This window comes from Carcharodon carcharias, chromosome 15 (assembly GCF_017639515.1).
Source record: "Carcharodon carcharias isolate sCarCar2 chromosome 15, sCarCar2.pri, whole genome shotgun sequence".
NCBI lineage: Eukaryota > Metazoa > Chordata > Chondrichthyes > Lamniformes > Lamnidae > Carcharodon > Carcharodon carcharias.
In genome coordinates, this window is record NC_054481.1 from 11,912,206 (window position 1) to 12,029,471 (window position 117,266).

Consider the following 117,266-nt stretch of genomic DNA (forward strand, 5'->3'; position numbering starts at 1 on the left):
GCTAAACTCCCAAGGTGAGATGAGTGACTGTCCTTGACATCAAAGCCACATTTGACAGAGTGTGGCATCAAGGAGCCCTAGCAAAACTGGAGTCAATGGGCATCGGGGGGGAAACCTCTCCACTGGTTGGAATCACGCTTAGCACAAAAGAAGATGGTTGTGGTTGTTGGAGGTCAGTATTCTCAGCTCCAGGACATCACTGCAGGAGTTCCTCAGGGTAGTGTCCTCAGCCCAACTATCTTCAGCTGCTTCATTAATGACCTTCCTTCATCATGGAAGTGAGGATGTTCACTGATGATTACACAATGTTCAGCACTATTCGCCACGCCTCAGATACTGAATCAGTTCCTGTCCAGATGCAGCAAGACCTGGAGAATATCCAGGCTTGCGCTGACTAGTGGCAAATAACATTTGTGCCACACAAGTGACAGACAATGAATGACCATCTCCAACAAGAGAGAATCTAACCATTGCCCCTTGATGTTCAATGGCATTACCATCACTGACTTTCCCCACCATCAACATCCTGGGGGTTACCATTGACCAGAAACTGAACTAAATGAGCCATATACTGTGGCTACAAGACGTCAGAGGCTAGGAATCCTGTGACGAGTAACTCACCTACTGACTCCCCAAAGTCTGTCCACCGCCTACAAGGCACAAGTCAGGAATGTGATGGAATACTTCTCACTTAGCTGGATGAGGGCAGCTCCCAAAACACTAAAGCTTGACACTATCCAGGACAAAGCCACCTGCTTCATTGGCACCACATCCACAAGTATTCACTCCCTTCACCACCGACACACCTCAAGAGTGTGTACCATCTACAAGATGCACTGCAGGGATTCACCAAGGCTCCTTTAACAGCACCTTCAAAATCCATGACCACTACCATCTAGAAGGACAAGGGCAGCAGATAGATGGGAACACCACCACCTTGAAGCTCCCCCCACACACCCCAACCAAGTGTCTCACCATCCTGACGAGCAAATATATTGCCGTTCCGTCAGTCACTGGGTCAAATCCTGGAACTCCCTTCCTAACAGCACTGCGGGTGTACCTACACATGGACTGCAGTGATTCAAGGCAGCAGCTCACCACCACCTTCTCAAGGGCACCTAGGGATGGGCAATAAATGCTGGCCCAGCCAGTGAAGCCCACATCCTGTGAATGAATAAAAAAAATGATAGAGCTGTTCAAAATCATGAAGGGTCTGGACAGACGAGATGGGGAGAAATTGTTCTCATTGGCTGAAGTGTCAGGGACCAGAGGACACTGATTTAACTGGCAGAAGCAATACGAGCAACATTTATTTATTTATTTATTTTTTTTTTACACAGCAAGTGATTAGGATCTGGAATGCACCGCCCGAGTGTGGTGGAGGCTGATTTAATCAAGATCTTCCACAGAAAATTAGATATATATCTGCTGAGAAAAAGATTGCAGCACTATAGAGAAAGAAGCTGAGTGCGGCATTAGATGAGTTGCTCGTGCAGAGACATGGATACGACAGGACAAACAACCTCTTCCTGCGCTGCAACTATATGATTCAGTTGCTATTCCACTTCCCTTCTCTCGAACTCAGTCAGGCACGCCCTGCCCAAGCCTGTGCAAGTACCTTGCCTTTCCTCAATACTTCCTCCAAGAGCACTGAGTATACCTACACCACATGGACTGCAGTGTTCCAAGAAGGTAGCTGACCACTACCTTCTCATGGGCAATTAGGGATGGGCAATAAAAATGTTGGCCGAGCCAGCGACCTCCCATGTCCTGTGAAAGAATTTTTAAAAAAAGAGACTATGGGTGGAATTCAATTGAGACTAAAGCAGGCACAATGGCACGGGGCCAGAGAATTGTGTGGGGACACCCTTAGATTCCCATCATCAGGAAAATTGTCCCCAATTAAGTTGGGGCAGGAAGCATCCGATGCAGGAATCCAGCCCGCTGGCAGCAGAATACCAATTAGGCTCATTAATGAGCCACTTGACACCAATTATCTAGCCCACAAGAGTTCAGCAGCGGCTCAGGGATCTATCTGGTTTGCCTGCGGCCTTGTGTCCGGTGTGGGGTGGGGCGGGCACCTGCCCCTTGTTGACAAGCTGCCAAAAACTACCTCCGTCCCTCCGTCCAGTGACCCTAAACCTGCCCCCACTCACCCATGTCCAGGGATCCCTCGGAGATCCTCAAGCCAGGGCTGGGAGGATTACTGGCAGCCCTCAACGCTGCTGGGACTGAAGAGCTGCTAGCCTGATTGACCAGCAACTCTCCACGGGGGCAGGATTTCCTAAATTCCATCGAAGGCCTGCATTGGCCAGTTAAGTCACATCAGGTCTCTCCCATGGAAGTGACCTGGGGTTCCCACCAGTCATCCAAACTGTTTTGTTCAATTAGATGCATGATGCAAAAACTAAGATGTTCTTTTTAAATCTTGGCTTGCACACTAAAATAAAATGCAGACACAATTATAAACCAGTTTCCTGAACAATAACAGCATTTATTGACCAAGCTAGACTGAACTTAATACATTAAAAAAAATATTCACTACACTTCAGAATACTCATTTGACAAATTGTATACAATTTTGTACATAACAAAATAACTTTGTTATGGATCCATAAAAATAGTAGCCAATTTCTGCAATATTGATCTTAAAATGAAATACCATAAGCAATATAAAAATGCAATGACAGGATATTGTGTACTTTGGATGCAACTTTAAATTCAGGCTACATGGAGCAAGAAAAAAGGTACAATAAATTCACAAAAATACCACAGTAGTTTGTGTACGCAAGTGTTCTTTTACAGCATTCAGGTTTTATCTGTAGTCATTTACTCAAAACCTTTGCAGAATGTTAGCCAGTGATAATGTCACAAATTAACCGGTGTTTTGGAGGGTGAAACTGTAGTTCTGTATTAAATAACCTTGATACAAATCCTACCCAATAAATGTTAACTAAACAATGACTTGTGAACCTGAATGGCATTACTGTATTTTGCGGGGGGTGTATTTAGCAGTGGAAGCAGCATTTACAGGTAGATTTTTTTTCTTAAAAATGAGTACAGGTTATTTTTGTGAAACTATAGCACTGGATATGCACCATTCTCTATCACAGATACAGGCCACTCTGTGCATTGCAAGGCAATAGTTTAATAACTCAAGCAAACAAACCTTTGATGCAAAGTGGAAGCACAGTAATGGTTTTGTGCAAGAAAATTATTCAGGAATCAATTAAATCATAATTAAATAAATTCTCCTTCTGAAAGTTAAGTTACAACAAATAGAAGGATGTAAAAGGCTGTTAGTGATTGTAAGCCAACATTTTTGATACATCTAGAAATTAGATTCTTTCATTCCTGTATGCATACCTACATACAGGAATGACTTCAAAGTCTTATCAATTCTTACAAAAAAAGTGGTTCTAGTCACAATCTTTAATGCAGAGATGTACTGTAGTCTCATGATCCTCTGCATTTTACAATAAAGTGTTTAGCCTGAATGAAAGAGCTGGTACAGCGCTCCATGGTGAACTGTGCCATAATCCAGTTTCTTCTTTAAAAAATAGAGATACCACAATGATCTTACAGGACAAGCAAACTGAAGAGTTTCTGCTGTTTATATATTTGGTCAGACTGGTTAGCAGTATCCACAAAACCTCAGCAATTGTGGCCTTGAATTAAGCATAGTCCTTCATGTGCACCAGCATCTGCCCAACTATTGCGTACAGCACATTTATCTTGAGGGTTTCCAAGTTCGATAAAGTGACAGAAGTCTGAACCATGGGATGATGACAAGTTCTGAAGAGGCCATTTGTACATTTTACTTAAATATTCTACTTGTGAATAGAACCACAACAAAGCTATCAAATAGATTCCATTCTCACTGTACACGAGGGCAAACTCTTATTTCAGAGCATGCAAGATAGAGAGTCCACGCAAAGGCAGAAGTTATACTTGTTTAATGGCAACTGATATTTCTGTAAATTATTTCACAGGCAAGAATAGCAAACCATAATAATACAGGCACAGCCTCAATGGGCTGCTGACAATCAGGGGTGTGCATGCATTTTAGATTAATTTTTCTGATTTTAGTGACCCTTGTTCCAGTCAGAAATCCACGGGCCAATTCCAATCAAATTTGGCCACTCTTACATATTCATTAAAAGCTGCTTAATGGAATTTGACCCATCTTTAGGTCCAATGGATGGTCATATTAAACATTTGACCATCATGCTTTGGTGTAGCCAAAAGTGATCACATGCCTTATAAAGTGACCAAGATTACATTCCACACCCACTCCATGCAACAATAAGGTGTCGGTAACGTAAAAGCAATTAAAAGTAACTGGAGCCACGTCCAATTTACATTCCCAAGTTGGATCTACATCTGCGTATAATCAGCACAAAGACCCATGAGGAATATGGGCCTAAAACACAATTGACAGGTTTGCATAATTTTTATTTTTAAATAAGTATGTGGGCAAATGAAAAAAATACTTTAGAATCTAGGAAGGTAAATAAATACAAATTTAAAGAAAAACCTATAACTGTTGGTCGAGTACAATCATGCACTGAATACAGAAATTGTATAAATGGTGTAATGTACAGGATGGGGTTGGGAGCAAGTTATGCACAGAAAAAGAAATTAACTCAAATCTCTCCAGCATATACTGGTTTAATACTGCAACAGTCTTAGAGGGTCCCAAAACATTTGGCATCAAGAAGAACTAAGGTCAGTTTGACAGAAAACTCATTAATAACTCTGAGTACTAAAAAAAGGGGCAGCTTTTTTTTTCTTACAAGGCAGCAAAATAAATTTCCTCTTGGGAAAAGTTTTCTAAAGTCACAAAAAGATCATTACAGGTTTATAACTTCCAAAACAAAAAAGTAATAACTGGACTTGTTCAGAAAGTGTGCAGACTTTCTTCCAGTGCGATTTGTGTTTTTATTCCCCCTCCTCCCTTCCTGCCTCAGCAAATACTTTTCCCTCAGCTACAAACCACATGGCAAACATTAAGCAGGACACCAATTCAGTAAAATATTTCATTTTGAACAGAAGAACAATACCTGACATTCTGATATATATATGTATATACATACACAACCCACACTGGCATCACCAAGGTAACCAGAGTATAAAATTCACTGCAATATCACCACAGCACAGGCCTGAAACTGTTTATTTACCCCATTCTTCTCAGCAGTACTCGAGATTGATTCATGGATCTTGTACTTTTGTCACTTACGCCTTGGTGATATAATAGTGTCGATCTGGTGACTGGCCGTACCAGAACCGGGCTTGTATCAGCAGTTAACACATCAGGAGGTACTTAACAAAATCAGTAAAAACAACTGTAAAGGGTTAACACAAACATACACCTTTGTCAACAACCCATCTTTCAATAACTTCTTAACACCATCCTAACAAAATTACAACCGAAAGAAAAGCAGCAGCTGGTCGGCACATGCTTATTTCACAGTCTCAGAGGTGCCATGTGCCAGTGTGTTAATGAGATCTGGCTGGGCCTGGACCATTATCATTCTCAGTTGCCAGAGGAAATCAATATACAATGGCCAGTGTGGTAAATTAGAGCAGTTACTGATAATGGAAACATAAAAACCAAAGTAAATGGCCCCGAATTTAAAAGGAAACAATTAAAACATTGTGGTGGTCACTGGTTGCAGGCCAGGTATATTGCAGACATATCATTTTCAGACTGGTCCAACGCCTTCGCTTTCTTAAACACCTATAGGAAAATAATAAATCAAAATAGTTTGATATTAATGGCAAAATTGAACAGACAAATTGCAAAACACTGGAAGACTATTTGGGAAAGGCACAAAGAGGGGTGGGGAAAATCAGAGGAATCACCCTGCTTTCGCAAATCCACAGTCAGTTCCAAAACTGAATGAATGCCAGATCCGAAAGCAGTAGATCCAACTCATTTTAAAAACGTTTACACTAAAGGGATTAACACAGGAAAATCAAAACTTCAGTTAGTCCCTTTGTTTAGAACATATAGGTTCAGATATTCTCAGTGTAACTAGCACTGGAGTGCAACCTCAAAGGAGCCAGTGCGTTTGGTGAACTGACGGAGTTCAGTGAGATGGGGAGATGCTCCTTTGCTTTTTCCTAACTTTTTTACCCTGTCAAAACTGGTTCTTGCTCTACTACAGAGGAAGCTTGGTGAATATCCGTTAAATGGTCAAGGTCTATTCTATTCCTAAGGTTTAAAATAGTACAGGAATTTGCGGTAAGATTACTAAATATACAAAAGAAAACAATTAAATCAAATAATTAAAGCACATAAGCATGGCAGTACAGTTCATGTGTCTTGGCTGCAGCCTGTGGGAGCTCCTGGATATCAGTGCTATGCAGGGCAAGCACATCTGGAGTAAGTGTTGGTGGCTTGAGGAGCTTCGGCTCAGAGTCATTGATTTGGAGGCTAAGCTGCGGATACTGCGACACATCATGGAGAGCGAGTGTTACCTGGACACTTTGTACCAGGAAGTGGTCACATCCTTTAGGATAGGGCCTTCTGATTTGGAAGGTGGTCAGGGACAGGAGGGTGTGACTGCAGCTGAGGCAAGTAAGGGGACCCAGAGGGCAGGAGTGTCAGTCTCTGCAATTGTCCAACAAATTCTTTCAGCTTAACTCAGCAGGTCTGGCAGCATCGGCGGAGGAGAAAAGAGTTGACGTTTCGAGTCCTCATGACCCTTCGACAGAACTTGAGTTCGAGTCCAAGAAAGAGCTGCCAGACCTGCTGAGTTTTTCCAGGTAATTCTGTTTTTGTTTTAGATTTCCAGCATCCGCAGTTTTTTTTGTTTTTAATTCTTTCAGCTTGTTTGGATGAGCGTGGGGGCTGCAGGGTGGATGAACTGACTGGCCATGACACTGTGGAACAGGAAGGCATTCAAGCGAGGGAAGCACAAAGGAATGTATTGATAGTAGGGGACAGTATAGTAAGGGAGGGTTAACACTGTTCTCTGTAGCAAGGAGCAAGACAGCAGACAACAGTGCTGCCTGCCCAGTGCCAGGGTTCAGGACATTTGCGCAGGGCTGGAGAGGAACTTGCAGTGGGAGGGGCAGGATTCAACGGTTGTGATCCAAGTCAGTACCAACGACACAGGCAGGACGAGGATGGATGTTCTGCATAGTCAGTACGAGGAGCTAGGCACCAAATTAAGCAGCAGAGCCTCAAAGGTAATAATTTCTGGATTATTACCTGAGTCACATGCAAATAAGATTAGAGAAATTAATACATGGCTCAAAGACTGATGTGGGATAAGTGGGTTCCGGTTCATGGCGCACTGGCATCAGTATTGGGGAAAGTGGGATCTGTTGGGTCTGTTGAGTTGGGACGGTCTACACCTGAAACGTGCTGGGGCTGGTGTCCTAGCGAGCCATAAAACTAGGGAAGTTGAGAAGGTTTTAAACTGAATAGTGGGGCCAAGGGATCAAATTTGGGAAGATGTGGTAAACCAAAGAGTAGAGACAAGGGAAGAGAGAAAGGTACTAATACGGGAAATGATAAACAGACCATGACAGGAGGGGGAAGAGTACAAATCTAAGAGTAAATCAGCAGAAAAGGCTAAATGCTACAATAATACTAAAAAGGTCAAAACTAAAGGCTCTGCATCTAAACCCATGTAGCATTCAAAGCAAAACAGATGAAACTGTAGCTCAAGTAGAATAAGTGCAGTCTGATAGCCATAACAGGCACATGGCTATACAGGATGACATAAATTAGGACTGGAATATTGAAGGGTACATAACATTTAGGAAGGACAGGAAGTTAGGAAAAGGTGGAGGAGTGGCTCTGTTAATTAATGATGATATTAGTACATTAGAGAGGGATGACCTAAGTTCAGGTAACCAGGATGTGGAAGCAATTTGGGTTGAGATGAGAAATGAAAAGGCAAGAAGTCACTTGTGGGAGTGGTGTACAGGCCCCCCAGTTGTAACTACATGGTAGAACAGAGCATAAAGGAAGAGATAATGGGAGCCTGTCATAAAGGTATGGTGATAATCATGGGAGATTTTAATCTACATATAGGCAGGAAAAATCAAATGGGTAAGGGTAGCTCAGATGAGGAATTCATATAATGTTTTTGGGATTGTTTCTTAGAACAGGCATGCTCTGCAGTCAGAGAGCAGGTTATACTCGACCTGGTAATATGCACCAAGATAGGATTAATTGATAACCTCCTAGTGAAGGCACCGCTAGGTAGTAGTGATCATAATATGACTGAATTGTACATTCAGCTTGAAGGAGAGGAGAGTGCATCGAAGACTGGTATTTTAAACTTAAACTTAAATAAGGGCATGAAAGGGGAGTTAGCTAAAGTGAACTGCCAAATGAGGTTAAGGGACATGTCAACAGAAGTTGTGGCAGACATTTAAAGGGATATTTCAGAATACACAGAATAGAAACAGTCCAATGAGAAAGAAAAATTCCAAGGGGAGGGTCTACCACCCGTGGCTAACTAAACGTATCAAACAAAGTAACAGTAACAAACTTAAAGACAACATATCTAATTGCACAAAGGGTGGCAGGTCAGAAGACTGGAAAAAGTATGAATAGCAAAGAATGACAGAAAGATAAGGTGGGAAAAATTAGATTACAAGAGAAAGCTAGCTAGTAATATAGAGATGTAAGAGTTTCTATCGATACTTAAATAAGAAGAGTTAAAGTGAGCATTGGTCCTATAGAAAGTGCATCCAGGGAATTAATAACGGAAAGTAGGGAGATGGCAGATGAATTAAACAGGTATTTTGCTTCAGTCTTCACTATAGGAGGATAAGTAACATCCCAGAAATAATGATAAATCAGGAAACGGAAGGGAGGAACGCAAGAAAATTACAATCACCAGTGAAGTGATATTGAGCAAACTGTTGAGGCTTCAGGCTGACAAATCCTCAGGTCCAGGAAGTGGCTAGTGAGATACTTGATGAATTGGTTTTAATTTTCCAAAATTCCCTAGATTTCAAGAAAGTTCCATTAGATTGGAAAATAGCAAATATAACTTATTTATTCAAAAAGTGAAGGAGACAGAAAGCAGGAAACTACAGGCCAGTTAGCCTAACATCTGTCATCAGGAAAATATTAGAATCTATTATTCAAGATGTTAAAGCAGGGAACTTAGAAAAATTCAAGGCAATCAGCAAAGTCAACATTGTTTTGTGAAAGGGAAATCATGTTTAACCATCTTTTTTTAAATAAGGAGACCAATACCGTACACAGCACTCCAGATGTGGTCTCACCAATGCCCTATACAACTGAAGCATAATCCCCCTTCTTTTGTAATCAATTCCACCCACAAATGATATTCTATTAGCTTTCCTAATTAATTGCTGTACCTGCATACTAGCCTTTTGTGATTCATGCACTAGGGGTAGATGCACTGTACTTAGATTTCCAGAAGGCATTTGATGAGATGCCATATCAAAGTTTATTGTGGAAAATAAAAGCTCATGGTGCAGGTGGTAACATTTTGGCATGGATAGAAGATTGGTTAGCTAACGGGAAGCAGAATTGGCATAAATGGGTCTTTTCCTAAATGGCAGGATGTGACAAGTGGTGTCACAGGGATCAGTGCGGGGACCTCAACTTTTCACAATTTATATAAACGGCTTGGAAGAAGGGACTGAAGGTATGGTGGCTAAATTTGCCAACGACACAAAGATAGGTAGGAAAGTAAATTGTGAAGAGGACATAAGAAAGCTACAAAGAGACATAGTTAAGTGAATGGGCAAAGATCTGGCAAATGGAATATAATGTGGGCAAATGTGAGATAGTTCATTTTGACTGGAACAATAAAAAAGCTTGTTATCCAAATGGTGAGAGATCGCAGAGCTCAGATTCAAAGGGATCTGGGTGTCCTAGGGCATGAATCACAAAAGGCTAGTATGCAGGTACAGCAAGTAATTAGGAAAGCTAATAGAATATCATTTGTGGGTGGAATTGATTACAAAAGAAGGGGGCTTATGCTTCAGTTGTACAGGGCACTGGTGAGACCACATCAGGAGTGCTGTGTACAGTATTGGTCTCCTTATTTAAAAAAAGATGTAAACACATTAGCAGTTCAGAGAAGGTTTACTAGACTAATACCAAGAATAGGCGGGTTGTCTTATGAGGAAAGTTTGGACAGGTTAGGCTTGTATCCACTGGAGTTTAGAAGAGTAAGCTGTGACTTGATTGAAACCTTTAAGATCCTGAGGGGTCTTTGACAGGGTGGATGTGGAGAGGATGTTTCCTCTTGTGGCAGAATCTAGAACTCAGGGTCACTATTTATAAATAAGGAGTCGCTCATTTAAGACAGAGACGGGGAAATTTTTTCTCTCAGTGAGTCGTGAGTCTTTGGAACTCTTCCTCAAAAGGCAGTGGAAGTAGAGTCTTTGAATATTTTTAAGGCAAAGTTAGGCAGATTCTTGATCAACAAGGGGTTGAAAGGTTATCAGGGATAGGTAGGAATGTGGAGTTGAGGTTACAATCAGATCAGCCACGATCTTACTGAGTGGTGGGGCAGGCTCAAGAGACTGAGCAGCCTACTCCTGTTCTTAATTCATATGTATGTATTCATGCTCATCCAATCAATTTTTAATCATGTAGGGACGTGACTTCCATTTACTGTAGAGTTCAATAAAGTTCAGCCAGAACCGAGTCATAAAACTTGCCTCAGATCTGTATTACTGATGCTCTGACTTGCTATGATGTTGAACATCAGCATTCTCAGATGCCTGCAGATGGGCATTAGGATAAAACTGATTTTAAAAATACACTTACCCTGGGACAGAAACTACATTAATAAAATTTTAATTAAATAATAAAAGCGCCCCAATTTTAACTGAGTGGGTGGGGTCAAGAGGGAGCAAACTATCTGGACCTTGGTGGCTTGAGACCTGGGAAGATTTAAACTCAGAAGGCTGCTGGCTCCCTGGTCAGTTTCGACAACACCACCCTACCCACCACCCCACCCAACCCAATCTGCCAAAAAGGCTTTTAGGAAGTCATAGGGAACACATTTTGGAAGTGCTCTGCAACTCAAAAAGCCAGAGCAGGGAAAACTTAAACTTTCCCATCTCCTTTTGGGCTCACAAGGAAAGTAAAGTTTAAAAACTTAACTTTTTAATTGTCTGCCCAGTTTGCCCAAGTGCTTAGATTTAAAATCAAGATATTGAAGACAATTAAAAGCTTTGATTTGCTTCTGATTGGTAATTGTCCAGAGTTCAAGTACCATGTGTTCTAGCCTCTTGGACTTAGAAAGCAAAAAGCTGCCAATTATAGAGCAATATCATCAAGCAGTTGATTAAGTTACCATTACTAGATATTTCATATTGCAGTATTCTCACTGTAAAGCTTTGGAAAGGTAACACGAGCATAGTTCCAAACCAGATTATTTTTTAATTATTGATAAAACAAATCTAAAAAACAAGTCTGACTGGCCATTTCAAATATTACAGCATTTTATGATGTAATGCTTGTTGTAGTGGACAATACTGCTGCCTTCACTGCCACTTTCAAATTGATTATTTTTTCACCTCTAATCTTCTATACTCAGGGTGTCTCAACCAACAGAAAATTTAAAAGTAACACTCAAAACTATTGTGGATACAATACAGTAGAGGACCACCAGTTGTGCCAGAATGTGCTACAACACAGGTAGATTTGGACACTCGGCCCTTCCAATTAGTAAATCAGCAATAAATCAAAAGGAAGACTGAAAAAACCTTGGAGAACTTGTATAGTAAGGGCACAATAATCGAACTTGAACTACAAACACAGAATTGACAGGCAACCAACCATGCTTCCAAATCCTGCAACAGTAATCCTTAAATATGATTGATTAAAACAAATTCTGACTACATAAGACAAACAGATGAACTACCAATCTAATGCTTATGGAAAAAAATAAATTTATCATAAAACTGATCGATTATAAATATATGGCTTAAAATTTGAAAGATAAAGCAAAAACAAAGATTAACAAGGATAGAGACAGTAGCAGATGAGAAATGTTGAGCATAAATAGGCTAACGTATTTAGAAACATTGCCACAACTTCCTAGAGCTGTGGTTAGGGATAACAATAAGCAATAGTAAGCCCCACTGCCGACTGACATGATGCACACCATTCCCCCACCAATCAGGACCTCTAGGGAAGGTGTTCTTTCAAGTGCCACTCTGAACAGTTCAACAGATCAGGAGCACAATGTGGGGAAACCACAGGTACCCCATGTCGTCCCACTGATACATGGAGCTAGTCCAACATTTTCTATTTTAAAATTTGATTTGTTAACAAATATTAGGGGCGTAACATGTCCGAAACTTACTTCATTGGCCGCAGCAGCCATTGGAGTTGAATGATTGACAGAATCACCCATAGCAATGGCTAACCTGAGGTCCTTTTGTATGTTTCTCAACAAGAAGTCAGGCTTGAAGTTTCCCTGTAAAATATCTGATAATGAGAGAATCACTAGTGGATACAGTTAATGGATTTGGTCATTTATCATTACATATCTTACAACATAGCTATGGCAAAAAGATAAAAGACGGTATTAGATTAAGAAGAATTACAACTTTAGGTTGAGCAAGATTAAAGTTCTGTGAAAAAAAAATTGCAAGTATATTGGCCAGTTTTTAAAAAAATACTGGATGTGTTATGCAAGCAGCTAACTTTCAGATTTCTCTTCATTCTTAGAGCCAACCAAAAAGCTGGGTCTTGCTTGGCTTGTGGCACAACTATGTAATATTCCAGTACACCACATAATAACATCCAGTTCCATTCCAGTGGCATGAGTAGTAACTTTGTCTAACCAAAATCAGGTACAAAAAGTCATCTTCAAGCCTGTGTTCATGCGATGGTATAAGCAATCCTTTGCAGCTTGCAGAAATTGCATCAACCTGTGCACAAGTTTTCCATGTTTCACATGTAATAGGCTGTTTCAAACTGTTCATAAGATTCTACAAAGTGTAACTTGTTCACAAGATTTGCTGATACAGAAATCTCTCATTCACTTATGGGTGAGTTATGGATGATTTGAACTTTAAATACAACCGAATCGGGCTATTAAACACATAGCTCAACAGAAATCAACTGTGCACTGCACTAACTTTCCCAGCTTTCAAAATACATGCAATTTGAGATTCTCAACCAAACAACAATTTTCACACCTTAATTCAGCTCTACAGCGCCAAAGGATATTTGAAGCAAACTTGAAACAGTTTTGCAAAATGACCCTAAACAATCTAACCACAGAAAGCAATGAATATACCTGTTATCAATAATGCAGGTCCATTGATTCAATTATTGCAGATCCTTTTGAAAAATTATTGCCCAATATCATAACTTCTATAGTTTCTTCATGAAACAGGCCAAGATAAAGATGTTGCTTACAAATGGACTCTCATTTAAACTAAATTCCCAGTTTGCTTCCAATTGCAGTATTTGCACCTGGATTTTTAATTGGAAATTAATTTGTTTCTACTAATCCAGAATTAAGTATATTTCAGACAAATCAGAATTCCCTGGATTAACTAATTGCACCCTAAAAAATTAGAAAAGTTAGTTACTTTGGCACTTCTGGTCCAAAAAAGCACTTGCCAAAGGTCCCTGACTCAGGATGTAAAGCAACACTTCTTGTGATTGGCTGGCTATTTTAGCCAATGTGAATCCTTCAGCAACAGAAGCCATGAAACTCCCCAGGATCATGTTTACAATCAGCATCATCTTCGACGCATTGCCCACCTCACCTGGAAAGGAAACAATAGTTTAAGCTTGTCCATTCATGTGCTTCACCTAGTCTTGAAAGCAGTACCTGCATATCAACTTAATTTCATACAACATGCTGAGATCGTCAGACAGCCCTAGCCATACCCTCACTTCAATATAAGCAGAAAAGGCAGAAAGTACTCAGCAGGCCTGGCAGCATCTGCAAAGAGGGAAACAGAGCTAACGTTTCAAGTTTATGACCCTTCTTCAAAGCTCATCAAGCTGAAAGTTTAATTCTGTTTCTCCCTCCAGATGTTGCCAGACCTGAGTATTTCCAGCATTTTCTACTTTTATTTCAGGTTTCCAGCATCAGTGCTACTTTTCTCTCAATTAGACAAATTAGTTACGCAAATTAAGCACCGGCAGGTTGAGAAGTGTCATTTTGGAAAATAAGTCTCCTTATTAGGGATCTCAAAAAAGGACAAAACCTATTGATTCCGCACATTTTTTAAAAAAAAAAATTTTAAAATTAAATACCAAATGCTGGTATTATTTAGTAGTGCAGGAAAGAAGTTAACAAGCCTAATGTGAGGGGGCTGAGCAAGAGGATTTAGTCCAAGACAGAATGCTTCGTTGATCAGGTTGTTTCATGTGTACAAGTTACCTCCTCTGGGGGGGCTTGGCCTAAATAGCCAAGTGGTTGTGGTACTGGGTTTGTAACCCCAAGAGCAAAAGTTCAAATCTCACAATGGCAAACTATGAAACAACGTAACTTCATCTGAAACAGATGGAAACGGGTTTGTACTCGAAAGAGTTACCTCCTCTGGGATAAGTGTCATGCTCAGTCACTTTTAGCCAGTTCCATTAGTCGGTTTAGTAGCATACACAGTATTAAAAAATTACATTGCAATAAAATCAAAAAGGATTGTTTTGAACAGTTTTAAAGTGGAGTTGCCAACAGACTTCAAATAATGTTCTGTAGCAAAGAACCAAGCTACTGTATTTTATAGTGTGACATTTGATTTGCTGATAAGTTCTCAAATATATTTTCTTGCATAAACTGTTACTTTGGTTCAATATTTAATCGATTTACCAAAGTATGATTTTGCTTTTCCTCCTGAAATAACTTGAGACGTTTGAGCTTTCTAGAATCATAAACAATTCTATCAAGGCAATTCAAAAATAGTTTAGGGGAGAAATAGTTTGAGGATTCTGTAAACACAGACCTACCCAAATAGAAAGACTTCTTCCCCATGGCCTGAAAACAGCTGCTACAATCATCAAATAATGCCTTATCTCCAGCAGCAAGGATCACCAGCATTCCATTTTCCGATAGCTGCCGATTCCCAGAGACTGGTGCTTCGAGAAAGCGCCCCCCTCTGGAAGTGATCACCTATGCAACGGAGTAACAATTATACATCAGTCCTGGCTACTATGGAGTCTGTTAGTTTAAAAAGAGTATCCCAGATCAGATAAGGTCCGCCAACCTCAAGATCTTAAAGCACCAGGCACAGCACTGGAATCAGAGAACTGGGTCACGGCACTAAGTGAAGCACCAGTTGGAACATTAGAGCACTATTTTGAAAATTCGGTCAGGAAAACTTTGAAACCATTGCCGGTGAGGTCTAAGGCAACCGTAGACAAGATTTTTAAACCACACTCAATTCTTCCAGATCCACTTCACTTTGTGCCAAGGCAATCCCTGGTGTAGTAACCCTCCCACACATGCCAATCACAGAAACCTAAAATTAAATATTTTATTAAAAACTGTAGTTATCCAACATATTTGCCCTTTCATCAAGTCACCAGGATCTGCCACGGATATGGACAACAGCAGTGCACCACTACATTTTTCACCTCAAAGGGTGATTGATATTGCATCCCGTCAATCCTATCCTTATGCAATGCCCATACCGTGAACTTTTCAAGAAGGGTGACTGGCAATGATCAGGATTGGCAACTGTATCTAACATTTACCTCCCTAGCACAGGGAGACTGAGGCCTAATGTCCCATTTGTACTCCTGCGCCAACGGAGCTAAGATAATTCAACACATATCAGGATCAAATCTTGAACATTCTCCATTGGAATGGCTCAGGATCATACCTTATGACATATTTACCCATTGAGCTAATGGGGAAGCCAACTTCCTACATTTTCTATACAATGTTTTGTTACAAGAGATTGAACTGACACAAATTTTAAAAAAAACATTCAAACCAGACTAGAAGTAAAGAACAGGAACACAAGGCTTAACTGAGAAAATAGAAAGACAAAGATATTTGGGAGTGGCCATAGAACACTGAAAAAAAAACACTGGTGATATGAGTGAAGTAAGGAGGAGCTGAAAGCTCTAGAAGGATAGACTGGGAACCAAATACAAGGGTAGCAAAGAAATGACTTCAGATGGATTTTCTTCACTTCTCTCCTGAAAGGCAGGTCCTTGGCGATCCCACAACTAAGTGCCATGATTTCTTTTTTTACTCTGGCTAAGGCAAGGAGGCAGGCGCCAAGTCTACCTCAGCCAGAACAGGGGTCAAACTCTGATGTTAGCGTTAATCTGATTCACGTGCTAGCCAAATGAGCTAACTGCAACCCCCCCCCCCCCCCCCCCCCCCCCACCACCTCTCAGATGAATAACTGAAGCAAAATGTTACAGAAGCACAGAACATTGAAACAAAGCTGCAACTGGAATCTACATTTCAGAATTAAGGTAACTATTACCTTTGTACAGGGTTGCCACTTGATTCAAACAGTCCACCACAAAGAAATCTAGACTTGGGACCATTGGTGCAAGTCATTTTCAATGCAGGCAGGTCATGAAGAAGTACAGATTTCTAGAAGCAGTTTTGAATTAAGTACTAATTAATTTTCTTCAAACTTGCGGAATGGTTATATTTTTATTGCTTCCATTCTCTACCTTACAATCTGTGTTGCATGAAATATCCAGAGTATGCAGATACGTACAGTTCACTCTGGCTGAATTGAAAATTGGTACAAGCCCAATCTATATAAAACAAAAGAGTAAATATTATGTTCTGAAATCTACTTATCTTATTACCTGAGAGATTTCTGTGGATGTCTCAGGATCCACTGTAGACATGTCAACATAACATTTGCCTGGTCGAATCCCTTGCAGCACCCCACTGGGACCCAGAACCAGCTGAAAGCACAAATAAAAAGTTTACTGCAAATATTCAGATTGATAGTTTTCTCCCCCTACCCAGGTTAAACGAAAAAAAGTCATGTTGAGATGCTAACATTAGCATTCCTCTTCATAAAATTAGTGTTTTAAACAAGTTAAGGTAGCTAACACCATGGTTCTTAGTTGCTTAGCCAATCAGGTTAGGAAACATTAGATGTACTTACATCTTTAGCTGCCTTTGGGTCAGAAATACAAGAGAGTGTGATATCACACGTAGAAACAACCTCTGCAGGTGTCCGTCCCAAACGTGCCCCCTCCTGGAGGAAAGGGTCGCACTGCCACAAAATGAAGAGGTGTTTGATAAATTTTCACTTCAAAAGCAAATAATTCACATATGCTTATTTCAAAAAAGGGTGCTTTCACAGGAAACTGGTGTCCCAAAGTGCTGTCACAGAGCTACGAAGATTGGATTAATAAATTTCTGATTTCAGCCTTGATGCCGCAGCAATGAGCCAGACTTTTTGAATAGGAACGAAACACCAAGTATTGAAAGAAAAAAATAAATTTGATTTATACGGTATTTCATATATAATTTACAGTTCAAGCCCTGTTGTTACATCTGCAGCAATGACAGGGGTTTCTTGGGTTGTTAGGACATTGTGAACTTCAGTTCCATCTTTTTGTTTTACTCATACACAGGATGTGGGCTTTGCAGGCCGGGCCAGCATTTATTGTCCATCCCTAGTTGCCCTTGAGAAGGTGGTGGTGAGCTGCCTTCTTGAACCACTGCAGTCCATTTGGTGTAGGTACACCCACAGTGCTATTAGGGAGTTCCAGGATGTTGGCCCAGCGACAGCAAAAGAATGGCAATATATTTCCAAGTCAAGATGGTAAGTGACTTGGAGGGGAACTTCCAGATGGTGGTGTTCCCATCTATCTGCTGCCCTTGTCCTCCTAGATGGTAGTGGTCGTGGGTTTAGAAGGCGTTGTGTAAGGAACCTTGGTGAATTGTTGCAGTGCATCTTGTAGAAGGTACACACTGCTGCCACTCTGTGTTGTTGGTGGTGATGGGAGTAAATGTTTGTGCATGTGGTGCTAATCAAGCAGGCAGCTTTGTCTGGACGTTGTCAAGTTTGAGTGTTGTGGGACCTGCACTCATCTAGGCAAGTGAGGGGTATTCCATCACAGTCCTGACTTGTGCCTTGTAGATGGAGGACAGGTTTTGGGGAGTCAGGAGGTGAGTTACTTGTCGCATGATTCCTAGACTCTGACCTGCTCTTGCAGTCACAGCATTTATATGGCCAGTTCAGTTTCTGGTCAATGGTAAATCCCAGGATGTTGATAGTGGAGACTCAGTGATGGTCATGCCATTGAAAGTCAAGGGGCGATGGTTAGATTCTCTTTTGTTGGCGGTCATTGCTTGGCAAGTGTGGCGTAAATGTTACTTGCCGCTTGACAGCGCAAGCCTGGATATTGTCCAGGACTTGCTGCATTTGGACATGGACTGCTTCAGTGCCTGAGGAGTCACGACTGGTTAAAATTGTATAGTGAACATCCCCACTTCTGATCTTATGATGGAAGGAAGGTCACTGATGAAGCAGCTGAAGATGGTTGGGCCTAGGACACTACGCTGAGGAACTCCTGCTGTGATGGCCTGGAGCTGAGATGATTGACCTCCAATAACCACAACCACCTTCCTTTGTGCTAAGTATAAATCCAACCAGCAGAGTTCTCCCCGATTCCCATCGACTCCAGTTTTGCTGGGCTCCTTGATGCCACACTCAGTTAAGTGCGGCCTTGATGTCAAAGACAGTCACTCTCACTTCACCTCGGGAGTTCAGCTCCTTTGTTCATGTTTGAACCAAGGTTGTAATGAGGTCAGGAGCTGAGTGGCCCTGGTAGAACCCAAACTGGGTGCCAGTGAGCAGGTTATTGTTAAGCAAGTGCTGCTTAATAGCACTGTTGATGACCCCTTCAATTACTTTACTGATGGTCAAGAGTAGACTGAAGGGGCAGTAATTGGCCGTGCTGAATTTGTCCTGCTGTGTGTACACAGGACATTCTTGGGCAACTTTTCACATAGATGCCAGTGTTGTAGCTACACTAGAACAGCCTGGCTAGGGCTGTAGCAAATTCTGGAGCACAAGTCTTCAGTACTATTGCCGGAATGTTGTCAGGGCCCATAGCCTTTGCAGTATCCAGTGCCTTCAGCCATTTCTCGAAGTCACGTGGAGTGAATCAAATTGGCTGAAGACTTGCATCTGTGATGCTGGGGACCTCCGGAGGAGGCAGAGATGGCAGAGAGACTCAGCACTTCTGGCTGAAGACTGTAGCAAATGCTTCAGCCCTATCTTTTGCACTGATATGTTGGGCTCCTCCAACATTGAGGATGGGGATTTTTGTGGAGCCTCCTCCTCCAGCGAGTTGTTTAATTGTCCACCATCATTCAGGATTGGATGTAGCAGGGCTGCAGAGCTTAGATCTGATCCATTGGTTGTGGGATCGCTTAGCTGTCTATCACTTGCTGCTTATGCTGTTCGGCATGCAAGTAGTCCTGTGTTATAGCTTCACCAGGTTGACACTTCATTTAGGTACGCCTGGTGCTGCTCCTGGCACACCCTCCTGCACTCTTCATTGAACCAGGGTTGATCCCCTGGCTTGATAGTAATGATAGAGTGGGATATGCCGGATCATGAGGTTACAGATCACGTTTGAGTACAATTTTGCTGCTGCTGATGGCTCACAGCACCTCGCGGATACCCGTCTTGATTTTGCTAGCTATGTTCAAAATCTATCCCGTTTAGCACAGTGGTAGTGCCACACAACTCGATGGAGGGGATCTTCAACATGAAGGCAGGATTTCATCTCCACAACGACTGTGTGGTGGTCACTCCTGCGGATACTGTCTTGGACGGATGCATCTGCTGCAGGCAGGTTGGTGAGGATCAGGTTAAATATGTTTTTCTCTCTTTTGGTACCTGGTTTAGCAGCTATGTCCTTCAGGACTCAGCCAGTTCGATGCTACTGAGCCACACTTGGTGATGGACGTTGAAGTCCCCATCCAATTTTGGCACAAGCCCCAGGTGTTAGTAAGGAGGACTTTGCAGGATCAGCAGGTGTTGATGTTCACATACAGTAAAGAAAAGGACTTGCACACAACACATCAGGACATCTAAACCACTTTACAGCCAGAGATACTTCATGAAGTGAAGACAGACAGACAGTTTTGAATATCTGCAACATCAGGACACTCAAGTCCTTTACAACTAATGAAGTACTTTTGGAGTCTAATCAGTTATACAGTAGGGGAATGTGGCAGTTAACTTACACACAGCAAGGTTCCACAAATGAGATACAGAATCAGGTAATCTGTTTTTTAGTGATATTTGTTGAGAGATAAATATTGACCAGGACATATGGAGGATTCTGTTCTTTTTCAAATAACACATGTTCACTCGACATCCAAAAGACAGCACTTCCAACAGTGCACTGACGCGCAAGTCTGAATTGCAAGTTTGGACTGTTTGTAGTCTCTGGAGTGAGGCATGAACCCATAATATTTGGACTCAAGAAGCAAGAGTGCTAACCATTGAGCCAAAGCTTACATACTAACAGCTGAGCAAGCCCAATAGGCAACAGATCAGAAGTTTGAAGGAGGCATACCTTTTCTCCTGTGCGATTCCACACTGTGACAGTGTGCCCCATTTTCAAGAGATTTGCAACAATTCCACTTCCCATTAAGCCTAGGCCCAAAAAGCCTATCCTGAAAAACAGGAATAAAATAATTGTATTCCTCAAAAATATCTATCCAAATTAGTTAGGTCTTTTATTTAAAATCCAATGCAGATATGGCATTTGTACTGGAAATACAATGGAAACTTATTTCACAAAGCAGTTCAAAGAGCTGGCAACTATTATTAAACAAAGTTGCTCAATGGATATACGTAAATGGTTATAAATCTATGTTTAAAATGGCAGAGAACAGAAACTATCAAGAATTCACCCAAGAGCTTGAAAGAGTCTCACCATCAGAAACACCGACTTCAGCAGCAGTTTCTATTAATGTGGAAACTTCTTTAATTTATCCAATTATGGAATTTTCTTCTGGGTTGATGATCAAAAAGGAATTGCTTGCCTTGATTATTGAGCCCAATACAAGGCATCTAAGCTAGTCATAAACGCACAATGTTTAAGTTACCAAATCATTTCAATCAAATGTTAATTCAGTGGCTTTTTCCAGTTAGTTTACCTGGTATCTGTTAGTTTACACAAATATGTAGATAAGCAGAAAACAGACAAAAAGATTGAAGTTCATTAATTCTCACTGAAAATCTGATGTAAAATAGAACATTTATGAAGATCCCAAATTCTAGATTTTGTTCACCACTTAATAATTTAATATAATTTCTAGTAATACTAAATTATACTGTTTACTGGAGTGTATAAAGAGCTGCAAATTAAAATGAAGAGATTTCTGTACCCAAATCTGCTTACACTTTATATAGGAAACAAGTTAAAAATAGAGTCCTTTAGAAATCCCCTCATTAAAGAGCTCTTTGTTACAGCCAATATATATGTTAAGTGAAAATTTTAAGGTAAATTAAACTGTTAGTGTTAACTAATCATTTGTTTATTATAATCCACACTTCTGGGACCAAACCAGGTTTTCAGCTTAATGGCTTGTAAAACAGCAATTAAAATGAACTTGCAAAGTTACTCATGTAGGAACAGAAATAGACTATACAGTCCTTCAAGCCTGTTCTGCAATTTAATTACATCACAGCTAATCTATACCTCAGTTCCATTTACCTGTTTTTGTTGATATCCCTTGATATTCTTACCTAACAAATAATCCATCACCGAGTCCACCTCAGTCTTGGAAATTTCAATTGATCCAGCATCCACCATCTTGGAGATATTCCAGATTCCCAAAATCCTTTTTTGTGGAAAAAACGCATAATTTCCCTCAAAACGATCTAGCTCCAATTTTTAGATTGTTCTGAATTTCACCGCACCCCACCCCCCCATCCAGCCCCCAAGAGAAAATACTTTTTCTTGGAAATAAATGCCCTTTTTAAAAATAAACACCTCAATTAAATCACCACTGAACAGCCGAAACTCAAGGGAACGTAAACCAAATTTACGCAACCAGACCTCAATTTAACCATTTAATATGGTATCATTCTTTCATTTATCACTCTCATTTTTGCTAAAAATTTCTTGTGTGGAATGTGATCAAAAATGCATTCCGGAGTTCATTTAGCAAACATCCATAGGCTCACCCTTATCTATCATACAAGTGATCAGCTCAAAAAATTTCAACTAGTCAAACATGACATATCTTTCACAAATCCACATCAACTTTCTTTGATGAGCCCATACTCATCCAAGTTTTCATTTATGCCATGTCCTTCACTGTTGCTGGGTCAAAATCCTGGAACTCCCTCCTTAACAGCAAAGTGGGTGTACCTACACCACATGGACTGCTGCAGTTCAAGACAACAGCTCACTACCACCTTCTCAAGGACAATTAGGGATAAGTAATAAATGCTGTCCCAGCCAGCGACACCCACATCCCATGAATGAATATATTTTAAAAAAACGATAGATTTCAGTAACTTCCCCACAACTCATGTTAAATCAACTTGGTTTCTCATTCCTTTCCTTCAATTTTCCAAATCCAAATCCAAGAGCACAGTTCCTGAATCAAGAATGCTTCGGTAAATTATGACGAACGTATCTGTGACTACTTCATCTACTTCTTTCAAATACTTTGGGATGGATACACCAAATCTTAAGAGATTTGTCCATCTTTAGTTCCATTATTTTTCTCCATTAAAACTTCTTTTACATTTATCAAGTCCACTACACCTCTCTCCCCCACCCCCTGGCTTATTTTTAATTTACCTTTTACCACTGATATTTTGTCAAGCAGCATTTCTCAGCAATAACATGTTCATTGACACTCAGTTTGAGTGCTGCCAGGGCTACTTGACTCCATACCTCACAACCTTGGTCCAAACATGGAAAGAAGAGCTGAGTGGTACTGCCGTTAACAGCATGTGACCAAGTGTGGCATCAAGAATCCCTAACAAAATTGAAGTCAATGAGAATTGTGGGGGGTGGTGGGTGAAACTCTCCACTAGCTGCAGTCGTACCTAGCACAAGGAAGGTGTTTGTGGTTTTTAAAGAGGTCAATCACCACAGCCCCAGGACACTGCTGCAGGAGTTCCTCAGTACAGCAAGACCTGGACAACATTGAAGGTTAGGCTGATAAGTGGCAAGTAACAGTCACACCGCGCAAGTACTCTAGGCAATGATCATCTCCCCTTAATGTTCAACAGTATTACCACAGCTGAATCCCCAACATCCCAGGGGTTACCATTGACCAGAAACATACTGGACCAACCATATAAATACTGTGGCTACAAGAGCTGGTGAGAGGCTGGGAATTCTGCAGTGAGTAACTCACTACCTGGATCCTCAAAGTCTGTCCATCATCTACAAGGCACAAGTCAGGAGAATAATAGAATATTCTCCACTTACCTGGATGAGTACAGCTAAAAACACTCCAGCAGCTCAACAATTTCCAAGACAAAGCAGCCTGCTTGATTGGCACCCACTGCGTCTTAAACATTCTTTCCTGCCATCACCAATGCACAGTGGCAGCAGTGTTTACCAACTACAAGATGCACTTCAGCAACTTCCAAACCAATGGCCTCTACCACCTAAAAGGACAAGGAGGACAAATATGCAGGAACACCTCCACCTGCAAGTTACCCTTCAGGTTACACACCACCTAATTTGGAACTGTATAGCCTTTTCTTCATGTCACTGGGTCAAAATCCTGGAAATCTGTAGGAAGGCTGGTCTACTGCACCACATGGACTGCAGAGGTTCACCATTACCTTCTCAAGGGAAAATAGGGATGGGGGATAAATGCTGGCAATGCCAGTGTCACTTACATTCCATGAAAGAATAAACAGAGCCAAATTCAAACTTGTTGGCTGCTAACCCACTGTGCCTCCCAATACTCAAAGTTGTTTGATTAGTCTGTTATCAGGTCAAAAGTACTTCATGATATCATTGTTTTTAAGCATATGTTAAAAACACAAATTATGCAGCACCAGTAACAATTCATTAACTGATACAGCATTTGAAGTATACACCATAGGACCAAAATGACCATGTCAATATGCAAACACATGGTAGATCAGTATCTTTTGGTATTGCTGTTCAACTAAAAAGACAGGATACAGTGTCTTGTGGACACAAATTCCCCGCAATGCCAAGCTTTCAAATGCTGCCTGACCAGAGTTGGTGCTTCTCTAATGCAAAAAGGGAAACTTAACACAGACATCTAATGTACATCCTAACAAATCGTGAGAGGTTCTTTACCTCCTGAAACATGGGAGCAGTTTGCTACCCTCTCCCATTAGTCATAGCAAATATAAAAAGGGGCATCAGAAAGGAGCTACTCATTTGAAACTTTGAATTTTGTTAACTTTTGAGCAATGATTCAATAACATCCACTTGTATCTGCTTAAAGTTTGAACAGTACAAGTGGGCTTACCTCAATTATTGTAAAAATGGAAAGTGATCGAATGCTAAATCGATCTCAGCAAAACCCAACACATTAAAGTGTACTCAGCAACTGTAAGGAATCAAGTCCTGGGGTTTACCCATACTGTTTAACACACACAATAATAAAAACCTGACAGGTAAATCTATAAAACACTCAGAAGCAAGAAGCCTTCTTGCTGTCAAGATTTTAGTTATATGATCATTTTATGCAAAAAATGGTTAATTACCAATGTTTATTATTGATCAATGAAGTTTGACTCAATAGTAATGACTATCTGGGCTCTTATTGGAAAATCAATTGTGGTGAGAAGGCATATTTCCATCTGCATTTATATTGATCAGTGAAGCTCCCTCTAGTTATCTTTGGTGCTATGGGGCAGCTATGTGGCCAGAACACATCTGACAGCCTGTCAAGGTAAGGATTTGCAGATCCCTTAAAAACAAACTTTCAGTAACTATATTTCAGGCATTTGAAATTTCACTCTTATTTGGGAAAGGTTTGAGCACAGGGTTAATGCCCGACCCCAATCATTTCATCAAACAGATTATGACAATTTAGATATTTGTAAATATTTATTTTCAGGCCCTTACCTTTTGTCCGTAGGAGTCACACTGCCATTGGTTGCTGTACTGTCTGCTGCCTGGATGGATGTTGACTCTGCTTCCTGTGGAGATAAAACAAGATCACTTCATTAACACTGAGGTAAGATTTCAACTAAGAACCCTTAAAAGGATCACCCTCACAATTTCCATCTTTTAAGCCGTGGACTTAAGGACATCAGGATTGATTTTGAATTGATAGCTAACATACACACGCACGCACCTTGTACAGTCTGAAGATGACAGATAACTTAAAAAGTATGAGGTACAGGCGGATGCAGTTCCAATGTAGAAAAATAAATAACTGTGGAATAACTCATAACATGGTCAACGTAAGATTTTAAATGAAACACAGGAGAAAGGGACATCTGATAGCATAGGTCATTAAAAGTTGACAGCCAAGTTGATAAGGTCAGAAATATTGCAAATGGAATTCTTGGTTTTGAACCTAGAGTAAGAGAATGCAGTGGATATGTGGAACATGTATAAGATGTTGTTAGTGTACATTGAACCAGTGTGTAGAATTTTGGGCATCACATTACAAGCATACGAATTAGGAGCAGGAATAGGCCATTGGGTCCTTTGAGCCTGCTCCACCATTCATCAAGATGATGGATGATCTGATTGTGGCCTCAACTCCACATTACCGCCTACCCCCTTCCTTGTTAGTCAAGAATCTAAGGTTATCTATCTTGGCCTTAAAAACACTGATCCTGCCTCCAGTGCTCTGAGGAAGACAGTCCCAGAGTCACAGCCCTTAAAATAAAATTCTTCCCATCTCCGTCTTAAATGAGACACCCATTATTTTTCAACTGTGTCCCCTAATTCTAGGCTCCCCCTTAAGGGAGAAACATCCTTTCAGCATCCACCCTGTCAAGTTTTTTCAGGGTCTTATGTTTTAATAAGATCACCTCACATTCTTCTAAGTTCTATTGGATACAGGTCCAGCCTGTCCAACCTTTCCGTTTTCAGAAGGGAAGGACAAAGGAAAAGGGTAGAGCGTGGATTTGCAAGGTGTAACCCCTCTTGTAACATCCTATGCAGAGATTTGAGAAGTTATGGTTATTTTTCACAAGAGCTAAGAAGACTTAAATTTATAAATTAATCTCAAGAATTTAAGGGGAACTCATTTCATTGCAATATTTAAACCAGGCTGATTTTGATAAACACATCAGAAATGTGTAACTCACTGTCACAAACTGTTGAGGTCCGTAACGTTTTCTTAAGAGGATGCAGTTGCTTGAAAAGGAGGACCATGAAAGGGTATGGAAATGAGGAGAACAAGAATAGACTAGGCAGCTTATGTGGAAAAAACACTTGGAAATTGCATGTTTCTGTGCTGTAGCATTTTATGATTCCAATGAGAAGAGTGAGAATTAATTCCAATCTTTTAGGAACGTATATACGAACGATGAGTAGGCCATTTGGTCCTTCATGCCTGCTCTGCCATTCAATAAGATCATGGCTTATCTGACTGTAGCCTCCCACCCACCCCCAATAACCTTTCCACCCCTTTGTTAATCAAGAATCTATCTAGCTCTGCCTTAAAAATATTCAAAGACCCTGCTTCCACCGCCTTTAGAGGAAGAGAGGTCCAAAGACTCAACCCTCAGAAAAAAATTATCTGTGCCTTAAATGAGTGACCCCTTATTTTTAAACAGTGACCCCTAGTTCTAGATTCTCCCACAAGAGGAAACAACCTCTCCACACCCAAGTTGTCAAGAACCTCAGGATCTTAAAGGTTTCGATCAAGTTGCCTCTTGCTCTTCTGAATTCCAGCAGAAAGAAGCCTAATCTGTCCAACCTTTCATCACAAAACAACCCGCCCATTCCCATTATTAGCCTAGTAAAACTTCTCTGAACTGCTTCTAACGCATTTACATCTTTCCTTAAATAAGGAGACCAAATCAGTCCACTGTGCTCCAGATGTAGTCTCACCAGTGCCCTGTACAACTAAAGCATAACCTCCTTTTGTATTCAATTCCCTTCACAATAAACAATAACACTGTTAGCTTTCCTAATTACTTTCTGTACTTGCATACTAGCCTTTTGTGATTCATGCACTAGGACACACAAATTCCTCAATCTCAGAGCTCTGCAGTGTCTCACCACTTAGATATATTACATTTTTATTCTTCCTGCCAAAATGGACAATTTCATATTTATCCACATTACACTCCATTTGCCAGGTCTTTGCCCACTCACTTAACCTACCTATGCCACTTTGTAGCCTCCTTACATCCTCTTCACAACTTACTTTCCTACCTATCTTTGTGCTGTCCGCAAATTTAGCAACCATACATACCTTCAAACCCTTCATCTAAGTCATTTATATAAATTATAACAAGTTGAGGCCCCAGCACTGATCACTGTGGCACACCACTCATCACAGCCCACCAACCAAAGAAAGACCCATTTGTGGCTACCTTCTGTTTCTTGTTAGCTAGCCAATCTTCTCTCCATGCCAATATATTACCCCTTATACCATGATTTTATTTTTATTTTCTGCAATAACATCTGATATGGCATCTTATCAAATGCCTTCTGGAAATCTAAGTACAGTACATCCACCCCTTTATCCATAGCACATGTGACTCCTTCAAAGAACTCCAATAAATTGGTTAAACATGTTTTCTCTTTCACAAAACCACACTGACTCTGCTCGATTGCCTTAAGCCTTTCTAGGTGCCCTGCTGTAACATCTTTAAGAACAGCTTCTAAAATTTTCCCTATGACAGGTTTTAAGTTAACCAGCCTGTAGTGTCCTGCTTTCTATCTTCCTTTTAAAATGAAGAAGTTACATTTGCTTTTTTCCAATCTAATGGAACCTTCACCAAATCTAGGGAATTTTGGAAAATTAAAACCAACACAGCAGCTATTTCACTAGCCACTTCTTTCAAGACCCTAGGACAAGGTCCATCAGGACCAGGAATTTGTCAGCCCGCAGTTCCAACAATTTGCTCCAAAGAACAATTAAAAATGGAAAAGAACTAACATATTACCAACCTCTTCTGCTGTGGTCTTTAGTTTTTGAATGATAGCAGAACATGACTCTGACTGTTAATGAATAAAAAGAAGCCAATTACTTTTTTGTACCATGAAAAATAAGTCAACACAATCTTGTGCTAAGTATTTCATCTTCAACAGGTACTTAAGTGATACAATCTGATAAACATACAGCTTTATCTGGATATTATTTCAGGTCTCCACATGTTAAGTTGATAACTCAGTTGTTCAGGTATCGTAAATATGTATTACTTAAGGTGAACATTTCTATACAAGTGATTTAATCTCTAAAACTAACATGACTATCTCAGAAAATAAACACGTTAGAGGACAACAGGTATTGTAACCATTGGAAGCAATGAAAACATTTTGTGACCATCTCTTTCAATCCATTACCTGCTCCCCCTCTCTCCAAGTTTACCATGTTAAAGATTCTTTGTTGCCCAGTCACTCAAACTTACGCCAAGTACAGAGGACCTGGTAGATTAGATCACAGAGCCCCAAAGTCAATTTAATCTCATTCATGTTAAGAGTGCACAGTCACTAAGGCTCATGTGTCTGATCACAATGAAACGGTGTAACACTGAACATTAGGAATTCAAACTGAAGTCACTAGACACAATATTAAAAAAGAGCTGTGCTAAAACTAAAACACATATAGATGAGGTCACCCACTTCAAAATGGAGAACTGGAGCAAACAACTACAGCTTAAAATAGGGCTTTAAAAAAGCTCCTAATAGGAAATCTTCCTTAATCAAATTGACAAACTTCATTGTACTTTAACACTCATTTACATACATCATCTTAAAATACAACCAGCTTGCATGTTAAGAACTGCTTTGAGTTTTTGAAGCGTAGAGTGCCACAACTTTAATGCAAAAACAAAATACTGTTTTCACAGAATTCCACTAGGCGACTGGCAAGTTTATAGCATATATTTTACAATTAGTAAAGTTAACAAATGAATGTTTAGAGTTATTCTATTACTATGTTGTTTATAAATTAAATGATAAAATCTTTTAACTTAAATAGGCTAATGCCAGTTTCAAATAGTATGAAGAACACAGCACAAATGTGTTAAGTATTCACAAATGAATTTCAACAATTGGAAAAATACACCATGAAATTTACATGACGCAAAGTCTGAAATAAAAAATATTGTATTTTTCAAAGTCACAGACTTTTTCAAATGTTTAATTTTCATCTAGTTATTTTATCCAATAATGACTGTAGTGGCATATTCATGCCATCATCCAACTTGCTCTTTCTGATGGTCTAATTTGACAGCGTGAGAGAGACAGACACACAAAAAGGGCATTTTCAGTTCTTTAAATACAAAAGCACTCGCCTAGTACTTTCCTTACCTTTTATGCAAAATTACTCTTGTAGACTACAAAGTAGCCCATTCTATATTCAAAACCACAGTCCAGATGGGTCTCTGTTCAGTTGAATCTTTGAACATATAGAATGGGGACGGGTGATTAACACATTGATACTTTAACCAACAATGACAGCTCAATGTGCAATGCCCAAATATTGATGTCATCTCCATAAACAGGGCGAGCCGCTGATTTCAGCCACAATGTTATGGGTAGAGCTTTCCCAAAGGGCAAAAACAACACACACTGACCAGATATCTTCTGACAACTCCTGCTCACTTCCCTGCAATACATTTCAGGTTACAGCCTAAGAGCAGGTTGCTCACCTGAATTCTCAACCAAGGTGGTGGTGCAAGGTAACTAGGAATGAAGGGAAATAAATAACTGGAGGAGTTGCAATCTATAAATGTGGAAGTGTTTTGCTTCATGAGACCAGCACACTTCATGCACAACTATTATCACAACTACTGTCAGCAAGTAATTAGAGGATAAAGTCAGAGAGACTGATGGATACATAAAATTTCGATCTACTAATTTTTCATTTGCACACACAAAGAATAAAGATTTATATTTAACATAAGCGTTCAGTAGCATCTGTTTTAGGTGAAAACTTATTTCTTGTTTAGGTTTATATCTTCAAAGAACATTTAGGCCCAGTGTTTGAAACATAGAAACTCGGAGGAGTAGGCCATTCAGCCCTTCAAGCCTGCCCCGCCATTCAATATGATCATGGTTGATCCTCTATCTCAACGCCATATTCCCACTTTCTCTCCATACCCCTTAATGTCCCTAATATCCAAAAATTGATCAATTTCTTTCTTGAATATACTCAGTGACCCGGCCTCCACTGCCTTCTGTGGTAGAGAATACCATGGGTATTCAGTGAAGAAATTTTTCCTCAGCTCAGTCCTAAATGTGGTTAGCGATGAAGCAAGGATGCTGAATTTGAATAAAACCTCACTGAGAGGTTGAGCAATCTTGGTGGTGAGAATTTGAACACTCTCACCCTGCAATGCATGGCAACGTTCTATAACGGGGATTGTGTGTGTGGAGTTAGTTATGTCATTAAGCTGTCCAGGCAGCCAATCGCATTAAAGAATTCTCACAAAGCCAATGAGGAAACTAAAAAGGACCAAAATCAAATCACTTTTTAAAAACAAATATTTTATATAGAGAATAAAACATTGGAACATACACATGGAGTGAAGGCAGAAACTGAAAAACAAATTTATAATTAATTTTAAAATTCTAGTTATTAATCGAAAATGGAGATATTTAACTAATACTCCACAGATATAAAATAATGTTTCCATGAACAGATCTTTTGTTCAGCAAGTTATTACTGAGATTGCCATTAAAAAACCCCAGTACACCCAATTGAGAAAGATGCAACTTTTTATCAGGTTTCTAACAGCAATGCCAGCACAGAGAAGGGAAACCTCTCGACAAATCAACTGATTTCAGTGATTTGTCAAGAAGCCAGTGATTACTGTCTCTGGTTCGGAGTCTACAGCACAGTCTATGACACAGCAGTCAGCAACAGAACACAACTTCTGTATTTATGCATTAATCTGCCCATGCACTAAATCCTGAAGTTGTGGTTAGTCTCAAAGCAGTAAGGACACTGACAGTTCATCATTATTAATATTGCCCCCCCCCCACCCCCCATTCACCAAAAAAACGGGCATTACAATGCATTTTGCATCAAAAGACTGTGTCTTGGCTTTTATTTAATTTTCCTTACTCCCAGTCTGAATTTTTAACCTCAAAGTAGCCACTTAAATCTTAATCTTAACTGACTAGTTACAAAAGCACATATCAAATTAGGAAGTCAAAGCTCACTTCAAATGAGCATATATTTTCAAGCTTAATAGACTGAAAACACTCACCTGGCGAAATAAAGTGCAATATTTTTTCACAGATTTTTCAAACCACTTTTTTTTAAAAAATTAAATAAACTGAGTCTATACTTTATTCAAATAACAGGATATTTAAGTAGAAGTGAGAACACCAGGAATTAATTGACTAATATTTTATGGTCCAGTAGTAGGTCAATCTAGTTGCTTTCTGCCAGTAGCATCAGTTCCCATTATTACCTGACCACAGGTGTGACCCTGGTTGCATAGTTAAGCAGGATGCCCCGTCATAGTGTCTCCAGAGTGGAGGAAAAACATTTGTCGACCATCTTGGCCTGCAGCAATTGCACTCTGTTAGCTGAACACACTGGCAATTAACCAATACTCTCTCACCAATGAGGGAAAATACAGTAGCAACATATTTGGGAAAACAAAGATGCAAATGGAAACAGGAAGTGTAAATAAATAAAATAAAGGAAACCAAAGTTTTCTGCTACCTAGCAGTTTGCTTATTACTGGAATAAACTGCACTACTAGACTGCACACTAAATGCACCATCTTACCTTCTCAGACTGACTGAGCAGAAAGTGATGGAAGTGAGGGTCGTCCTTTACTTGCTGCAATTAGAAAAACCAAATCTGAGCATGGTGAATCATCATACTCCGATTCTATAACTGAAGATTACTATTTGAGACGAGTGGGAGAATTTCCCTCCCTGATGATCTACAGGTTTATGAATTGAAATCAAGTCAATAGAAAACAGCAGCTTTGCAATGATTCAGCGTTTTGGAAAAAAAAGAGGACATTCAACACTTTCTGCACCATTCATCAGTCCCATCTTTTGTGCAGAAAGATACAATCAGATTCAGTTTGCATCCACTACCATAACCAGGGCTCTCAATAATGGTTCCTACCGTTTTCTATGCACAAGACCTTTTTTTTTTAAAAAAAAAGTCTTATAGGTAACTTAATTACTGCAAAGCTGCATAAGCCCACAATTGGAACCACTTACCAAGTGGCAGGAGAATACACAAAAAATTCCTGACGAGATTATTGTACTTCAGAATTTCACTTGCTGCTACAGTTTTTGAATCCGTACAAGCTTCCCCAACTAAAACTGTTACCAACTGATGCACCTGCAGTAAGCAGTTCATCAGAGTGGGGTCTCTGCTTTAACAAATCATTGTCACTAATCTCCCAGTGCTTCAGATTGTGAATGCACCAACTTAGCAAACCTTAACTAGTTCATGTTCTCTAGTCAAAGTCAGTGTCCTCAGTATAAAAATAATTTCAACTGACTTTTCTAATTCTAGCTACATACCACTCACTGACAACAGCAGAGGGCAGTTGCTCTAATCTAGGCTTATGCTAACACTACTAAAATCAATTTGGACCCCTCGTTCTCTCTCTCCCCCCCCACCCTCCATTGTGTGCGGAAGTCAAAATTCAGGATTTTATCACTTTTCCTCAGGAGAAAATAGGGGCAGGTGGGAGTTATATTTAAGGTTTGTGTTTTAAAGTTAAATACATTCAAATGAGTTTAAATAAATGGAAGCACCGAGACAAAGCACGATTAAAACACCAATGAGCTCAGTTTTGAAGTTGCTTCCCAAAGATGTCACACCCACTATGTTAGGGAGGTTCCCCTATCCTGGGTGCTTAGTAGTGGTTAGCTGGCAAAGGTCATACCGTAGGTTGTGAACAGAGGTTAAAAAAGATAAATATGTAGTCAAACTTTTAAAGAGAAAGCTTGAGTGAAAGCTTTCTCTAGGTTCAGATAGTTAAAATGGAGAATACTTAGAAGTTAATTTGTTTATATCAAGAAAGATGATCTGATATAGGGAAGGGAAGCATGTTTGTTATTTTGTATTATTACACAGTCACTTGTACTAATTGAATCAAGTTCAGTCATTAACTGTTGCTATGCAAATTCACTTGCTGGTGAAATAAAACAATGTATTGATCTTTATCTGGTTTTCAAAGAGATTGAAGAAGCACATGCAAAAACGCAAATATCCAGTTCAAATCACAAGACAATTCTATTGTTACATTTCTAGGGTACAGTATAGTCTACACTCTAAACTTAAGATGCTTAGACGTCTTACAGGAGTGACTAGCACTACTGTCCTCCAGAGAATATTAAGACAAGAATTTGAAACACCCTTTGCACGCAAGATCTGAAAATCACAATCATGTACATAAACAAGGAATTGCATATATAAAATAATTTTGGTCAAACACAAATATCCTATCATTCTGTGATACCATACAGCGACAGAGTCATCATTAAAGCTGAATTCTTTTCCCATTGCACTACTTTTCTACACAAGGACACACAAAGCACTATTTTAACTACTCATTCGCATTCATTTTTCAAACACTGACAACAAGCACTTGGCCCACCCACAAGTTAAGAGTTCCTATTAAGTAAATAAACCCTTACAAGTTATTCAATTAATCAATCACTCAATTTAACATTCTAGGCAAGTTCGAATTAGTATAGTACTCTACACTATAATTGTTCATAAATTAGATAAACCAAAATTGTACATAGCTAACATTGTTGGTTTCAGCATCAAACAGAAGATGAAACTGGTTAGGTAGAATGCAACTTGATTTTAAAAAGCCAAGTATGATGAATGAAATACAATATTTTGCCAAGTTGTCTCTTCAGCGAAATTGTAAATTCAACCATTGCTTTCTTGGAAGTTAAAAGTTCTTGAATTCTTGAAGGATGAGTGCACAAACTTCTTTCTATCCCTAGCCTAATTTCCATATGAACCCTGTTTAGTACTTGACTAACTTGTTTAATTCTCCTTCAGTAGAAATAATACAAAATAAATGAAGGTGGCATCATATATGAGCGGAAGTTCATCAAAATATATTTACTGTTGAACATGCTCCTTTTAGAAACACTATCATCATTTGCTATAGCTGGCACTGCAGACAAAATGACTGGTAACCAAATTAAAAGCCAGATGAGATTAGTATTGCAAATATTTTCAACTCCCAACAGGAGAGAGTGTGTTATAATTAGAGATCACAGGGAATTCAGATTTAAAAACCATTTATCACTGTCGCCTTTTGAACCTAACCTGCAAACCTATTCTAATCCTCCATATCAAGCTTCAACAAAAACAGCAGGGAACTGAAGCTCAACATTTCAGCAAGTAAACCATTCAGAGAAAGGCAGATTGGTCACCAGTGGACCACAGCAAACAGATGTTGAACAAGGCACATTTTTCTCTACACATATAGAAATATTTCTTGAAAACCTTTGAAGAGCAGTACAGCAGAGTCTGCCAGCAATACCACTCTTTGGGAGCCATACGTGAGCAATACAAGTTGAATTTTCAAAAGGGAAGCACAAACAATGCATTTTATATCATAAAAGTACAGAATAACTGCACATTTTTCCTGATTGAGAAAATCAAATAACAAATCACAAACGGGTACCAATAGAATTCTATAGTTACCAGCTCGTGTTCCATGCCAAACTTTCAGAAACAAAATCACAGATCGAACTCCAATGTTCCCTAAAGCTACTGTCACAAACCTAGCTATTGTCAACACAATTGCAAGAGGGCAGTCCTCTATTACACTGGCTGTGTCAATAAAAACCTAAAATGGCAATCAGGAGTTAAAGAAATTGTGACTCACCTTCCATTTGTATCCTGCAACTGGACCCGTAACCAACCTCTTCACTGTGGATGGCTCAGGGAAAGCATCCTGAAGTGGAAAAAATACAAAAGTCACATCTTATAAAGAAGCTGTATATTACCTCCTGTGCATTTGACTGAGCAGATGGTTTAATTTCTCCATTTGAAGCCCTAACCACTGTATCACAGTGACACAGCCATGGGAGTTATATGAATCCTAGCCATTTCCCTGCAGGGAGGAGAAAAATGCATTGTTCTTGGGCTATGTTTGGACACATACTAACAGCTTGTATGTGTCAGTTCACAAATGTACTGGAGGCATAGGAAGAAAATTAAGTTTACCCTCAAAAATAAATAAGATACTACTGCATTTGGATCATTCCTACCCTGAACCAACCTTTTCTTCCTTCGGTGGTCGACCCCTTTTCCTTGTACTGTGCTCTGAAATTTCTGCTGAGGAGCAATTTTGTCTTTTACCATCAGATGAAATGTGCCTGTTTTTATCTTCTGACGAGGTAAACGCTGATACCTGAAAAGGAATTAGTCAAAAGTAAAGACCACTGATAGGCTTTTGCCCAATAACCAAGTTGACTGGTGGCAGCTCACCACCACCACCAAGGGCAACTAGAGAGGGGCAATAAACGCTGGCCCAGCCAGCGACGCTCTCATCTCATAGATGATTAAAAAAAACTGTTCCTTTATGTGAAGTAATGTGGCAATTGTTAAATGTTATTTCAAGGAACTCAATTTAAGACCAAATCCATAATACAGTCTATCTTGAAGATATCTTAATAAGCTCAACTCAAATGACTTCAGTGGTGTTCTATCTCACAAATACTGGTTACAACATTTGTAACTCTATTCAAATTCTCAGTACAGTACCTTCATTGATTTCATTCATTGGTCGTTTCTGCTTTATCAACAATATTTGAAATTACAAATCACATTCTTCATAGAAATTTCATAAGAGGTTTCTAGTTACTAGATTTTCTTGAATACAGTAGGCAATTGTGCTGAATGTAGCAGATGTCATCCGTGGCCTTTGATGTGCCCTCAGGAGGCAGCATAGAAGTAGGATTTCATTACGAGCAACGTTCCCCCACAGCTGTGCAGCAACCCTAAACTTCTCATGCAAGCTGCACACAAATTGAGCCCTTTAAGTTACCATGTAAAAACACTTAAAGGAGCCATACGCTTAAACAAATCACTTGCACATTCCAAAAAAAAAGGATATGTTGATTACAAAGCAAGTAAAACGCATTAAATACAGACCGCATGTTTTTTTGCTGCCAATAGTCAATTAAGGACTTTCTAAATGAATGTGTCTAGTACATATAAAAACAAAAAACTGTGGATGCTGGAAATCCAAAACAAAAACAGAATTACCATCGGTGGAACTGCCAGGCCTGCTGAGTTTTTCCAGGTAATTCTGTTTTTGTGTCCAGTACATAGTTGACATTCAGGAAATCACTTCAGTTGATCAACTTTGTGTGATAATGGAAGCAATCTTTGGATTTCCTGCATCTCAGTTTTGAAATTCAAAAAAAGGTACAAGAGGTACATTTCAGGCTTCCAGCTCCTCAGGGTCAATGGAATTAGAGGCTCAAGTTCTAAGATAGTTAGATGAAATCTTATTTAATTCTTAAATGGACATTGGACCAAGCTTAGTATTAAGAGTTAGCTGCAGCTCACTCCTGAATATATATTCAAGTTAATGGAAATTAAATAATCTATTGTCAAGTAAAATTTGCTGTATTGATGATCTGCTCTAATAAAAAGCCATGATTTATAGTTTACAGCTGAAACTGTACTATGAATAAAGCATTTAATCTTTCCCAGCTGAAGATCAGGAGAACTTGATAAATTAGTAAACTAATTATGGTGATGCAATTCTGTTCAATCCCTGGGCAATGCATAAAAGTCACATTCTGGTCCATTATGGGAGCAAGGGCTCACATACAGGCATATTTTGTGGTGCTGGGCACAAGGGAAATGTCTGAAAGATTTCCTAAATTTAAAAAAAAATGGAGTCTCCATCTCATTTCTTTAATATTGATATTAAGAGAAGGGATGAGAATAATTCCAAGCAAACAGAAAAAACTCCACTAAGAAATCAACTGAAAATGATGAAGCACAGCAGTTAAATTATTGATAACTAAAAAATAAAAAGGTAGAAATTAAACAAGGGATTCTCCCCTTCTCCACACACTTTACATTCTTTGTAGAGTTCACAACTGGCGATAGGACCTTACTCCTAGTGGTACGACATCTACAATTTTTAAAAATATATTGAATTCTATTAAAAACAACTTACAATTATATGGTACTTTAAAACATCTCCAGATGCTTCCCAGTATTATAAAACAGAACTTGACACGGACACATAGGGAGGTATTAACAAAAGATGACTAAAAGCTTGGTCAGAGGCACACTTTAAGCAGCATCTTACCGGAGCAAATTGAGGTAGCGAAGCAGAGAGATTCAGGGAGAGAATTCTAGAACTTAGAGCCCAGGCAGTTGAAGGCAAGGCCACCAGCAGAGGAGCAATTAAAATCAATGAGACACATGGGACCAATAATTATTATAGGTTTGAATAAAGAGACAGCTGAAGGGAATATAGTTAATAGATAAAACACTTTGGATATTCAACATTACAGGAAGATTTATCCACCAGATCTGCAAAAAAAGATGCAATCTGACAAAGAAGTCAGCAGACACGCAGGTGAGTTATCAGACAGCAATCTTGCAGCTCATGGTCCCATTGTTGTTATTTTGACAGACAGTGCTGATCACGTACAGCTGTGAAACAGAGCTCCTAATTTCTAATACCCATGAGACAAGAGTGGGAACAGTTTTCTTTCTCATGTACTTTAAAAAAATAATAACGTTGGATTTTAAGAGCAAACAAAGCCTGAGGGAAACAGGAAGGGAAAAGGGAAGCTAGTGAATTGAACTGCAGTGGGAATAGACACCAGAGGCCGAGTCAAAGAGAAAGAGATAGTGATGAGTGCAAGGGGTGACCGGAAGGAACGGGTAAAGCATGACTGAACCGGAGAAGGAAATTATTGAGGGGCATATTTTCCCTGCAGCCTCAGCCCTAAATGTAGCTAATCCATGGCTCTTTTTGTTATATCAAACTAATGGCAAAAGAAATGGAAAAACAGGAAAGAGACAAGAGGTAAGAAAATAATATCCTCTGATCGACCATGTGGAATTAGTAATATGTTAAAATTATGCATCTGGGCATAGTTCCTGTCAAAATTTCACATTATGAATTCTCATATCCTCATTTATAATGGAAACTGCCCATCTAAACTTGTCATTCCATAATTACACACTCCATCTAGTGTGAGCGCAACAGCACTACCATTGGCAGAAGGACGTAATTATTGTGACAAACGTAAATACACAAATATAGACATAGGAATATATAATGGATATAATGAAAAATTGAGATTGAATACTGTAAAGTCTGTGCACTCAGACATCATGATCCTGCCCTCTAACCCCATTCCATCTCAAGACTACACCTGGCGTTTATTTCACATGTAACACCACAAAAACAGACTAGTATGAATTTGAAAAATCTGCATCAGTGCGGACTTCCTATCAACTTCCAAATATAAATACCTGTGCCCACATTTTTTGTGGGAACTGCCGGTCATGTGCAATCACATGTAATATTCAATTGCATTGAATCTGGTCTCTAAAAACCTTCAGGACTGACAGCCTGTCATTAAGACCATATCCAGAGTTCTTCTACTCGTCAATTATTCAAAGGTCAATGTTGGTAAAACATTAAAACATTGATAGGTGATGCAACTGCCATGATTTTTCCAGGTATCAAATTTAATCTTTCACTTCAAATTTTAAAGGGCAAATGGTCAAAGCTCAAACATTCCAACCACATAATCATCCCTCACATTAACAGTCCAACTAATTCACAGAATCACAAAGCGCAGAAGAGGCCCTTCGGCCCATCGAGTCTGCACCGACCATGAGAAACACTTGACCTACCTACCTAATCCCATTTACCAGTATTTGGGCCATAGCCTTGAATGTTATGACGTGCCAAGTGCTCATCCAGGTACTTTTAAAGGATGTGAGGCAACCCGTCTCCACCACCCTCCCAGGCAGTGCATTCCAGACTGTCACCACCCTCTGGATAAAAAAGTTTTTCCTCACATCCCCCCTAAACCTCCTGCCCCTCACCTTGAACTTATGTCCCCTTGTGACTCACCCTTCAACTAAGGAGAACAGCTGCTCCCTATCCACCCTGTCCATGCCCCTCAATCTTGTACACCTCGATCAGGTCGCCCCTCAGTCTTCTCTGCTCCAACGAAAACAACCCAAGTCTATCCAACCTCCCTTCATAACTTAAATATTTCATCCCAGGCAACATCCTGGTGAATCTCCTCTGCACCCCCTCCAGTGCAATCACATCCTTCCTATAACGTGGCGACTAGAACTGCACACAGTACTCCAGCTGTGGCCTTACCAAGGTTCTATACAACTCCAACATGACCTCCCTACTTTTGTAATCTATGCCTCGGTTGATAAAGGCAAGTGTCCCCTATTGCCTTTTTCACCATCCCACTAACATGCCCCTCCACCTTCAGAGATCTATGGACACACACATCAAGGTCCCTTTGTTCCTCAGAACTTCCTAGAGTCATGCCGTTCATTGAATATACTTGCTTGTCAAATTACTCCTTTCAAAGTGTATCACCTCACACTTTTCAGGATTAAATTCCATCTGCCACTTATCTGCCTATTTGACCATCCCGTCTATATCTTCCTGTAGCCCAAGACACTCAACCTCACTGTTAACCACCCGACCAATCTTTGTGTCTTTCCGCAAACTTACTAATCCTACCCCCCACAATCATCTAAGTCATTTATATAAATTACAAACAATAGGGGACCGAGCACAGGTCCCTGTGGTACACCACTGGCTTCCAGTCACTAAAGCATCCTTCTGTCATCACCTTCTGTCTCCTACAACTAAGCCAATTTTGAATCCACCTTATCAAATTACCCTGTATTACATGTGCATTTGCCTTCTTTATAAGTCTCCCATGTGGGACCTTGTCAAAGGCTTTGATGAAATCTATATCGACTACAGCAACTGCACTACCCTCATCTACACACCTGGTTAACTCCTCAAAAAATTCAATCAAATTTGTTAGGCATGACCTCTCCCTCACAAAGCCATGCTGACTATCCCTGATCAAACCTTGCCTCTCCAAGATAGATTCTCTCCTTCAGAATTTTCTCCAATAGTTTCCCTACCACTGATGAGACTCACTGACCTGCAGTTCACTGGCTTATCTCTACAACCCTTCTTAAATAGCAGAACCATATTAGCTATTCTCTGGTCCTCTGGCACCTACCTCGTGGCCAGAGAGGAATTAAAAATTTGGGTCAGAGCCCCTGCGATCTCCTCCCTTGCCTCCCTCAGCAGTCTGGGACACAAATCATCCGGACCTGGAGATTTGTCCACTTTTAACCCTACCAACACCTCCAATACCTTGTCACTCCCTATATCAATTTGCTTAAAAACCTCGCATAATTGAGTACCAGTACAGCATTAAACCCATTTTGACTTCATTACCCATTTAAAAAGTCATCGCTGCTACTGTATGGTATAGCCTGAACACTTTTTAAAAGGCCTTGCTATACTGGCCATAACAGCAACTTACATTTACATAGCACCTTTCATGTAATAAAACACCACACAGTGCTTCACATGAGCATTGTAGAACAGAATTTGATACTGAGCCAGAAAGGAGATATTAGGTCTGATGATCAGAAGCCTGGTCAAAGGGGAAGGTTTTGAGGAGAGAGAGTCTTAAGGAGAAAGGCGAGATAGGGGCACAGGGAAGAAATTCCAGAGCTTGGGGTCTAAACAACTGAAGGTACAGCTGCCAATGGTAGAGTAGCTATGATTGGGAATGCACAGGAGACCAGAGGAATTAGAGGAGCACAGATAACTGGGAAGATTGTGGCATTAGAAGAGATTACAAAAATAGGAAGCAAAAAAAAAATCCATGGAGGGATTTGAAAACAAAGTTTGAATATTAAATCAAACTGTTGCTTGATCCAGAGCCAATGTATGTCAGTGAGCACAGGGGTGGATAGGGGAAACAGGACATCCTGCAAGTTAAGATATGGGAAGCAGAGTTTTGGATGACCTCAAATTTATGGACGGGTAGAATGTTTGAGACCAGCCCGGAGTGCATTGGAATAGTCAAGTCTGGAGGTAATGATGGCATAGGTAAGGATAGCAGCAAATGAGCTGAGATGGGGTGAAGTTGTGGAGGTGGAAATAGGCAGTCTTAAAAGATGGCACAAATATGGGGTCAGAAGCTCACTGCAGGTTCAAATGTGACACCAAGATTGCAAACAGACTATCTTAATGTCAGACTGTTGTAAGGTAGAGGGATGAAGTCAGTAGGTAGGGGATGGAGCTTGGAGCGGGCAATGAAAACAGTAGCTTCAGTTTTACCAATTTAATTGGAGGAAATTCGTAATTCATATCATGAGGAATTCCACAAATGAAAAGTCAATCCCGCAGATCGGGTCTACCTAACATTAATGGATTTAATTTTACTCTATTTATTTGCACATTTTGCTCACACATATTTAAACAGTTATTTCCATTGTGGAATTGTGTTCCTCAAGCTGTTATAGCATTGTTACATTGCAGAATTATTACCAACCCAACAGCCCAAACCATATACTGTAGTATCAATATCAGCCAAGCTACACACTTATACAAAGCAAAGTAACTACCAATACTGGAAATCAGAAAATGCTAAAAATGCACAGATCAAGCAATAGTTGTGCAGAGGGGAACTGACCGTAATATAAATATGGTCAGCAAGAAACAAAAAACAATGGATTGTCCAACAATTCCCCACCCCAACCTTTTCCAATGTTAACTCTATTTCTCTCCACACAGATACCACTTGCCCTGTTGAGTACTTACAGCATTTTGTTTTTATTTAGTAACGCATTCCAGCTGCCCACCTCAAACTTCAATTCCATCACCCACAGAAAGATCCCTGCACAGGTGCTTACACCCTGCTCCATTCAAAGCAAATGAGATGTAATATTTAAAGCACATCAGTACGCTCCACATAGGTTTAAAATATATTCAAGCAGCGCATCGCAGCCCCAGGTTTGACACCATACACTTAATGCGTCATTTCATGACCCTGGAACGCAAGAGAGATTTATATGGAAACCTGTATAAATACACATTAATGAGAAACTCTGACCTACTCTCTCAAGCTAACTCTCAGCAATCATTTTTGATCCGCTAGACGATGGATACAATCCTTACCTTGGATTTAATAAATTCCTCAACTGCATCCACCGCCTGTTGGAACCGCTTCCCTTTGGTAGATTTCATCATTTCCTCCTTGTGAAGGTGATAGGATTTAAGTTGGTCTACTTTGATCCATGCACTGCAACAAAACAATGTAGTCAATCTCTACATTCATCTTGCTTAATTGAACTTCTATGACTTCAAACAGATGATGTGTATAAAGCCTTAAATAGCTATTGCTCACTGATTTGTGCTATTAAAATTCTAACAATATGTACCTGATATTGTGATTCTTGATTACAGTGCCCAGCTATCTACATGGCATTTCCAACAATATTCTGTGCCTCACTAATTTTGCTACTGCTTTAGGAATGTGAGATCAACTATTGAAGGTGGCTGTGTTAAGCACAAGTAGGAAGTTTCAGGAATTGCAACATATGTGATCGGCTACTTTAGAGAATTTGGTTTCCACCAAAAAGGGTCAGAATTAAACATCATCTACTGCACTATTTAGTTACAAAGTTACTCAAATGTCATGATTATATGTAATTACTCTGCACAGTTAAACTGTTTGAATAGTGATATATTACTTTCTCAACCTGTCACCCCTTTACCAGATTTTCTTTACTATAAACACATTTGCTATTAATATTGCAGAGCAATTACAACACTGTGTCTGAATTCTATGGGGTTATTACTGTAAAAGTTAACATTGGACTAACAACATTAATGCAATAGAGTACTTTTCATCACAGCATGCAAATTGCAAACTGGCAAAACCAACCATCAGTCTGTTCCCTGGATCTGTGCACAGTTTTAAGGATTAAAAAGAAAACATGCTCTAACCTCCTTTGTTAAATAAATTTATATTTCTAATATCTGTAAGAAGCAATCACATCCTGAAGATGTGTCATATCAAGTCTCAGTATTAGAAAAGAGCAATTGATACTACTTATACAAGATCAACCATTTTACAGTTCAGTGTCACCAGCCTGGTAGGTACTAAATATTAAGATTTGGCAACACGTCCCAATTGGCATCTAGGACCATGATGGAAGTTGATCTACATCAACAGTGCTTCTTATTGATGGATTCCTTAACTGCAGCTTTTTTGACTTTCAATGGAGACGTGTATTTCCCTATGAGCTGCAAAGGGGAGTAGGGATTTAGCTAGTACTAAACAGAAAGCAAAAGGAAAATTTTAAGTACTTCACCATCCACACAGTGGGACCTGGATGTAGATAGCTTTACCTGACTCATGAATGCTTGATGGCCGTTCTATTACTCAACTACTCTCATTAAGCAAGAATATGTACACATGTAACACTTTCATTACATAAAACGAGACACTTTACAAAGCAGTACAAAGAGCATCAGAATAGCATCCTATAGACAGTAACAAGATATATAAGGAGATCTGTGGCAAAGCAGACAATGTATGTAGATGAAAATAAGCAGTTTCTACGACAGATTGAAAACTCAGCTCAGCATTAAACATGCAAGTTTTGTATGGTCTTCCTCAGGCCAAGCAAAGGCCAAGGATGGGCTCTAAAGTTGAAGGTGTGGAAAGGGAAGCAAGGTGATTGCTTGAGATCTCTAGCTGTGACCTAATCGTCAAGGAGAGAAACATGCTATCCCACATAGCTAGAAAATTAAGAGGCAGGGGAGGACATCATCATTATAAAACACATCAGAGGCTGAAAGGTTTGAGGTAAAGGAGATACTGACATCATTTTAGATGTCAGTTATGAATACAGCCATGATGATCTCAGTGGTGTGACACATGCAAAAACTAGACTGGAAAGATGCAAATATGGAGTTTCAGGATGTTTAAACGTGGAGTCAGAGGGCAACAATACTTTCACAGCCCAGGGAGGTTAGAAATGGGCTTATTGTTAAGATAGATGGGTTTTTTGGGATTAGGTGGTGTTAGCAGTTTTGAAAGGGATAAGGATTGGTATCAAGTAAGGAGGAACTGTTGAGATGTTTAGATTATTAAACGATTTGATAGGCTAGGTAGAGAAATTATTTCTTCTTGTGGGAGGGAGCCCAGAGCAAGAGGGACATAATCTTAAGTTACAACTAGGCTGTTCAGGGTGAGACCAGGAAACACTTCTTCATAGAAAGGGTAGTGGAAATCTGGAATACTCTCCCACAAAAAGCTGTTGAGAATAAGTCAATTGAACAATGCAACTGAAACTGAGTTTTGTTAGGTAAGCATTCTTCAGGCTAATGGAGTAAAGACAGGTGAATGGAGTTGAGGTACAGATCAGTCATGATAAAACTGAATGGCAGAACAGACTTGAGGGGCTGAATGGCCTAATTCTATTGTTATTCGCACCTATGATGGGTGCCAGGGTCTATTAACTCATCAGTAGTTGGATGGGGAGAATGTCAAGAAGCAGAAGAATCTCATAGAAGAGATGAGTGGAGATGGCAACTGAGCAAGTTGGGGAAAGTGACAAGACCAGTGGTGCAAACTTCGCTACACTGTCGCTGGCTTGTTCAGTACAATACAGCAAAGCACAGTTTGAGTATTTAATGAAACAGTTTTTTTTAAAGAATACTGAATTGTGCCTTTCCAAGCTTGTGGTTTAAAAAAATGACTTACTGATCTTCAGTTCCAAAGAATTTTACAAAGAAGCATTTTTTCCCCCGTGGTTTCTTTAGATCTTTGGGTGGATTAACAATCTTAAAACAGAAAATCATTGATAATTAATTGTATATCAGTTATACACACGTAAATGAGAATCACAGTTCCTCAAGAGAAAGATAAGAAACAAATCAGAATATTGATAACCATTGTACTGACTGCCATAACTTCAAATCAGCACAAAAGTAAATGGCCGATGTCCATTGGTGATGTTGCTGACACCAATCTGAAGGTCATTTACCATAAGACATAGGAGCAGAAATTAGGCCAGTCGACCCATCGAGTCTGCTCCTCCATTCAATCATGGCTGATGAGTTTCTCAACCCCATTCTCCCGTCTTCGCCCCGTAACCTTTGATCCCCTTACCAATCAAGAACCTATCTATCTCGGTCTTAAATACACTCAATGACCTGGCCTCCACAGCCTTCTGTGACAATGAATTCCATAGATTCACCACTCTCTGGCTAAAGAAGTTTCTCCTCATCTCTGTTCTAAAAAGTCTTCCCTTTACTCTGAGACTGTGCCCTCGGGTCGTGGTCTCTCCTACTAATGGAAACATCTTCCTCACGTCCACTCTATCCAGGTCTTTCAGTATTCTGTAAGTTTCAATCAAATCCCCCCCCCATTCTTCTAAACTCCATCGAGTATAGACCCAGAGTCCCCAAACGTTCCTCATATGTTAAGCCTTTCATTCCTGGGATCATTCTCGTGAACCTCCTCTGGACCGTCTCCAGGGACAGAACATCCTTCCTGAGGTACAGGGCCCAAAATTGCCCTCAATATTCTAAATGTGGTCTGACCAGAGCCTTATAAAGTCTCAGCAGGACATCCCTGCTTTTATATTCTAGTCCTCTAGAAATAAATGCCAACATTGCATTTGCCTTCCTAACTACCGACTTAACCTGCAAGTTAACCTTAAGAGAATCCTGGACTAGGAATCCCAAGTCCCTTTGCACTCCAGATTTCTGAATTCTTTCCCCATTTAGAAAATAGTCTATGCCTCTATTCTTCCTACCAAAGTGCATGACCTCACATTTCCCCACATTGTATTCCATCTGCCACTTCTTTGCCCATTCTCCTAACCTGTCCAAATCCTTCTGCAGCCTCCCCGCCTCCTCAATATTACCTGTCCCTCCACCTATCTTTGTATCATCTGCAAACTTAGCCAGAATGCCCTCAGTTCCTTCATCTAGATCATTAATGTATAAAGTGAAAAGTTGTGGTCCCAACACTGACCCCCGCGGAACTCCACTAGTCACCGACCGCCATCCTGAGAAGGACCCCCTTATCCCCACTCTCTGCCTCCTGCCAGACAGCCAATCTTCTATCCATACTAGTACCTTGCCTCTAACACCATGGGCTCTTATCTTACTGAGCAGCCTCCTGTGCAGCACCTTGTCAAAGGTCTTCTGGAAGTCCAAGTAGATAACATCCATTGGCTCTCCTTTGTCTAACCTACTCCTCACCTCCTCAAAGAATTCTAACAGATTTGTCAGGCATGACCTCCCCTTGATGAAACCATGCTGACTTTGCCCGATTTTACCATGCACTTCCAAGTATTCTGAAATCTCATCCTTAATAATGGACTCTAAAATCTTATCAACGACTGAGGTCAGGCTAATCGGCCTGTAATTTCCCGTCTTTTGCCTCACTTCCTTAAACAAGGGGGTTACATTAGTGATTTTCCAGTCCTCTGGGACCCTCCCTGATTCCAGTGATTCCTGAAAGATCACCACTAACGCCTCCACTGTCTCTTCAGCTATCTCCTTCAGAACTCTGGGGTGTAATCCATCTGGTCCAGGTGATTTATCCACCTTCAGACCTTTCACTTTTCCTATCACCTTCTCCTTGGTAACGGTCACCATACTCACCTCTGCCCCCCAACTCTCTTGAACTTTGGGGATGTTAATCATGTCTTCCACCGTGAAGACTGACGCAAAGTACCTATTCAGTTCCTCCGCCATTTCTTTGTTCCCCATTATTACTTCTCCAGCGTCATTTTTCAGCGGCCCAATGTCCACTTTTGCCTCTCTCCTACCCTTTATATATCTAAAAAAAAATTTGCAATCTTCTTTTATATTACTGGCTAGTTTACTGTTTAACTGTAATTACATTCTACCAGATATCACGAGCAGTGCTCGCTGCAATAGAGCTGTTTCATATTAAGTAATGTACTACTTTGGAATGACACGTCTTAAGTTGCCAACTTGTTCAAACACAGCTTTATTCCTCTTACATGTAGGACTTCAGTATTTTTACGAATCACCTGATTTGCTATATTCAAGAATTGTGGTACTTTCACATTCTGTAGAACATGCAATTTCTTACATGAATGTAATTAACTCATTAGAATAAGATATCTGATTATATGCAAGGTAATAACATTAGCCACTAACCAGATTTTAAGATTACTGACATATGTTGCATTACCAGCAACTTTGCACATATTAACCAACAAGTAACTGATGTTTAGTCAACTACTCACAAATATTAGCCTGCTTAGCTAGAAGTTGATCCTATCACTTAGTAGATACTTCGTAAAGTTCCCCTTTCCAACATCTGGGGGTTTGTGCCAAAATTGGGAGACCTATCTCTCAGACTAGTCAAGCAATAGCCTGACATAGTCATACTCATGGATTCATATCTTACAGATCATGTCCTAGACATCACCTATACCATCCCTGAGTATGTCCTGTGCCACTGGCAGGACAGACCCAGCAGAGGCGACGGCACAGTGGTACATAGGAGGGAGCTGCCCTGGGAAGTCCTCAATATCAGCTCTGGACCCCATGAAGTCTCATAGCATCAGGTCAAACATGGGCAAGGAAACCTCCTGCTGATTACCACGTGCCACTGCACCCCTCCTCCTCAGCTGATGAATTAGTACTCCTCCATATTGAACTTGGAGGAAGCAATGAGGTTGGCAAGATGCAGAATATACTCTTGGTGGGGGACTCCAATGTTCATCACCAAGAGTGGCTCAGTAGCACCACCACAGACCAAGCATGCCAAAGTCCTAAAGGTCATAGCTGCTAGACTGGGTCTGCGGCAGGTGGTGAGGGAACCAGCAAAAGGAGAAAACATACTTGACCTCATCCTCATCAACCTGCCTGCCACAGGTGCATCTGTCTATGACAGTATAGATGGGATGACCACTGCACAGTCATTGTGGAGATGAAGTCCAGCCTTCACATTGAGGATACCCTCCATGTCGTGTGGCACTACCACTGTGCTGAATGGGATAGATTTCAAACAGAGCTAGCAACTCAAGACTAGGCATTCTTGAGGCGCTGTGGACCATCAGCAGAATTGTACTCAACTACAGCTTGTAACCTAATGGTCCAGCATATCCCCCGCTGTTAATTTGCTGAAGCTACAACACAGGACTACTCACGTGCCAAACAGCAAAAGCAGCAAGTGATAGACAGAGCCAAGCAATTTCACAACAAACAGATCAAATCTAAACTACAGTCCTGCCACATCCAGTTGTGAATGGTGGTGGACAATTAAACAACTTACTGGAGGAAGAGGCTCCCCAAATATCCCGATCCTCAATGATGGAGGAGCCCAGAACGTCTGTGCAAAAGATAAGGCTAAAGCATTCATAACAATCTTCAGCCAGAAGTGCCGAGTGGATGATCCATCTCGGCCTCAGGTCCCCAGCATCACAAATGCCAGTCATCAGCCAATTCAATTCACCTCACATGATATCAAGAAATGACTGAAGGTACTGTATAACGCAAAGGATATGGGCCCTGACAATATTCCAGCAATAGTACGGAAGACTTGTACTCCAGAACTTGCCAAACCCCTAGCCAAGCTCTTAGAGTACAGCAACAATACTGGCATCTACCCAGCAATGTGGAAAATTGCCCAGCTATGTCCTGTACACAAAAAGGACAAATCTAACCTGGCCAATTACCACCCCATCAGTCTACTCTCAATCATCAGTAAAAAGTGATGGAAGGGGGTCATCAACAATGCTAGCAAGCAACACTTGCTTAGCAATAACCTGTTCGCTAATGCTCAGTTTGGGTTCCGCCAGGGCCACTCAGCTCCTGACCTCATTACAGCCTTGGTTCAAACATGGATAAAAGAGCTGAACTCCAGAGGTAGGAGGAGAGTGACTGCCCTTGACATCAAGGCAACATGTGACCGAGTGTGACATCAAGGAGCCCTAGCAAAACTGCAGTCAATGGAAATCGGGGGGTGGGGGGAAGTCTCCGCTGGTTGGAGTCATACCTGGCACAAAGAAGATGGTTGTGGTTGCTGGAGGTCAATCAGCTCAGTTCCAGGACATCACTGCAGGAGCTCCTCGGGGTAGTGTCCTAGGCCCAACCATTTTCAGCCGCTTCATCAATGACCTTCCTTCCATCATAAGGTCAGGAGTGGGGATGTTCGCTGATGATTGCACAATGTTCAGCACCATTTGCGACTCCTCAGATACTGAAGCTGTCCACGTCCAAATGCAGCAAGACCCGGATAACATTCAGGCTTGGGCTGACAAGTGGCAAGTAACATTCGCGTCACACAAATGCCAAGCAATGACCATCTCCAACAAGAGAGAATCTACCACCGCCCCTTGACATTCAATGGCATTACCATCACTGAATTCCCCCCCATCATCAACATCCTGGGGATAACCATTGACAGGAAGCTGAACTGGACCAGCCATATAACTGCAAAAGCAAAATACTGCAGCTGCTGGAAAGCTGAAATGAAAACAGAAAATCTGGAAAAACTCAGCAGGTCTGGCAGTAGAGTCATACTGATTCAAAACATTAACTCTGTTTCTTTCTCTGCTGCCAGACCTGCTGAGTTTTTCCAGCATTTTCTGTTTTTATTAGCCATAAATCCTGTGGCTACAAGGGGTCAGAAATCCTAGGAATCCTACAGTGAGTAACTCACCTCCTGACTCTGCAAAGCCTGTCCACCATCTACAAGACACAAGTCAAGAGTGTGATGGAATACTCTCCAGTTACCTGGATGGGTGCAGTTCCAACAACACTCAAGAAGCTTAACACCATCCAGAACAAAGCAGCTCGCTTGATTGGCACTCTATCCACAAACATTCACTCTCGCCACTACCGACGCACAGTGGCAGCAGTGTATACCATCTACAAGATGCACTGCAGGAACTCACCACGGCTCCTTAGACAGCACCTTCCAAAGCCACTACCATTACCATCTAGCAGGACAAGGGCAGCAGATACATGGGAACGCCACCATCTGCAAGTTCCTCTCCAAGCCACTCACCATCCTAACTTGGAAACATATCGCCGTTCCTTCACTGTCATTGGGTCAAAATCCCGGAACTACCGTCCTAACAGCACTGTGGGTGTATCTATAGCATTGGGACTGCAACAGTTCAAGGAGGCAGCTCAACATCAAGGGCTTCTCAAGGGCAATTAGGGATGGGCAATAAATGCCAGAAACACCCACATCCCATGAATGAAAATAAATTTTTCCTAAAAACATTATGGGGAAAAAAAATCTTCACAAACTGAGTTTCATTAATTGACAAGTTGCCAGCCTAACACAAAAGCATTTAACATTGGACAGAGGGACAAATAAAGGAAGCTACTTTTTAACAAGTCCAAAACAGGACAGAAAATGTTTTAGGTGCTTTTTAGAAAAATATCACAGTAGAATTTTAAATGTGTGGTCACATTTCTCCCTCTTTTGCAGAGTTTTAAAAGTACCCACTTCACAAGTTTCTCTATCACTATAAATGTTTCTACTATACAAACAGCACTAATTTTTGTACTTAGCTTTTGTATTAATTTCGAATGAGGCAATCCTTAGCTTTCCAGTTATTTTGTAAGATTATTTGTAAAACTATTTTATATTTAAACAGTAATTATTTAACTTTTGCATTGACACACAACTTTGATGAGTTCAGAAACATTTCTTATATTTTGATGCTGTCTTGCCAGCTCACACCTTGTTCCAGCTCTGATGCCAATCGACAGAAGGAATTGGAAGAATTCCCTCCATCAATAGATTCCTGATCTAGACCAAAAGCCAAACCACATGCCTGAACTGGCATTGCTGAACATGGTCCCAGTTTGGGTATTTGGCAACTATGTAATTCTCCTTGAAAAATACTATTTTTCTCTTGGAGAAGTACTGTAACTGCCTGTGTGCCTCCCGCTAACCCTACTTCAGCCAATGTGGCAGCTCATCAAAAACTGCTCACTTATCACCTTTTTGCCATTAATTCCTGGGATCAGCTGATCCTCTCCTTACTGCTGACATTAACCTTCAGTGTCAAGTCAGAGATCTAGTTTTAATAAGTTACTAAAAACACACCATTCACTGAATACAAAGAATAAAAATCAAAGTTCATAGCAAGTTCACAGCCCTTCTGCACAAAAGGTCAACTTTAAAAAAAGGACTCGTTTTCAAACGGAAGGGGTAACTTTTTTTGGTAAGGCACATTCAAAACATGGAAATACACCTACATCTCAAACGTTAATTGTTCTTTGAACTAAGGCCGTGTCAAAACCGACTCCTTCTGAGAGTAGCGTATTCAGTAAGGGTTACCTATAGCAGGGAAAGCAGTCGAGTTTCACTAACAGTTGCTGTAACACGAAAGGTCTGGTGTACAATAAAATTTACTCAAAGCCAAGTGCTTCTTCCACCCCAACTCAACACCTACACAATAAATATAAATGATATATTCATCCTCGTAGAGTGAAGGAGGCTCTCAGGGTCAGTCATAAGATCTTTTTGTATTAAACTCCAATATAAAAGCCACCATCATGCCCTCCTCCTCTCCACTCCACCCATTTGATGTGAGTGACCCTCTTCCACAGACCCCCACCCCCAGCGCTTGCCTTACAATAGGCAACAGGTTAGAGACGCTTAAACACCCCCCTTATCTTGGTGTTTCTGACTCACCTTTCCGGGCCAGGGCGGATACCGACCCAGCTTCCCCCTGAGGGAAAAGAGAAACAAGATCATTTTTTTTTTTCAAAATAAGGTTTGAGAAAACGAGATACGCAGTGGCATGCCTTAAAAAAAAAACATCCGCACAGTGATCGCGTAAGAAGGTGGGGGGTGGGGGGGGGGGGGGGGGGGTTAAAAGCTGCCGCCTCTTACCAGACCAGATCTCCCACCCGTAAACTGACCGTCGCCATCTTACTCAGAAGAACTCGTCCATCGCCCTCCCGCCCAACACCCACACCCTCTCACGTGATCACCGCGGGTTAAAGGTCAACGCCCTCCGATTTTATTTGTTTTTGTTTTGGCACGCGACGCCTATTTTCAGCCGCATTTTCCCTCAGCCCGACAGCTGACGGGGCAGCAATATATTTTTGAAGCGGCGGCGGCGGAGGGGGGAAATAAGGGGGGGGAGGGGGGGGAAAAACTTCCACCTGAGGCGTTCCGGGGCGAGAGCGAAGCCCCGCCCCCTTCGGCGTCAGTACGCGCGCATGCGCGGCAGCGCGGGAAGATGGCGGCGGCCGAAGTTTGTCGGGTTTGTTTTTGTTGCTGTTGAAGGGATTGCGATTGTCCCGCCGCGCACGTCCCCCGCCACCGCCGGCCAGCGGGTTCGAGCCAGGAGAGACGGACGAGAAAGAAGGGGCGGGCGGCCGAGCGAGGAGCCCCCACCACCCCCGCCACCACCACCCCCACCCCCCCTCCTCCTCTCTTTCCTCGGTCCCCGCGCCAACTCGCCGCAACATGGCCGAACCGCGACGAGTGTCCCTGACTACGCTCCCCGTCTCGGCTCCTCTCCTGAAGAAAAAGAAAGAAGACGACGAGGAGGAGGAGGAGGAGGAGGTGGTGACGGTGACGGCGACGGCGGCGGCCGCCACGGCCACGGCCACAGTGGTGCTGGTGAAGGGGGAAATATCGGCCGTCACGTCGCGCCACACGCTGGCTCTCTTTGAGTCGAGCGAGAAGAGTTGCCCCGAGTTTTTTTACCCCGAGTTGATGCGAGTGCGGAAGGTGAGCAAGCGTAGCCCCTTGTCCTTCCAGGCAGCAGAGTTGGGGGTGAAAAGTAACGGAGATGGACTCAGCCTAGAATCAGCAGCAGCAACAACAACACCCCCTCTGTGTGTCTCTCTCTCTCTCTTCCCCCCCTCCCCCATTTGCCCAATAAGAGCTAATATTGAGACAATCTCAATCTTTCACAATATATATTTTTTTAAAGAAACCATTCACTTTAAAGAGGTGGAAGCGCTCACGAGTTGTCCGAGCGGTGCATTAAAATTAGCTCAGCTTTTCCTACTTAGTTGCTGCGAGTTTGCATCGACATGTTAATCCTGCTCAGCCAGTGTTGTCTTTTAGACAGATGGTCGTACACACACACACACACACATCCGATCCAGCTGACGTAATCGGGAAACCACAGTTGGTACCATCCGAGTTTCTTTGCGCCTCCCTATTAATAATTTTTGAGCCCGAGAGCGGTGTTTCCAGCAACAATCGACCTGGAGAGCACCATTTAAATATACTGAATAATAACTTTAATGCTCTGCGTTAACAGTGCTTGATTTAAAATGCGGTCGTATCTTGGATATTTAGTAGGCCCAATATCATAAGTTTCACTCACGGAATCATTTGAGCTGTCACGAATGATTGAAATACTGCGGTTCGATCTTAACTGTTGAAATTCATCAATTCAAAACAGTATGGATGTCAAATACTTTTGCTTGCACGTGACAAAACACAGTTTTAATGGTGGAAACTACAACACTGCCCTGTGTTCAAATCCTGTCTAAATTCATGAGATGGGCACTGTAGGAATTTTTTTAAAAATCAGATAAGTTTTGTCTACCTGAAATTAGTTCCCAATGTGCTAGTTAATCAAGTAGCAGAGGGAACAAAAGATGTCACACTGAGGTGAGGGATAGCAGTAAAATTGGTGTAGAAATCTAGAATCAAGTTTGAAATGACTGGAGCTAAGCAAAGTGAGACCTTTCTCTTGACTTAGTTAGAAACTTCATCCTGCGAGCCGTGCTAAGCTTCACACACAAGTACTATTGTTGTAATGTACATGCAGCTTGAGTTTGGTACCCAGCCACCTTACTTCACTCAGTAGAGTGAACTTTACTGTGCATTTGAATGCTGTAACTGGAGCAGCAGTGCAAACAATAGGATAGGATTTGCAGTGTAAAGCATTCAACTTTAAGTATCGTATTTTGCCTGTAAAAAGATGCTAGAAAGTGTAGCAGTTGATATTTAACTATAGAAGTTCAGAATTGGTTGTGATATGGGGGAATGAAGCAATGTTAGTGCATCCTTGGTTTTGGTTCTTGCTCTGCATACTGTGGTAACAAACTCATAAAAATGCAGAGCTGTTGAGAAAAAACGATTAAATACAAGATTTCCACAATTTTGAAGATATTTCTATTCGCAGTGAATCGCTGCTTCTACCACAGTTTTGAAAAAAGGAACATCTGAGACCTAATCAGCTAAATTAACATAAAAATTAAAGTTTTTCTTTTTTCCTTCCTAATTATATACTTTATGGAGTTAAAAATAGAAATACTCGGCTCTTATTTTAATAGTGTTAGATATTCCAGAAATCAATATTCAGTTTCTCGTAATTGGGACTAAAATTAATAGAGCAAGTTTTCATTCCTGTTGTTATGATTTCCGTTTCTTAAATCTAACTTAATTTTCTTCGGCAATTTGTTGTATTGCAAACCCAGACGAATGTTGGGTTTAGATGAGCTGCTGTACACATATACGGATAAAATGTAATTTTTAACATAATACAAGTGGATCTTAAGCAATGTTTAGTGTCAGTGGCTCCAAACAATGAATCGCCATTTTTTGCTGCCAACAATCTGTGAATCCATAAGTTGTGGATCTCTAATTTCCCAAAAATCTTTTTCAGACTGATTGTTCAAAAAAAAATAAACAGGCCGTATCATCATTTCAGGCATCTCTTCTAAATACTCCAATGCTTATATCCTCTTGCAAACAGTGAATTTTCTAAGGCACAACACAAATTATGATGACACTGGTGACCCCAATTAGATTTGGCTCACCTAAATTACCATGTATAAAATAGCTGTCGGTTAGACTTCTTACCTTTTTTATGTGGGGAAGTAGTTCAGTTCTTGGTCTTTCATTCAGAAGTACAATGATATGGACTGCTGGAGTCCACTTGCCTATATCAGTTTGAATGTTGATCCTCCATGCGAGTATATAGGTCTATTTACATTTACCCAGTATGTTCTTATGTCCTTTTGATTCTTTTTCCTTTATTCACCGATCCAATCTAAATGCTGCCAATTTTTCTCAGCCGCAAAAGCTGGAATTGAGTTTCCTAGCTCTTGTGAAGAATTTCTCCTGCCCCTTCTCTAAATCTCTTGCATCGTACTTTGACAGATTGTCCCTCATTCTTTATCCCAACAATCTACTTCTAACTATCCGTCTTATCCTTTCATTGTTTTAGGTACTCCTATTACATTATAATCTACATTTTTCTAATGAGAAAATACCTGCTCAACATCCATAGCACTGAGCCTGCTTCTAATCATAATTATACTTGCCTTTTTAGAGCAAAATATATCACTTCACCTTTCCCATTGTCATTGTCAGTTCCAAATGCAGATACGTTCTGCAAGTGATTCACCATAAAAAGGTAACACTCACCACTGAGGCAAAGAATGTATAATTGTCAGTCTTTGACTGGAAGACCTTTAAATACGACAAGAACAAAAATGCTTTGGCAGGAGTAATCTACTGAAGTTGTCGCTCTTCAAACAAATCATTTTGTGGGCGCAGTACAGCTGCCTGGCAAAATTATTTTAATTGAATGACTGACATCTGAAAGCCATTGTTCCTTCACAGAATACAAATCTATTTTCCTATAGGGCATTCATTTGACAGAAATATAATGGCAAGCGGGCTTATGAATAGATGGGAGGGGAGATGGGTTTTTACCTATTGATCCTGGTCTTCTCAATATCACCCTGGCAAGCATTGAAGGAAGTAACCAGTATTGCGCATTCAGCTGAGTTGGTACAGTTGCCATTGAATTCCTGTTGCAAGGTCATTTACTGTTGTCCCGGATTCAGATATGTTAACAAAAATTGTCTCATGCATAAGGTCACTTGATGGATTGTCCTTAGAACAAATATCAAACAGTTTCTCCATGCTAGCTTCTCTGCTACAGGTAAATAGCTGGACCTTGTTAAAGTGCCTATTTAATTGCTGACATTTAATTTACAAGTATTTGTTAATAAGTTGAACTCCCTGATTGTGTTTGATAGAGATACAACTCGCCATACACTCAACTTATTTCTTTGTGGACAAAAATCCTGGTACATTTTTGATTTCTTGATGTGGGGTTGTCTGGAGAAAGCAAATTTGGTGTTTAACATTTGATGCCATCTGGTATTGCATCTACTTTTGCATGGGTTTAGCATCAAATGTTGAAGTGAGCATTTGAAATATTTTAAAATAGCCAAAAACAATTTTGAAAATTAATTTTATATCCCTCTTGGACAATAGTTCCCTTTTATTCTTCACTCTATTCTTGCAGACTAAATAAATCAGGAATGTTGATCTGTTTGATTTAGTAAAAGTTAAATTTTTCATCATTTGCAGTGTAGCATTCTGATTACATGAGTTCAAGTAATTTGTTTCTTGTTTTGCTTTAATGTCAAATGATGCTTCAGCATGCAGTGCCATGAAGTGATTTTTATAATGGTTTGCTCCCATGATTTTTACCTGCATTTTTAGCAGAGATACCAAGCAGAATTACAGAAATGTGCTAACCTGATAAATGCTGCTTGCACAGGAAAGCCTAAGTAAGCAGAAGGAAATGTAGCAAACATGGATTGGTAGATTTCTCTTAGCCCCTTGTTGTGAAGAAACATTGAGTTTGCCTTGTGGGAAGTGAAATAAACATTTCATTATAAGCCAAGGTTAGTTTTTCTTTCCAAAGCGGTTTATAATCACTGTTCTCGAGTTGGTGAATAGAAGTGTTCTTGTTTGGGAGAACATGGCAGAATGCTGATCTTTCACAATAGTGTTGAGACATGTTCTGCCCTTGTGTTCAATTAGTGCTATAAGAATGTTTGAAAATCAACAGTTTCCTAAATGTAAACTAATTCAGTAAAAATACAGTAAGCTCAGAAGTATGGCTTTGAAAGTGAAATTGTGCTAACCTTATTACTTGAATTGCAAGATATTAATATCTACCCTTTTTCTCACCGTCCCCTCCCACTATCACCTCATTCCTCTTATCTCTGTCTCTCACCCCTCCCCCTTCCCCTCTCTTTCTTCCCCCGCCCTTCCCCAGGACATCCTTTCTGATCTTTTTACCATTGTTTCTCATTGATTGTGGTTGTTTAGCATATTTTGTTTTCACCACAATTATCACATTTCAATGTTGATTGCTGTACACAGTCACCAAACAAATTCATTAAATTGAATTAGTAATTAGTATTTCAATTCAATATAATTATAACCGTTTCATGAAAAAGATATATTAAGCTACATTTATGTTTACCAGTGTTTTGTTTTAGCAAAACAAACCAACATAGTGTATCCTCTATTTCTGTAGTACATTTTGTTAGAACTTGTCACATTTGTGCAATGGAAGGATTGGTATATTTATGTAAGGGGTTGATTGTTAGAGAGAATTTCTTTGAGTTACAAGATTGTATGGTTACTCCATAGGATTAACTAGCTGAACAGATGTTGCTGTATGAGTTTGCATTCAGAGTTGAATAAGACTATTTCATTTCAATGCGCAAAATCTTCAAAGTTTGATCGTACCATTTATATTGAAACTCCTGTGTAGACATTGTTTCCCAACAAAGTCAGACAAAACTGACTGACTGACTCTAATTGCATTCTTTAATAGTATTAACAACCTTGATGTTTGGGGCTCTAACTGGAAGTAAAAAAGATGGCAACTATAAATAACAGCTTTCACAGATTTGGAGAATGTGTCATAAAAATTAACAGCCTGTAAATCTATTCTAAGACTGGTGATTAATAGTCAAAACAGAATTGGATAACCCCAACATAGTAACAGCTAACGTACATGGACCTGAACAGTAAAATGAATGTGGGTTATAGAAGTATTAAGTTGCTCTTTAGTCCTTTGATAATTATGCTAATATGCATACACTGATCAAGAAATGAAGCAACCCTACAAGTATTTTGTTTTACCTGGCTGATATCTGTGGTGTTACTAATATCTGTAGTGTTCATCCCATCTGCCATTGAAAGTCTCATCCATGGCTTTATCACCTTCCAGGTTTGATTAGTCAAATACTCTCCTGTGTTCCACAGTCTGTAAACCTCAGCTTATCCAAAACTCTGCCTTTATGTTAACCACACCAAATCCTTTCTGCCTGTCATCCCTATTCCTAATGACCAACAGTAGCTTCTTATTTGACAACTCATCAAATTTAAAATTCTCCTTAGCTCTGAAGAAGTGTCATATGGACTTGAAATGTTGGCTCTGTTTCTCTCTCCACAGATATTGCCGGACTTGCTGAGACTTTCCAGCATTTTCTGTTTTTGTTTCAGATTTCCAGCATCTGCAGCGTTTTGCTTTTATATTAAAATTCTCCTCCCTGTGTTTAAATGCTTTCAAGACCATGTCTCGTTTGTAACTTCCTTCAACTCTCTGTTTCCAACTTCCTTCACACTATCATTGATAGTCACATCATCATGCTCCGGGATTCTCTTCCAAGAGCCTTTGCCTCTTCCCATTCTCCTTTTCCTTTAGGACCCACCTTTTGGTCACACTCCTTTGGCTTGGCATCCATCTTTTTTCAAAACTCCTCTGTGAAGCATCTTGCAACGGCTTTCTACATTCTAATCTAATGGTGGTCTCTCGAAGCAAGGAGGATGCTTGCCACAGATTCCTAGAGTAGACAGAGAGAAAATGAAAGGAGTTGAGAAAGAGAGAGAGGCTGTAAGAGGGTGAAGTCAGTACAAGATAAGCAAGGTGGTAAAGGGAAAGTAAAAAAACTAAGGGGGAAACACAAAAAATCCACATTCCACATCGGCATTTGGTCATTAATCAGTCATTTGGCCAGTTCATGGTCTATGAGGGGTTATTTGCCTTCTTGAGCATTCTCTTGCTCTTGCATCTTCGGCCTTTGTCATCCGCCCTACTTCAAAACTAGCTACACCTTGGAGACGAAGGGCTTGCCGTCATGGGTGGTCCAGTGCCCACTCTTTCCAGCTGCTGAGGTCAAAGCTGATCACCTTCTAGTAGGCTTTCAGAGTACCTTTGAAACGTTTCCACTGGTCACCCTGTGAACTTTCTCCAGTCGCGAGCTGATAATAGCAAGCGCACTTCTGTAGGTGAGTGTTCAGCATTTTCTACATTAAAAGCACTATGTAAAAGTTGTTGGATGTTAACCTGGCCTATCCCTTTAAGAGCACTGATTAGGTAGTCTCTATGGAGAGGTAATCAAAATAAGTCGAGATTAATTAAGAGATTGCTGTTGAAAGTTTGTCTGGATATCTGCTGCTTTGCTTCTCTCATTATCTCAGCACCCTAGCAAGGTTATTTCAAGGTCAGAAAAGCAGCAGCGCATAACAAGTGTTCTTTCGTATACCCTGTGATTTGTTGGTGGTTTAATATGAGTCATAATACCGGAAAGTTATGAATGTGCTGAAGACTTTTAAGTAGACAATTGTGATGAGGTATAGGTGAAAGATGATGGGTATTTGTAAGTGAATTAAGATAGAAACCCAGCTGAGGGACTCGGATAATGTCTCAAATTGCAAGAAACTGTCTGACTCTGTTTTGCATTGGAAACTGGCATTACATTCATTCCTTGGATTTGTATGCAAATATTTGTAATTATGTGGGTATATAGAATTACTATTTTTAATGTAGCTGTTTTTAATGTAGGTGTTTTGTGCTCCCATTTTTGAAGGTGAAAATAATATTGCTCGTTGGAGAAAAAAATGGGTATATAATTTTTATGATGTAGGACCAGCAAGACCTATTGTATTGCTTAATTAGATCTGTTTGAATTACCAACTTTATAAGAATGTTAATTACTGTATTTGTGTGTGTGTGTATATATGCTGGGAATATTATCCACTTCCATACATCTGTATATTATATTTGTTATGCATTACAACATGTTTTTGAACATGTTAATCTGAGGGTTCGGGAAGATACAGAAAGAAGCAGTAATTGAAAGAACTAAAATAATTATACATGAGATCTTCAGAAAAAGTGACTAATCTTAATTCTGACTTGTGAATTGTTACTTGCACTTGATACATAGGATATTAAAGAGTTAATGCCATTAAAAGACAGAACTAGCCTCCTGTTTGTTTTTAAGATATGTGTTTTATATTATAAATATAATCTAGGCACTCATATGTCTGGTTATTTTGACTTCCTGAGAGAGAGAGATTGGCAGCATTCAGGCCTTGAACCCTGTAAATAAAGCCATATTGATCCCAACTGTTAACACAGACACAGCTCACTGCATTCCACATTTAAGAACATTATTCAGCTACATTCGCTTTTGATACAGAGGTATATATCAGGTCAGTGACTCTTGCAAACTGCTGAACTGGTCTTCTGACCTTAATATTGAGCCTTAAAGACATTTTGGAAGCAGTCCCAGTTTCAGTGGTTATTTCTCCTGTAAGTGATGAACTGGCATTTGTGCACAGTGCATATGTTCCCTGGTTCCTCTGGATCTTGGCACTTCTTAAAATACCATACTGGAATAGGTAAACAGTGATTCATGTGGCATCTGAATTCTGTGTATTTGTGCACACTATTCCAATGTTGCTGTGATATAGAACCAGCTTGTATATTAAGCAAAATGAGGAGGACAAAATATTGCATTTAATTTTTGTGCTTATGACTATGACTACATTTTCCATTGTGGAATTTGTGTGTTTTTGAATACAACTTGTTTCTTATTTTGAAAACTTTAAAAAAAAACTATTCATCCACATTTCATTCACCAGTGTTACACAAATTCTTAAAATAGAAGAGAAGAAAAATAAACTTGGCTCTTTCTTCTCCCGGATCACTTTTTATTGTATATTGAATCTTTCCTTGTGTTGTCAGGTACAGAACAGTCATTTTTCTTACTGCATAGTAAGGGTAACACTGTAACTGGTTTCTCTAATCCTTGGAAGCTAGTTAATGCAGAAGAAAGGCCTTTTGTCCACAGAGCAGATAGTATTTTTTTTTAAACTATATATTGCACAACTGTACATTTGCTGTGCTAAGCCCCGTATTTTTTAATCTACTGTTCAGTTGCATGCTTTCATAAGATTAATTGTAAATTCATAAACTTTGCATGTTGTGCTGTTAGAAATTAAATGTTCCCAGCACAAAAGAGCTCTGCAGACTGATGGAAAATGATCATATTCTTGATCGTGTTTATTTTGCATACCCATAATGTGCAAGGTCATTTAATAAGCTGAAAATTCTGTGGACCTTGGAGTCTGCAGTTCTTGATTTTTAATGTACATATATTGTACACCTGCAATTGGCCATAATTTAGTTTGTATTTATTTCGTCTGGACACGTTGATGTGTTTTGGTAAAATTTTTATCACATGCTTATAAGTATAATGGTGTAAAGACAGGGTGAAAATATGAACATCAAACCCAAATAACTTTATTTCCGTGTTCCTTCCATGGAAACCTACCCAGGAGATCCGTTGGCAAACCAATGTTTCAGTTTTTGTTTGACAGGAAGGGCCAGTAGAATCTAGTTTCTGTTGGTTTTTGATGCTATCTGCTTACATACATCCAAGATCTTGGATTGGTAGGCATTGTAATGGTTGGTAGATATAGTGGTTAGCAATAGGATTATCCCAGTTAAATACCTCTGCAAGCTCCACCTTGCTTTGAAACATTTAAGTACCAGGGCAGTCCATGTACAAGGTGCTCCAATTTTAATGAAAGTTCATGAAATCAGCTGGTGTGAATAACATAATGGTCCTTGTTGGCAGGTTAGGTCCTACAATGGTCAAAGACTACATGCACCTCCTAGTGGCAGGTTCTAGAGCAATATTAGGCATCCTCCTCTTCTCAGTAAGGAATATGTGAACAATGTGGCAGCCTGAGGAAAGCAGAAATTGAAAAACACCTCACAATTCTTGTTTTTGTGTTCTATACAATACATGGTGCTGATTTTTGCTTTTTAAATTTAGAAAGATGCAGCTAAACGTTTTGATGCTCCATTTAATGTTGACAAAAGGGAAGAAGAAATTGAGACTTTGGCTAAAAAGTTTGAAGAAAAATATGTGAGTCCTGTTTACTTCTTTCATTAATAAACCTCACATCTTCGATATTTACATCAACAAACAGCTAACTGCTTAAAACAAAAGGTTGTTTTCCTGCTCTACTATCTCGTAAGTTAACTTTCATCCAGGCAATTTTACTTGAATTTTCATTGCGCTCTAAACTTTCAGAATGAAAACTTATTTTTAAAAATTAAAGCTGAAATGTGCATTACTAGACCTCTCCACAAAGTTTTTAATATTGGGCATGTTGCTATCTAAAAATTACATATCTGATGGGATTGGTTTCAAAATCTCTCACCCTGACAGACATCTCAGTGGAAGTAGAGACTCATATATTTAAGGGCAAAAATTTAAGATCATCAGGTTATAAGTTTCTTTCATAGGTTTCTTCCCTACGTTTGAAACAGTGCAGAATGGCAGATTCCATGATTGAGGAACACAGTGGACAAACTGAAATGGGTTTATCGCACACAATGGGGAATGAATATTTATGGCTCATTTGCAATTGATTACTTCTGAAACTGCTGCATTTAAGTTTCAAGATCACCCAATAGACACGCGTGCATATCCCTTGTCAGCAGCCTTTTAACCTGTCCTCCCTCCTCCCAGTGCTGTAGTTGATGCATTTATTTAATCCTTGCTGCGTCCACTTTTTGAAGATTCCTGTTAATATGAATGCTTCTTTCACTTTACAAGGTATTCATCAGCTAACCCGCCTCTGTTCTGAACTCGTTGAGTGCCACATGACTGCACCAAAAGTGCAGCAACTCCTTTTTTGGAGCATGCACCAGCTGTCTGTCGTGTTAAACTCCCACAGAGTTCAGTGCTTACTGTCATAAATATTTGAAATGTAAATTTGGGCCAGTAACCTTCTTAGCAAACTCTGGTTGTGGTGCCCTGCAAGTGTAGCAATAGTGTTTTTGGTGGCAGAAAACATTTACTCTTTAATCACTCTGCAAAACAACTAGCCAAACATGCAGCAAGTCCCATACCAAAAATTATTATTAAGGAGTTAATGATTAGAAATACAACTCCCAAATAAAAGTGACCTGAACATAGCAGTCAAATTTTAATGATGGCCGAAATCGCTGTATTTAACCATGATCTGTTGCTGGAGGCCATGCAAAGGTTAATTCTCAGTTTGTCAGACCTTCCTGGCTGTTAATCATCTCTTGAATTGTTTCATATTTTCACATTCTTCTGGAAAATACTGTGTGGTAGTGAAAGGAGTCACAGGCTGATGAACAAGTCGTGATTTGAATGCTCTTCCCATGTCCATAACCATATTAAACTAGATGATATGATGGTTAGTCTTACACAATTGGAGGCTTTTATGAGCTGTCATAGCCCATGTATTGAGTGTTGGGATGGGGAGGGTAGCATGCACACTCACTGAACACAAGTCTCCCACTAGACATCAACCCATAATTCAGAGCCAGAGCCTTTGGTCTCCACTCACCAGGACCAGAGTGTGGTTCAAACTCTGCATCCTCTGAGTCGAGTGGGAGTGCTAGCACTAAGCCAAAGGCTCACTTCATCTACTGAGTGAAGAGATTGAATTTGATGCAGCAGAACATCATTCAGAACTTAGTGGAGAAAGGTTGACTTGCCTTAGTTGCATGAAACTGGAGTAGGAGACTGAATAAATAAGAAGCACCATTACAATTAATGAAGTCTGTTCATGTATAGTTTTTACATTTTAGGGCCCAAAGAAGCGGAGGAAGGATCGTATCCAAGATCTTATCGACATGGGTTATGGATATGATGAAACTGACCCATTTATAGATAACTCAGAAGCTGTAAGTAAATGCAATTAACGAGTACTGTCCATAAGTAACAGTGACAACTCTTCAAAAGTAATACATTGGCCGTGATGTCCTAAGAAAATGCGAAACACCATATGAATGCAAGCCCTATCTTCTTTTCATTCTTTCCTTCCTTCCCTCCTTCCTTTTGAAATGCAACTTCAACCCTTCTATTTAGCAATCAGCAAGAATACATAGATGTATGCACAGATAGCAGTTCTGACTTTCTTTACCCCTGCTCTATTAAAAGAAATACTTCTAATAATATGTACCAGACTCTCTGGTTCTTGCTTCAAAATACACATGGTTTTGTGACATTTCCTTTTGTGTTTTGTGCGTAAAGTTAGATTAAAATATATTGAGAAGCAATGTGTTTGGAAGAGTTTTCCGTTTTGGTGTCATCAGGTACTTTCTGTACCTGTGTGAGACATTTTAACATTCTTTCCATATAATTGGTTGGGCATTTTCTGTGCACAGTGTATTAAATAGCACGAAAGGGAAAATAATCGCTCGTTATTATGGAAGGAGCCTGAGACCATCAAGTTTGCTGAACCTAGATACTTTGAAGTTGCATGTGAAACAAGCATGTTTAATGCCAGTTACCTAGGTGAGGAAGAACATTGATATATACATATAATTTTTGATAGAAGGCACAGATGATAAAAGAGAATAAATGGTTCTGTAAAGAAAGCTTGGCTGGTGTAATCAGTACGTCATGGTTGTGTTTGCTGGCACACTTAAAAACGTCTATGATTAAAACGGACAATTGCATATATCAGCCAAGACCAATAGCCATTAACAATTTGCATTAACATCAATCTCAGTGTTCCCAAATAGTGTCTTAAGTGCTCTGTTTATTTTGGGCAGAAATAGCTGTGTTTACTCATGGTTCATACCTCATTAAGGTGCATTGAATTTAATGAAAGACATTTTTAAGACAAACCTCACATCCCTTCTACAATCTAAAATGCACGTTTAGTGTCCCTGCACACTGCCCTCAGATTTTCTTCATGATCTCTCCTTTTCACTGAGCTTTCTCACGTAGCAAAAACCTGAGAGGAAATAAAGATTTGAGGAAGCTGTACTACTCTTGAAAAACAGCACTAATATTTTAACTGCCCTCTCTGGCAGTCTTTATAACCGTAGAAGAAAACTGCTCAAGGGCAACTAACGAGAGTTAGGATTGTTTTTTGATATTAATGCTAACACATAAAGCTGGCAAATCAAATTCCGTAGCATTGTGCCTGCTATATGTGGCAGGAATTTGGATTGTAGAAATATTTTTATAGTTGGAACACTGCAGTGGTGATATTATCTAATATGTTGTACTGGCTGCTTTTCATGTTCAGTTTAAAAAAATAATGCTCCCATCTGGCAGGGAGCTGGGAAAGCATAGAATGTAATGAACAAAATATTCAAAACTTCACTGGGAATTATTTTTATGAGACTAGCTGTAAGAATGTGATTATGGTTTGGCTTAAAAATTGTCATATTATACGATTTCTAGGAACAAAATATAAGCCCAAAGCTTATCCCTTTTTGATAGATAATGTAGGTGGTGTATATCTAAGTCTCTTCTGTTCACAAAGTACATCTAATTGCTTCTTCGTTGGTACGTTTATGTTGCCACTTGTTGTACAGGTCTATGTTTGATGTGCATTAAAAAAAAACTCTTGATTTGTAGATATTGCTGTGTTCATGTAACTCACTACTGAACACATAAGTAGCAGTGAGTTTTTGAGGCTTGTTATTAACAGACCTCTGTTCACAACTTTAGGTAATTGATAGAGTGTGTTAGTTATGCTTGGGTCATGCAGCCAACTTCTTATAGAGTAAGAGATATATTTGGAGTAAGATGATAGATCCTTGATTGGAAACAGCGATAAATAAATTACAGTCCCTGAAAATCGATACTGAGATAAGGTATTGCACTATAGGACAATAATTGAGAGGAATCAAAATGGTGACTTTTGATAAGAAGCACTAAGGGTAAAGTAACATTTGTAAGAATCCAGGACAACTTTGGGGAAAATAATTAAACAAAGTCTTCCAATACATCATTCAAGTATATATTTATGGTAGCTCTCTAACCTTTTGACTGAAATAGGGAATGAAGGTATAATAGAAGCATGAAAACATTATAGTAGAGATTCAGTCCTTTGGGACAATGAAATCTTTGCTAGTATTTTTCTTCTCATAAGCCACTTAGTCAAATCCTATCTCTTGCTCAGTATCCACAGTCTTTAATAATCTTCTGTTTCCAATTCCCTTTTCTAAGCTTTGCTTCAACAACAGTTTTGGCAGAGAATTCTAGATTCTAACCACGCTTAATGTAAATATTTTTTCAAACCTTCCTTTCGGCATTCTTATCTTAAATTTCTATCTTCTTGTTTCTATTGCAATGATAACAATATGACTATATAAAACTTTTTAACTTTAGCATGACCATTCATAATCTTGGAAACCTCTACCAGGCCATCCCTTAACCTTAACAGTTCTAGAGAACAGACCACCCTCAGTCTCTCTTCAAAGCTGTAAGTGCTCATTCCTGAACGTTTCAGAAAATCTATCCTGCACCTTTTCTATTGCAAAAAAACAATTCCAATTTCCTTCCTACGGCGTTATCTACTTTTGCCTCTTTTTAATCACCTGGGTGATCAAAGTCCCTCTGCTCATTCGCTAAGTTTAAAACCTCACCTTTTTATACTTCATTCAGTTTGACTTCAAATGCTAAAAAAATTAAATGGTGAAGAGTAGCATAACAATTTTTGAAATAATTGTTAAAGTTGGCTCTTTCCTCATTTTAATAGAAAGTAATTTTTCCATTTAGCTCAAGACGCTGCACAAGTTATCTGGTCTATCTAAATCTCTTTGGAGGTTTTCATGGATTTGGAAAAGACAGGCTGATAAACACCATCAAAATAATTAACCATAATTTAAATATCTATATGCGAAATTCAAAAGAGCATTGAACAAATCACGCGGTATGTTTGTATTTGAATTGTTGGCTTGGTTCAACCCCTGTCCTCTCTTCCAATTAATTATTTCAAAAAATTAACTGAAGTGTTTTGTGAATAAAAGCTAGTTTTTAATCAGTTATCTACTGTGGCAGAATTGGAAAAGTCAATACTGAATTAATTCTTCAGACATTGCTCAACAGAAATTGGTACTTTTCTGGCTCTGGATGCCAGTTTGAGTAATATTCAAATTCAGTACTGGTAAAGTACAGAGCAATGTCCATTCAGTACTGAATTTCAAAATCTATGATTCCTTGGCATCACTATCCAGTTTTTTTTTAAAGTACACGTTTGAAAAAGTTACTTGTAGAATTAAATGATCTCTGTTGGGCAGGAGTTAAATATCCAATTTTTATGACCAGGAAGGAGTTTTTTTTCATTACTGTAATATCAAAAAGGAGAATATATTTTTAAATATCTTACAAACTCCAATCCTGTCAAAAATGCCATAATGTTCCTGATTGGAAGTGCTAGTGTATCCTTTGACTGTAGTTTTGGCATTATATTATATTATAAAATGGGAAATATCCTTGTGCCTTACTATAAAGCAAATGTCCCTATATCACTGATTCATGCTGTCATCTAGCCGCAGTACAAGGGAAGGATTTCCATTAGACTGCATTTATTATTTTCTCCAGTCACAAAATATCAACAGTTGGCAGAGAGAGATATGAAAAATGTTTCAAGGAGCAGAAACAAAAACCAAAATTATCCAACAAAGTAGATCATTTAAATGGTGAAGACAGCCAGCTAAAGATTTAATAATTGGTCATATATTGTATAACAGTTGGCTGGTAATACGTTGTTTGCTGCAGAACAATTTCAAGGTTTCAACATTTTCATGAGCTATAGTTTCATTGTCATGGTATACGATTTCATTAGAGTTTTTCAGTAGTACTGCAGTTTATGGCACGCTCGGCCGATTGCATTATATGCAGCAAATAAAGTTAGTGGCAGCAAGTAATCTTTCTTTGGTCAGCCGAGTCAAAATGTTATTTAAAAAGTTATGTCTTCTCCCAGGAACAAATCATTAGTGCACCCTTCAATAGTGTGCTTGACTTTTATGATCCCACTCTTCTTTCTTTGTGATGTTCTAGTACGATGAACTTGTTCCAGCCTCGTTGACCACCAAGCTGGGTGGTTTTTACATCAATAGTGGAACATTGCAGTTCCGTCAAGCATCTGAATCAGATGGGGATGAAGATTTTGTAAAGGACAAGAAAAAGACAAAGTCTCCAAAGGTGAGAAAAAAAACTAAATTGCTAAGCGTTACATGCTCTGCAGTTGATGTATTCTAACACAGCAGCACCTTTGGATTTCGGATATCATTTAAGTCCAATCTGACATTTAAGAGGAAAAGCTTCCAGGATTTCCAACAGGAATGTATTTGGAAAATTTTGACATTAGATCATAGAACCACATAAGTTTCTGCATAGAAGGAGAAGCTATATCTTCAGCTGGAAACAATTACTTTAAACACGTTTTTCTGCCCTGTCCCCACATTTGATGTTCTTCCTTTTTAAAAGATACTTATTTAAGCAATTAAGAAGTTTAGAGCACAAATGGCAGTCATTCTGATCATTATGTCTATTTGGTTCTTTGCTAGAGCAATCCACTGTCTGTGCTCTCTCTGGGGTTCTTTGTTTCAAACATTTAAAAGTATATTTAATATATTTTAAGAGTTGGGCTTAGCTCAATGGTAGCACTGTTACATCTGAAACAGAAGGTCATGGTTTAAGTCCCATGCCAGAAACTTGAGCACATTATGCGAAAAAACAATTCCAATTCAATTGCATTGAAACTTCAATGCAGCACTTAAGGAGTGCTGCACAATCCAAGGTGCCACCTTTCAAATGAGGCGTTAATCCAAGACACTACCTTTATAATTTCCCATTCCCAGCATCATGCTGGTGAATCTATGCCATATGTGTCCTATGGCTTTAATCGTCTGTTTATAATGAGCACTTGCCCAGCCAAGACTGCACACAGTACTATGGGTGTAGCCTAGGTCATGGTTCCCAAAATACATGGTTGGTCTATCAAAAATTTCAATTTCCCGTCTGTATTATGACTGATGACTAGCAGTGATCGCAGCTCTATTTGGTTAATTAAAGAAGAGTTTTTGAATTTTTCTTTGCTCTTTCTCTCCTTTTGATTTCAACAATGGGATGATTTTCTCCATCTCCATTCTTTCTGTGTCTCTGTTTTTGCAATGCGGGTTTTGTTTTGTTGTTGCCTTGTCGGAAGTTCCTTATCCTCCCATATCTTTTCAGCAATTTTTCTCTATTAAACATGAAGCTACATTTCCAAGCAGTCAAACAAAATTAGAGTAGTTAAAGAGATAACGGTGGCTCTGAGTCGTGTGCTATCCACAACACTCTTGCATCCCAGAAAAGCGGGGTGGGGTGGGGGGGGATGCAGGTGGTGGTGGGGATATCTTCCACATGATCCCAACTGTTTTCCTGTTTGCTGCTAGTAAATTTAAACTGATTGACATCAGTTTATCTATACTGAGTAAATTCTTTGCTATGAATTTCACCAATAATTTTTTCCCCAAACTTGTCCTTATTCCCCAATACAGTGAAGGAAAAAGGAAACCTGTATTTAGATGGTTTTACCTTATGAGGAAAATCTTTAGAAGCAAAACCATGGGTCAGGTTAGTTAGAAAATAACAAAGTTTTTAAAATATATAAATAAGACAGACTGAGAAATAAACAATAGAGTGGGAACATATATATTGGATTATCTGTTATTTTTCAGTTTGTAAAATTACTCTTATTATTGTGGAATTATGATGTCACAGTGATACAGCTATTCCTGAGTTAGGAACTTTGTTTCTATAATATAGGCTTAGTGTTTGTTTCTTTCATCATCATTGTACATTGCTGTAGGAGTTCCTCAGGATAGTGCCCTAGGCCCAACCATCTCGAGCTGCTCCATCAATGACTTTCTTTCAATATCAGGTCAGAAGTAGGGATGTTCGCTGATGGTTGCAGAGTGTTCAATACCAATTGCAACTCCCCAGATACTGAAGCAGTCTCATTTCACAGGCAGCAAGACCTGGATAACATTAAGACTTGAACTGATAATGGCGAGTAACTTTAGCGCCACACAAATTCCAAGCAATGAACATTTCTAACAAGAGGGAATATAACAATGCGCTCTTGACATTCAGCAGCATTACCATCACTGAATCCCCCACTATCTACATGTTGGGGTGGGGGTTACCATTGACCAGAACCTCAACTGAACCAGCCATATAAGTACATTATCTACAAGAGCAGGTGAGAGGCTGGGCATTCTGTGACCAGAACACACTCACTTCCCAAGGCCTGTCAGGCATCTATAAGGCACATGTCAAGAGTGTAATGGAAATGCTCTCCACTTGCCTGGATGAGTGCAGCTTCAAAAACACATAAGTTTCAGATCATCCGGCCCACTTAATTGGCACCCCATTCACCACCTTCCACGTTTGTTACCTCCACCATGGTACACAGTGACAGCAGTTTGTACCATCTGCAAGATGCACTGCAGCAAATCACCAAGGTTCCCTCAACAGACCAGCAACCGCTACTAACTAGGAGCACAAGGGAAAGAGATGCATGGGAACACCACTGTCTGCAAGTTTCCTTCTAAGTCACACACCATCCTGACTTGAAATTATATCATTGCTCCTTCACTGTTGCTGGGTTAAAATCTTGGAACTCCCTTCCAAACAGCACTATGAGTGTACCTACACCATGTAGACTGCAGAAGTTCAAGAAGTCAACTCATCTATTTTTTTAAAAAGCTGAAAACTTACAGAACCAATTTTGTCAAAGACCCGACCTGTCAGTGGTATAAAGAACACAGTAAAATTTATGTGCAAAATGTGCAATATCTGTGTACTGCATGAGGTGCATAATTCAAAGTCAATTTAACCTAAACCAGATTACAGTAATGCTTGTTTTAAAATCCAATTACGATCTGCATTCGTTGTAAAAAATAATTCAAGTAGATTTCAATTATATTAATTTTGGATTACGTTTAGTACTTCTGTTTTAGTCCTGATATTCCTCTTTTTGAATAGAAACGAAAATTAAAAGAAAGTAATGAAAAGATGAAGAAGAGGAGAAAAGAAGATGGACATGAGAAAGAGAAGAAATCTCAAAAATCAAAAATTTCCAAACAGGCTGGGTAAGCCATGTGGAGTTTTAAGGGTCTACACTTGAAAGAGAATTAGCAAACAGCATGTTCCTTCGATTGTTCTTAATAGGCAGAGTCAAGACCGTTCTCAACCAGCCCGCGCTTGCAAAACCCAAAACAAGATGTCCATTGTTACATATGATTCCGCGGTTGGGCAGCACTTGTGAACAATCCTGAGTGTGCTCATAGCTACACTAGCAAGCAACTTAAGATACCCGTAACACTTACACTTGCTAGGAGCAACATACACAGGAACCCATTCCCGCAAATCAAAGGCATGTGTGAGCTTTGTGCTTTTTTTTTGAATTACGCAAAAGCTTAGAGAGCATGTGGTTCTCTGTTGCTTTCTCCATGGCAATACCTTGGCCAGTCAGATACAACTTGCTAACCAATCAGCACCCTTTTTTCCTGTAGTATGAATTGTTTTGATCGTTTGAAATTTGCATTCTTCGTTTGTCCTGATGAGTGCAAGACAAAAAGCTTTGGCAACATGTCTCTCTTTTCAGCAATATTCAAGAATCAACAAAGCACTGACAGTGCATCAGTATTATTATTGGAAGTACCAAGTTTTTAATTTGCTGTTCAATTTGAGAGATATTGTAAAAGCAAAATATTGCGGATGCTAGAATTCCGAAATAAAAGCAGAAAATGCTGGAATTACTTGGCAGGTCTCACCATGTCTGTAGACCGAGAAGTAGAGTTGACATTCGGATTGGTAACCTGACCTAAGTACTGATGCAGATTCATTGACATGTAAAGTTAATTATGTTTCTCTACAGTTGCTGCGAGTCCTTCTAGCTTTATTCAGTTTTCAGACACAGGTATTGTGCCGTGATCATTCAAAAGATGTATTGCCTTCTTAAACCTGGAGACAGGATGATGGAAAGCTTGATTGACTCTATTGTAGTTTAATCCTTAATTGGTCAACAAGAAGTCCAATAGAGAATTTAGAAGAAACTTCTTCACCAAAAGATTGGTGAGCTTGTGGAACTTGCTGCCACAGGGAGTAGTTGAAGCAAATAGTATAGATGCAGCTAAGTTTAATCTAGACAAGCATTTGAGGGAGAATGAAGTATAGGGTTACGATGGTAGATTTAGATGAGAAAAGATGAGAAGAGGCTTGAGTGGAACATGAACACCAGCATGAGCTGGTTGGCCTGAAAGGCATGTGTCTGTGCTGTATGTCCTGTATAAAAGATGGCAGAAAATATTGGAGCCTTTACCTCAAACATAAGCTTTTTTTTTTGGAATAGTACTTTTGGAGAAAGTATGTTTTTGTTTAGAAATGAGATTAATGTTTGCATTATAAACACTCTTAGTATGTGACATGTATCCACAAAATAAATTACGGCCAGTGTTATAAAGTCAGCACAGCACAGAATTACGGTATAGATTTTTTCCTGCAAATTATAGAGTCATGTATAACTGTTTTTGGACAAATTTTTGAATGGAAAATTGTCTGTGTTATTAGGAATGTCAAAAGTTCTAGTATGGAATATTGTCCCATTCCTTCTAAGTCACTCCTGATTGTGGCTTCTGGGCTGTTCTTGGAGATAATATGGTTTTTCAGTAAGCTGCTGCTCAGTCTTCATTAACCAATAGTTTTTGTAAATGTATTTGAGATATAAATTGGACATAATAAGGTAGCACCTTAATCACAAAATGTTCTCTTTTTGCTTTTTGTTGCCACTGCAATATCACCAGTTCCAAATCAACTGGTCACAATTGCAAACCACTGTAACGTCATAACTGATACAGGAAAAAAAATAGAGTGAATTCAACCCCTAATAATCTGTAAAGTGTAGTATTTGGTTAAGTACTAAGTTCTGATTTCCCATCTCATATTGTGTATAAAATTTTGTATTCTTTTGAGTAAACAAAAATGAAAAACTTTATTCAGTCAGTGTAAGGTGTGTTTGAAACAGGACCCAGAGGTGAAAGGAGAGTGTTCAAAACTCTTTGTCACCCAGTATGTCAAAAAATATTTTTTGGCTATTAAAAGGACTGATTTTTTTTATTTTATTTGTTCATGTGTGTCACTGGCTAGGCCACATTTATTGCCCATCCCTAATTGCCCTTCTCAGAGGGCATTTTTAAGAGTCAACCATATTTCTCTGGGTCTGGAGTCATATGTAGACCAGACCAGGTGACGACAGCAGATTTCCACTCCTAAAGGACCTTAGTGAACCAAATGGGTTTTTATGACAATTGACAGTGGTTTCATGATGTTTATTGAATTCAAATTCCACCATCTGCCGTCCCCAGAGCATTACCCTGGGTCTCTGGATTACTAGTCCAGTGACAATACCACTATGCCACCACAGTGGCCACATTTTGTAGAAGTAAGAATATTGAATTGTTCCAAAAATCATGATATAAACAAATGTTGAGTCTTATATTTTTATATTTTAGGAATTATTACTTCTCCATATTTTAAGAGACGTGGCCCTGAAAGTCCCTTGGGGTTCTCCAGATATCTGGCTATAACTTCAGCTGGAGACAGGCTGAACCACCGGACAACAATATAAATGGCTTTTTCTGCTGGTCTCCTACCAACATTATGTCAGGATTAGAGAAACCCTCTGGAGAAATTAAGGGCCATAGTATTTAAAATTTCAAGCTACTTGAATGAAAGTACAAGTGTGTCTCACAAGGACTTTTATTACTCATGCTGCAAATGTAGACTTAATTCTTTGTACAATTTTATGGATCCTTAACTAATGAGTATTTTAATTGATGTAAGTATGGTCCTCCTATAGGTCCCATAGGTCCTCCTATGAATGAACTTAAGAAAATGGAGAACTTTGTTGAAACACTGATCACATTCTGATTGTCCTTTACTTTTGCTCGTCCTTGATATCTGATGTTTTTGTAATCAGGTTTATGCCGCTGAATGTCCATAAAGAAGATAAAAAGAAAAAGAAGAAGTACATGGGAGCTTTAGGTGTGAGAGAGATGTTAAAAAAATTTGAGAAGGAGAAAGAAGCCTTGAAGAAACGAGAGGACCAGAAGAGCTTGCCCATCTCACAAACTATGGCTGGCACCCCTCTCGAAACTGATAACAGCTCAATAAACATTAATGTTTCGGACCCTCTACTTTCACTTATTGGATCTGCTAATGAGAGTGATCTTCTGAAAGTGGCCAGCACCGTGGACCTAGAAATAGATTTAGAACGTCTTCTGAATGACTCTCCCCCAGGGAGCCCCCTTAATGATTTTGACGACGGCAGTGATCCTCTGCCTGTACTCCAGTACTCAGCCATGGGACAAACATCAAAGCAGGTTCCTACGTTGCCTGAAGGACTTCCAGCACTACTAGAAAAATGTATTAAAGAACTGACACAGGTAAGATGCAGGTGAAACAAATACCACAAGAAGATAAAAAAATCACCAGGTATAAGATATCCTAACACAAAAATGTTCAAGCTTTTGTCGCTGGGGTCACAAGTAATACTTAAGTGAATATTCCCATTAAGTTTGGCAATTTCTTAAGATGAATGTACCAACAGATCATGGTAGTTTGATTAGGATTTGACTACCAATAAGGCAACAGCTCAAATACTACTCTTTATAAACCTCCAGGTCCACAAAATTTGTACAGGACAAACCAATCGGTAAGAAACAGGATTGAGTCGCCTAGGCTTTGAGGGCTGGATTTCCAGGTGCAGAGGTTAATGGAAAGTATTCCAAGAAATGCAGATTTGAAAGGATATGGCAGACAACTGGTTTAGCCACCCATTGCCAGATCTGGCTGGGCCATATGAAGCATTACTGAGTCTTCATCTCTTCGGCCAAAACTGTTCACTACTTTAGGATTATCCTGGAATGCAAAGATAATTCTGGCTTCCTTTCTCTGCTGGAAATCTTCTTAACCCCTTTCCCCTGTCTCCCCCACCCTCACTTCCAAAAATAAGTGCAAGAAGTTCATGGACTTCTTTGCCCCTGAGATTGAGACCATCCGACCAGTTTGCCTCTGCTGCGTTGTTCCCTTCTACTAGAACACCAGACCAAACTTCTACCCTGCCCTAGCCCTGAACTTGCATCCTTCTCTAGTTTCTCTCCTGTCTCCCCTTGTGCTCTTTTCTGAGCTCATGTGGTCCATGCGACCCATCTCTTGTTTCTTCGATCCTATTCCCACTAAACTACTAACCACCTAACTTCATAACATAAGAAATAGGAACAGGAATAGACCATATGGGCCCTTGAGCCTGCTTCACCATTCAGCACGAGCATGGATGAACTTCTTTCTGCCTCAACTTCACTTTCCTGCCTACCATCCATTTTCCTTGATTCCCTGACAGACCAAAAATCTGTCTGTCTCAGCCTTAAAGATACTTAACGCTAGAATGTGCACAACCCTCTGGGGTAGACGGTTCAAAAAACTCATCAGCATTTGAAGAAATTTCTCCTCATCCCTATCCTAATTGAATGACTCCTTACCTGAGGCTCTGCTCCCCCCACCCCCCCATTCAAGATTCCCCAACCAGAGACAACAACCTTTCCATCTCTACCTTGCCGAGCTCTTTCAGAACCTTATATGTATCAATGAGATCACTTCTCATTCTTCTAAACTCCAAGGATAAAGGCTCAATTTATGTAGTCTCTCATCATAGGACAACTTCTCAACGCAGTAAGAAATCTAGAGGACCTTCGTTGTACCACCTCCAATGCAACCGTGTCCTTCCTTAAGTATGGGGACCAAAACTGCACGCAGTGTTCCAGATGTGGTGTCTCAAAGGTTCTGTACAATTGTTTTATACTCTTTCTAAGTCAACCAAATAAACGAAAGCAACAAAATCAGGGGTAAAATAAACACAGCCCCTAAGTTCGGTCAGCTGTAAAAAAAAAACCAAAGACAAAGTTTAATGGAAACTTAAAAACATCAAATCAAAATGTGATTAAAAGGTTCGGTAAAGCACCCCAGTCCCCGCTGTGCCCATCAGGCACAGAAGGCCTCGACAGTGCCGGCAGACACCGCACGTGCCCTCTCCAGGGATACTCAGGGCCAACTTTTGTTTTATACATGTACTCCAATCCCCTTGCAATGAAGTCCAACATGCTATTTGTCTTCCTAATTAGTTGCTGTATCTGCATGCTAACTTTTTGTACCTTGTACAAGCACACCCAAATCTCTCTAAACATAAACATATAGAAGTTTCATACCTTTTAAGAAAGTATTCTGCTTTTCTATTTACGACCACAGTGAATAACCTCTCACTTCCACACATTATACTCCACCTGCGCCTTGTTTCCCACTCACTTAACCTGTCTACATCACTTTGCAGCCTCTTTGTGTCCTCCTCACAGCTTACATTCTCACCTAGCTTTGTATTGTCAGCAACCTTGGATCTATTACTCTTGGTCACTTATCCGAGTCATTGATGTAGATTGTAAATAGCTGAGGTCCCAGCACTGATCCTTGCAGTACTGCACTAGTCACAGCCTGTTTACCCCGACTGTCTGCTTCCCGTCTATTAACCAATCCTCTATCCATATTACCGCAACTCTGTGAGCCTTTATCTTTTGTGTATTAATCTTTTGAGTGGCACTTTATCAAATGCCTTTTGGAAATCCAGGTATTTTAGATCTAGTTGTTTCCCTTTGTCTACCCTATTAGTTATTTCCTCAAAAAAACTAATAAATTTGTCAAACACAGTTTCCCTTTTGTAAAACAATGTTGACTCTGTCTGATCATACTATGATTTTTTAAGTGTATTGTTAAGACTTATTTAATAATGGATTCCACCATTTTTCCAATGATTGATGTCAGGCTAACTGACCCGTCGCACCTTGTTTTCACTCTCCCTCTTTTCTTGAATAGCACTGCTACATTTGTAAACTTCCAATCTGCTTGGAACATTCTAGAATCTAGGGAACTTTAGAAAGTCATAACCAGAGAGGAGCAAGTCTTTTTACACCAATAACTGCAAACAAGGCAGTTCTGTCGTTGAAAAGAGTCATTTTATGGCATATGCAATGTTGTTTTTTTGATATAGTGGCTAGAAGGAAATGAGGTGGTAAGCAGACTGAGCCACATGTTACAGCAAATCTGGGCATAACTTCTAATGAACCAACTTTGAATTGTTTTAATGTGAAGTGTAACCCATTCTTAAGTATACTTCACGCCAGAACCAACGTGGAAGGCAAAATTTTCTCAGGTAAATTGGAGGCTGGGCTTAGGCTAATATCACTATGCCAAAGTTAGAGGCAGAAGACAGTATTCTTAGTGACTCTTCTGTGTACAGTATATTCTGCTGCTGGAGTCTATTGTATAACAGTGAGTTGTTTTAGTGTTCCAAAGTTAATCCATCAGTATAATAAATTGAACTGAAATTCCATGGTCATGCAAGGCAATCAACTAAAGTAACACTCAGTAACTTATCGATCGTATTCCTTGCTCTCCCAATACCCCCCCCCCCCCCCCCCCCCCAGACATCCCCACACAATTATGATTTCTCCTCTCTCTCCCTCCATTCTCCCCTCCCTCTTCACTCCATTCCAATGTCCATCTATCCCTCCATCATTGGCTAGCTACCCCTTCATCCTCTTGAAATGAATACTGCCCTCCATATCCCCTCACTGGTTGCATTTATCTTCCACTTTCTTTAACTCTGCTTTAAATAAAAATTTAAATACATCTTGACAAAACAAGTTATCAAAATTTTCTTTTCAAAATGTATTTTGTAATTAAACATTAACCCAGTAAACGTTAAAATGCTGATGATGCAGGAAAAGGACTAGAGACAAGTGAGAAGCAGCAATGAAAATAATAGAAAATTGCAGAACAAAGATCATCCAGCAATCCTGAAAATGACCTCCTTAAGTAGGTGCCCTTTTTTCTCAGAGAAAGAAAACTTTGGAAATGATGACTAAACTGCAGAGTGCCAAGTTTATGGCTGGTAAACTAAAATGGGGAATGTCAAGAATCCGGTGTCTGGACATTTTTACCTAGTTCACTGATGGATCTAACTGTGCAGGAATGCATGAGATCCCCTTTCATAACTTTGCATGCAATTGATAGTTTCTGAATTTATGAAACATTGGTTGTAATGCTCAAATAATTAATCAAGATAATGGTATGAAAGTGAACTATGTTCTAATCCAGATAGCACCAGGTAGTGAAGGATAGAACTGGAGCCAATCTTTACATGCTTAAAGGCTTAGGTTTACAGAGGTTCACATTATAAACATGCTCCTCGAAACTCAACAACCACAATTTAAATAGGAAAACAAGTGAATTCCCCACTTCATGCCCACTACCTGAATGCAATTATTGCACTCAGTTAATATATAATTAACATATGGGCTCTTTATAACTAAAAACATTGACTCCAAAGAAAGTTAACATGCATACCAAGATGTTAACTTTTATCAGTATTGATCATAATAGATCTAATTTTCAAACTTGATTGATATCTTTTAAGATTATTTTCGAAAGTGAAGTGGCCAGAAGGCTATTGAGTTGAACTTTTTTTTCTTCTTCTGTAGTACTTGGTTGCCATTCAGTTTTGTTTATGACAAACTGGTGCTGAAGATCATCAAGAACTGCAGCTCTTTAATCCAGTTAAAATAGGCTTTAGAAGGGACCTGAAGTTACGAAAAAAAGTTGATGATATTCTTGTCTTGTAGGCTGCCAAAGCCTCAGAAGGAGAGGGGAAGCAGAAATTCTTCACACAAGATGTCAATAATATTCTGTTAAAGTAAGTATAATCCAGTGAGCGTTGGCTGTCTTTCAAAAGCATGGGGCTCTTTTCTTTAGAAAAAGAAAAGATTGAGGGGTGACTTCATCGAGCCCTTAAAATGTTTAAGGGAGTTGATAGGGTAGGTGTTAAAAAGATGTGTCCACTTGTTGGGAGTCTAAAACTAGGAGGGATAGATAGAAGATTGTTACTTATAAATCCAATTAATTCAGGGAAAAATTTCTTTATTGAGTAGTTGATGCAAATAGCACAGATGGGTTTAAGAGAAAGCTGGATAAGTACATGTGGGATATGCTAATAGGATTTAATGAAGTAGGAAGGGAGGAGGCTTGTGTTGAGCATAAGCGCTGGCATGGATCAGTTGGACTAATTCTGCTTCTGTGCTGTAAATTCTATGTAATTAAGTTTCCCATCTGTAGAAATGAAGCTAAAATATTTTGCAAATTGAATCAGATTGAACAAAAAAATTAGACTGAATGGTTTGAAGGTTGTGAATTATCCTCAAATATTGTTTAGTTTGAGCCTTATCAGAATCTGCTGATAATTTTGAATCAATAATCAGAAAAAGATTAGGAAGTAGCATTTTGTAAAAACACTGTTTTAACTTTAAATTGTAGAAGGTAAATATATTGTACCTGGGCTAGAGATCTGTTTGACACATATTGAATTTGATTTTGTGTGTAGCCAGGTGAACTGGAATAACTACTGCTAAAAGTTGGCCTGTCAGCATATCTGTCAGCACACAAAGTATCAGCCAAACATTTGGACTGTTTTTCACTGATTAGATGCACAAAGCAAAACTATCTAATTTTATGTCCCAACTACCAGGCTAAGTTATATCCCTACTACCCGGCTAAGTCATCTTGATGTATATAATACATATATATTTTTGTAAATGCTTTTCAGATTTATTCTATTATTATGTCATGTTATGTGTACTCTGCCGGAAGGCAAGTCCTTGGCTCATTGTCTTCTGATGCTACATCCTGAGCCGTTCAATTGGCAGTTTTTGCCTATGGTGGTTTCCATTGCCTTTCACTCTCGTATGCAGGGCAAGGAGGCAGGTCCCAAGTCTACTTCAGCTGAATGGGAATTGAACCCACGCTGTTGGCGTTATTTTGAACCTGGGATTAATATTATGGATTAGCACAGAATCTCGCACACCAGGAGCACACATTAGGAATGTTAGTGTGAAGATCAGCATGCTCCAAATGATTTTCTATCCATCTGTTTTGGTGGTTGGAGAATTGTGCAGGACCTGTTACTCTCTCCACTTGAATTCGTGGTGCTCATTGCCAGCATGTAACGCTCTGCTCCAGGAAAGCTAATTTGAACAATTTGCCCTCATGTTTCTGCTGTCATACCACATTCCCCATGCTACATAAAGAAATGGTGTCAACAGAGCACAGTAATGTATCACCCATGTTTTCACTTACGTGTATTAGGTGATGCAAATAATAAAAGTCTTTGATGGGATGGCAAAACTAGTTTTTTTGTCATCCAAGTACTTAGTGCAGAGGAATGATGGTTTAAAATACAGAGAGAAAGTAAGTCTATAACCTGATGCTGTTTGAACTGCCATGCTTAAATTAATCTCATAATGGTTATATGTAGTGTGATAGGTGGTTTTATTAGAGAAAAAAATTGGATGTTTTTAGTTTCAGTCACGAAGTCTGCATCTATAAGACTCTTGCTATGCACTCTGAATCTATTTTGATGTGTTTGTGCTTTCAGTATTGAACTACAGTCCCGCGAATTGAATAGTCAGGCCCGTTCTGGGGTTTACGCCCACCTGGCATCCTTCTTACCGTGTAGCAAGGACACACTGGTCAAAAGGGCAAAGAAACTACACATGAATGAGCAGGTAACTGACATGACAATTAGTGTTCTAGATATAAAATCCATTTCTGTAGCTATAACACTTATCTCGAAATTAGGAAAACCATTTATAGAAGTGTTGCATCCTATTTTCTAAAGCTATGATAGATTAACGGTGCATAATTGCAACCAAGTTCATGATAGAACTCTTAGACATGATTATATTTTTATACACAAGAACTTTATATTACTAATTTTAGTAAATTGGAGTGTACTCTTATAGTAGTTCAAGGCTATTGTTATTAAGAGTAAATCATTGTTTTGCTGAAAATCTAGTTTACATGCAAAGTATTTTATTTTTAAGACTAATGCTTAGAGGGATTTATATTTTATCTAAAATGTTTCAATTGTTTATGAATGAATTGCCTTTTTGATAGAGGTTCAGGAGCAGATATTTAAATTTTGAAAATACTGAGCAGTGGTACATTTCAATAGCTTTTGATTAAAATATTTGCTGGTTTTATGTCTAAGGCACGAACTACATCCATTCCCGAAGTTGTATGGTTAGCACCTGACCTCATGCATTTCATGTTTCCCCTGTACGTCAGTGGATAAAGCCTTCATCAGCATATGTTACACAACATGATCTCCCATCCTTGTTAATTTTTGGAAGCTAATTCCTTTGTTTTCTTTATTTTGTCTGCTCATATCACGTGTAAGGATGGCACAGTTTACTGCAATAATTAGCAGAGAAAGACTGATTTATAATTTAATAATTGTTGCTACTGTGCTCCTTGGCTATTAAATTAACTTTTTCTTGCTGGGAAACTCCTATTTAAATTAGTTATGCAATAGAAGGTTGTTTGTTTGTGGCTTATTCAAGCAAATGAGCTTATCAAGACTGACACTGTGGTTTTACATTGTCGCTGGTGCCCTGCTTTGCATGGGTTATAGCAAAGCTCAGACTGTTAACTTGTGGGTTCATGTGAGTGCAGAAAATCCTCTTGAAGAGGAGGAGAGCTCTCCCAGTATTCTGACTTTGATTCTTCTGTTCACCACTACTGCCTTTTGTAAAAGAAAAGATTGATAGGACATGTATCTCATTGTGGTTTGTGAGATGATGTTGTTACAGAATTGCTGGTGCATTTTCCTACATTGAGCCACTACATTTCACAGAATAATTTATTGATTGAAGCTCATTGTAACGTGCTACAATAGAACTGGAGCATTGGGATTTCATGGTAAATATTTTCAACACTTTAGCTTTGTTACTGGTATTTTACATCAGAATCATTATTTGTAGAAAAGAAAGTAGAGGTACACAAACTGTCCCCCTGGGGACAGAGGAAGAGGACCCCTTCCGGGTGGTGTTGGCTTCAGAATGAGTCACCAGGGTGGAAGATTGGAACCAAAGTCAAGTTTCATAGCAAACCTGGTACTTGTGTACCTGAGCCAGGTTAGTATTTAGTAATTCAGGGCATTGTTGATGATACATCCAGGCTGGCTCATTAACCTGTTTCTGGATCCAGGGTTCTTCACACTCTGCTTCATGTAATACTGGAAGCAAGTGCAGTATTGCATAGGGTGGTCCTGATTGCGCAAACATTGGGAAATTTAACAGTGTACTGTGCTAACACCTGCAGTGGTTTTAGCTGGCTAAACTCCAGAATTATCATTGCACACACTTAGGGTGCTTAACCCTTTGATGTTGCCAACCTATACCTAAGCTGTGGACTTAGTTAAGTGGGGTGTACTTCTGCAGGGAGAGAACCTGCACTCTATAATTGGGAATGCATATTTGGATTTTTAACTTGGCTGACCAGAAGTACCTGTAAACTGGAAACACAAACACAGATTTTGTAGCTGTAAGTTACTGCTGTTCCGGGAATAAATGTATGGTATAAATGCTCTACAAGGAGAAATGTGGCCTAAACTGGAGGAGGAGATTGCGGGGACAGAGTAAGTTTTTTTTTTTAGCAGAGCTTAAAATAAAGTGTATTGTTGGCTGAAGAATCTGAGACGATAGTGGCCCAGATTTTGCTTTCAGCAGTGGAACATCACTCGGCATTCACTTTGCTGACAGCTGCTCACAGACAATTTGCCGGTTTGTCACTGGAGATTTCCTCTGACCTGGCAACTTTTCCAGCATCGAGCCCTTTACAGGGAAGCTATAGTTCTGTGAACAGGGCAGCAGCAGCAAGGTTCTTCAACTAGTTAGATTGAAGAATCCTTACTGAGACATGCAGAGCCCATACCAGGAACTATAAAGCAGGAAATATAAATTCAGTTTAAATGGTGTTCTGAAAGCAAAATAAAGATTGGAAAATCCAGGAGTGAGAATAGATGGATAGAAAAAATATTTTTTTTTATGTCCAGTATGAATTTTCTTCTGAGGGAGTGAGACTTCATAATTGTAAAATTAATTTTTTGAGACAGAGAGGTTGTTCAGAAGTAGTTATCATTTATCACCCCATTTTAAAAACTCTCTTCTGAATGCACGTGCTCTAATTTCCTCAGTTTTTAGGATGGACTCAGTGGGCAAGAATAGCAAGTTCACTGCAGTTTCAGTCCTTTCAGTGACTAATTCGTCAGTAAGGTCTGCAGCAACACACCATGTGGATGCTTAGGGTATCTCTGACAGAAGCCGCTGGATTTCCTGTTTTGGTTGCACATGTGAATGCCCCTAGAGCTGCTATTGGATTCCGTTCTAACGATGAGTGCTGTGCATCAACATTATTGTTATTGCAAATTCTGGGCCAACTATTTTCTGCCTTGTCAAAATTTAAGTATCTGAGTTAAATGTCTTCAAAAATTGTTAATTGCATGTTACACGTTTTACTGCCATTTAGGTGAGCCCAATGTCATACCGTGAAACATTTAGATCGATCTTGTTGAATCTTGGATGTAGCTTAAAATGCAATAGACAATTTGCTGCCGGTGCATGTACATGAACATGCAACTTGATACACCACCATTCACAGTGTGATACTGCTTCTCTTTTCATTGTATTAAATGAATTGATATATTTTGCATATTTATTCCTCCAAATGCATAGTAGTAATTTTTTAATTACCATTCAACAGTGAACAGCACTTAATTCTTATTTGGCCATTGTTAAAGATTAAAGACACAGCTATGGACTGTGTAAAGACAAGATAATCCGGGTTTATGCATGGCTTAACCACTATGGGTCAAGCAACTGTTAATTGCATTCTACGGGGAGGGTGGTCAGCATAATGGTAGCAGAGCTTTTGTTCTGCCTCAGAAGGTTCTGTTTTTTGCATAGCTCTACTACTAAGCCTTTGTAGAAAGGCCAAGTGGCAACAGTTAAGGCTTCATATTAACTTGTCAAGATTCTTAATTCTAAATGATCAAATTATGAACTGGAGATGTTTATCAGCTGAGGATGACCACTTCTGGTCATTCTGTAATGTAATAAAAATTTTGAACTAAAGTAATTTTTAATAAGAGAGTTAGTGGACAGATTTTTCATATGTATGCAATCAAATCCATTTGTAATATTTTACCCATGTGATATACTTATTTTATTTCCATTGGGAATTTTCTGAAACAGATGTAATAATGTAGCAAATGACATTAACACATGGTATCTTTTATATATTTTAAATGCTATTCTCTTCTCGTCCAAGTGTAATCTTGGTGCAAGGTGTGTTTTCCTATCTTTTGGAAAGCTATCAGGGAGCTATATCTTATTTTTCTGCTTCATTTCCTCTCCTAGTCATAACTCCCACTTTTGAGTACCTCAATACCACAGCACTGTATACTGTGACAGATAAATCACATCTATTTTTTTCAGTATTCTGAATGTGAAAATTATGAAATGTTCAGTGAAGGCAGTAGGGCAGTGTTTTTTCCACCCACACTCCATGATGTTTTATGGTTGTTATACAGTACCCTCATTGCAGTGTAACCAAGTGCTGAGCATAACTCAAATTGAAACTGAAAGGCTGTTGATTGAAGAAAGGAGTGAATTTACTTTTATGTTGTGCTGAGAAATCTAGGTAAAGGACCATATAGTTCAGGATATTATGAAAGTTGAAAAGATTAAGCAGGAAGACTAGACAGACTGAGCATTTGTGGATAGGTAATACCACATACCAGATTCGTTCATTTATTTACACTCTTGCCTCTGAATCAAAAGGTTTTGAAACTAGAAGGAAAGAACTTGGTTTACGTAGCAAATTGTACAACCTCAATGTCCCAAAGTGCTTCACAGCCAATTAATTACTTTTGAAACATAGTCACTACAATTATGCAGATAACCATAGGAACTAAAGCAGCTAGAAAGGTTCCACAAACAGCAATGAGACTCCACAAACAGAAAGGAGATAAGTGACTCAGATCGTCTGTTTTTGTAATATTGTTTGAGAGATAAATGTTGACCTAGGCACAGAGAGGATTGCTCCACTTTTCCTGAAATAGCGCTATGGGATCTTCCATGTGCACACGAACAGGGATTTGGGACCATCAATTATTTTATGATGTGAAAAGGGTCACCTCTGACAGTGTAGCACTCCACCAGTCTAGATTTTATGCCCTTGTTCTGGGGTGGGGCCTCAACTTTCTGACTCTGAGCTGAGAGTGCTACTGCGTAGCCAAGCTGACAACTGGATATCACGAGATGTTAAGGTTTTGTTTTAAAAGCCTGTGTGTTTAAATATTGTCTGCGACATTGAACTGTGTTCTGATAAGCCAATAGCAAAACAAAAAACAAAATATAAGATAATGGCAGCACCCCATGTAGCAAAAACAAATATTGGAAAATCTTGTGGTTTTACGATTTTTCAGGGATTGCGGCTGATCGAGGATGCTATTTATAAATTTCTGAATCCATCTTCACTAATCATTTTAGCCGCATTTGGAAAATATTCAAAAGTTTGTAGCAATATTGAAAATTCATTGCCATTCTTGAGTTTTATACAAGAGACAGCTGGCATTAAGTGGTCACTCATAGAACAGCAACACTTGGTTGCTTAATCCAGGTTTGATTGCTATTGAAAAATAATTGTTCTATAACGAGTGTTGCTTTCCAGGCAAACAATGAGGTTGTCTTGTCACTTCAAATATTAATGTTTATAATACATTGATACTTATTAATCATGGTATATTCTTCAAAATTGTTTCTATAAGATAACATTAAATTCATACTGGCCAAATTTCAATATAAAATGTTTAAGTTTTAATAACAGTTTCCTCCATTGTTTAGTAAAAGCATTCATTTTGGGTCTGTTTAATTGTGCCACCCTTAGAAAGTGATCACGAGGAGATAAGATCATACACACTTCATTATTACAGTCTTCTCCTGATAATTCAAAGGCAAATTTTACGAAATGTAAAATTATCCAATAATTTGAATAAAGCAGCATGTAAGTGACTAGAAAGTAGGATTTTAGTCCTTTAATGTTCTGAATTATCACATAATTTGAATTAAGAAATTTTGAATTAAGAGGAGTAGACTCTTGAATTTATGAAACAGAACTGCCAGCATAAAACCATGTCAAATCGGCAAACGTATAATTGTTTCAAGTGAACTTGACTTAGTGTGAAGTTAGAACTGGTTTTCATGCATGACCAGCTTATACCCTGCTTTAGCTCCTATGTTGCTTTCTCCATAAAATACTTTTGGACAAAGTGAAAGAGTGGGGGAAACGATTTCTACACTCCCCTAATTCTGATGTGGGAGTTCTGTTAAGCAACTAATTTTTTGTCCTCTTAAAAAATTATTACAGACTGGGGCAAAATGGCTGGTAAAGACAGGTGAATGCTTTATGCAGGTGAGTATTTATATAGGTTTCGCTGTGTATAATAAATAACATGAATTTTAAGGATCTGCGTGAAACTCTTTAATGTCATGTTTGCATTGGTTTATCTATGTTTCCATTTGTTTTGTGGTCACATAACAGTTTTTCTATACGTAAGCTGCAACAGTTTGATTATACAGCTTGAAATAATAATTAAAACCTTGTGTTAGGTATTCCAATTGGAGCCATTCGTACACTGTAGGCTAACCTCACTTGTGCTTAGTTACTTTGACCAGTTTTATCAGAATTTGCGTTTTGATTGCCATTTCTTCTTTAAACAAGTTTCTACCACTAAGTATTAGAGTTCCTTGTAATGGCAGAAGAAAAGTTCTACATCACTACATTTAATTTCCTAAAATATCACACATACGCTGAAAATCTTGTGTAGAATTAATGGTTTTACATTTTTCAGGGGTTGGGGGTGATCAAGGATGCCATTTATAAATTTCTGAATCCATTTTATTGCCTGGGCCTTATTGATATGTGCTGGAATTTAGTATAGAAGAAAAATGTATTTTTTAAAATTTGTTTTCTTATAGGATGGCCGGCTGAAGGAGCCAATACATAAATTAAAAGAAGCAATTGGTAAAGCAATGCCAAATCAGATGGCAAAATATCAAGATGACTGCCAGGCTCATAGCCAAGCCAAAATTGCCAAGTATGTGAAACATAGCAATACAGTAGATTGCACTTACATTCTAAGTCAATCCTTGACCTTAGAAAAAAGAGTAGCCCATTCAGCCTCTCCATCTAGTTTGGCTGGACCCTATCTTAACTCCTTGACCTGCCTTGCTTCATACCCCTTAATACTCTTGCCTAATAAAAATCGATCATTCTCCATTTTGAAATGCTCAATTGATCTAGCCAATTGGGAAGGGTTGAAGGGAGGAATGGCAGAGAAAAACTTCTAGATTTCTACTACTCTCTGTGTAAATAAATGCTTTCTAATATTATCCCAAGCAGCCTAGCTCTACCTTTAATGTTATGCCCCCTTGTTCAGGACAACCATCTCCCCCACCCCCCCAGCCAGCCAAGCTGTTCCAGTGCAGCTACGACATTGGCATCAACTTGACATTGTGGAAAATTGCCCAGGTATGTCCTGTCTTTTTTTTTTTAAAAAAAAGGACAGATCCAATCTGGCCAGGTACTGCACCATCAGTCTACTTTTTAAGCATTAGCAAGGTGATGCAAAGTGTTGTCATCTGTGCTATCAAGTGGAGCTTGCCATAACCTGCTCACCGATGCTCAGCTTTGGGTTCCACAAGGGGTGGTCAGCTCCATGCCTCATTACACCTCAGTCCAAACATGGTCAGAAGAGCTGAATTCCAGAGGTGAGGTGAGAGTGACTGCACCTGATATCAAAACAGCATTTGACCCGGTGTGGCATTAAGAAGCCGTAGCGAAATTGAAGTCAATGGGAATCGGGAAAAACTGTCCATTGCTTGGAGTTATACCAAACACAAAGAAAGATCGTTGAAAATGGATTGACTTACAAACTGATCTACCAGCTATGCACAAGTTACGAACATACTTTTGTTCTTTACTAAAGAACTAAATTTAAAGTAAAAGGTACTTGTTTTAATGTACCATTTTAACATTGGGTGATTCACTGTTGGCATTTTATCACTGTACCTGTAATCCTGCAAGCAATAAATCTTCATTTCTAATCTGCCCCCCAACATATTTCTGTGACATAAATAGTTTTTGTTTAGTGCGGGATAATAAACCCTTTTTCAGGTAGTTGTAAAAAATTATATAGTTACTGATCAGCACAGTTGTTCATTTGTGTGTTTGTAAGAAATATCAAAGCACAAATAAGCATTGCCGTTCAATCATTGAGTTCTACTAATCCTGATGAGTTGCTGATTCTGACTAATCAATTGATGAATTTACAATTTATTTTAAATTTCTGATCTGCAGGATGATGGGAGAAGATAAGGACCAGAAAGAGAGAATGTTCTCAGATGATGATGATGATGAAGACAAATTGGGAAGAAGAATTGTGGGACCTCGTAAAAAGTTTCACTGGAATGATGAGATCAGGTTTGATATGTTGATTGTTGTAACAGACCACAGTTACATTTCATTGTAGATTATATCTGTGCTGTACATGATAACTGAGACTGGGCATACTGAATGACAAGACTGCATGTCAGATCATTCAAATTGGCCTACTGTTATCAATGTTGTGTAGCTGGAGTCATTAGGAAAAGAGTGAATAAGGTTGGTGGTTAGTAGAATCGGTCATTGATAATCAAAATGGAAGGGGAGAGCCCTGAAAGACCTCTATTTTCATGGAAATAGGTTAGAGGATGTGTACTCAACTACAATACAAGTAGAGCAACTTGGGAGGAATCTAAATGCCACGAGTGTAGTTTTAGTGAGAGAATTTTTGTTTAGGAATGTTAGACTATAAGAAGTTGTGAAGGTATCCAAGACAATGAAAAAAATGCAAACTGTGCAAGAGCCCAGCTTCAGAGCTGTGAGGTCTCGGTAAGAAATGGGTCAAACAAGGTGAATATCATATTAGAATTGGTGAAGGAGTTCAGAACTTGTTGAGGTGGCGGAGAATTTAAGAATCAACAGCAGCTTCTGTAATTTTAGAACTTTAAGACAAGAAGGAGAGAATGCAAGGCCAATTGGGCAGTTGTTAGAAAGGTAAGAGGGATCATTTTTCTTAGCGTACACATACAAACAAAATATATATAGCAGGAAAGGTGAACTGGGTGTAACAAATAAGAGACAAATTAGAAACAAACTTGGAGGTCCTTAGACAGCACCTTCCAAACCCACAACCACTATCAACCTGGAAGGACAAGGGCAGCTGATCGATGGGAACACCACCACCTGGAAATTCCTTTCCTGACTTGGAAATATATTGCCGTTCCTTCACTGTCGCTGGGTCAAAGTCCTGGAACTCCCTTCCTACACCACATGGACTGCAGCAGTTCAAGGAGGCAGCTCACCAGTACTTTCTCAAGAGCAATTAAGGATGGGCAATAAATGCTGGCCCAGCCAGCAACGCCCACATCCTATGAATAAATTAAAAAAAACTCAAGATAGAAGATAGTTGGAGGTCAAGATTTGATGGTCCAAGTGGAGATGGGATGAAGAGAAATTTCTTCACCCAGAGAGTGGTGAGCCTGTGGGATTCGTTACCACAGAAAGTAGTTGAGGCCAAAACATTGTATCTTTTCAAGAAGGAGTTAGATAAAGCTCTTGGGGCGAAAGGGATCAAAGGATATGGGGAGAAAGTAGGAGCAGGCTCTTGAGTTGGATGATCAGCCATGATCAAAATGAATGGTGGAGCAGGCTCAAAGAGCCGAATGGCCTACTCCTGCTCCTAGTTTCTATGAGGTAAAGCTTGATATTGGTCATAATGGCAAGACAGAATGAAACAATGGTGGGAGGTGCTTTAATGAGATCAAGTTTAGATTTGGAAGAAAAAAAAGTACAATATTAAACCAATGAGTACTCTTTTAAACAAATATATGTACTGAGCTTATAGAAATGGGGACATTTTTTTCAAGTTTAGTATTTACTGTGTATATTAGGCATTTTCAAGTTGTGTACACAATATCATGGATTTATTGTTTCTGCAGATGATTTAATTGCAATGGTGTAGATTTTTGTTTTTGCCATGTGGGTGGTAATCTGGTGGAACAATTAACTGTCCATTGTAGAGCTCAGCTAATTTTATTCCATTACTCTGAGCTCCACCAGATTATCACGCTTGTGGTAAAGATGAACATTTGTCCCTGTGTGCCTTTACTACATGACCTTAAAATAGCAGCGCTCTATATTGTAGCAATTCGACATTTCCAATTGTTGGTTTATTTGTGTGTGATTGCTAAACAGTGCTGAATTACTGACCGTTTTGTGTATTGAAGTCACAAATTATAAACATGATTGAAGCTGTATAAACTCATTTTGCAACAACCATTTGCAGCCAGAAGAGACACTTAAATCTGGACTTGAGCCTGAAACCAGACGCAATCTTGGATATGATGCAGCCAAAAATAATGTCACATTAAGGGAAAATGTAGGCTGTTGTGCTTGCCTTGTGTTCTCTAAGTGTATTCAGCAAGTGAAATTATGGTGTTATATACATGAAAAATTTAGCGGTATGGAATTAATCACTTTAATGTTGTAAATTGAAGCTGAGATTTCAACCGCCATCCATTCTAAGGGAACCTCTCCCAATTTTGCACAGTCAAAATGAGTGAGAGAGTTAATGTAACCTTGTTGCATTTTTAAAACATGCTAGTATACCTTCAGATGAAATTTAGCAATAAATCAGCTGTAGGTGTGCTAAGTCTTACATTTCAAACAATCAGGAACAATTCTATCCATAGAGCAGGATCCTGTATTTAAGTTATGTTTGGATCACAAATCATGAACAGTCGGAGAAAATGAAAACTGGTAGATATTCTCATAGATGTTCTCTATGCCCTTCTTGGGATGTCAATATACTGTACCACCACCTCTTTACACTTCTTTATTATGTTGTGGTACAGAGACTTGCTGTGCAGTGTGGTAAGGACAAAAATGGCTTGCTATGAGCAGGAGAGAAACAAGTCCCAGATTGCAGAGGACTACCTAAAGGCTTTTCTTGAATCAGAAGTCAAACCACTCTGGCCTAAAGGATGGATGCAAGCAAGGTAAGTGCCAGAGATGTATTTTTTGTTTACGTTCTTTATTATTAACCCTGTAACATAGCTGTAGAGTTTAATAACATTGTCCCATGCAGCGCTGCCACCTGTGCTGTTCAGGCGTGCTGTGCACCTGCAGATAAATGAGCTGATCTTGCAATGTAAAATCAGCTCATTCAAATGTTCGTAAGCGATATGTATTTCAACTGAGCTTAAGTATTACCAAGTTAAGAGTTGTTAAATGAGCATTCTGTACAGAGTGAGAATGAGCAATAATAAGAGGAGCTATAGCTTCTCCATTAGCTGGTGTCTGCAGGAGTAAGATGGAATGACTATGTGCACTCTAGAAGGCTGACTTCCTCTGACCCAACAGAGTCCCCTACTTTGACTGGACCTGGAAAGGGAAGAGAGAGGCAGGGGTTAACAGTAAGTGGCAAGGGTCAGCAGAAAAAGATGAATGTCAGCCCAAAAAAGGGCAGCTTTGTCAGGATGTGAATATATAGGGAGAGATTTCAGTCAGAGAGAGCAAGGTAGTCAGACACTAATAGCCTCATCCTTGGTGTTGTGGAGTGTCTAAAGCCACTTGACATAGTCAGTTGTAAGCGAATCAGCAGCATTTTAGCCATTTATTCAATTTAAGTATACATACAGGGGAATGCTCTCTCAGGATCCTCTAAGAGGCAATTCAAAGGTACACAGTTTCCGTCAGTTATTTATACCATCTTTCTGGTACCTTATCATTAATTCTCAATGTTCTCACCTTGTATGTCTAGTTCGGTATATCCATAATAACAGATGAGTTTACAAAACAGTCACGGAATGACTTGATCTTTATCACAAATGATGCCCACGGTTTAGTGAATCACAAACTTTACATTATCTGTTTACTACTTTGCACAGTCATCCGCTTCCTAGTCTGACCAAATGGTCACACTTCTTACTACACCCATTCGAGTGGATTTTGTAAAACTTCTACCAGCAATTTGGTCAAGCCTGCGTAATCCCAGGGTACACTACTTCAATGATAATGTTTCTGACTCTCCGCCTGTCAACAATATCTATGGCAGACTCTTCCAGTGGCGAGAGGACATGAATGAATGGCCTGCGTCCTCCTGTCAGTTTCTGCTCCTTGTTACGTTCCAGTTTGTCTTGCAAGAAAGAGTATGTGTTAATGGGCTGGTAAGAGATTGTGAAGATGTGGCTGTAGTTGAATACTGTTGGTGTGCACAGGTTTGAGGAAGTGATAGAAAGGCAGTAGCAGGAACACAGAGTACCAGTAGCAGCAGAAAGAAGTTGAAGTGTGCTGCTGTGATTAGAAAGCAGCAATTAAATTAAGAAAAGAAAGCCCAAGGGGAAAGGTTTAAAGGGCTATGAGGAAAGAACAGGGGAAAATGATTAATTGGATAGCCATTTCAAAGAACCGCCACAGACCCTATGCTGAATGGCCTCCTTTTGTACCCTATTGTTCTAAGGCTCCTGGGCGTTAGGACTGCAGGTAATTAAGAAAAAGGTAAGAGAGGTGTAAATAAGAGTTTTGCCATTGCAGCTCTACTGTGATCATTGAATTTTTATATGGCATCATAACCAGGTCTTTGGTACAAAGTTCCTCGAGTTCACCTGCATCGCCACTTTTGACCACTGGTACTGTGAGACTTGGCTAGGCATGCTTCTGCCATTAGGAGGATATAACTCCTACCACCCGGATCAACACCTTCAGTGAAGTGTCAGAGAACTTTAGGCCCTTGCTCCAGTATCTCGTTTAACAGGTTTGACTGCAATGGAAGGGGCATCTGGATTTAGATGGTTACATGTGGTGTTCCTAACGCACCTACGTTGCTGCCTCCTTAAAATTATGTCTGCTAAAACTGAATGTCAGTTTAATTCCTAAACTTTTTAACTGCTACTCACTGCAGTGCAATTTCCTCAAAAGTATCTTATTTTGTTCTGTGTGTGTTATTTTATACCCTATACATGCACGGAACTAAAAGGAAAATAAAAGTGTAAGCTGTATTACATCTGCCTTACTGATTTTTTTGGCGTGGTTACCACAAAGAAGAAAAGATTTGAGACTTTAAAGAAATCTTAGTTTATGAGCATAAAAACAGAACATTCTGCAAATACTCAATCAGCCAGACTGCACCTGTGGAGAGAAACAGACTACGGCACCTCCCCATGCATATGCAAAAGATGCAACACCTGCCCCTTCACTTCCTCTCTCCTCACCATCCAAGGGCCCAAACACTTCTTTCAAGTGAAGCAGCATTTCACTTGCATTTCCCCCAACTTAGTCTACTGCACTCGTTGCTCCCAATGCGGTCTCCTCTACATTGGAGAGACCAAACGCAAACTGGGCGACCGCTTTGCAGAACACCTGCGGTCTGTCTGCAAGAATGACCCAAACCTCCCTGTCGCTTGCCATTTTAACACTCCACCCTGCTCTCTAGCCCTTGTCTGTCCTTGTCCTTGGCTTGCTGCATTGTTCCAGTGAAGCTCAACGCAAACTGGAGGAACAGCACCTCATCTTCCACTAGGCCACTAGGCACTTTACAGCCTTCCGGACTGAATATTGAATTCAACAACTTTAGATCTTGAACTCCCTCCTCCATCCCCACCCCCTTTCCGTTTCTTCCCCCTCCCTTTTGTTTTTTCCAATAATTTATATAGATTTTTCTTTTCCCACCTGTTTCCATTATTTTTAAAATCTATACCTTTTATGCCCTGTTAGTCTTATTCCACCCCACCCCCACTAAAGCTGTACCTGTCCTGCCATCCATTCTTAATTAGCACATTCATTTAGATAATATCACCACCTTCAACACCTCTTTGTTCTTTTGTCTGTGACATCCTTTGATTATGTGCTCCTATCACTGCTTGCCTGTCCCTACAACCACCCCCCCCCCCACCACCAACACCTTAAACCAGCTTATATTTCACCCCTCTCCTAATATTACTCAGTTCTGTTGAAGGGTCATGAGGACTCGAAACGTCAACTTTTTTCTTCTCCGCCGATGCTGCCAGACCTGCTGAGTTTTTCCAGGTAATTCTGTTTTTGTTTAATATTTCAGGAACCACTTCAAAAGAAGCAGCTTCTATTAAACATTTTCATAAGTTCATTTTTATGACAATATAAGCACCTGTCCAGGGTTGCAGGTGGAAGCCCAGGCTACAAATTAAAATCCTCAAGGTTAATAATGATTCAGCATTGTTCATCAGCTGAATCGCCCAGTTAGTTTTCTGCCTTCTAATCCACTGATGCTCACCCAGTAACTTCAGTCTGGGCACTCAGCTAGAAATTACTTGAAACATCATTTCTGATGGTGATTGCAACATGGCGTGGACTTTGTGTTAGATTGTGGCCAAGTTGTTTAAAAGATTGTTACGTGATCCGCATGGTATAAAAAGTAAGAAAGAAAAGCGCAATATATTTGGATTTGTTTTTCCTCAACAGAACATTATTTAAAGAAAGCAGGAAGGTACATGCTCATGTCACCTCAATACCGTGAGTATTTGCATCTTCAGTGCTCCTGTGCATTTACAGTCTTTTTTTCCCAGTACCAGCAGCTTTAGTAATTTGTCGGCTAACTGTGGCAGTGAGAACCTCATTCATGTAACTTGCCTAACTTTTATTAAATTAAAATTTAAGGCATTAGTATTTGAACACACAAAGACATTTTTTTAAAAATACTCGAGTTAGATTTTCATGTTAACTACATGGGAGGTAATCTGACAGAGTGATTTACTAGCTCTTTATAGAACCTGCCTTATTTTCATTCCATTGAAGTCCACTTCACTGGATTACCACCCAGGCAGTGAAGACCAAAACTACCCTTTTATGCCTAATATTGTAATGCCCCATTATTGCAGAAAACATCCATGTTCGCCCATCTGACACTATGACCAATCAGATCCTTATATTGTTCAGTATAAACAACGTGGCACCATAAATAATTTGGGGGAAAGAATTCAAACCATTTTCAGTTGCAGTTGTAATATTCCATTCCCTTTCTTTCCCCCCTCCTTCCCCCCTTGGTAAAACTTGCATCCTGGGCATTTTACCCACAACCTGGCCTCGAATCTGCTGTGCATTCTCCTATCTAGGCTCTCGCTTTCACCTCCTTGAAGGCAGTACAACACAGGTTCACTAGAAAGGTTCCTGAGCTGAGAGGGTTGTCCTGTAATGAGAGGCTGAGAAATTGGCCCTATAACTCCCTGGAGTTTAGGAGAATGAGAGCTGTTCTCGTTGAAACATATAAGATTGGGGTTTGACAGGTGTAAGACACAGGTTGTTTTCCCTGGCTAGGGAATCTAGAACATGGGGGGATGGCCTCAAGGTAAGGGGCTGGTCACTTGCAGTTGAGATAAGGAGAAATTTCTTCACTGAGAGGATTGGAAATCTTTAGAATTCTCTACCCCAGAGGGTTGTGGATGTTCCATCATTGAGTATATTCAAGGCTGAGATAGATTTTTGATCTTTCAGGGAATCGAGGGATATGGGGAACGTGTTTAAAAGTGGTATTGAGACAGAAGACCTGCCATGATTGTATTGAATGGTCAAGCAGGTTCAAGGGGCTGTATGGTCTATTCCTGCTCCTATTTCATATTTTCTAACAGTATTCCAGTTTTCCTCCCACCATCACAGAAGTATCAAAAGCAGACCTCCCTGCCACTCTCCAGGTCCATTCAGTAGAAATATAGATAGCACAAAATTTTTTGAAGATTTTTAACTTTGAATGCCACATGAGATTGATAATTATATTTGAAATTGCATTGCTGAAGTACTAAGATACAGATTACTGTAACTACATACTAACCTTGATTGCATTTTAATTTAGAACAAAGAAGAAAGTCATTGCTGCCCCAAAGACTAAAATGAAGGTAAGTGTATTGGGGACATGAGAAATCTGCCATCCTTACCTGGTCTGGCCTACATGTGACTCCAGACACACAGCAATGAGGTTGACTCTTGACTGTGCTCTGAAATGGCCTAGCAAGCCATTCCATTCAAGGGCAGTTAGGGATGGGCAACAAATGCCGGCCTTGCTAGCGACACCCACGTCCCATGAAAGACTATAGGGGAAAAAACCTGTCTCCTCTTAAAATGTGTCCTAGTTTCCCTGTTTCTCAGAGAAATCCAGCTTCTCTGTCTTTTCCTAATTATATTCAACAAATTTGTTTGTTCTTTCGCTGTCCACAGCACTTCATAATTTGTTACTCTTCCTGCCCAGCAGATCCTTTTCATTCTCCTCCAAACCCACATTTCAAAGCTATTTAGCAAGTTGGTCTCCTCTTTCCATAAGGTCCAAGTCTCACATCCATACAAAAGAACGCCCCAAATGACGCTCTTTGCAAGTTGCTTTTTGAGTTATTTATTCAGCTTTCTGATTATCAGCTGTCTCTTCTTACCAAATATGGCCCTTCCCATGATACATTATGTCGGTGAAATTGACCTTTTAGTGCATCCACTTAGTTATTTTTATGTAGGAGCTTTCACATAGTGTTGCGAACTCTTCAGTGTGCAGTGAAATAAAGCGTTTTCAGAGAGAAAGCTAATTGTTGCTGGACATCCAAAAGGCCTGATAAAAATCACCAGTTGATGATCAGTAAAAGAAAAAAGAAAAGTGGTAAATTAGACTGGGGAGACTGCAGATGACTGGTTGCGGAGAATGCAGAATAAGTATCCAGGCTGTGGGATTGGCACGATATTAGTTGAAATAACAATCCCCCTTTCTTAGGGATATCCTTGGGGGAGGGGAACTAAACTGAAACTGTCAAGAAACTATGTGAATTATAGAACAGCCATGTAGGACTATAATCTTTGGTTACATCTTTGGTGCCCTGAACAACTCGAATGTGGAAGTAAAAATACAAAGTCCCTTTGTACTGAAGGAGATTACTTCATTCTTCAGATATGGCATTGAAAAAAATACTAGCTGCAGTTTGTTTGATGAACTGCCCTAGAAATGTAATTGTTTTGTAATTTTATATTTTTGTAATTTTTAGAGCAGTTTTTCAGCGGTACAGAACATTAGTTACTAACCCACACAAAAGCCACAAGCTGTGCCAAGTCTTTGAACAAGCAAACCTGTTTTCATGTAGTGAACTGTCCAATCTCGCTAGCAAATAAAGTATGGTTTCTTATATACAATTTTAAGATAATCAACTCTAATTTAAAAATAAATACAATTAAGGGGAGTAGTGAAAAGAAAAGTAGTTTGACAAAAGACGTTACAAAATGAGGAATGCAACACTATATAAATTTGACTTTAAAAGGGTTCAATGTGAATAAATTGTTCTTCTCTTACAGGATCAGATGCTCAAGACTGAACGAAAATTGCAGCAAACAAGTACCCCAGTTCATTGCAGTAACGCTGGTTCCATCGTGCAGGGATCATGCACTCCACCTGTCACTCCAATAAATGTGTCAGTTTCCTCCAATGCTGCTCAGAGTTCCAGTAATACGACAACCCCTCAGTCATTCAGTTTAGACGATTCTCTTGATGAGGATCTACCCAACAACCAGCCTTCTCTGGAAGATGTGTCTGTCGCATTAGCTGCCCTCAATGATGCTGCAGGAGGCACCAAGAGCTTCAGTTCTTTAGTGTCAAATTCATTGAGTGATCAGGTAACGGTGGCGGTGTCATCAGAAGAAAAGAAACATGTACAAAAAGTTCCGACTCCCTCTTCTGCTCCATCACCTGCTGCTCAGTCACATTCACCTCTCAATCTTTTAGCTGAGCAGGCTTTAGCTTTGGGACAGTTGTCACAGGAAAGGACTTCAGAAAGTGCCACTAGTCTTATCACTGCCTTTAAAAACCATTCTTCAGCAAATAGCAAAGGTTTCATGGAGACTCTCCAAAGCAAGCCGAAGCATCTTGGTGTGCAACGTACTTCGCAGCCCCAAGTTCAAAACCAGGTGTCAACGCAGGCTGCAAAACAGTACCATCAGACCACCTCCCATCAGAAAAACTTCATGTCACCACCATCTTTTAGCATAAGCAAACTGCAAAGCAGCTCTCAGACTAAAGCTCCTAGTCAATTGCAACATCGGCCATTAATTCAGCACCTAAAAACTTCAACAAAGACTCAGAATTTTCATTCTGTCTCGTCATCTTTGGCAAGTAATATGCAGACTTCTCCCAGCCCTCAAAGAACGCTTGGCACTTCAGTTACTTCTGCCAGTTGTACAGCAAAACATACCAACTCTCAGAGCTCTGCAAATCAGACTTTCAAGTCTCCAATGACTGTTGTCACAGCAACTAAGCATTCTACCCCTTCCAGTAATCCTATTCAGAATATATCAAGTATTCAAACCTCCATGTCCAGTTGTACTCATTTAAATAGACAGTCTCCATCTCCTGGACAAGCATTAAATCGGCAGTCACCTAATATAAATGTAAAGAAGCCTTCCATTTCTCAGAAACTTACTCTAGTGGCCCCTCCGGGTGGTAGTAATGGAGATTCAAGTAGTGGGACGCAGGGTGTAGCTAAACTACTAACTTCTTCTCTTAAATCTTCAGCTGTTAATAGTTCCACAGCTACAGGAGCAATGCTGGTGAGTGTAAACAAAAATGTATGGATTTATTTTTAAAATATACATAGGTTTGATAACTTGGAAAGGAGGGATTAAAAGTCTATAGTTTAAAATACTGTTTGAATTTTAATTGTACCTAATATCTCTTGCTATTTGAGTATTCCATTGTTTGCTGCTTTTCCAGTTTTTTACTTTAGGCCAGTAGTTGCCACTTATTCAAATCAAAGTTGTATTTCTTGGTCATGCCTGGTTATTTTGTACATAAGATAATATGTATCTGCATTAAGATTTTATTTTTCTGAAATGTTTGTTTATTTTCAGAAACCAGAGAATGGTCAATAATTCATTGTTTCATTCTGACATACAAGTCCTATCTCACTGATATTCTCCCTTATCCCAGGTCTCTTCTCTAGCCTGTAAGGATTCAGCAATTGTCCTATATATATATATATAGTTCTACCTCCTTTCTACTATATTCGGTGGTTGGATGAAATTGACCTGTGGACCTGCAGAAGTTTTGTGCTCTGTATCTGCTCACACTTTGTCATTTTTGCCATTTAATGCTATTGCTATAATGTTTCCAGTCATTTAAGCATTATAAAGCTGAATTGAGATAACCATTCTGAATCACTTCACTTCGTTCATGATATATGTAAATGCTGACATATGTGTGACGTGATATTTGACTCAATGCAAAGAAAAACACTCCGTGCTGTGTGACATTGATTGTGTGGCAGTAGTTTCAATTTTAAGATTCTCGTCCTTGTTTTCAAACCCTTCCCTGACCTTGCTCCTCTCTGACTCTGTCATCTGCTCCAGCTCTACAATCCTCCAAGATATCTGCACTATAATTCTGACCTCCTGCACATCTCCGATTTTGATGGCTCCACCATTAGTGGTTTTACCTTCAGCTGTGGAGGCCCTAATTTCTGGAATTTGTTAAAGGTGCAATGTAAATGCTTGTCGTTGATTTACCTGAATGGGGGCCAGATGCATGTTTAGGACTTTTAATTAGTTTTGACTTTCAAAATGTTGTTGAATCATGTAACATAATTAACCTAAAAAATGCACAAAATGTGATTAGCAGCAAGACTTTCACTCAAATCTTTTAAAAAGGGCAAGGCATTCATTGTTCCTCCTTTCTCTTTCATTTCCCAATGAAAAATTAAGCTAATGTTAATTCCATATATTATGTAATCTTTCGTACCTGCCAGCTTTATAGTTGAGACAAATGCAAAAACACCAAGGACACTGTTACAACAATTTACCCTCCCAAGTTCCATTCTGTTTTCTTTTACTAATGCTACTGACAACACTCATAGGGGGAATGGTGGAATAGTGGTAATGTCACTGGACTTGTGATCTAGAGGCCCAAGCTATGCCCTAGGCACATGGCAGCCAGTGGAATTTAAATTCAATTGAATGAAAAGAAAAAAAAAAAAATGGAATTGAAAGCTAGTCTCGGTAATGATGCCACAAACCTATCATCGACTGCAGTAAAAACTCGTCTGGTTCACTAATGCCCTTTTGGGGAAGGCAACCTGCTATCCTTACCCAGTCTGGCCTACATGTCACATCCAGCTTACGAAATTAAAAGCAAAATACTGCGGATGCTGGAAATCGGTAACAAAAATTGCTGGAAAAACTCAGCAGGTCTGACAGCATCTGCAGAGAGGAAGACAGAGTTAACGTTTCGAGTCCGTATGACTCTTCCTCTCCACAGATGCTGTCAGACCTGCTGAGTTTTTCCAGCAATTTTTGCTTTTGTTTCAGCCTACAAAATTGCCTGTTTTATTGAACTCAACTTCACAACCTGTCATCGAGAGATTTAAACTGAAGGCCATGTGATTGACCTTGAGGAAGAGTGGAACTTTTAGGAATCTTGTTTGTAATACTTAAGGTTCCTCCAGCTTTCCTGCTTTAAAAGTGCTTCATTTTACTCGTTTGATCCACGACAAAACTGTTAAGCTAAATATTATTATTAACTATTATTGGGAAGACTAAAGCCGTTGTTTTCAGTCCCCACGCCCAACTCTGTTCCCTGACTACCTGGCAACAGCTTGAGATTAAGCCAGTCTGTTCACAATCTGGATATCACATTTGATCCTGAAATTAGTTTTCAACCTCATTTATGCCACCATTAAGATTGCCTATTTCTACCTCCATAACTTCGCCATTGTCTCAGCACATCTGCTGCTGAAACCCTCATCTGTGCCTTTGTTACCTCTAGACTTAACTGTCAAACACATGTCCTGGTTGGTCTCCCACATTCTACCTTCTGTAAACCTGAGGTCATCCAAAACTCTGCTACCCATGTCTTAACTCACAGCAAGTCCTATTCCCCTATCAACTCTGTGCTCGCTGCCTACATTGGCTCTTGGTCGAGCAGTATTTTGATTTTAAAATTTTTATCCTTGTTTTCAAATCCTTCCATGGCCTTGCCCCTCCATATCTCAATAATGTCCTCCAACTCCACAATGCTCTGAGATATCTGCACTCCTCAAATTCTGGCCTCTTGTGCATCCCCAGTTATACTGTAATTGCTCCAACATTGGTGGCCATTCCTTCAGTTGCCTAAACCCTAAGCTCTGGGTTTCCCTCTCTAAACCTCTCCACCTCTCTGCCTCACTTTCCTTCTTTAAGACATTTCTTAAAACCTTCCTCTTTGACCAAGCCTTTGATCACCTGACATAATAGCTCCATATGTGGCTCGGTGTTATACTTTGTTTTATAATGCTCCTGTGAAGTCCCTTGGGGTGTTTCATTACATTAAAAGCACAATATAAATGTAAGTTGTTAAACGAACTCATCTGTGCAGTCATTCGTCATACAGCACTTCTTAAAAATTCATTTATAGGAGGTGGACATCACTGGCTAAGCCAGCATTTATTGCCCATCCCTAATTGCCCTTGAGAAGGTGGTGGTGAGCTGCCTTCTTAAACTGCTGCAGTCCATGTGTTTCAGGAACACCCACAGTGCAGTTAAGAAGTGAGCTCCAGGATTTTGACGCACTGACAGTGAAAGAAGGGCTATATATTTCCAAGCTAGGATAGTGTGTGGTTTGGAGGGAAACTTGTAGGTGGTGGTGTTCCCATGCATCTGCTGCCCTTGTCCTTCCATGTGGTAGTGGCTGTGGGTTTGGAAGGTGCAGTCAAAGGAGGTCTGTTGAGTTTTTGCAGTGCATCCTGTGGATGGTACACTCTGCTACTACTGTGTGTCATTGTTGGAGGGAGTGAATATTTAATGTGGTAGATGGGGTCCCAACCAAGCAGGTTGTTTTGTCCTAGATAGTGTTTGAGCTACACTCATCCAGGCAAGTGGACAGTATTCAATCACATTCCTGACTTGTGCTTTCTATATGTTGGACAGACTTTGGGGGGTCAGGGGGTGAGTTACTCACTGCAGAATTCCCAGCCTCTGACGTGTTCTTGAAGCCAGTTCAATTTCTGGTCAATGATAACATCCAGAATGTTGGGATTCAGCGATAGTAATGCCACTGAATGTCATAGGGAGATGGTTAGATTCTCTCTTGTTGGCGATGGTCACTGCCCAGAACTTGCATGATGCAAATGTTACTTGCCACTTGTCAGTCCAAGCCTGGATATTGTACAGGTCTTGCCGCATCAGGACACGGACTGCTGCAGTATCTGAGAAATCGCAAATGGTGCTCAACATCATGCAATCATCAGCGAGCACCCCCACTTCTGACCTTATGATAGAAGGAGGGTCATTGATGAAGCAGCTGAAGATGGGTGTACCTAGAACAGTACCCTCAGGAACTCCTGCAGCTATTTCCCTGGGCTGAGATGATTGCCCTCCAGCAACCACATCTTTCTATGTGCTAAGTACAACTAACCAATGGAGAGATTGCCCCCTGATTCCCATTGACTTGAGTTTTTCTAGGGCTTCTTGATGCCACACTTGGTCAGATGCAGCCCTGATGTCAAGGGCAGTCACTCTCACTTCACCTCTTGAGTTCAGCTCTTTTGTCCATGTTTGGACCAAGACTCATTTGGGAATTGACAAGGCATGATACAGGTACGCAGCTCAATGTGGACCTGTGCTGCCTTAGAGAATCTAATATGAAAGACGGCTCTGATGTCTAAACTTTTTCACTACTGAAAGGAAATAGCATTCAGTTATTGAGTTACTTAAAATATAGACCTGTTAATCAGTTTTCAAGTGCTATTGTGCAAAATCAAGTATGCTTATTTTTACATTGTTTCAAACTAAAAATAATAGTATGTAATCCATGTTAAATGAAGCTTTAATTGAATGATGATTTTATGTCTTAGTCTCTACAGGCCACTACAGGAACAGCGTTACTTGCCAGCTCTCCATCTTTGAGTCTTCTGTCACCCTCCTTTAATACAGCAAACCAGAAAATAACTTCAGCAACCCTGAGCCAAGCCTCACTCGGGATGATGCCAGGCATTGTTCCTATGCACTTTACATTTCCCACGGTTTTAACATTAGGCTCAGACTCTACACCAAAATCTGCTGTATCAACAGATGCAATAGTCACAGGACCTGCCCCAGGGACATTCCACCATGGCCTTGCACATAGTAAGTTGTATGTTCTGGAGATTTTGGAGGGTGAATCAAGAGCACCTGGTTGTTTGAAATCTCATCCAACGCAGTTCTTTGGCAACTTTTACAGGAGTGAAAGTACAGAAGTATCATTCCCTTCAAAATTTAGTGAGCATGTCAAAAAGTTATAAAAATTATTATTCTTCCATTTAAAATTTGTTACTGTTTCTTTGGAGAATATTAGTGTATTGAAGGTAAGTGCTGATGATCTGATTGAATGATTTGGCTTGGTTGAACCCAGATGTTTGCTGTTAAAATCAAGCATGCTTTAGTGATGGTACCATTGTTGATTCCTCTTCTATGAACTGTTGGAATCAGTAACTCCCAGCCACTTATTCACAAATATATTATCAGTTGTTACTATTACATAACATATCTAAATTTCCTTTGTCAAATATTTGAATATTACCTTTGTAGTTACAGCATTTTCTATTGTAGATACCTCAACAACATCATCAAAAATCATCAGGTTCCGCATGTACGCTGACACCCAGCTCTACCTCATCATGTTTTATGCGATCAGCTCCTCCCCATTGTCTCTAAATTGATGGACTGTTTGCCTGACATCCAGTAGTACATGAGCAAAAATTTCCTCCACCTAACTATTGGGAAGACTGAAGCCATTGCCTCCGGACCCTGACCTAACTGTTCCCCAAAGTACTAACTCCATGCATCCCTTTTCTTGGCAATTGTCTGAAGCTGAACCAGACTGTTCACAACCTTGGCGTTATATTTGATTCCAAGATGAGCTTCCAACCACACCAACACTAAGACTTCCTATTTTCTCCTTCATAACATCACCCAACTCCACCCCTGCCTCAGCTCATGTGCTGCTGTTGCTGCTGAAACCCCTGGTCCATGCCTTTGTCACCTTTAGCCTTGACTATTCCAATACACTTCCAGCCGGCCTCACACAGCCTACCCTCTGTAAACCTGAGGCCACCCAAAGCACTGCTGCCTGTATCCTAACTCGCACCAAGTCCTGCACACCCATCACCCCGTGCTTGCTGACCTATTTAAGCAACAAGTCTTTTACAATTCTCATCATTCTTTCCAAATCCCTCTTTGGCCTTACCCATCTCCCTCCTCCCCTCCAGCCCCACATCTGCTCTGCTCCAACTCTGGCCTCTTGAACATTGTAATTTGATCCCACACTTCAGATATTTGACTTTTTTTATTTGTTCATGAGATATAAACATTACTGGCAAGGCCAATACTTATTGCCCATCTGTAATTGCCCTTGAGAAGCGAGTGATGAGCAGTCTTGAACTGTTGCAATTCTTGTTGGAACATCCACATTGTTTGTTAAGAAGTTCCAAGATTGATCCAGTGACAGTGAAGGAGTGACAATGTAGTTCCAAGTCAGGAAGGTGTGTGACTTGGAGGGGAACTTGCAGGTAATGATGTTCCCATTTGTTTACTCCCTTGTTCTTCTAGGTGGTAGAGTTAATGGGTTTGGAAGGTGCTATCATAGGAGCCTTGGTGAGTCACTGCCATGCATTTGGTGTACTGCTACCACCATAGACGGGAAGTGGAGGGAGTGAATATTTTAGGTGGGTGGGTTTGGTACCTATCAAGCAGGCTGCGCTGTCCTAAATCGTTTAATTGGGGCCATTACTTTCAGTTCTAAACAAATTGTCAATATTACAAACGAAAATAGTAATAACTGACTCAAGTTTCAATACGTTTCTTACTGCGACCTTCTAGAAAGGAGTGTTTGTTTAGTCTTCGACTGAAAGTAGAAGTGCAGCTAGTATGAGCAAGTTGATCGTTTTGCTGTCAAAGATTGACCACAAGTATTTTACAGTTGAACTCTTTACAACTTAGTTAATTTTGTTAGGCATCTGATCATGAAAATATCATATCTGATCTTTGATTAAAATTGTTCCATTCTAGGTCTTTAAACAGGGAATTTCAGCCACAATCTCTTAAGAGTGATTTAGAGCTCTTAGCCTACTGTCATTGGTTTTATTGTATAAACTAATGGATCTCTCAGTATTACTCACAGGTAAGCTATAGCCGAGGATACGCCTGTGTTGTTTAGCCTCTATTCTGAGCAGTCTCTATATGTCCCACTGTCTGTCATCATTGCAGGCAAAACTGGGTACTGGCTGCTTATAAATTGCTATGGTCAGAGGGAAATCATTGTTGCTTACAGATCTTGGCAGTAGGGCAGAAGACCTTATCACAACATGAATGGCTTCCTTTTTTTAAAAAAAATGCTTTTCCATTTTGCAATGTGATGTTAAGGCATTCTGATGTACAATTTTAATGTTTTGCTAGGAAATCTGTCATGGCATTACTTACAGTAAGTCAGAGAATGTGCTGTTCTAAGGACAGGAACCATATACTGAGGTAAAATACAATGTTATTTTTCTATGAGAGCATAGGTGTATGTCACTTTAAGGTTACTGAGTTTAATTGCTGTTGAGTAAACTTTGGGTCGTGTAGAGTTCAAATAAGAGACTGCTACTGCTAAGAGCCACTGAGTGAATTTGTACAAAATTGTTTAAAAGATTGTAGCTAACCTGGCTCTGGAATTTTGTGCTGCTGAAGAGTTCCAGGATCAAAAATCCATGATGGGTGCAGGCACATCTAGCATAGGTAATGTGTCAAAGTTCATGAGGTGATGGGAGAGGCCATGGGTAGTGGGTGTTTGACAAGTCAGAAAGGGATAAAGGGTTAGGAGCTACTTTTAACATTACTAAAATCAAATCCATCACACAACTTTGGCCCAGACCAGGTGTTACTTTAATGACTCTATGTAATTTGGCTGATGTATGGGAACTGCTGACCTAGGTATGTTTGGCCCACACCCACTAACGTCTTACATCAGTGCCTTTTGGGATGTGGAATGTTCTCTATTTGCCTGGATCAGTGCAGCTCCAGCACCACTCAAGAAGCTCAACACCATCCAGGACAAAGCTTGATCCATCCACCACCTTAAGCATTCACCCCCTCCACCACCGACGCACAGTAGCAGCAGTGTGTGTATCATCTACAAGATGCACTGCAGCAACTCACCAAGGCTACTTCGGCACCTTCCAAGCCTACAACCTCTATCATCTAGAAGGACAAGGGCAGCAGATGCATGGGAACACCACTGCCCCCAAGCCACACACCATCTTGACTTTGAACTATATCACCGTTCCTTCACTGTCACTGGGTCAAAATCCTGGAACTCCCTAACAGCACCGTGGGTGTACCTACACCACATGGACCCCAGAAGGACACCATCACCTTAAGGGCACTTAGGGATGGGCAATAAATGCTGGCCTAGCCAGCAATGCCCAGATCCTGTGAACAAATACAAAAAGATAAAAACTCTATACTTACAAAACTACAGAGATCTTGGCCTGGTGCTCCTGGCTCTGCCTGCAGGCATTCTGATGGACTCTTGACCAGCTTACGAGATTGGAAGCCTGACTCTCTGGTGCAGCAGTAGGCACAGGCCTTAGCCAAGTATGATTCAAGCAGCTACTTTTATTCAGCCACAGAGGTGGTTTCATTATGCTCAATTACTGCCAGGTGCACCATCAAATAAACAAAAGGCACAGATGTAAATATTTAACCATTTTTAACATAGCTTTAAACATTAAGATTTTGCCCTTGAATCCTTTCATGGTTAGGGTTGTAAATGATACTATGAATAAAAATATGCAAATTATAATTTCCTTAGCTACAGTATTAAAAAGTGAATTATAATAAGGAGCAAAAAATATGAGAAGTAAATTAAATTGTATCTTTCCCAATTTAAGCAGTATAATAGCATAACAAAGTGCTGCTAAAAGGTTTCCTTTAATAAATCTGATTAAGTTTGTGGCTTTCATTAAAAACTTCCTACAGTTTGTTTATAGTACTACCCATCCAGTATTTATTGTTATATCTGTTTTGAGCAACAAAACGTGTGTGTGTGTCACAGAACAGGTTGCACTGTTGATACACATCATTCGGTATATTTGCAAAATAATGGGCTGTTTTAATACAGTGAGTGGCACCAAGTATCTGTGCATTTCTTGAGAGAGAATTCCAAAGATCATGTTTTATTTTGATGATTTTGCACATATCTGGAATACTTCTAATAAGTACTTCCCTGATGAGCCTAAACGAGGGGTTGGGGTTTACAAACAGCAGGTCCCTGCCTATATGACCAGCTAGTTGTGCGGTAAATCATAGGAAAAGAATTCTGGCAAATATTAACAGCAGTGGATGCTAGGAATTGTAGACTGCCACCTTAAACATTCACTCCCTCCACCACTGGCAGCAGTGTGTACCATTTACAAGGTACACTGAAGCAACTCGTCAAACTTCCTATTACGGTGCCTTCCAAACCCATGACCTCTACCACCTAGAAGGACAAGGGCAGCACATGGGAAAACCACCTGCAAGTTCCCGCCCAAGCCACTTCATCATCCTGGCTTGGAACTATATCACTATTCCTTCATAATGCTGGGACATAATCCTGGAACTCCCTATCAGCACTCTGGGTGTACTTACACCACATTTATTTGCAGCAGTTCAAGAAGGTGGCTCACCACCACCTTTTCGAGGGCAATTAGAGATAGGCAACAATTGCTGGTCTAGCCACTGACACCAACATCCCATGAAAGAATAAAAAGAAACCTGTCACTTTAGCTGATGGTCATGGATCAGGGAACCCTAATGAACTTAAATCCAGAGTTTCTCAGTGAGGGACAGGTCTCTGAACTTTAGTAAAAATAAAAAAAATGTCTAAGTAAGCTTAACCATTTGGTACCTTATGTTAATATATACTGTAGTGATACCTGATACCCTAAGCAAAGGTGGCTAGGAGTTATTGAGTCTGGTGGAAAAAAAAACTTTATCAAGAAGGTGTCTGCTGTGTATGGGGGACTAAAGCTGAAATTGAATTAATTTACTGTATTGCTCATTATATTGAGTGACAGCCGTGACACAGTTGGTAGCACTCTCGCCTCTGAGTCTGAAGGCTATGGGTTCAAGTCCCACTTCAGAGACTTGAGCACAAAAACCTAGGCTGACACTCGAGTGCAATAGCGAGGGTATGGTGCACTGTTGGAGGTGCCGCCTTTTGGATGAGATGCCAAACAGAGGCCCCTTCCACACGCTCAGGCAGACGTAAAAGATCTCATGGTACTACTTTGAAGATGAGCAGGCAAGTTATCCCCACTGACCTGGCCAATATATATCCCTCAATCAACATCACTAAAACAGATTATCTGGTCGTTTTCACATTGCTGTTGTCGGAGCTTGCTTTGTGCAAATTGGCTGCGTTGTTTCTTGCAGTGATTACACTTCAGAAAGTACTTAACTGGCTGTAAAAGCTTTGGACATCCTGAAGTTGTGAAAGGTGCTATATAAATGCAAATTTTTTTTTCAAAATATACAGCAGTGAAACTCCATGATCAATTTGCTGTTTTAAGCAATTATTGTGGAAAACAATGGGTAAATATTTTAAAATCATCATTCTTAAGATATTTTTGTTTGGTGATTGTTAGGTTGATTGTCCTTTGCTTCCTGCTGTCTTTGTTTCTCAGCTGTCCCTCAGCTGCACCTTTGACATTGCAATGCTGATGGCATCAAATCACTTTCCCATCTTATAAACCAGAGATTGTACTTGTTATTGCAGGTGGCTGTGCTGAAATAACTAATCATTAAATTGCATGCTGTAATGTTCAAAGCTGTGGCTTTCCACTCTCACCAATCAGCTCTTTTTCTCTCTGTCTCTCTCTCTCCCTCCATCCTCTAGGTATTTTTGCTGGCTTACACACAACCCCTCACCATGCAGTGCAGCTTCCACATGCAGTTTTGCCCACCCACTTACAGCAGTCTCTCCAAGGTAATAAAGCATGTGACTTGTGTCTCTTCGCACTGTATACCCCAACAGGGTACTAGATAGCTAAATGTAGTGTTGTCAAACATATCAATTTTCATTTTAAGTTTAGCAATGCTAAATTTGTGTACATTTTTGCCACCTTTGCTTTTTATATGTTTGTTTTTTTTTTGTTATTTTACCAACAGCCTGATTTTGGATGTTTTGTGAATGTTGAGGGGGGAAAGTCTGACCATGACAGACTGTAGTTGAGCTTCAAGATGCTTGTTTTATGCTATCTAATATGGCTTGTTATCATGTCTTCCTCTTTAAATTATGTTGCATTGGTTATGAGTGGCATTCAGTTTCCAAAAAGGAGCTGCATTCCTTATTTTGCAAATGCTTGCATTAAAATTACAATATTAAAGTTGGGCCACTACCACTGATATGTAATAGTAATTATTTTAAAAAGTTTGGATAATGCTCCTGCTTTTGCATTAGAACCGCCATTTTGATAGAAGGCTGGTTAAGAGAGCTGCAGCTCATGTTTGCATTTAACATGCTACCAGAGTCATTTCTCAGGCAATGCATGATTCAGGATGGATGCAGTCAGACCACAGTGCCTGTCACTTTACTTGGCCTGGAGTTAATTTGCACTGAAGTTTCACACAATGTATGGTGCGTTTCTCTAAGTAAATCAGCAAGAATCTTGAGTGCAGTGGTGAGGCTTAAAAAGAGCCAAGCAATCTGGATTGTTGCAAAGCACTGTTTGACCCAAATCTTCAGTCAAAGGTCTAGTTATTTTTAAATAGCATGCTTGGATTGAACCACTGAGTAACAAATTAGTGAATTTTAGAGAATCACTTCTCCCAACTATCAAGATGGTTGGGCCCATGAACGGCTCCACTTGATGGATGATGCGATGTATGTTCTAGCTAGGTTTAATTAGCCTTGTACTAAAAAAGGGTTAAAAACCTCTTCTGGCAACAACATTTTTCTCTAAATTAGTGCTTGTATATTTATACAGGTGTTGCCAAGGGCCATAAGGACTGCACAGGAGCTAAGTACCCATGTGCTTGATGTCTGGTCTCTCATAAGGGACATTGTTTGCATATTTTGGTTAAAGTTTTAAAATATAAACTATACTGCTTTTGAAAATAGAAGATTAGCTTTAATATCCTTATACCTTTAAATGAACATCATTGCAGCAACAGACTTGCGGGCCTTCCTGATCCCATTAAGCTTGTTATTCCCACTCTACATAATTAATTAACCTCCTTGCATTGTAGGTTTACATATTCTCCAGCATTCATTCTTCAAATTAAAAAAAAAATCAAGAGTGGCATGAGGAAATACAGAAGTGGTAGCACACTTTATCCAATGTTGCAGTGCTATCCTTAATGTTCCATATTATCGTTATCTGTCTATATTTCTTTTTTGGGAGGCACAAGAGGTGGGGAGGGAGGGTTATGTTAAAAGTTAAAACGAAGCAACACTCCAGCTACCCTGTCAGGTTCTGCAGTTTTCATGTGAGCAGACTGTAGCTGCACATTCTCACCTCCAATCCAAACACATTTCATTGTTCATGGGGAAACAATAGATGTGCTGATTCTTGGCTGGAGTGCAGATAGAGTTGCTACAACCCTGGCTGTGGGAAGAGAAGATTGGCCAGCATTCTTGTTTCTGATCCCCGTCCAGTCTACCCTGGTTGTAGATGTTGGATGAAGGCAGGGTACTCTATGATCAAAAAGCCTGCTTATGTTCAATGTCTGGCTTCACATGTGAATATTGACACATGGCCAAATAACTGCAGGGAAACTCCAGCAAGATGATAGTGGCTTCAGGAAAAGAGAATTCATAGCAAGAAAAAGTATAGTGAATAAAGGAGGAAAAATGGGTTCACCATGGGATCAGTCACTACAGCTAGTCTGGAAGGCATAGTATGAATTGTTCTGGAATGTAGGTGTGACTAAGTAGGTTTAACAAAAAATAATATTTTTAATTAGTCCTGGAAAATATCAATGTTAATTTTTTATCTCTATTTTCATTTAAAGCTAAGCACCAGTACTTGTGGATTGCCAAATGACATAGGAATAATAGAATCTTGAGATTTAGTTCAACTTAAATTAAGCTTTGCTTGTACGTAAACGATCCTTTCACCTCTCAAACCTACCCATCCAAGAATGCTTGCTGTAAGGTCCTTTGTCATGAGCTTGAGTATTCCTAGTCTTGCTCCAACTGAACAACAATCCACAGCGTGGAACCAACTATTAATTGGGGTTCAGGAAAGGATGACTGGAGTAAGAAATATAAATTCCCTGTTTTGTAGGAGTGGATGTGCTTCTGAAATTTGACTCAAGATATTTTCAGTCACTTGGAAGGAGCGATGTTTGTTGAGCTTTCTTGGAACTAGCACTGGGTAGAAAAATGTTCTGTTTCTCAGCACCTCAGTAAGACCAAAATCTACTCCACCCAAAAAAGCCACCCTTAATTTTGATCATTGCTGATTTTTTTTTTCTTTCCTTCAAATACAGACAGCAACAAAATCCATGGGGAGACTTCCAGCATGCAGCGCAAAATGCAGTGAGCTCTTCCACAAATCACAGTTGAATGAAGCTAATGTTGTGGTGGTGCTGCAGCAAAAACGGAGGGAACAGCCCAGCTGTAGGAGCTGCTAGGCTAGATGGCCTACTCTGCATTTGCTCTTGTTTACGGATTACTTGCACCCATTTATTTGGGTGCAAGCACGCTAGTTGAAATCTGCTGCGTACCTTTGAGACTGACAAATGGAAAGGGCTTGCTTCAATGGCAAAGCTACCGGGGCCAAGTGGATAGCTGGAGGACTTCAAGTTGGTCTGGTGTATGCTTAGATTCAAAGTGTATAGAAAAGTATCTTCCACTGAATGCCTATGCAAGAACATTTTTAATATTGACATGGTAGCGATGGTCATTAGAGCAAAATTTTATGCAGTGCATTCCAGAGATTTAAGGCAGCTAGAGTGTTTAGGTTTGTTTCTGTATTCTGTTCTAACCATTAAATCCTGTGTTCAGCAGTGGGCTTAATTAAAGCTTTTATATTTTCTTCAGGCAACAACTTGGAATGTGTGCAGATAGAGCAGCATTATCTGAAACATAGGCACATGATGATGGTGGTGGGGGGGTGGACCTACCTAGTGGACTCTCTGACACTCTCTGTGTGGAGGTGGGGTGAATTCAAACCAGTACAGGTTTCAAGATAAGCAGGATAGAAATGTGCAGCTCTGTTTGGCACAGTTAAGCTCTACTAGAGCTTTCTATTTTTTAAAAATGTCCAAGTTCCAATTACTGTAGAGTTCTTCAGAGCACTATGCATTGGATAAATTAAAAAGAAAAAAAAAATAAGTTAAATTGCTATTTATTGCCTGTAATGGTGAATTGTTTAAGGAGCATTTATACATTGTGGTGTTGTGCTCTATTGGTGCACTGTGAACAGGACCACAACTCCTGAGGCACTATTGTGATCTTCTTGTGCTTGTAGAAGAGATGTGTATCTAGCACAAGAGAATGTGGAATATAACAAATCAGAACTGTGATGAATTAATTAGCGATTCAAGGGAAAAGACTAGAATTGAAGAATTTGCTTTAGGTACCTGTATCAACCACCTCAGTTGCAACTTGGTAGCGACTAGTACTGATCAGCTTGGCCTGGTGTCCAGCAGTAAAAAAAAAGAAAGCCATTAATCTCAGTCATGTACTCTTACAGCTCCTTATGTTATTGTAAACCCAGGAATGAAGGTGGGATCATGGCCTTTGGGTTTGGCCCCTAAAATATTATCACTTAGTTGTTCATAATGATGAATATATACCAGTATTGTAAAAGATACTGGTAGTAAGAGTAATACAATTGCAGTGCCTTTCCTTGTAGTGGAGATGATGGAAAGTACGTGCTGAGATTTCATGTATCCCTGTACGACACTAACCTTATTTATATTTTAAAAGAAAAGGAAAAATAAACTACAGGATTTGGGAAGTGATTTTTTTTTTTTTTAAATTCACCTGTAGTTCATAATTTGGCACAATCTAGTTGATTATTGAGAACCATGTCGGCAGAGAAGCCAAAGATTTTTTTCATGCAAGATGACGTAAGCTTGTGGTACATGGTCACGGGCTGATGGTTTGAAAGTTGTTTTTTTTTTGACATTTTCACAAGATTTTTAAACAAAATGACATTTCATTTCTGGAGTGCTCCAGTCATATTTGATACTATGGATGACTCACAGGTATGATAAATGTTCTACAGAAACTCAGGACTTGAAAATTGCTGGATCTGAATTTGTGTTAATGAAGTTTAGCTCTACTTGAAATTGTATAATCATTCTTGAACTCTGTAAATTGTGATGTGCTAGTAAGTTCAATTTGTTTTAATTAAAATAGATATTACTTTGAATGATGGTGCTTCATTGTATATTGTTTTATTCGAGACTTGTGTATGTATTTGCTGCAGAACAAAAAGTTGGTTGTTTCTGTTGCACACGGACATGTCAATAAACTAGAAAATTTTGGAGAAAACTGTGATCATTGTTTATATTTCACATTAGCACAATGGAAAATAGTTTTATTGAACAGCCATTAAGAAACCAGGATAGTCATTCCCTTTTATAAAAACAGCACCAATTTAATTGTAACCAAGACCAGAATCTTTTGTTCGCGGACAAGTAAAAGGACACGCAGTGACAGCGGCACGTGTTCTGACGTCACCCCGCGTCATTCAGATCCTCAGTTCCGCGGGCACGCAGTGAGTTAGCAGCGTGCCCGTCGAACTGTCAAAGGCCTATTAAGATAATTAACAGGGCTGCCCGTCCAACCTTAAGGCTGGCGAGCAGGCGAAGAGCCCTGGCGGCCTTCGCATTTCTCATGAAACCTCATCCACGGGCGGGATTAGGTTTCCTGAAGGATTTATAAACCTAATACATTTTTTTATTGAAATTCATTGACGTCCCAGGTCACGTGACATGCGGGGACGTCTTTAAAAAAAAATTTTTTTTTATACTAAAATTTTTAAAAGTCAAACTAGTCTCCCTGAGGCAGCCCTGTGCCACAGGGCGATTTCTGCGCTTTTTCATGCGCATGCCCCAACTCAGCCTACTCCCTCCGCCCCCGCACGGGGAGCACTCGGCGCTTCTGGGTGCACACCATGCTGGGCGGGCCTTAATTGGCCCGCCCACATAAAATGGTGGCACCCAGCCAATCACGGGCGGCTGTGCACCCAATCCTGCCCAACGGGGAGAAAATTCTCCCTCAAATGTTGAGATGCTTTCTCCGAAATCATTTGCACTATTTTAGGTTAGACAATCCAAAGCAGATTATTGAATGGTAAATAACCATTTGAACTTTTACAGATCAGTTGCTTAAAAAAAAAATCACTAAAGAGGGTATGTGGATCATTCAACCACCTTGATTTACTTAGCAACAGGAGGCGGCCATTTAACCCCTTGAGCATGCTCTGCAGTTCAGTGAGATCATGACTGATCTGCGACATAAAATATTCACCTTTGCCCTGCATCCCTTTAATACCTTTGGATAACAAAAACAGTTTTAAAATTAACAATTGATCTTGCATCAGTTGCCATTTGCATAAGAGAGTTCCAAATTTCTAATTGTAAAAGTGTTTCCGCCCCAAAGTATTTCTTGATTTTCACTTCAGAAAGGTCCGGTACTAATTTTTAGATAGTGCCTCTAGCCCTCAACTCCCTAACCAGCGAATCTTTATCCTTTCTGCACCCCTTAATGTCTTGGAAAACTTTGAATAAGTCCACCTTCTAAATTCCAAGGAATACCAGCTTAGTTTATGTAACCCTTGGAGTCCAGATATTTACAGTGCACTCCCTCCAAGACCAATATATTATGCCAAATGCCCAGATCAGCTTGCAGTACTCCAGGTGTGGTTTAACCAGGACTATGTATAGCTGAGACATAACTTCCACCCCTTTGTATTCTAGTCCTCTAGATATAAAGACCAGCATTCCGTTAACTTTTTGATCATTTTCTGTCCTTGTTCATGACATTTTAATGATCTTAGTTCCCGGGCATCCCCCCCTCCAACACCACTTTTCTAACTTCGCACCATTTGGAATGTACCCTTTTAGCCTTTTTAAGTCCACGATAGATGACTACTTATGAAAACTAGCTCTGCTTGAGGTGAAAATTTTGTTTTTCACCCAAATCCGGTTTATTTCCATGCAAACTCTTTTAAACTCAAACAAAATGATTAAATGCAGTTTTTGACGTTTCTAGATCCTGTTATTTCTTATATCATTTAAATTGTCAGCAGTTCAAAACATTTGTCAATGTTGATGGAAGTATTATTGGAATATTTATGAATGCTTTTAATGAAAATACTACTGATAGTAGCTGCAAACGGATTCTAAGTTGAAAGGCAGAAAATTCTGTAGATTTTGTCAGCTAATTATGGGGGTGGGGCATTCCATTTTAATAATTAGCATAATGTTAATGACCATGTCCCATTACGACCATGTCCCATTACCACCTTTACCACTTCTTTGCAGTTCCACCTGAATCCAATCAGATATACGTCGAGGCTGGTGAGAGTGGAAGGTACAAGGCTGTAGCCAGGGATCCACAGGAACGGTCTATAGCAGTTAGGTAATTGGAGAGAGTGGAAGTCTGGATAAGGGAGGTCCAAGGAGCCTGGAGAGACATTCCTGCTTTGTGAACAGTATTCTTAATACTCCGTGTAAGTGGATGGTGCTTATATTTGGGGGATATAAAATCTCCAAATTGAATATTGTAAAGTCTCAAGTCATTGTTTTCATCCCTGCTCCAAGCTCCGTTCCCTGACTCCAGCCCTTTCCTTGGAAACAATCTCAGATTAAACCAGTCTGTTCACAAGTTTACTGTCACATTTGATCTGGAGATAAGCTTCCAACCTCCTGTTCGTGCCAACGCTAAGACCCCCTACTTCTTCCCCCTAACATCGCCTGATTTTGCCCCTGTCTCAGCTCATCTGCCGCTGAAACCCTCATTTATGCCTTGTTACCTCGAGTCTTGACCTTTCCAATGCACATCTGGCTGCTGTCTCTCATTCTATCCTCTATAAACTTGAGGTCATCCAAAACGCTGCTGCCCATGTCTTAACTCACAGCAAGTCCTGTTCCCTTATTGCTCCTGTGCTCACTGACCTCTCTTGGTTCCTGGTCAAGCATTTTTAAAATTCTCATCCTTGTTTTCTTTTAACATAGCCTCACCCCTCCCTCCTTCTGTAATCTCCTCCAACTCCACAAATCTCCAATATATCTGCATTCCTCCAATCCTGGCCTCTTCTGCATCCCCAATTTTATTAACTCCACCATTGGTGGCCGTGCCCTCAGTTGCCTTGGCTCCAAGCTCTCTATACACCCCTTTCTGCCTTTCTACCATGCTTTTCTCCTTTAAGACACTCCTTAAAACCTACCCCTTATACAATGGTCATAACACTTGCTCCTATTTCTTGTGTTCCTAAGTGACCAGATAATCTACTTTAATAAATCTAAAAAAGTTGAATTTTAAAGCAGAGTATTGACTAAGCTTTTAGTCATCTAACATAATACCTCATGGCTCAGTGTCATATTTTGTTTTATAATGCATGCTCCTGTGAGGAGTCTTAGGACATTTCATTGTTCAAGATGCTATGTAACTATAAGTTATTGTTTTTGTTGAGATCCTCAGTTGACTAAATGTTGACTATGAAAAAATGCACATCTGTGAGGAAGAGGGGCAGGTTAGGTAAAGATAAACATAGCTCAGCCATAATAAGTAGCTTAAAATACGTTTCTATAGTTTGACACGGCACAAAATGTCTCTGGTTGAACTGATTAATATTATTATTCAGTGTTTAACCCTTTATTAACGGAGCAGAAACCACCAGTGAATTAAGTTTATTATTATTTTTCCTCATTTCCATTCACTGGTTTGCTGCTTCGCTGATATCTATTGTTCCATGGTGAGAGATGAAGCCCTTTATAACTCTCATTTTCATTGTTTTTCTCTCCAATTCATTGATTTGTTCATTCATCGCTGCTCACCTCACCCCAGCCTCATTTCTAATCCACTATCTGATTTATCAATTTATTCATTCATTGACACCTGATTTAAATTTGTTATCCTGTTGCCATTCTTTCATTCACTAATGTCAATACTCTGCTTTAAA

At 39.7% G+C, this 117,266-nt stretch overlaps 2 protein-coding genes across 12 annotated transcripts; one reads left to right on the forward strand and one right to left on the reverse strand.

The window, feature by feature from the left end:
* Positions 1-2,473: 2,473 nt before the first annotated feature.
* glyr1 (glyoxylate reductase 1 homolog (Arabidopsis)) lies at positions 2,474-52,112 on the reverse strand. 5 transcript variants are annotated; one of them, XM_041206217.1, is made up of 16 exons: positions 52,028-52,112; positions 51,827-51,863; positions 44,882-44,961; positions 42,286-42,409; positions 35,335-35,466; positions 34,939-35,007; positions 31,842-31,895; positions 28,043-28,093; positions 25,028-25,101; positions 20,516-20,615; positions 17,077-17,187; positions 16,769-16,870; positions 14,939-15,101; positions 13,570-13,749; positions 12,330-12,454; positions 2,474-5,743 (listed from the first exon to the last, which is right to left on the reverse strand). In XM_041206217.1, the coding sequence occupies exons 1-16, from the start codon at positions 52,063-52,065 to the stop codon at positions 5,669-5,671; spliced, it is 1,515 nt and encodes a 504-aa protein (XP_041062151.1). In that variant the 5' UTR covers positions 52,066-52,112; the 3' UTR covers positions 2,474-5,668. The 5 variants fall into 5 exon arrangements, with proteins under 5 accessions (XP_041062151.1, XP_041062153.1, XP_041062152.1 ...); XM_041206219.1 differs by lacking the exon at positions 35,335-35,466; XM_041206218.1 differs by lacking the exon at positions 31,842-31,895.
* A 442-nt stretch (positions 52,113-52,554) lies between these two features.
* On the forward strand, positions 52,555-113,629 carry LOC121287938 (ubinuclein-1-like). 7 transcript variants are annotated; one of them, XR_005945275.1, is made up of 20 exons: positions 52,555-52,876; positions 62,059-62,151; positions 63,855-63,950; positions 68,071-68,214; positions 71,044-71,150; positions 74,039-74,504; positions 78,789-78,859; positions 80,594-80,723; positions 86,428-86,472; positions 87,039-87,157; positions 88,420-88,542; positions 91,017-91,160; positions 94,600-94,650; positions 95,984-96,026; positions 97,456-98,703; positions 99,502-99,627; positions 102,978-103,248; positions 105,556-105,627; positions 109,019-109,108; positions 111,616-111,665. XR_005945275.1 is itself a non-coding variant. In XM_041206068.1 (19 exons), the coding sequence occupies exons 1-19, from the start codon at positions 52,610-52,612 to the stop codon at positions 111,666-111,668; spliced, it is 3,687 nt and encodes a 1,228-aa protein (XP_041062002.1). In that variant the 5' UTR covers positions 52,555-52,609; the 3' UTR covers positions 111,669-113,629. The 7 variants fall into 7 exon arrangements, 6 of the variants coding, with proteins under 6 accessions (XP_041062002.1, XP_041062004.1, XP_041062005.1 ...); XM_041206068.1 differs by lacking the exon at positions 105,556-105,627 and having other exon boundaries at positions 111,616-113,629; XM_041206070.1 differs by lacking the exons at positions 105,556-105,627; positions 109,019-109,108 and having other exon boundaries at positions 111,616-113,629.
* Positions 113,630-117,266: the final 3,637 nt, after the last annotated feature.

Bases quoted from the DNA above. Each gene is read 5' to 3' on its own strand.
- glyr1 (XM_041206217.1), bottom strand. From the start codon at position 52,065: ATGGCGACGGTCAGTTTACGGGTGGGAGATCTGGTCTG. The intron at 20,616-25,027 runs GTAAGGGCCTGA...CCTGTTTTTCAG, and splicing joins GTGACTCCTACGGACAAAAG to GATAGGCTTTTTGGGCCTAG. The intron at 5,744-12,329 runs GTAAGTTTCGGA...ATTTTCCTATAG, and splicing joins TGGCTGCTGCGGCCAATGAA to GTGTTTAAGAAAGCGAAGGC.
- LOC121287938 (XM_041206068.1), top strand. From the start codon at position 52,610: ATGGCCGAACCGCGACGAGTGTCCCTGACTACGCTCCCCGTCTCGGCT. The intron at 86,473-87,038 runs GTGAGTATTTAT...GTTTTCTTATAG, and splicing joins CAGGTGAATGCTTTATGCAG to GATGGCCGGCTGAAGGAGCC. The intron at 109,109-111,615 runs GTAATAAAGCAT...CTTCAAATACAG, and splicing joins CTTACAGCAGTCTCTCCAAG to ACAGCAACAAAATCCATGGG.